We start from the raw sequence: 142,814 nt of genomic DNA, 5'->3' as shown, positions 1-142,814 counted from the left end.
CCTTGAATTCAACTTCATCATGTCAAAGTCCCAATTTTATGACGATTTTGGATAAGAAAGGAAAATGAGAATTTGATCATTATTATTCTAAAAAATAGTTAATAAAAAAAATTAATTATTATCTTATTTTTATAAATTATTTTTAGAAATAATAATAGTTAATTTTTTTTAATTTTTTTCTTGTGGTTCCGAGCAGACCCTTAAAAGTCAAGAAAAAAACGTGGCAGCCCCTCTCTCCATCCTCACTCTGTTTTTGCTTGTGCTTGCAGACAAGGGCCCCTACCCTCCCTGTCATTAGCTGAGGGTACGCTTCTCCCATTGCTGCCGAAAGAGAAAGAGAGAGTTGTCGTCTTGTTGCATGTGACCTAGCTGGTCTATTGGGTCACCTTTAACATTTAATTTGAAATTTTTCGGGGGCTCAACAATATAAAATTTAGACAAGAGCCTAAAGTTTTATTGAACCTAGTTCAGTTAACCAGTCTGGTCCAGGTTCTATACAATATCTTGGGTAAAAGAAAATTATTTTAACAAAAAAGAGAGACATTACATATTATGTCTCTTGAGAGTACTGCGACACTTCCAAAATCCAAATCCAAGACGTACAGAGATAGAGAGAGAAAAGAAAGGACCCACAATGTAGAAAACCGACGATAAATTTGTCCGAGAAATATAAATGCAGTGACAGGGAAGAAGGGATCTTTCCAACACTAAGATGGCCCAGGCCTAAAGTGATACTGCATCGTTATCTGGCTTGTCATGACTCTCAGAGCCTCAGAGCTGGGCCAGGTCTGCCTGAAATTGCTAAAAGTGTTTCGTTGCCATATACAGTTTCCTTTCTAGTCTTTTTCCCAGTCGAGCTTCATTGCTTCAAACTCTACCCAACTTTGAGTGGCCAGAGAGACAAATTCCAAAGATCTCTGTTAACTACACGAAACTGACAATTAGAGCTGACATGGTTAAGGTTTCAATGAGAAGTTTAAGGAGCAGTGGCTGTAGCCTATGAGGAGGGCAAAACGAAGACAATGTAAGAGCAAAAACGCCTCAACTCAACATCTGGGTTGGCACTCAGATTTTGAGGCAAAGAAAGAGAGGGAATGAAAATTTTAAGATTTTGAGCTAGCGACAAAGACTAATTTCTCTCCTCTAACAAGCATGAGATAGATCAAAGCAGAATCACCCAACTGAAAAAGGAAACCAACCTCTTTACTTCCTTTCAACTTTGTGCCTTTTGAACGAATGTCCTCCACCTTTACTTCCCCCTTTAAAAAAATAAAAGAATAAACAATCTGTTAATGGCGGCTTCTATGTCTTGCAGTGTACTTGAACAAAAAGCTCCATGAGAAACAAGCTTAAGCAGAGCTTTGGCTTGGTCAAAGAACATGAACAGATCCAAGAAAAAGGCCCCGAATCTTGAAAAGAATTCAAAAGGTGAAATGCCGGGAAGGATGGCTGAAATTAAAGCCCTGGATTTGGAACTAGTTTGCTTGAGTGAAGTAATAAAAGGGCAATGACTTCGGGTTTCTCGTCAATCAAAGCTAGCAGCGAATTCGCATCATAACCTTAATGATAATTGCTGTCTTTCAGGGCTTTCATCTCTTGCTATGAAAGTGCTTAATTGCTGTAGATGACCTGTTCGTCTGTTTCTTTCAAATCACGGTACACCGCACCAGTACAGATTGCTCCAGAACAAGCTTTTCAGTTGCCATAACCATTTTTAAAACCACAGATTACATGGGAAAGGAAGAGAAGGGGTGGAAAGAAAAAGTGAAAGTAGAGAAGATTAGCAATCTCAGTAGAGAAACTCACATTCCCTTCCAACTTTTCTTGTCCACCGACAGAGCCTTTGGTACAGTTTCAATCAACGAAAGACAAGTGAGATACTAAAATAAGAAGCAAAATAAGAAGAAACCCTGATGAACCTTAACATCTAATGAAGCTCAAATCCAGCCCAAAATCACACTGAAAAGCCAATTAAACACCCCAGAAGCAAAATTATAAAATTCCTCCAAAGAAGAAGCCACCCAAGGAGTCATCGACCCGAATCTTAACAGCCCAATAAACAATACGATCCTTTAATCCATTCAGCTCCACAGGCTTATTAAATCATCTCCTTTCTCGTGCTGTCTCCCTCCTCTCAAATTTAAAGAAAAGGGCAACTGGAAAATAATGGTTTTCTCTTGCTCGCTCTCCCCGTATACTGCCAAGATACCAGTCCATGCTGCACCCCCCCTGCGCGTGACTTCCCTAAATGACGGTCACGCATCCTATCCACCCATCATTGTGTCGAAAAGGACCAAAAAGTGGCACTCATTTGAGCACGTGTCAGCTGTGTCATAAACACGTTGCTTCGTATTTAAACGCTCTGCAATTTGTTCGAGCTCAAAGACAACTCCATTAATATTTTAAAGATCGAGAACTAAGAGATAGCACCGACTTGTCGGTCACCTCTTTTCCTATTCCAGTCAATCATCTCTAACCTTTTATTTTCAACCCAAAAGAGATTCAAAATTGCTTCGGCCAGAACTTTTCTTTTGATAAAGGGTGAACAGTGACTTGAATTGAGAGCAAATTCTAGTAGCAGCTGAGTTCTCTCCATTGTTTCATTCTTCATATTTTCTCACTATTACTGCACTTTTCGCTGGTTGAGAGACGTTTAATTCAAATGGATTCCTGAACTCCAACAAATAATGTGATGGATTCTCTGTCACTGGTCAAGAGTCTAGTCTCAGCGAATAACGCACTTGAGCTTTAAGGCGCCTCGAGCAGCGTTTACTGACTCTGACACCTTGTTTCAGTCATCACAGACTTCACTCAATTTTGGCAACTGGGGACCCCCACGCTCCACCAGCCAAGTCCTTCTCATAGAGACCAGTTTCAACTCCAATTTGCAGCTAAGTTTTCCTCCATTATTGAAGCTTCAAGCTTAAAAGCATCCGTTGAATCATCTTCAGTTCACTTCATTTTAGCTCCTGAGGGACCCTGGACACAGTCGAGTCCTTATAGAGACCCAAACTGTAAGATCAACTACAATTTGTGGATAACTTTTCCTCCATTATTGAAGCTTCAAAGCTTTAAACATGCCTATAGATTGTAGAACCTAGTTTTCTTTTTCAAAAAACAAAGATACAGAAAAGGTCTGGTTTCAGTCACTAGACCTTTTGTCACTTCATCATCAGCTGCAATGACTTGGGACCCACTCTAGGCCTTTTTTTCCTTCGTACAAGGTGACATTTGGATTTAGGGGTTTAGTTCCTCCATTCGGATTTGAGTAGTAGTACATACATAGAAGAAGAAAAAGGCCTTCGAACACTGTTTTGAGCAGTTTCTTTAAGAAGTTGAAATAGAGCTCAAGAACAAGTATAAAGAATCTCTCTCTTGAGGATGGATGGGCAGTCACTTCCCGGACATTTGACCTCAAAACCAGCTTTTGAGAGGATACTGAAGTGACCTTCTATGGATTTGTTCATGGATTTATGAGGAAATATGATTTGAAATGAAAATGACCACTTTTTTTTTTCTAATTCTTCCATTTGGCACTACCCTGAAAGGAATTAAGAAAATGTAATTGATGTGGTGTTTGAAGTTGAGATACATGTCATGTAGCTGTACTAAAATCCACTAACCACCAAGGGTTTTTCTATTCTATTGTTTTTGGGTAAAATAATGAACAGGACATGAAAATGGTCGAGTTGTTTGAAGTCTCTTCAGTCTTTATTACCCATTAATGAAAGTTCTCAAGATGTTTGGTCAACCATGGACAAAATCAAAGCAGCAGAAGAGATGTTTTAAAAAGAAAAGAAACCAATATGGTTAAAAAGAGATAACAACTCAAAAGAGGTAAGGTTGGACATACCTGCAGTGATCATGGCTCACACAGTGTGAGACACAGCACCAGCTCCGGATGATGCAGGACCCACTGCATCATCATCCCAAATAAATCTGCCTGCCTGCACAACTGCAGCCCGAAGCGTTTCCTGTGTAATGCATACGTGACAGTCCGAGAAATCGACCGTTAAAGCTTTAATCAATCTCTGTGACTAGGAAACGCCCACCTTCGCCTCTCACCTGCCTCCGCTCCGGCACTTACGTACGGCTTGGACTGAGGATCCCCGCCATTGATCCTTTCAATGTCTTTGACCTTCACTGACTACGGCCTTTGATGGATACAGTTTGAGGGCGTACCATCTTACCGGCCCATAAAGACTGGGGAATTGATCTATGGTTATGTGGACTGGGGGAGGCTTAAATTAAAAGCCATCGGTGGGTGTAACCGTTTCTGCTTGCCTGGTTGCGGGTAGAATCAAGATTAAAGAGAGAATCCGCTTGAATAGAGAGTAAAAAACACAAAAAACGTAGGCAATTTCCGTGCAAAGATGTTTCTTTGGCAGCACAGTAGTTATTTAAGAGTGTCGAAAGTGTGGCGACTCCATTACTGAACTAGTAAGAAATTGTAGGTACCGAGTACGAGATAACCGCACGAGTTCGAAATACAGCAACCGAGTCTGCGAAAGCGAGTAGAGGAGTTCAACTGCTGCGTCAAAATGTTATTAAATTTGCGCTGAAACGAGGAAAGCCACAGTGGGGAGGATGAAAAGTAAAAACGTAACATAGCCAGTTACTGGTTCTGCTGGGGGACTTTGGAGTCTCTGGGAAAGCGAGAAAGGAAAACTGACAAACTCAAATTCCAAAAGGGGGGTTTTCAAAGAGCTCTGTCAAAGAGGGAAAGAGAAAAAAGATTAAAAAGAAGGAGAGAGAGAGCGACAGAGAGACCGCAGAGGGAGACGAAACAAATGGCAGCTACTGCTCTGGCCTCCTCAGATGCTCTCTTCTTTCGCTCTCTAAACCCTAAAAGCAAAAGAACGGATGAGCTGATAAGAGAGTGAGGACTCAAAGGCAGATTGGTTTCAGTTTTCATTGCCATTCTTTGATGGCGACTCTTCTTCTTCCTTTTCTCTGTTTTCTCCTCTTTTCTTTCATATTTTCATCTTCAGCCCAGAAAGGAGCAGAGATCCAAGCGCTAACCTCCTTCAAGCTCGGTCTTGAAGACCCACTTGGTGCCTTGGCCGGTTGGAATCCCTCCACCCCGCTAGCCCCGTGCGATTGGCAAGGCATCCTCTGCTCCGGCAACGGCACCGTCCGTGAGCTCCGCCTGCCGCGTCTCCTTCTTGGTGGCCCTCTCAGTCCTCACCTTTCCAACCTTCCCGACCTCCGTAAGCTCAGCCTCCGCTCCAATCGTCTCAATGGCTCCATCCCTTCCTCCCTCTCCCAGCTCACCCGTCTCCGCGCGCTCTTCCTCCAGTCTAACTCCTTCTCTGGTCCTCTTCCTCCCAATATTTCGAATCTTGTTTCCCTTCAAATCCTCAACCTTGCCCAGAATCTCTTATCCGGTGCCATCTCCGACATTGTTTTCCCTCCCAGTATTCGTTACCTGGATCTCTCTTCTAATGCCTTTTCCGGAGAAATACCAAACAATCTCTCTTCCTCGCCGAGCATTCAACTCATTAACCTCTCATTCAACCGCTTACGTGGTGGGATCCCTGCAAGCTTCGGTGAGTTGCAGGCGATTCAGTATCTTTGGCTGGATTGGAATCTTCTCGACGGCACGCTTCCTTCAGCCATTGCTAACTGCTCCTCGCTCCTCCATTTGAGTCTGCAGGGTAACTCGCTCCGTGGGCGGGTGCCGGCAGCCATTGGAGCGCTGCCGTCACTTCAGGTTTTATCGCTCTCCCAGAATAACTTGTCTGGACCACTTCCGGCTTCTCTGTTCTATAGTACTTCAGAAAGTGCTCCGAACTCTCTCCAGATTGTTCAGCTTGGGTTTAATGCGTTCACGGAGTTGACCCCGCCAGACCAATCTTCATTCTCGAGTGTTTTGCAGGTTCTCGATCTGCAAGAGAATATGATCCATAGTGATTTACCGCAGTGGTTGTTCAATGAACCTACATTGAGAATCTTGGATCTATCAGGAAATTCGTTCACTGGAACACTGCCGAGCAAGTTCGGCAATCTCTTTGGCTTGCAACAACTGAAACTTGCAAGAAACTCGCTTCAAGGTCAAGTGCCGACCGAGATTCTGAAATGCAGATACTTGCAAGTGCTTGATCTTGAAGATAATCATTTCTCAGGGGAAATTCCGGAGTTCATCGGGCAACTGGCCGATTTGAAGAATTTGTCACTTGGAGGAAATCTTTTCACGGGCCAGATTCCGGAGAGTTACGGAAATCTTTCAAAGCTACAAACACTTTCCCTTCGGCAGAACAATCTCGCAGGAAATGTTTCTACAGGACTTACTCGGCTGAGTAATGCCTTGCTCCTGGATCTCAGTAGCAATAATTTGTCCGGTGAGATACCTGCGAGTATTGGAAACTGGCGACAGCTTCGCAGTTTGAATTTAAGCGGGAACAGTTTATCGGGTGGGATTCCAGCTAGCATCGGTAACTTATTGAATCTCAGGTCATTAGATTTGAGTCGTCAGCATCTCTCCGGCGAGCTGCCATTAGAGTTATCTGGCCTGCCAAATTTGGAAGTCCTTTCATTAGCAGAGAACTCGTTCACGGGCGAAGTTCCCGAAGGCTTCAGCAGCTTATTGAGTTTACAGTACATGAATCTGACATCCAATGAGTTTTCTGGCGATATTCCGACAACCTATGGTTTCTTGCGGTCTTTACTAGTTCTCTCCCTCTCCAGGAACAATATATCCGGCATGATTCCTGCAGATATTGGTAACTGCTCCGGTCTCACCGTCCTTGAGCTTCGATCAAATCACTTGACAGGTCAAATCCCTGCAACTTTCTCTCACCTTTCTCGTTTGCAGGAGCTTGACCTGGGCAACAATCTCCTTACCGGCAAAATTCCACCAGAAATCACCAACTATTCTTCTCTGACTGCTTTACGTTTAGACAAAAATCACCTCTCCGGTGTCATACCGGATTTCATTTCTAGCCTATCAAACCTGCAAACTTTGGATCTGTGTTCCAATAATTTAACGGGCACAATCCCTGCAAACCTGAGTCTCATCCCCCGTCTCACATACCTCAATGTATCAAACAACAATCTCGAAGGTGAGATCCCATGGATGCTAGGATCCCGCTTCAATAACCCCTCTCTGTTTTCCATGAATCAAAACCTATGCGGAAAGCCACTGGAGCAGAAATGCGACAATGAACCGAAGAAGAGCAAATCTAAGAAGCAGAAGCTGATAATTTTATTAAGCATTGCAGCAGGTGTCGCTGTTCTTTCAGCTTTATGCTGCTGCTGTTATATTATCAGCCTATTGAGGTGGAGGAAGAGACTCCGGGAAGGAGGTGAGAAAAAGAAGAGTCCTGCTCGTGGGAGCTCCGGGGCAAACAGTGGCGCTGGTGACAATGGCAACGGTGGACCCAAGCTTGTGATGTTCAATACCAAAATTACGTTTGCAGAAACATTAGAAGCAACCAGACAATTCGACGAAGAGAACGTGCTCAGCCGAGGCCGATACGGAGTGGTGTTCAAAGCTTGCTTTCAAGACGGAACAGTGCTCTCCATCCGTCGCCTTCCCGATTGTTCCGTTGAAGAAGGGGCGTTCAGGAAAGAAGCTGAACTGATTGGGAAAGTGAGGCACCGGAACCTCACCGTCCTCAGAGGTTACTACACAGGTCCCCCTGATATCCGTCTGTTGGTGTACGATTACATGCCGAACGGCAATCTTGCAACCCTGCTCCAAGAGGCATCTCATCAAGATGGCCATGTGCTGAACTGGCCCATGCGGCACCTCATTGCCTTCGGAGTTGCTCGCGGGCTTGCCTTTTTGCACACAGTTGCAATGGTTCATGGCGACATTAAACCACAAAACATTCTCTTTGATGCGGATTTTGAAGCACACCTCTCCGATTTCGGCCTGGATAAGCTCGCCATTGCTACTCCGGCCGAGGCCTCCACATCTAGTACGCCAGTAGGCACATTAGGGTACGTGTCCCCGGAGGCCGTCCTCACCGGACAGACGACCAAAGAGTCGGACGTGTACAGCTTCGGAATTGTATTACTTGAGCTGTTGACAGGGAAGAGGCCGGTGATGTTTTCAGGGGAGGATGAAGATATTGTCAAGTGGGTGAAGAAGCAGTTGCAGAGTGGCCAGATTTCCGAGTTGCTTGAGCCGGGGCTGCTCGAGTTGGATCCCGAGTCGAGCGAGTGGGAGGAGTTTTTACTCGGTGTGAAGGTGGGTTTGCTGTGTACCGCGCCGGACCCGCTCGACCGGCCATCAATGGCGGACATCGTCTTCATGCTTGAAGGCTGCCGAGTGGGTCCCGACATCCCCTCTTCCGCGGACCCCACTTCTCAGCCCTCTCCTGCGTAACTTACGCGTGAGCCGGGAAATCCAGCCACCTGCGCTACAGAAGGGTTCTTCCCGTCCTCCCTAGCAACTTTTCTCTGCTCACTTTGAGTTTTTCATCATCTCTTTTCCCTTTTCTTTCTCTTCGCCGGCAGCGGGCCGAGAACGGTTCCCGCCAAGACAAGGTACTCAAAAATTGCCGTTAATTCTATACATCTGTATAGTGACAGTGTCAGAGAGATGGCCTCCATAGGGGAGACCGGCTGCCGCTGTTTGCTAAGTAGGACAATGGATTAATCTGAGCAGCACCCTTCCGAGGAGCAGAGACCCAGGGAGAGGAGCATCAACTCTTCATTGTATTTCATTGTTTTTACCCGTAAGAAGGAAAAATGTATCTTGTAAACGACGACAGTCGCTCACCATTTATTTCAGAGTTGAATATTTTTTTTTATCAAAGCTCGTGCTTCGGCATCTTACTTTGCGCACCTTTCGGAGAATGTAATCAGAACAAGAAGAAACGACCGTTACTATTTCTTACCACGGAAAAATATACAGAAGAAGAGCAGAGAAGTCTGTTCACGCTCCTGACTCTCTTCCTTCTTGCTTCAGTTATTCTGCGTCTTGTTCATGCTCATCTATAAATGCTGCAAAAGCTGGTAACCTGCATCTACAAGGCCATGATTTGCAGTACTACAACACTTATAACAAAAGTTTCTCACCATTAATCCTTTTTTGATTTATATCCTTCTTTCTCCTTCCTCTTCCTGTTTTTAGGAGGAAACTAAGATTTAAAACATTACTAGTCAAACTCGATCAAACCTACCATCCAGGAGAACAGCATCGAGTTTCTTCTTAGATGACCTGGTCGACGATCTTACCAGCGGCCCAGCGTTGGGCCCTGGGGCCTCCTATTGCACGGACAAAATCACAAAGGGGGCAGCACAGTTCTGAGATCGGGTGCTCAAATGGTGCCAAGAGTGAAGGTGGAAGGAAGGTGCAAGAGGGATTGGAGGTGAACCATAAAAATTGCAGGGCACATTAATTTTTGTCTTTTACGCCTACGTATTGCCACAATGTGCGGCATAGCTACTTGTTGTAAGAGTATAATAATGGGAAGAACAAGATTTGTGCCAAATAAAGAAAACCGACTTACTATTGACTAGGGTATAGAATTAAAAGTAGTGATAATAATATACACTAGCATATTGTAAAAAATAGAATTACATGGTTGCCGGGAAAAAATGGAGAGACATACTGTCAAGCAGAAGTTAATGCCTCCGGAAGAGGGATGCTTTCGTGATCCTCAGGCGAGAGATATTGCCGGCACGCGTGGATAACTGCAGAGTGGAACCCTGATGGATTATCGATGAATACAAAGTGCCCGGCCTGTCAAAAACCAAGGTGTTAATAACTGCTCCATCAAGAGCAGAAGGCAAATAGAGTGGCGTTAATCAGTTTAAAACATTTATAGTGATCACTGTGGCGATGAAAGCACATCTGGAATTCACTTTGGCTATAAAGGATTCGCTGGAAACATTAAATGAAACTCCTGTTCCTCGCTTCAGGACACCACTCGACCATACGAAGGGGTTTCAACTCCACGGAGGTGGCCCCAGTATCAATGGAGAGGGTTTTTACAAGTCGTTCACCATATACTGGACAAGGTTTGGAGCTGATACGCATTAAGGAGATTCAAGAGAGAGAGAGAGAGAGAGAGACCTGAGGTACTCTTATGATTTCACAGGGAACCTTCATATTTAGTCGAGCTGCTTGGGCCCCTTGGTAATTCATCCAATCTTGATAACCATAGATAAATGTTGTTGGGACTTTCCATTCCGGCGCACTGCCACAAGAAAGCAAATGCAGGAATTCGAGATTGAGCCGTTGTCAGTCAAATAAAAAAACAAAGCTATGAGAGATGGTGGAAAACACAGATAGGAAACTCAGCTTCAAGTCCATTGACCTACGCTATGCTTCATGTAACATATGAAAACACTATACAAACATGAAGGTATATGCATTATGAATTCCTTTATAGGAAACAAAAGAAGATTTTTATAACCAGTGCAGAAGTGGCTGACGTGCAAAGGCTCCAAAGGAAAATATATACTTCAAGCACAACTCTCCGCTAGCTTTGGCAGCCAGAGTATGGTATGCATAATCTGTCAAAAAAAAAGAGCATTCTCAAAAAAAAAAAAAAAAAAAAAAAAAAAAAAAAAAAAAAAAAAAAAATATATATATATATATATATATATATATATATATATATATATATATATATATATATATATATATATATATATATATATATATATATTATAATAAAAAGGCATTGAAAAATATAATAGGTTCAGCCCATTCTCAACCAAATCAAACTAAGAGTGGATACAGTTGCTGAGCATAGAAAAGCCACAAAATTGTTCTAGTCATCCATAAATTTCATGACCTAAAGTACCTGTTAACAATTTGGATTCCTCCTCGGTCAATGTTGCACCTGTTGAATGTGAACCAAATCTTGCAGTAACATATCTATTAACCAAATCTGGGCCCCAGGGCCCTAATCCTCTGCAACATAGGAGATACACAGCTCATATGAGAAAATAACTTTCAGCCACTAATTTCCTTCACATTTTTGTATGAAAGCTCCTTAACAACTGGCCTGAGATGCTGATCACAGACAACTATTTACCGTAGGCTTTTTTCTCCACCAACAAACTAAAATGAAAAAAGTAAAATGCTATATAGGTAGGAAGGATAGGATGGCCATAATGCTATATAAGACAAATTTGAATGAGTCTACTGTAACACAAATATGTTTGTCATTCATTCCTATTTTTTAATTCCTCTGTTCTTCCTTGTAAAAATACAAAATTGTTCCTTGAACTAAACTGGATGCACCAGAATGCTACTCCAGCCAGGAGTCTAGCTTATGTATTTAATGAAATAATTGACCTTTGTAAGTTTTTAGGAATCTCCTAGAAGAAGATCCCAAGTATCAGATTCTCTAGCAAAAGATGGAGTCCCTAAGTCTTCACTTTCTATTGGTGACTCCTTCCCCCTTTTATAATGGGTCTTGCTTCCTTCCACCTCTAGTGTTTCTTTGAAACGATAAAGCTCACATTTTCAAAAAATAAATTGTTCCTTGAACAACATTCAGTTGAATAGTTAAAAAAACAATTACTATATTTGCTCAAAATTGCGGCCTTTGTTTTCTTTTTTTGTAATCCAGCACATAGCTTAGCCACCTCTCCTTTAAAACTGCAGGCAGGAACTTCAATTTAAGTAAAATGAACCTGATAACCAAAACATACAAAAACACTGTCTATTAGAAGGTTTTAAGTGATGTCATCACTGCTTGAACTATTGAGCTGATGAAACATCCTGGCATCATTGGTGGGTTTAAGAACTGCTCATCTTAATCACTTAACATGCTTTTTTATTCACAAAACCACCATAGCATTCAATTGTGAACATATTTTTGAACAACCTTGTTGGGTTTCATAACTGCCTACAGGTTTACATTCTTATCAATATCTTGACACTTACAACCTATGTTATAAAACCTGAACCAGACTGGCCAGTAGAACTGCGTTCAACTGGAACCGGTCCCTCGTCTGGGTTTTATGAGTCTACAAGACCAGATGAGAGGGGAAAACTCAGTTGGCCCGGCCAGGTTTACTGGTTTAAACTGGTGACCAGTGTGACTCGACTGGGCAGCCAGTTTGGAATCAGGGATTTCCCCCTAGGAGGGGAGGGGAGGGGAGGGGAAAGGGGAGTGGAAATCGAAGTTAAGGGGAAACTTTTTCCCCCAACAATATTCTTTTTTATGTTTCTAAAAAACCACTGCCATCATTATGACACCCACACTGATTCAACTGTCCGTCAAACCCAGTTGAACAGGGTTGGACCAGAGCTGGTCACCTCACAGCGAATTGGTTTTATAACACTACTTACGGCTAATGAAGATCAGAATACCAATTCATAGAAAAAGTACTTTAGATCTTCATGTAGGCGAGGGGTGAGGGGTTCTACATTTAACCACCACAGATTTACACACAGTTCTCTTGCACAAAAAATTCGTCTTTTCTCTTAATGGTACTTCATTAATATTTTGCAAAATATAACATTATATTCAAAGATCCAGACAGAAAGAGAACAGGACAGTACTTATTAGTATTTCTCCCTAAACTGAACAGAACTGTTTAAGTAAAAAAACTGGAAAGTATAAACACATTTTGGGAAGATTACCTAACAATCTTCTGTGGGGTGAAATTTGATTCCCAAAGATGGTTTACGATAGCACCTTTCCAAGTTGCTCTAAATTTTGTCAGCCACTCTGATCTGTGCTCTGTTTCAGATGTAAATCCCCCGGGACCCACCAAAATCAAGTGCTGAATGTGGTCTGGATGCTGTGCAAAGGTAACCATGTCAATAGCAAGATTATATGTAGAAAGATCATATTTGACTACAACAAAAGTACCTTGAGAGCATACTTTGCTGCAACATAACCCCCAAAAGAGTGTCCAAGTAAAATAAACTTATCAAGCTTCTTGGCTTTTCGCCATTCCTCCAGGGAATCAATGAACCATGCTTCCGTTTCTGCAGAGATTAAATTTTAAAAAAAAAAAACTGAAAGGTGAATAGATACACCCATAGAACCTGAAGTCATCAAATTATACTGCTACTGAAACTATGCATATAAATACTGAGAGTCATATCCAAATGTAAATGTTCTATTTGCTGAAAAAATGAATGGAAAGCAACTTATCAAGGAGGTATATAAACAAAATAAAAGGGCACCAACCTTCAGTGCTCTTACATGTGAAGTCAGGTCTGCTTGAGCCACCCCAACTGCAAATAAAAATAACTCTTAGGAGCATGTCTCATGATAATGGGAACACACAAATGCATACTTGCATCCTTTTAGATGATGAAAAGTGCAACATGTAACAACACGCATTTCTCTTTTTCAAGCACAATCACGAAAACAGGGTAAAGCACAAAAAATACAAAAGTGAGAAGCTGCAGGTAACTTATTCAACAAGGCAGGAAACTTGAACAACAAGAACTCGGCAACTCACCCCAGCTGGTCAATAGCTATAATTCGAAAATGACGGGCAAGAGCATCAAAATTCCGAAAGAAAAATCCTTGAGAAGCACCATAGCCATGAACCATCACAAGAGTAGGAGACTTCTCTGAACCATCAAAAGTGACTGTATTGATAAACCTGGGTTCATCACAGGAAGACCTAAACCATCTGACCTTTGACCCTGGTGGTCCTGATCCAATATTAACTTGTTCCTGAACATATCCTGTCCTGAAAGAAGATAATTCCACAGGTCAGCCAATAAATATGAAATAAAAAACTGACAAAAATTTCAAACTTTATGGCCAAGTGAAGCTCAAATTCCAAAGTCTATAATCAAACGTTGCTTCGATAGTGAAAACCAAGCACCTATAACAGAGCCCACCATTTTCTTTTCTCGAACGCTTACGTAGAAATAGAATGCGACACTGGCTACCACTGATAGTGAAATTCTTTCAGATTCAGTCTCAGAGATTAAAATTGGACGTATCTGATATCTAAAATTTCATGATTTACACAAACTGCTCGCAAAATGCTAGCCAAGATACCAGATATTAAATATTTCACCAGATAAACTTCTACTTGGACTCCAGATGCATTACATCAGGAAAAAAATCAAACATGCATCAGAATGAAAGTAAAATCTCTCGCTCAATTTCAATGAATTCAGATACAATAAAACCGACAAAGAACGCGCGATGAAGAGATCGCCACTCGGGCACGGCAAGAAAACAATCAAACAACACTCTCACCAATATCGTCGATGAAAAAATTAAAGAGAATTCAACAACTACCAGAACTTGACTATCAAAAACATTACAAGTGGATGAAGAGAGATAATTACTTGATTAACGAGAGGAGTCGCTTCTCGGCAGCGATGATGTGGCTGGTGGAGGTCGGAACCCACCGAAAAAAGCCAGGCCAGCGTGATCTAGAAGCTGGATCAGGGGCTTCAACGCTCGTCGCTCTGCTCATCTCCTCCGCCATTCTCACAACAGAGCTCGTTGATCTACGTAAGGTCATTCCATCCGCACTCGATTCGGCCAGTGTTCTTATCTTATTGCTCCTCAGCGCACCGCCGACGGCGGAAGATTTGCTTGTAGTCCAAGGAGGAGAAAATTATTTTACGCGGACGGTCCCTTCCGCCACCAAGAGAACGCAACACAGGAGAAGCGGCGATTTCCCAAGGAAACCAAATTTGACAGGAAAAAGTGTTCAATATCGAAATGAGATTTAAGTCCGTCACGAAAAGCCGAAAGAAAATTACGGTAATGACACGAATTACATGATCGCCAATAGTCCGCTGGGGGTATTGAAGTAATTTCAGTATGAATGTTACGCGTTTAGTAGTCACGCGGTCAATGATTTGACTGGAAGTTTAAAAATAAAAAAGAAAAACCAGAGTTGAAAGATTTCGGGGCCCACATTGAATACTGTTGAAGATCTACGATCGGATTAACTCCTGGTGTGGTAATGCATGACGTAGACTAAATGGAAGAGCAACTTCTCCGTTCGTGAGACTTGATGTGACAAAATTACGCTGAGACTCGGATCTAGGTGGGACCTCATTTCAGAATGGCTTATATGGATTTTCGCCATTTTGGAGCCTCGACCCGGACCGACTGGGTGGGAAAAGAGCCGAGACAAGAACGTGGGCTGGAGGCTGGAGGCTGGAGGCTGGAGCAAGGTGAACAGACGGGTTAGTTCAGCTGTTCAGAGGCAACTCGAGGGAAAGCGCCGTAGACGTGGCTGTCTCCGACCGTCGACGCACCACAGGAAAACGGCGAGCTCGGAAGGAGGTACGTGTTAGTTTTTTTTTTTTTTTTTGTATTTTTCTTATTTTTGTTTTACTTTATTCCAATATTATTTCTTCTTCTCTCCCTTTCTCATCACGTTTTATCTTCCCTCGCATTTTGATCAAATTTAACATTAAATGTGTTTTTTTAAGTTATTTTCCCCGAACAGAAAACATTGAAAACCCTTTATTAAAGCCGAGAACCTCTCTTATTAATTTTTTTGTCCATCATTGAGTATAACGTTCATAATGACAATATTGATGTTTTTATTTTATTTTAATTTTTTTAACAGGGTAGGGTCACAAGGGTAATGTTTTTATTCATTCCATGTTCTTGTTATTTAATTTTCTTATTAGTAATTTTTATTAATGTTTTTACTTGTTACTGATTTCCTTTTGATGTAATTTGATAGGTACAGACTGTTAAATGGTATTCAAAATTATTCTAGCTTCAATGTTTCAAAATCCGAAATTATTATTTTTATTTATATTCGTTTTTATTTCTTAAATGTTGAACCCATGACCTCATACCAGAAACAACCAGCCGTGGGCTACTCGGTTTTCTGAAACGTCTCGCCCAACGTACCCCCACCCCAAGCCTCAACCTACTTATTTTTTTGGGTATGGTTTTGTTCTAACTTTTGTAGCTGAGTTCACAGGAATGTTTATGGGTTTGAGCTTTGAGTTGAATGTGGCTTCTCGCCCATGTCAAATCTGATACGTTTTGGGTGCAGCATTGCGTAATTTTATTTTTATATAGGGGGATTACTAGAAACAACACCAGCCTAATTTTGGGTATGATTTTATTCTAACTTTTAACTCAGTTCACTCGATGTTTATGGGTTTAAGTTTTTAAGTTTAAAAAGTAGGTTTTAAAAAAAAATTGATTATCATATTATCAACGGTTCTTTCTGTATCCAATTTCTTCAAAATTTTATTATTTAAGCTTAACAGAATGAATTTTCTGTATTTTTTATGATATTTTAATTTATTTAATAACTCAACCTTAATTATGATGCATGATGGGTTCAAGGGAGGGCAGGATTGAGTTTTTCAAAACCTGCCCTGAACCCTCCTGCTCTCATCCCCGCACCCATCCACAAGAAGAAAGAGAACAAAAAATTAGAAAATTTGATGCGCCATGCAACATGGGCAGCCTTATGACAGGTTAAAATTTTTACTTAGTACAGGAACATACACGAAGCATTTTCCTTTTGTTCAAAGGATCTACAGGAATGCGCACTAAACATTTTCCTTTTGTTTAAGGTATCTCAACCAGAGTTTTATTTTTCAGTTTCTTCTGTAGAGGATTCTGCAGGGTTATTAGATTGCTAACACATCTGTGTGAGGAATCTGAGGGCCTTCTCCAGGAAATGACCATGACAGCTCCCAATTTTGCCTGCAAAAGCCCTGTCTGCAGCTCATCTCTTGTAGGCAGCTCTCGAAAATCTGGGATTTTTAATATAAGATGCTCTGTTTCAGTCTCTCCTGACAGTGCTACTAGTGGTAAGGATATTTGTGCAGCTTCTTTACATTTGTTCTGTTCAAAATTGTGTTTTGGTTGTTGCTTCCCATGCTCTCTAGAAGTTGCTAGGTGTTTGGCATATGAGTTAATGCAGAAGAACGGAAACGCTTTTAGAGAACAATTTATGTATGATATGTTTGAAAAGTTTGCCTTTGGATGTCCCTGTAGATGGTACTAGTTATTGAGTTTAGGGGGTCTTTAATCAAAGCTAAGACTGCAATTACGTGCTGTTGACTTGCCAGCAAGACCATGGAAGGTATCGGATGCAAGACTTGTCCTTGAAGATGGTTCTATATGGAGGGCTAAATCTTTTGGTGCTTCAGGAACACAAATTGGCGAGGTTGTGTTTAACACATCCATGACTGGGTGAGACAATGAATGTTTCTATTTTTGGCTTGTTTGAATTTGATATTGATGATTGTTGTTATTCTTCTGTGGCCTATATCTTGCTTAAGCTGGATGACATTTTGAATCTCTTCTCATTATGCCTGAGCATTGATCAACTGACGAGACTGTTTTCATTTCTAATTTTCTGCTTGTTCCAAATTTTAAAGACATCCTTTTTGGTAAAATATTAGTTCAGGGGTATTTTAATCATTTCATATATTATGTTGTTACCTTAGCTTTTGTTCGTTAGATGGAAAATGTTTTCATATGTCTATAGTTCAAGTTTCATTCAATTTAGAGATGTATTTTAGGAGATATGTAAGTTTAAGTATCAAGGGGCATTTTTTTCCTTTTTGTAAAGTTCACTTAAACCCTGAAATAAAAGCTGGAAGGACATGCTTTTCAGGCACTCACTTCAATGCAGCCAAGGCTGCTCTTCTCCAACTTCTTCTCCTCCCTTATTTCTCGCAATTTCTCCCCCAAATCTCATATTTTTCACTTATGGTTGTATCAAGTTACTTCTTCAAACACCATACAGTTTGAAGGTCAGGTGGCTTGAAAGATTCTCAAAGGATTAGGATTTTGTTCAACTAGGTTATATGTGATTTAGGAACTCATTGTGAGAGTAGATTGGCAAAAAAGGAACTCTTGCACAGAGCAATTGTATGCTTTCAAAACTTAGTGATACTATATAGGGTTATCAGCTACATTGCATCTTTGTTTCCCAAAATCTTAACCTATCAAGCATTTCCTTTGTTTATATATAAATTGTGAAATAAAAAAAAATACTTCCGACTCATAATTTTTCTAATAGTAAAATGTAGTTTTGAGAATGTATTGGGTTGAGTTTGGTACCATCCCAAAATGAAAAGCCACTTAAGAGGTCTATGGCTCAACTTTATAACCCAATCATTTTTCTTAACACTTCTCAATGTAAGAGTTTTTCCCACTCAACATTCTCCCTCACATCTAGGCTTACACATAACAGCTTGTAACGTGTCCACAACACACAAACAACCTGGTTCTCACCTCATGGAGCTCATAATACATAAATAACCTGGGGATCATATATGAACCTTGGTCCATACGTTCAACCTACTTTGACACTATTTGGTTGAGCTCGGTTCCATCCCAAAATGACTAACCATCTAGGAGGTCTATTGCTCAACCTTATAAACCAACCATTTTTTTAACGCTTCTCATTGTGGGACTTTTTCCCACTCAACATAATGTAATTTGGCTTATGTTGACATGACAAAGGAGATCGATAAAGAGTCTGTTGTTGGAATCAAGCATGAGATTATTTGGCTTATTGATGGTTGTTTGTAGTGTTCAATATGTTTGCTTTGCTTCTTCTCTAGTATCCACTTTGCATGGTTACGTAATGGGGTAGTAGTAGTTCTCCTTTATTCGTTGATTGGGTTGGTTGAAACTGATAAAAGGTAAATTGAAGAGTAGAGAGATAAGAATTGAGAGAGAGAAGAGGAGAAAAGAAATTGAGAAGAGAGAGTTCATAATAAACTCTTGTTGGGGGTCGTGCTCGACCTCCCATCTCTTTTATTAAGTGAAAATAAGACAATTTATAGAAATGCCTCTATACACTTAAAATCACTTAAAACCCTTATATATCTTCCAATATACATACTCAAATTACATGAAAATAAGGTTAGAGATATATCTAAACAAGCAGAACAAGATACTATAAACTCTAGAAACCACGTTTTTGTGAAAAGACAAAACTATCCGACGACAGATTTTCTAACATTCCTCCTCAAGCTGAAACATATTTGTCCATAAGGCCCAATTTGTTACAGAATATCTCAAACCCGTGTTTACCCAAAGCTTTGTTAAACACATCTCCAACTTGATCACCAAATCGCACATGAGGAGTGATGACTTCCCCATTACCCATCTTGAATAAAGTGGTAATCCACCTCAATATGTTTAGTTCTCTCATGGAGTATTGGATTCCTGCAATGAATATAGTTGCCTGATTGTCATAATACATAGTCATGGGTTCATCCCTTCGTAGATCCATTTCTCTTATTACAGATCTTACCCACATTAATTCACTGATAGTATGAGTCATGGTTTTATACCCAACCTCGACATTAGATCGAGCTACATCATTTTGTTTCTTGCTCTTCGAGCTTATCAAATTGCCTCCTAGAAACGCACAATAACCTATGGTAGATTTCCTATTTGGTTTTGAACCTGCATAGTTTGTATTTGAAAATGCTTCTATCTTCAGGTGATTATGGGGTTTATTGAAGAGCCCCTTTCTAGGTGACCCTTATAAATATCTCAAGATTTTTTGTGTAGTCTTCAGATGAATCTTGCTGGGCATTTCATAAATTGACTAACCACATTGACAACAAAGGATTTGTCAGGATGAGTAACAATAGCATATATGAGTTTGTTAGGTAGTCGACAATACATTATCTTATCATTGAGTTCAACACTCTATCCATCACGAAGATCATGCCGAACTTCCATGGGAGTTTCAACTGGCTTGGCACCTAATATCCCATACTTTTGCAACATATATGTGACATACTTCCTTTGTGTTAGCACAAGACCTACCTTGCTTCTAGCTACTTTCATCTCTAGAAAATACTTTAATGAACCAAGGTCTTTAGTCTGAAATTGTTTGGCCAGATGTGCTTTTACTTCTTCAATACTTATCACATCACTATCAAACAAGATGATGCCATCCACATATACTAACAACACCACAGTACTAGACGATCACTTCATGACAAAAAGTGAATGATCACGGTGACTTATGGAGAATCCAATAGACACGATGACCTAGCTAAATTTCTCAAGCAATGCATGCAGGCTTTGTTTGAGATTATATATCGCTTTCCTGAGCCCGTATACTTTGTCAATCCTCCCTTGAGCAACATACCCAAGACTTCCTCCTGTAAATCACCGTACAAGAAAGCATTTTTAATGTCAAGCTAATGTAGTGGTCATCCCTCGTTTATAGCTACAAATCTCAAAATGGTGAACTTAGAAATGGATAATATAGGATGAGGAGACATGAATGAGGTCGGGACTAATTTTTGAATCCATTGAACCGATGAAACAAAACCATCAGCTAAGGTAACATGCTTAATATCAAAAGACTCTTTTAAGACAGAGAATAAAGATGGCATACCTGACATACGGGTAGTAGCTTCTGAGTCAAGAACCCAGGTAGACAAGGGATGCATATGAATAGCAGACGTACCTGAACTAGCTAGAGTGGTTGTTGGAATGGAGGTTTGAGCCATAGATGTCGAGGAAGAAGCACTAGTCAATCGAACCATACATTGAACTAGCTGGTGCATCTCATCAAGTACCCTTGGTGTAATATTGATTACTGCACCAGTGGGAGGCTCAATGTGCTCATGAACACTAGAATTTGCCCATGTTGGCTTTTCAAATTTAGCCCAACACTTATCACAACAGTGGTTGGAGTGACTCCAAAACACTTCTTCTCTGATTTACCGTTACTCTTGCCTCGACCTCAACTAGAGTTATCTCTACCTCTGCTTCTAATGTTTCTACCACGACCTCGATAAAATTTTGACTTGCCAACAATATTAAGTGTGGAAGTATCAACAGTTTTAACTCCTTTATTACCCATGGCTATGACATCAGTCTTAGTACGCATAATTATGTTGAAGGCAGTAGAACAAGGAAGACATCTTCTGAGGCAAGCAATTGTGCCCTCACTGCATCAAACTTTGGACCCAAACTATCAAGGAACCTAGCAACCTGCAACTGGCTCTGTTGTTTTCTCAACTCCCGTCATAAGTGGTAAATGGGTGAAACATACTTATTTCTTGCCATACCTATAGGAATTCATTGTAATATTCTGTAACCGATCTACCACCTCTTGTAAGGTTGAACAACTTGGCATACAACTTATACACTCGAGACAAATTACTCTTTTGTGCATACAGAGACTCCAAAGACACCCACATTTCTTTTGCTGTCTAACAATTCATGACTTGATTCCTTAACTTGGAATAAATGTTATTCATTACCCAGGTCATAACCTGAAAATCTTTTGCCTCCTAGTCATCATTCATAGGCACTGGAGGATCATCTCTTATATACTTTGATTTCGTCTTGGCCTTTAAAAATATCCGAACTGATTTAGGCCAGTTAAGATTATTCTGCCCATTCAATTTCTCAGTAGTTATCAAAATGGAATCTTTTTCATTAGAATTCCTTACCTCTCTTGAGGAGGTGTATACCTCATGGAATCAGCAATAAGCATCACAAAACAGTCATAATTCAGCAATTAGAACTTCAGGCAACAAGATAGGTGTGCAAGAATAGGTGGGCTCCACTTCTCAGAAAATTAGGGTTTTAATGCAATCTGCACTTAAACCCTGATCTCATTCCACCAATAGAGAGTGATAGTACACTCAAAATTTACCAAATTACTAAGAAACAAGGCTGACATCACCTTTCCAAAGGTTGATGCAGTCAAAGAGCCTAGTAATGCGATATGGCCAGATGAAGAGACCACGAAGGTAGAGCCGGACATGGCTAAGGTCGTTGGTAATTAGTTAGTGGGTTAGTGGGTTAACAGTTATTTACTTTTAATGGGTTAATTAGTTCCTTGATCGTAGGAGGTTATTTCCGAAGAAAGGGAAGAATTTGATTTTCTGGGTAGAGAAGGGAAAATCGAAGAGCGTTGACAGAGAGAGATGTAGAGACAGAAGAAGGAAACTCGCGGAATGGAATCCCGGAGTCGTAACAGCTCTGATACCACTGATACAAGAATTTAAGACGAGGAAGAATAGATGCACAGAGAAGGAGAAGACAGAGTAAGGAAGATAGATTTCAAGATTAATCACGTATCCCTGTTACATTTCATCCCGGCTATATATAGCCATACAAGAAACTACCCATGACTATGAAAACGGAAATAACCTCCTACGATCAAGGAACTAATTAACCCATTAAAAGTAAATAACTGTTAACCCACTAACCGACTAACTAATTACCAACGACCTTAGCCATGTCCGGCTCTACCTTCATGGTCTCTTCATGTGGCCATATCATTGTCTATGGATACTCACGCCAAAACGAATGCAGAGTTCCGCAACGAGGTCAACGAAATTTTGGCACGACACGAGTCAAGTTTCGATCAGGTGAACGCAGCCTTACAAGCCGTGTTAACCGAGCTCCAGGCTCTTCGAGCCTTCCGTAGCCAAAACATTAGTCTTTCTGAAACCAACCCATTTGCACATGATGAATCCTCACACCCACATATTTCTCGCGCAAACACTATAAATGACCACTCTCATCACCACCTCAAGTTGTCCTTTCCAAAGTTTAACGGAGACGACCCAACTGGATGGATTTACAAGGCTGAGCAATACTTTGAATTCAAACACATTGCACCAGAACTACAAGTTCAGCTAGCCTCCTTTCATTTAGAGGGCATCGCCTTGCAATGGCACAGGTGGTTGACGAAATTTCACGGACCATTCGCATGGGATGAGTTTACCAAGGCTATACAACTTCGATTTGGTCCAACCGACTACGAGGACCCTTCAGAAGCTTTGAATCGCCTTAAACAAACCACAACCGTAGCAGCTTATCAAAATGATATGGCCACATGAAGAGACCACGAAGGTAGAGCCGGACATGGCTAAGGTCGTTGGTAATTAGTTAGTGGGTTAGTGGGTTAACAGTTATTTACTTTTAATGGGTTAATTAGTTCCTTGATCGTAGGAGGTTATTTCCGTTTTCATAGTCATGGGTAGTTTCTTGTATGGCTATATATAGCCGGGATGAAATGTAACAGATATGTGTGATTAATCTTGAAATCTATCTTCCTTACTTTGTCTTCTCCTTCTCCGTTCATATATTCTTCTTCATCTTAAATTCTTGTATCAGTGGTATCAGAGCTGTTACGACTCCGGGATTCCATTCCGCGAGTTTCCTTCTTCTGTCTCTACATCTCTCTCTGTCAACGCTCTTCGATTTTCCCTTCTCTACCTAGAAAATCAAATTCTTCCCTTTCTTCTTCCCGTGTCTCTTTGTCGCTGTCTTCTGCAAGAATCGTCTTCCTTCCTCTGTCGCCGGGAAGAAATTCCGAAAAACCGCATCGAAAATCTCTGTTCGGGAAGAAAACAGAGCCACCAACTTCCTCCACGCTGTCGTTGTCGGGACTCTATCTCTGCCACCGAAGCCGTCCTATGACTCTTCGTCTTTCTGCCGCCGGGAAGAAATTCTGAAAAAAACCGCATCCAAAATCTCTGTTCGGGAAGAAAACAGAGCCACCGACTTCCTCAACGTTGTCGTTGCCGCCGTCGGGACTCGAGCTCTGCGAATGAAAGAGACATCACCTCCTCGCCGCTGCCGTTGCCGCTGAGAACCAGACCCGCAGATCTTCCTCAACGTTGCCGGAGTCGACTTTCACCTCATCGCCGTTACATCCTTGCCGCTGCCGTTGCCGCTGAGACTCAGACCCGCAGATCTTCCTCGCTGCCGGAATCGACGAAATTTTTTGTTTCCAAAAACCTGAGCAGATATTTTTTTCTCTTCCTGTTTCCGTCCCGCACCCACACATTTTTCCATTTTTTCTCCCTCCTATCGTCAACTTCCCTTAAGCAATTCCATTTTTTTTCTCTGTCAGAAATTTTTTTCTCTTCCAGTTTCCGCCCCTGCGTCCCTCGCATTTTTTTTTTTTCATTTTTCTCCCTCCAGTCGTCAATGTCCCTTAATCCGTTCCATTTTTTTTCTCTAAAAAATAGCCCTTTGTCTTATTTTTTTCTCTTATTTACACTTCATTATCTTTCTGTCTCCTTCTCTCGTTCTAAAATGATCATCTTTTCTTCCTAACCAATTCTAAGTAGTTTTTATTTATTTATTTATTTATTTTTATTTTTATTTTTCGTCGTTCGAAAAAAATAAAAAATAAAAAATTGCAGTCTATGGATACTCGCGGCAAAACGAATGCAGAGTTCCGCAACGAGGTTAACGAAATTTTGGCACGACACGAGTCAAGTTTCGATCAGGTGAATGCAGCCTTACAAGCTGTGTTAACCGAGCTCCAGGCTTCGAGCCTTCCGTAGCCAAAACATTAGTCTTTCTGAAACCAACCCATTTGCACGTGATGAATCCTCACACCCACATATTTCTCGCGCAAACACCATAAATGACCACTCTCATCACCACCTCAAGTTGTCCTTTCCAAAGTTTAACAGAGACGACCCAACTAGATGGATTTACAAGGCTGAGCAATACTTTGAATTCAAACACATTGCACCAGAACTACAAGTTCAGCTAGCCTCCTTTCATTTAGAGAGCATCGCCTTGCAATGGCACAGGTGGTTGACGAAATTTTGCGGACCATTCGCATGGGATGAGTTTACCAAGGCTATACAACTTCGATTTGGTCCAACCGACTACGAGGACCCTTCAGAAGCTTTGAATCGCCTTACACAAACCACAACCGTAGCAGCTTATCAAGAAGCTTTTGAAATGCTTTCCCACCGAGTGGACGGCCTACCGGAAAAATTTCTAATTGGTTGTTTTATTGCAAGACTTCGAGACAACATTCGCATCGACGTTAAAATTAAACAACCTAGAACCTTGGCAGATACAATAGGAGTGGCTCGGCTCATCGAGGAACGCCAGCTGCAGAGGCAACCAAATCACCAACTACTTTCACAACCAACTTTTGCGACACCAAAGGTCTCAGACAAACCAATAGTTGGGGTGTTAGGACCTCCACCAACCCAACACATAAACCAAAGCTCTAATACTCAACCAACAACCTTCCGCCGAATAACCAACCAAGAGGCACGAGAACGTCGAGAGAAGGGGTTATGCTATTATTGTGATGAGAAGTTCGTTCCAGGCCATCGTTGCGAACGACCACAATTATTTATGATCAAGGATTTTTCCCCTACGGGCATCGGGGATATTGAGGGCGATCAACCAGAACCAGACCCTCCATGAAGTTTACAAAGTCATTACGAAAGTTGGTCTGGTGGTTTATATACTAGCTTAAGGACAAGGATCTTATCCTGATTTCATCCTTGAGGACAAGGATTCTTAAGGGGTAGGGAATGATATGGCCACATGAAGAGACCACGAAGGTAGAGCTGGACATGGCTAAGGTCGTTGGTAATTAGTTAGTGGGTTAGTGGGTTAACAGTTATTTACTTTTAATGGGTTAATTAGTTCCTTGATCGTAGGAGGTTATTTCCGTTTTCATAGTCATGGGTAGTTTCTTGTATGGCTATATATAGCCGGGATGAAATGTAACAGATATGTGTGATTAATCTTGAAATCTATCTTCCTTACTCTGTCTTCTCCTTCTCCGTTCATATATTCTTCTTCATTTTAAATTCTTGTATCTTAATGGCTGTGCACTAGGCAAGAGAGGAGTTTCCCCAATCAAGAAGTCCTTCTTGGACTCTTTATCTCATAAAAAAAACTGCACTAAATGCAGTAGTGGTCAATAACCCTAGGTTTATGTTAGAAAAAGAAAGGAATAGATGATTTTTTTGTCAATCAGTTGGTCAGAAACCTCAAGGAACCCTTTTCTGAGAAATCGCAGCCTTCAATGGAGTGAGAGATTGAAGAATGAAGACTCTGAAACCAGGATTTATTGCTCTGATACCATGACAAAAGGTCAATTGAAGAGTAGAGAGAGAGGGAAGAGGAGAGAAGAAATAGTGCAGAGATAGTTCAGAATAGACTCATGACCCCCCATCTCTTTTATAAAGTTAAAATAAGACAATTTATAGAAATGCTCCTATACACTTAAAATCACTTAAACCGTTATATATCTCCCCAATATACATACTCAAATTGCATGAAAATAAGGCTAAAGATATGTCTAAACCTTCAGAACAAGTTAATGTAAACTCCATAAACTACACCTGATGTAAAAAGACAAGACTACCCTTTAGCAGATTTTCTAATAGAAACATTTTGAAACTGATTCAAATTTTTGTACTTCAAAATTATCGAATCTTTTTTGTTCTATTGATTGTTTAGATTTTGCTGCAAGTTTGAATCTGTAATTTTTTATTGTGTTTTCTTCACTATTGGAACTTCATAAGAATCTGATGTCTGGTCATGATCACAGGTACCAGGAAATCCTCACAGACCCTAGCTATGCTGGACAATTTGTCCTGATGACAAATCCTCATATTGGCAACACTGGTGTTAATTTCGGTATGACATTTGTCACTTAAATCATCATAGAGATTTTTCAATTAATATAATTTCTACTTAGAGTTAATACCAGAAATGAAACAAAATCTCATTCTGAATGTTTCTTTCTTGTCAGATGACGAAGAATCAAGCCAGTGCTTCCTAGCTGGTTTGGTCATTAGAAGTTTGAGCATCTGGTAGTGGCACTTTTGCTAACTGCCTTCTTTTCCATTTGACTATAAAATGCTTTAGGATAGACTTAAAAACCGGCATGTTACTTTTTGGTTCTCTGTCAGCACTTCAAACTGGAGATGTACTGAACCACTTGGAGATTACTTGGGAAAGAGAAACATCATGGGTATATGTAAGTACTCTGAATCCTCAATCTTGTTACTCTTGGAAAATAGGATATGATAGAAGGTTAATATATGATGCAATTATTGAAGCTATTTCCTCTGTTATTTTATGAAACAGATGATGTGGATACTCGTGCTATCACACGCAGACTACGGCAAGATGGAAGCCTTATTGGTGTATTGAGTACTGAAGAAACAAAAACAGATGAAGAACTTCTGGAAATGTCACGTACATGGGACATTGTCGGTGAGGCTGTGTCTCAAGTTTCTGTAACCATAGTGAGCTGGTTTTCCAATTATCTGTGACCATGTGTAGAGAATCAGAATGGTTTTCTGTGATCTCTTCTGCCATGTGGATTCTACATTGAGTGGCTGGGAGCCCTCACACATTGGTTGAGACTCTTGTAGGTCCTCCAATCATCTCAGAGCTGTAGGCAACATTGTCGGCCGTCATTAGCTGGGTTTGATACACTCTTGAGCAGTGAGTGCTTTTTTATCTGGGTTGAGACTATCTTGTATAGGTCCTTGTATCTGATTGTGGAGGACGACTTTTTTGGTGGTCATTCGCTGAGTTTGAGACTCTTGCTCCCTCTGGTGGCTGCATCTTTAATTTGATCAAACTGAAGATTTATCTCCTCCACTCATCTTTTAAGGCCTATATTCAAGAAGGTCAACCAGATCGTGGGCTCTCTTGTGCCGGAGGGGGGTCACCAGCAACCCCATGTTGTGGGGGCCTCCCTTCTTATTGGACCTGGCTAATTTGCCCCTGTTTCTTTTCGTTTGATTTTGTACTTTTGGTTCTTTTTTGTTCTTTTCTCTTAGGTGCTTCTCCCCTTTGAGGCTCCTCTTGTAACTTATAATACGTAGTGGATTCTTTTTTCTGTTATTAGAACAGGGAACAGGTCTATTCTTTAGTATGATTTAAGAGTGAACTATAGGAGTTTGAACTTTTTGGGTGGTTTTTGGATATCAGATTTTTTTCGAAGTTTTTTAGACATCAGAAGTCAGGATAAAAATATAAATTTTGTTCTCGGCTTATTTTCTTAATTTGAAGTTTTTCTGCAGTAGGAAATGAATTATCTCATCCTTGCTTATCCTGCAGGTGTTGATTTGATAACCGGTGTCTCTTGCAAATCTCCATATGAATGGGAAGAGAAAACAGACTGTGATTGGGAATTTGCCGAGGACAGAACACATGCAAAAAATTATCATGTCAGTAGAATTTGTCTTCTTTTTGCAATTCCATTTGTTCCAATGCAGTTTCTGATAGCTTATTTATGACAATTTGTGGGTTTTCCCTTCCATAGGTTGTAGCATATGATTTTGGAATTAAACATAACATCCTTAGGCGTTTGGCATCTTATGGCTGTAAAATTACTGTGGTACCATCAACATGGCCATCTTTGGAGACACTAAAAGTGAATCCAGATGGAATTCTTTTCAGTAATGGCCCTGGGGATCCATCTGCAGTTCCTTACGCCGTTGAAACAGTGGAGGAGTTAATCGGTAAAGTACCCGTTTTTGGAATTTGTATGGGCCACCAACTGCTGGGCCAGGCATTGGGGGGTAAAACTTTTAAGATGAAGTTTGGTCATCATGGGGGAAACCACCCAGTTCGCACTCATAGAAATGGACAAGTTGAGATCAGTTCTCAGGTTACCATTTATTCTTATCATTAGTCTTTTCCATTATACGTGGAGCAGGGAATTCTTTCTTGTCCCTTAAAAGTAACTTCTTGTTTCTTTGTCTGGCAGAACCATAACTATGCAGTGGACCCAATGTCTCTTCCTGCTGGTGTGGAAGTAACACACACGAATCTGAATGATGGAAGCTGTGCAGGTCTTGCTTTCCCTGCTCGAAACTGTATGTCACTGCAGTACCACCCAGAGGCATCTCCGGGGCCCCACGATGCAGACTCTGGTAGTCTCTCTCTATCTCTCTCTTTAACAGAGACAAAATGTCAGTTTCATTGTAGTCATTTGTTTTTACAAATCATCCATATACGATGCAATAGGGAAGGAGAAAAAACTTTTGCTTTAGGATCCAAGTGTTTGTGCATGGCAAAGGCAGTGATGATTTAGTTAATATGCTGACTAATTGAGCTCTTTTGGTGCAGTTTTTGGTGAATTTATAGAGATGATGAAAAGAAACAGGAGAAACGTTTGATTCCTCTTGGTGTGTTCTTTGTGCAGCAGACAAGAGGGGATTGTATGTTCTTTGAAAAGGTTATCAGGAAGACTGTTTCTTGTAATCTCTGTCTCTCGCTCTAGTTTTTGGAGCTGATAGATTTTTCGTTTCTTTAAAGAGTATCAAAATCTTGAGGCATAATATCTGGTCTTTTTTTGTGTCATACTCCACCTGCTGTATTCTAGCCATGCATTGCAGGAAAATAATACTGAGCCTCGAGCAGGGGTGTTTTTGAATTGCTTATCGTATTGGGATATCCGTAAATCATATAAAATTGAACCCTGATGGCGTTTTAGACTTGCAAGCCTTGGCTATTGCTGTTCAGTGTGGGGTGGCTCCTATATCGGTTTGATATCAGTGATTCTTATCTCAATAGTACATTTTTGAGTTGGTGTAAGTGAAATAATCACCAGGTTTCCATGTTTGTTTCCATCATAAAAACGCCTAAACGGCGGGATGAATCAGCAATGCAGAGGAAGATTATAAATAGAAATTGTTGTTTTTTATCCGATGCATGCCCAGACAAACTTCATCTTCGTCTTCATCTTCTTTGTGTGTAAAAATGGATCTAGTAGGAGGGAGGGTCCAGTAATAGACAAGTAGTCTTGAATAAACGGAATCTAGATTCTATATAGACAAGTGTGCATAGGTCCAGAAAAGGAAACCCAAGAGGGGAATTAGATTCCGAATTTACACAAAACAGTTTTACAATTCAGTTTTTTCACCTCTTTCCTTGGTTTTTTTCTCTCTTTTCCTATCCCTTAAAACTAAAAGCTTAAAAAGAGTCGGTCGTCGTCCAGGACAGACTCTTTTTACATCGTCATCATCGTCTATTCTACCCCCCCCTGCATAGAAAATTACATTTCAGAAACTGAACAACCACTAAACCAACCAAAACAGAAGGTGATAGCGGTGGTGGCTTCATCAGGCGCAGCAGTACGTCCACTCCTCCTCGCCCACCGCGCCGTTTTCCCCTACGCCGCCGTAGAACGAAGTCGCACATGCGGCCGCCGCGCCACTCAGATACGGCATCGAGTGAAACGCCCGTGCTAGCGCGTTGGCCAACGCATGCTCCTCCTCTTCTTCTTCTTCTGCTTCTCGCCGCTCCCCCTCGCTTTCCTCGACCCGGCACTTGAGGGCCTCGAACATAAGCTCCGGTTCGTGCTGCATCGCCCGCAGGACGTCCGCGCACGAGAGACCCGGCACAGCGCGCGTTACCGCGAAACTGTGGGGCCCCTCGCTCTGCAAAACCCGCACAACGCTCGGCCCCCCGAACAGGTTGTGCATTCCTCCGAGCGCCTCCTGGTACGCCCCGCCCAGAAACATTCCCAGGTAATAACCACCACCGCTCCCCTCCATCTCGTGCAGAGGCAAGCTCCCCGCTCCGCCTATGAACTTATCCACCTTCCCGTCGCTGTCGCATGTCAAGTCCGACAGCACCCCCTTCACCGCCGGCGGCTGATCCAACCGATGGATCGGCATGATCGGAAACATCTGCCCTATCGCCCAGAAATCCGGTATCGATGTAAAGAGAGACAAATTCACGTGATAGGTTCTCACCGGATCATACGCCCCGATCGCCTTCGACACCAGCTGGCATACCACATCGACCGCCGCCAAGTTTTCCAGACCCAACGTGCCGTCCTTGAATTGCTCGACGCAGCGCCGCTTCAGCTGCTCCGCGTAGTGCAGGCAGGTATCGCATTCCCCCCGGACCGCCGAGGCCATCAGGTTCCGATAATCCGCACGGGCCTCGTCCGGAAGCCCGTCCATATAGTAACCGATGTTCACATCCAGCAGCGGAGACCTTTCGGGTGCGGAGGACGAAACTGCCTCGAAGACTAGCACCGACTGATGGGACACCAATGCTCGGCCGCTTTCGCTGCATAAGACAGGATGGCGGACAAACTTTCGGTCGCATGCGTTACGCACGGCTTGGACGACAGCAGAAGCGTATTCTTCTAATCCATAACCCACGGACATGTCGGAATCGGAGGAGCGAGTGCCGTCGTAGTCTATGCCGAGACCACCACCAATGTCTATCACCTTCATTCCGGCCCCAAGCCGGACCAGCTCGCAGTAGATCTGGGCGGCCTCACCAACACCGTCGGCTAGAAGGGACGTCGACGGGATCTGAGACCCGATATGGAAATGCAGGAGTTGGAGGCAATCCAGCATGCCTTCCCGTTGAAGCTTCCTGGCGACGGATAGGATCTGCATAGTAGTTAATCCGAACTTGCCTTTCTCGCCTGAAGTTGATCCAAAATGGCCCGAGTGCTTGGTCCTCAGCTTCGCCCTCATACCGATGATAGGTCGGACACCGACCTTGCGGCTGATCTCCATAACCAGATCGACCTCTTCTTCCTGTTCCAGAACGATCACAGTGTTCATATCCATTTTTCTAGCCATGAGCGCCAGGGAAATATATTCGGCATCTTTGTAACCGTTGCAGATCAGAAATGCTTCTGGACTTCCTTTCAAGAGGCAGCTCATTGCGAGAAGAAGCTCCGGCTTCGATCCGGCCTCGAGACCGAATCGAAACGGCCTCCCGAAATTGACTATATCTTCCACGATGAATCGGTCCTGGTTGCATTTGACGGGATAGACTCCCTGATAATGGGAATCGTACCCGTGAGATCGGATCGCGCAGTCGAAGGCGGATTGCAGGGAGTGGAGGCGGCTCCTCAAGACATCCGGGAGGCGGACGATGAGTGGGAGACGGAGGCCCAAGCCGTTCTCGGTTTTCGGATCAGAGGCCTTCTTGACGACTTTCATAAGGTCAATCTCCTGATGAGGGAGGGTGTCGGCTCCGTGAGGGCGGATAGAGATGTTGCCAGCGGCGTTGACGGAAAAGTACGGCGCGCCCCAGCCGTTGACCTTGTACAGGGAGGCCGAGAGGTTGGGAGACCAATGAGAGGGTAGGGGGGAGGCGGAGAGTTCCACAAGGGAAGGGTTTGTCGCCGGAGGAGCGCCGGAAAATATTTCCGGCGCGGGAAGAGAGCTATCCCCGGCTACAGCGGCGTAACCAGGAAGCACAGCAGCATCTACGCAGCATGCCAGGGCCGGCATCTCTTCCCGATCTGTTGTGAATAAAGAAAAGAAAAAATAGAAAACTAAGGTTTTAAATCCTGTTTGTGAAGAAGGGGGCTTTGAAACGCGCCGAGGCCGGAGCCCCGGCTACCCCCCCCAAAAGAAGCAGGAAAGAACTGAGAAGAAGGAGAGAAACCCTAACTCGCCCTTACAAAAGACAGAAATCCCCAGCCGGCCGCTCAGAAGACGGAAAATTAGCGGTACGGCACAACGAACGAGCGCAAAAAAGAGAAACAACAAACTCACGAACAAAACTTCGGCCTACAGAAACCAATAACCGATCAAAATCAAGAAAACCCAAAAAAAAAAAAAAAAAAAAGGGCAAGAGTCACCGAAACCCTAATCGAAACACAACAAAGAACCGATAACACCCCGACCGGAATCACAGCCAGAAACCGGAAAACTCGACGGAAAATGCCCCTCGGAGACCAATCAGCCGATCACCTTCAAGAAAACCCCGCGCAGAGCAAGCACGCCGCGAACCCTAACCCTAACCCAGACGACAAAGAGATCGAAAAACAATAAACAACAGGCGGAGAGGAGTTCTGTGGAGGTATTGGCTGGTAGAGAAAACAGGCTCAAAAGGAGGAGAAGTGTGCGAGACTTGCATGGGAAGCGAGGCAGCTTTATATAGCACTCGAGGGACCGCTTTTTTTCCCTGGTAACCAATTACGCTAATAAACAAATAAACCTGGAAATATCTTTCTCGGCCTTTTCGAAATTTATAATATTTTTCCTTGTAAGTGTCCAACAGGAATTCCACTTCAGCACGGCCGCGTCGAGTGGCCGCGTGGCCGTGGCCCACCTGAAAAGTAAAACCCGAACGATGGCACTAAAGAAGGAAATCCATGTCAAGGAAACTAGATCCGACGGCCTGGATATAGCCACGACGGACTAGCGATAAGAGATATCTAACACATCAGGATTAGGTGGCGAATGGCCGACGCACAAAGAACACGATAAAGCCGAATAGACAATCTCGACCGTCGGATGAAAATTGAAAAGAAAGCAATCACGCGCGTTCGATGATGCGTCGCGTCCTCTCTGACATAAAATGGTGGCAGAAGAAAAGCCGATTCGAACTTATCCATGCGGGCCCACAAGATTAACGGTAACGATCGGAGGTGGAAGTGGAAGTGGTCCAGGGAACTTAACGATTACCGGGAATCTCTCGACCCAGTCGCTGACGCGCTTTCTCGACGCGGAAACATGCCACGTAAGCCGAGTCAAACCTACCATCCGAATTAGATCAGCACTCGGGGGACTCACCCTCTCCTACAACGGAGTCAACCCGGACGAATGGTCAGACTCGTTGGATCGGAATCTGTCAAACCACGGCGCGCGGCTCGGGACAAATGATCCGTAAAATGTGCCTCAACCTTGGACCACATCCCACGTGGCACTCTTTAAAGCAACAAACGAACCGTTGGGCCTAATGAGGCCCAACAGGAGTGCTCGAGATTCCATCGTCCTAATCGGTGGGAATGAACCCATGAAAATCTTCCACGTGTCATCACCTTAGTCCATGAATTAGGGCCCGCACCTACAACCATTCACGCTCACGTTGCGCAACCAATAAAAACTCTCGCGACCTTTACGGGATTCTGCTTGGCACGTAGGACCGCCGGGATTCCGCTCGCTTTGGAAGATTCGCATCAGAAATACCAAAAAAGTCCCGAGCGGATACCGAAGTCCAAAATCCAAAATTTCCTAATTTCCGGAAAAAAAAATTCTAGAAAACACTATCACGAGTGGCCAGACCAAATCGTGACGTGGTTGTGTCTTTTCGGTCGTAGAGAAATGACGTTGATACCCCTCAAGGTCCCACCAGTCTTGAGTTTCGAGGAGCCGCGTTTCTGCCGTTTGATGATGTGGGCCTCTAGTTAGATGCGGTCAATACCAGATCTTTCCTGGGAAAGTACTTTCGACTTGACTCGCAAGTCCCGGAAAAGTCGAATATTCAGCAAGTAAGACCAGAGATCACTCACTAAACTACAAAGAATATACCCTTAAGTCAAAGTTCATGAGCCCTTTTTCCCCACCTAATTATGTTATGCCTCTATGAAATTAAATAATAATTTTAATGCAGAAAATATATAATAATGAAATAATTTATTTCCCTTACAAGAAAATAATAATTTTGGAGGTTTTTTATTTATTTTTTGCATTTTCTTTTCTTAAAAATTACAAACTTGTTCTTTTAAAGCAAACAAACAAAAACTTAAAATTATGTACCAATTTAAGCAAATAAGTATTGCAGCTAAATCCAAAAAACTATCTCTAGTAGTTACGACTCGGATAAAATAGAGACCGACATGTGATTAATCCACATCCTTTCTTGATATTGAAATTACGTGCACCATAGACACATATCGAATAGAGGTTAGATTCACATAGTTTTCATATATCTTTATCACTGCGTGTGATTTGTTCATTTTCTTGTTCAATTAACATCATTCGTTTATGAGAAACAACAATTTAGACTAAAAATGGTCTATATGAAAACAAAATTGCGTAATTTTTTTTCCTTATAATTTTAGTTATTTTAAATACTTATTTTCCCCATAAGTCTACTTGGACTTGTTAAAAATTAGTTTATTGAGAGAATTATGCCGCCATAGGAAATAAAATAATTAAAGACTATTTTTATTTGATTATTTTTCCTATTGGAAAAAAAAAATTCTATTGAAAAACTTTTCCTGAACCGGTTTTCTTGCAGTTTTATTCAATATGATATTTTCATCTACGCTAAAAATTAAAAAAAAGATTTATTAATAGCAAACATAGTGAAACTGAGGGATGAGTGGTGAAGAACTATTTTAGTGCTTCTTAATTTATTTTCTCATGATTTATTTTATCATATGAACAAGAAACTCAATCTCCTAGTTACTTTAACAATTTGAAGAATAAGAGAAATATACTGAAAATTTTCCTATACAAAAAATCGACCGAGTTTTAGACAAACAAAATATTTTTTGCTAGTAATTTTATTACGGTTTCCTATTAGCACCAACACATCGAAAAGAGGTCAGACAGAAAAAAAAAAAAAAAAAAAGAATTCAGATTTTTATATATTAATGGAGAAGAATATAATTACTTTCTCCACTATGTTTTATTTTTCCATTTTTTTTTGTTTTTTTCACAAAAAAAAACTTGTTCAAATTATAAGTTGGAATATGTGAGTTAAAATTCTACCATCACAAGCATATCCCCAGCCCAATTTGGCAGTTGACGACACATAAAAATGTGAAGTGGGTCTCACTTGACCCCAAAAAGTGTAGCATCAGGAACAAATATCAAGATCAGGACCACTAACTTCTAGATACATGCCACATGTCAGAATCTGAATGAGCATTTCATGGAATCTTCCTTGACATTTTCTGATCCTAACCAATGTGAGGAGAAGGAAGTGGCATGTGGCTGCAGCTTTGACCTTATCTCTCCCTCTCCACTCATTCTCTCTTTATTCGACCCTCTATTATTCCCACAAAAATATTCAAAAAAAAAAAAAAAAAAAAACCTCTATAAGGTATCCAATGCATCAATGCAAAGAGAATAATTTTCTGATTGGCTTAATGGGTATTTTATCCCATCAATAATTCACTTAGAGAACTTCTAAACTGGTTCCTTCTGATGTGCTGTGCCATGAAAGGGAGTTAACAAAGATGCCATTTTATCCATTGCAGCTTAACAATGGCCTTTTCTGTATTCTAATCCAAAAGGGTTCCTTGCTTTGGTTTGTAAGCTAGACATCTGTGTAAACTACATTAAAAATGTCTCTCTTTATGGGTGCAAGCAGGGAACGGAGGAGGGATGCAATGAACCCCTTCACAGATTTATTATCTGATGAGATGAGCTCTCATTTGATTAGAGACAGCAAAACAGATTTATTATCTGAGGAGATGAGCTCTCATTTGATTAGAGACAGCAAGTGCAGTTGGCTTGATGAGAAAGAACAATTCAAGAGCTTCATGCAGTTGGAGATCCAAAGAGAGAAAAAACCAAATTGCTTGTGCAGTTCTGGGTTCTGCTAGATTGGAGCTTGAACATGACTTCTTCTCTCCGAAAAGATCTTCCTGAATGTTCCTTCTGATAAACAAAGTTATCTTACTGTGTTAGCTTATTCTCTTGAGCTCTTTCTGAGCAAAGGTTTGTCATTTATGTATTTGCTGCCCAAACTCGTGATAATTTACCTCCCACAAATCTTCGTTTTAAAATGTTTAAACATGTTCCTTGGACACGATCTTGGTAAGGTAATTGCAGACAACTTGCAAGAATAGAAGATTATAGTCCTGTGTACAAATCGTGAAAAGTGACACAGATTTGTAGAGCAGTGTAGTTCTTATCCATTTTACTCGGTTTCAGTATGAGACAAAACCAGAACTGTCTTGAAAAGCTCAGAGGCATCTCTCTCTCTCTCTCTCTCTCTCTCTCTCTCTCTCTCTCTATCTCTCGTATGTGAAAAAAAGATCAAATCCTAACCATTACTTCGTTTCATACATGCTTAATGTTCTAGCTTAGTAAGTTTAAGTTTGGTATAATTGAGACTTGTGTAATTTAGTTTAAGTATGATTCTAAGTATAAGAGATGTTCATTTTCAATGTCAAGGTATTGAAGTTGTGATTTGCCAATGCTTTAAATATCATAGAGAAGTTTTGTGGATATCTGAAAATCAGTGGTTGAAGATCAAGACACAATGGAAAGTTGAAGATGACCCTTGAGTCCAATCTACCTTACACTAAGCTTGAATCCTCCCTAGTCACATATAGACATCCATTATCTTGATTAGCCTTGTTAGGCCTTGAGTCACCTCAAAACCATCTTGAGAGCAGTCACATTTCGTGCCCCCGGCTCAAGCCAACTTGACCCCAATGTGAATGTCTTCATATTGGTGGTTTGACCACCAATTAATTTATCTAGAAGAATGCAGTTGAAACTATAGTGCAAAGTTATGTTTGACCGGATATATTGTTGGCATCTTGCAAGTCCTAGCCAAGATTGCTAAACTAAACGAACTTGATGAGAACGGAAAAGTGATTGAAGCTATAGTTTCTAATCTCAAATTCATTGAATGGTTGCAAATTAGCATTGTGGATTCAAGCCACCATCTTTAAAGAATTTCTTTCTCAGCTAGTTACTATTAAGTTATAGAGCCTAATTAACGTCTGACGTTGAGTCGATACGTGGTCAACGATATATTGACTGTTGTTTCATTAAGGGTAGTGAGAGAATTTCACTTGTATTACTGTAGCCCAAGTTTTCTCTTTATATTTGAGGGCTCCGTTGTTAGGGTCATCATCGAGGAAGATCATCAATTGCGGCTGAGAGAGGAGAGGCTAGAGAAAAACACTTGATTGTGTGCAATTTCTCTTGTAAATTACTTCATCATTATAGTGAATTAATGCAACAGCGGAAGACATGACATAGTCTCACCTTGAGGCGAACCTGTATAAATCTTGTGTTTTTCATGCTTATTTTTTTCTTCTTCTACGATTATTATTTCTCTCATTAGTATTGAATTAGTAGGACGTCTAATTCCTAACAAGTGAGTATTATCGTTAGTATTGAATTAAAGTGTCTAATTCCTAATAGTTATCATTCAAAATGCACATGACTTGTGGGCCACTCCCAAAACCTCTTACTTTATGAAAAATTGATTCCAATTAAGCGTACTCTTTAAGTAATAAAATAAAGTTCAAGATCTATTCAAGAATTGTACAAATAATGTCAAATGTCTCTCTAATTAGCATTGGGAAAATCATTGACAGTGCTGGCAAAGTTTACCTAATAGAAGGTCTCAATTCTGACTATCTATTATATGCCTATAAAATTATAGTTTAGATTGTTCTTCCCAACTTTTATAGTATTTTGCCACAATTCCTACATGTGGAATAGATGACAGAGATAATGGGAATGAAAGAGGTGGTAGATGGATTAATGGTTGGAACTATGGTATTGGAAAATTAGAAATTTAAGATAAAATACCATGGAAAATATGGTATTGCTAAACATTTTGAGAGAACATGTATTATTGATTAGTGAAGCTACTAAACATGTCAACAATTATGTATGTAACTTCTTATAGCTCCATCCTTATTTTGGTGTCACCACATACCATTACACCTTCATAATGTCTTCTTTTAGTGCTAACTTTTATTCAAAACTTATTTGTCTTTTTCGACAAGGGTTGTTGTGCAATTATTGTTTTTTAACTAATCATATATTTTCTCAAGGGCCTTCTCTCCGAGGAGATCATTGTTGAAAGGCATAAAATGACCAACTTTATTTTGTTGAAAGAAGCAAGCAAAAGTTTCTCCCAATTTCTACTGTTTCTGAGCTTTAGCTACAATATTTCTTGTTATCTCACATTTTAAAATAAAGATGTACATCTAGAATAGGAGTACGTACCAATCAGGTTTTACAGGGAATTCAACTTGACCCAACTTGACTTGATTTGAAAATGTCTGCTATCATTCATATCCTTTGTCCTCATGCTATCATTCGTATCAAAGGCTAATGTCTGCTCCATCCACAACCTTGTCATTTTTAAGTCATTGTTATTATATGATTTTTTTGGCCGATTATTGTCATTAGACAAACTTATATTGTTAACTAAAAGTCTAGTGTTTTTATGTTTTTTAGCATTCCATAGTATTGTTGATAAACTCCTTCTACAACACAATTTCTATTCTTAGATCTTCCATAAAAATCCTAACATATGAAGTTGTTAGTGGAGCGCAAATGATATTTTATCTCGATGCAGGGGATGAAGTGGTCTTTCATCTCCACAGTTTAAAATCCTTCATCTCAAAGAAGGCCATATTTGATCTTATTTGAGATGAAGGATGCACGCGGGCTTCTGTTTTTCTTTTTTCCTCCCTCTCTCCCGCCCTCTGTCTCGGAAACTCTCCAAGCGACGAAGCCCCAACGGACTGCGATTCGCCACCGGAGAAGCAGGAGACTCCGTCGGCGAAATTTCTGCCAGGGTTCTCTATTCCGGGGGGTTGAGAAACAGAGCTTAACAAGTTTCCGAGAGCCTTCTGTCTCGGAAACTCTCCACATGGCGAAGCCCCCAACGGGCTGCGATTCGCCACCGGAGAAACAGGAGACTCCATCGGTGACATTTTCGCTCAACCTTCGTCTCGGTAGCACAGCAACAAGCGACCCGTCGGCGAAATTTTCGCAGAAGGAGGAAGAGGCTTCCGATTACAATTTTCCTAAGTTAGGAAAATTTAATCAATGCAGTACGCTGAGTCGAGGGCCGGACCGGGCTTACTAAACCGAGTCAACCCAGGCCAACTAAAAATAAAATAAAATAAAATAAACTCCAATTTTGGGAGTCCAGAGGGTGGACATAGCTATCGCGGATGCTACTTGGGCACAGGTGGAGACTTTGGCATACAAACCCTACTTTTGAGCTTGAGGACAAGCCGTATTGATCTGCTCCGTAAATTCGATTGGAGCTTGATTAGCTGCCTGGATTGATTTTCTTTGTTCGTCGTGATCTCTGGTTTTTCGACACCGTGGGAAGAAAACACTGTTGGAAATTTTGATTTTCCTAAGTTAGGAAAAAATTAATGTGGTACCGGTTCAACGCCTAACGCAACCCAGCACTATATCAATTTTATTACTATATTAAACTTCATATTTAAGTCTCTGGTAAAAAAAATATAATTAAAGTATACATTTGATTAATTAATTATTTTTAATTTTGTAAAAATATATTATAAATTAATACCATGTAAAAAATCTATCTTATGTTATTAATATAATATTTTTTTATTCATTAATCATATTTATTTTTATTTACTCTATTGTATTAGTGATTTAATAGTAGTAATTAAAATATTGTTAACTCAAACACTTGATTTAATTAACTTATTTTTATAATTAATAAAATTAATGATTTTAAATTTCGAAGATAAAGATGAAGATGAACTTATCCACACTAACACCCTATTTCGAAAATTTCGAACATGAACTTGTCTACACTAACACCCATTTCGAAGATGAAAATCATGTAGATGCATGAGATGAAGATCAAATTTCCAGTTTGTTGACTAACCCCCCATTGTCAATTTGCAAAACATTTCATCTTTTTTCTATTTATACCTCATTATTTGATGGTTCATACCTCATTTCATAGTGGGTGGTTTTGTCTGCTTATTTTGTGTTATGATGATCTATGATTCGGTTCCGTTGTAAAACAAACTTAGAGAAATAAGGAATCTAAAAAATCACCAATTTGAATTAATACAATATAAATATTTTGTACAACTAAGTACAAAACAAAACTTCTTGCTACAAACACAAACTTACTCATCTTGATTGTTCTCCTCAAGTTGCTAGTTTAGAGTCCAAGAAAGTTGTGCATGATTTGAAGTCTTACTTACAAAGCAACAACAATATAATAAACAATAATCTCTCCCTCTTTTTCATTATGAGTTTTTGTCTTCAAGAATCCAACCAAAGAACCTTCAAAAGACCTCTCATTCCCTAGTTGCAATCCCTTTTGTAGAGTTCTCCCAAGTGCATTACGATAGGAGTCATAAAATTCTTTTGGTTCAGACTGGGTTAATTTCAATTATTTGGAGTTAGGTCCTGTTCGTTTAGGCCAGGTTTGACTAAGATGAATTAGTGTTGAAACATATATATGCATCCATAAATTTTTATATCCAAGTAAGTTCGTTTTGTCCTACTTGCACTAGTTATTGTAAGGATTCATCGTGTCTTTTTGATCTTTTAAGAATTTGAAAGTCCATTTTCTTGTGAAACATATTTTGTTTCAAATAGTTCCTCCAGAGGTAATCTCAACATGGTTTTAAATGAACACCCACTATGTGTCACTCAATTTGCTGCAACTACTGCCCTATTCCAGATTATAGTAAAGCTGCAAACAGATTCCTAAATTGAGATATAGGATTGGGGGACTGTTCAGGTTCTTTTATTAATTGTCAAACACACATTCAAGCCGGCCAACAATAGTTATATTCCTGGAGCAGAAAATTATATAGGATGCAATATGTTCACACAACCACATTTTTACAATAAAGCAATACACATTGGCCAGAACTTTGGGACAAGTAACAATCGTAGTCCGATAGATCAGTCTTAAACTCACCAGCAAAACAATATTGGAAATTAGACAAGACTTAGCAGCTTAATAAGCTTTTATTTTTCGTACAACCCTTCTACTTCTACAAGCAGCTTAGCAAGACCGCTGAATAAAAATGGTGTGCATCCAGCTCATGGTCATAAATTTAACTAAAGAGTGTACAAACAAGTGCTATTGACTATTACTAACTTGGGAAGAAAGAAATAGGAGGTTGGAAGAGAACTGACAAACCACATGAAATTACCGATGGAACCTCCTTTCCTTCACTAATCTGCTCTTGATTGACCAGCTCGGGAAGACAAAATGATGCCAACAATGAGTCCATAGAGAGCAAGAGCTTCAGCAAAGATGAGGATAAGAATCATTCCAACAAAGAGCTTTGGCTGCTGAGCATTGGCTCTGTATGACGGTCATTAAACCATCAAATAGTAAGTTTTGGCAAAACAAAGGACCTACAAACTAAGCAAACTTGGCTCGCATACAACACAGGGCATATCACAGAGAAGATGAAAACACAAAATTATTTTTTTGGCATTTGTTGGAGCAACCAGATCAAGCACAAAGATAACACTGAACTCTAAACCATCTGATAAGAAGTCACCTGATTCAAATACAAAGACATTTCTGAAAACGTTTTGTACATTGATGTGGCGAAAGAACCTTAACCCCATCAAATAGTTAAGCAGGCAATTTTGTTGAGCAATATTAGAGAAAAAACTATTTCATGATTCCCACATACAAAAAATATACAAATCAGTTTCACAATTGTAATGGATAAAAAAAACACATCAGATGCAACAATAAGCCCTCAACTAACTCTTGTCTCCACTCCTACCAATCCCTCACATGAAAAAAAAATCACATATTTGAGATTAACTCGTACCTAAACCATGGAAATATTAACAGTACTTAAATTTGACATCAACACATCAAGGCAAACAGGCTTTGATACATGTAACTAAAACAATGTCAACTAATAATTCCTTCCAGGTGCTGTCAATCACATGACATGCTCTCACAACCTTCATTACTGGTATGTCCATGTGCCTCATCCTAAGCAAATAGTTGATATTATTGGGAAACATTCAAAGATTGCACTGAACATGTCTCACACCTAGTTAGAATGTAGCTCCATAAACTGAAAATTTAAAGAGAGAAAAAAATCAAACAATAAGCCCTCTGTCACTGACACAGTAGGAAGTGGTATGGAAAGACCAACTCTGAAGAAGGTCAACTCAACAACAGAACTTGCAGACGATAGAGCAGAATGAAGAACAAGAACTCATATAGCTGAAGCCAAAATAGCTTGGACAAGCATAGAAAGAGGATGTTTGTGAGGGAACAGTGACAGCTGATAAAGACATGTATAATTACCCAATACTTTCAACTAGATGCAACACAAGTATTTGGCTTAGCATTGCTTGTAGTCATATCCACAAGTTAATAAACAAGCTGACAAGCCAGAAGGACTCTCAACTTTTGAAGAAAGAAAAATCAATGGAGAATGCAATGCTCCTGTAACCAGAAAGGAAACATGGTTATGGATCTAATGAACATAAGTACACAAGACCTTGTGGAAAATTTACACTTATTTTGGTTAAAAAAAATTCAAAACATGGTAATTACATAATCCACTTTGATTTAGTTTGATTTGATGACTTTCAGGACTCCAGATAGAACTTGTGGTGATGTCTCAATTACCAGTGTTCATCAAATCCATGATAGCACAAAAGAATCCCATCACTGTGAATGACTACAGTATCAACATGACATCTTAAAGCTACATATGACATGAAGGTTTGTAACGGCTCAAGAATAGAACAAGCACTTCTGTAAGAAAGTATGGAACACAAATCAGAGAAATACAGGAAAGACATCAAAATAAAAAAGGCAAACCACAATGGAAGAATACCACCTTCAGAATCAAGGTTCATGGGCTATGGATGCAGGAGCAGGATATTAAAGCAAAAAACATGGTTTTAATACAAATTCCTGAAGTTGGGAGATGAACAATCTAACAAAAAATATTGGTATGAATATTTTGGAATAGAAGAAGCACTATTTAAGGGAAGCAAGGAACCAAAATCAGAGAAATGCAGGAAAGACATTAAAACAGAACAGGTAAACCTCAATGGAAAAATACCACCTTCACAATCAAGGTTCATGGATTATGGTTGCAGGAGTAGGCTACTAAGGCAAAAACCTGGTTTTGATCTAAATTACTGAAAGTGGGAGAGCATGGGCGCAATTGTCATCCCACATGACAGTTCCAAATCTCCATGGAATCACAAATTTGATTGTTAGGAGGATCAGCGAGCACACAAGAATCATAAACAACCATGACATTGCAAAAAATCCCAAACAAACTTCCTTGGATCCGTAACAGAAATAACTACTTCCTACAAGCAACTAAAAACTTCAAACACCTTAATCAACCAGGGCGCAAGCTGCAGAGCACAATACAATGATAATTTAATTCAACACTCCTAAAAAATAGAAACAAATATACTATATAACAATAACACATAACAAAAAGTTGGTAGGCCATTAATGGAGCACACGATTACAAAGAATAAGCTAGTAGCGCTCTCAGAAATAAAGGAATCACAAGAAGGCAGTACGCATAACACGGTAGGCAAAAACACTCAAAACCCAATGCTCAAAGTCTAATGGGGAAAAACTTTTGATAGCTGCCCGAGAAAGACAAAACAGATCATCGGCTCCAGGTTGTTAAGATCCCAAGGGATGACATTTTTACAAACGAACAACATCAAATAAGCTCATCAAAAGCAAAAACCGTCTGTTTCAAACTTGCAAAGTAACGATAATAATAATAAATAAAAAAGTAGTCATTACCTGACACCAGCATCTCCGACGATGCCAATAGCCATACCAGCCGCAAGCCCAGCGAGACCACAAGAAAGACCAGAGGAGAGGTGAGCATACCCATCGAAGAGATAGTACGGTTTAGCCTTAGGGTTTATTCCCGTACTAATAATGACCGCAATGATCAGACCGTAGATACCCAAAACTCCAGCCATAACAACAGGGACGATCGACTTCATCACGAGCTCCGGGCGCATAACACCCATTGACGCAACACCAACGCCACTCTTCGCCGTCCCATAAGCGGCTCCCATGCCTGAAAAAGTAAAACCCTCATAGCTTCAGATCTGAATTAATTAGCAAGTAGAGATATGGAATTATTAAAATAAAAAAAAACACTTACAGGAGAAAACGAGGGCAGCGGCCGCTCCGAGGAAGCCAAAGAAAGGTCCGACGACATCTCCGGCAAAAGGAGTAGACATCTTCTAGCCTGGAAAATTGGCGCAGAGATTGATCGGATCCGAAGATCTGAGGAAGAGGTTGGTAACGCAGGGAAAAGATGGGAAAAGGATCTCGCACTCTCTCTGCTCTACCGTGGTCGATGTGGTAGATGACGGAGGAACGACCGCAAGGGGGAACCCTTTGTTTTATAATTGTGCTCAGAAAAACGAGACAAAATGTAATTACTAAATTACCCTTTATGGACAGCACTGCAGATAGAAGAAAATTTGGACTCTGCTTGCTTTTTGTCTCATATATATAAAACAAAAAACAGGGGCAAGATGGTCAACTTTGGCAAGGTGAAACCATCTCCGCAGGACTCTCCATTCACCAAACTTAACCCCTCCGACCAGTTATTAGGTTCCGATCCTCGTGCGAGTTATGAGCCCAACTACATCACTTTTGATCAGTGAAATTAAGGCAAAGGCAACTTAAAAATCTTTTTGTAACTAATCTATTTGGGACTATTTCTGGGTCTTGCCGAAGAAAGCCATTAGACCGCTTCATATTCGGTGGTAGAGAAAGCTAAAACAATTTGTCAGGGATAGAATAACTGTACATTCTCCCAGTTTATAATCCTGAAAAGAAGAATCGTAACTCTCTCCTGTGTCTGTCTTTTGTCAAGAAAAGGAAAGCAAGATACAAATGTTGAATGCAACAAGAGGTTTTTGTTTTTTTTTTCCCACACTAATCTCAACAAGGCAAGATTAAAAAAAAAAGAAAGCTTAAGCTTTCCTCAATTGTGCTACATTACCTGACAAGTTCGCCAGATTGTAGGAGGAAAAGAAAGGGGACTTCATGAATATAATCGATGGAGCAAGAACACAAGGGTGATGTAGAGGTAAGTCAATCAGTCTATAATTGTACAGAGAAAACCCAGAAATCAGTAACTCCATATGACATGCTTGATCAGGTTGTTGTTGACTTCACATTCAAGGTCTGAGACACTTGCATGTTAGGTAGAAAAGGTTAAAAAGTACAGCAGTTTGCGTCAGAGATGGATAGCAGCACTCAACTGCTGCTGTTGCCCCATCGTAGTTCTAGCAAGGCAGGCTAAAATGACAAATAGCACCAAGGCCTGCAAAAACAGATTTGCATGAAAACCACAGCAACAGAAAATGGCAAGAACAGACCCAGGTATTCTGACCTCCAATTGGCTAAAAAACAATCACAGCTGATTTCATCACCTTGAGAGGGAATAATGCTTATCAGGAGAGTAACCAAATGCAGGACCATTGAAGAACTAAACCATGCAAAAGAAGGTCGGTAGGCAGTAAGTTACCTTCTGGAATCCATTTCAGAATATTAAACAGGAACTATGAAGACGAGTGGAAAACTATGCATTTGTCCCATATGCAGGATTTGGTGTCTCAACATATCTTCCCCACCTCATGCAGTCAAGTGCTCACTGCAGGAAACAAGGGTATTCGTCAAAAAAATATATTCCATTTGCAATCTCTTTGAAATGATGATCCAATAAACACCTCATTGTCTTCACCAAAATGTTGTCATCACAGAATACTGAGAAATGCCCAATTTCCTTTCATTCAATTCTGTTAGAACATTAGCTCCAAGGCTAGTAAATCTCAGATTTAGCAAGAAACAGAAAGCCCTACTTATGTGGAAACTTGATGCAACACCTTGCAGGTCACAATACTAAAAATAAAGACAAATAAATAGGAACAAGGTTGAACAATTTAAATAACCTGCCATTAATTATGTGAAAATAAGCAGAATTAAGTTATAAAAACTGCTCTACTAACTTCAACACTTGCAGGCCACCATATTTAATTAAGAAAAAAAAGAAACAAGGTTGAACAATTAAGTTGGTAAACCTGCCACTACTCATGTGAAAATAAGAAGAAATAAGTTACAAAAACTTCTGTACTATCCATATAAAAAATAAAAAATAAAACTTCTGTACTAACTTCATAGCAGTCACAGTATTCTTTGAGGAAGAAGAAATGTAAGTATGCTGTTGATGTCAAAACAATCTGGTGCTGTACAATAATCAGTATCTAGTAACTCAGGCCTTGGGGAGAGCCCACCACAAAGAATAGGGGTTAATGTGCGGCTCAGTAATACAAACTCTGTTTGACGAATAGGAACCTTTCGGAGATGCAATGTGATCTAGAAGAAAGAGCAAACTTGTAGCTGATCCGCAGTTGCTTTATATGGAAACACAATCAAAGGTGTTGCTGGCTATTCTGTTTCACCAATTTGTTTCCTCTTCACATCTTGAGTTTGGGTTCAAATGGAAAAAGAAAAGCTGATAATAATTTCAGTCTCAGAAAATCTTTTCCAGCTTTCAGCTTTAAATGCCAATTTGATTGGCATTCTAAAGAGTGTCCTGTAGATATTTGCAACCACGACTTTCCAAATCTCACCTCATCCAAAAAATGGATTGCAATTAAGTAGTATGAACACTCCAAGCAAATGATTTTCATCATTATGTGTCATCTGCACAAAGTGTAACCCTCATTTCATCCTTGGAAGTGTCATGATTTCACATTTGGGCTAATAGCCATATGCCTCTCTATCAACTTGTCCACAAATGCACGAATCTGCAGTTACAAGTCCAGCATTTGAATGTTAGCATGATAGCTGACTCCACGAAAAGAAAACATCGAGAAATTTAGGCAGCAAAACAATCATATATAAGTAAAAATCTCAAAGAAAGTATTCCACAAGAATAAAAAGTAGGAGTTCTTTATTTTCCAAACAGTCAATAGGATGAAATCCATTAGACAGGAAATTATCCATAAAGATCAGCATAGACCTTATTCTTCCTCTTGTAGTCAAGGAAGACAGAAACACTCATCATTTTTTCTGCATCAGTTGTATGCTCCATAACCTGACAACAGCAACCAAGGAGAAAAGAAAGATGTAAACAGACGCAGGGTATCCAGATAAGAAAAAAGCACAAACTTATTATTCACATCAGAAGAGAAATAAAATGTGATTGAAAAGATGAAAACATCAGGATCTGGCAAAGGGCCAGAGGCACTTTAAGCATTAAAAAAAGCTCACCTTAGCTGCACTCTTCTTAAGTATTGATTTATAACCTTCCTTATCAAATTTCCTCGCTTTATATAAAGGCATGAGCAATGAAGCCACATAATCCACAACCGCTTGCTTAATAACCTCCGCTCCTCTTGACCGAGTATCAATAGCCACTTTGTTTGCTTGAGAAGCACCAGTTGCTTCTACTCGTCTTTCATTGTCCTTGAATGGCAATTTTGACACCACAGTTGAATCTTCCTCATCCCTTACATCCATGGTCTCATGATAAAACTCTGCATCAGCATTAGCTGCCTGTGATCGCCACATCTCAATTGCATGGTAATCTTTCCCCTCTCCACTATTCGCACTATCAACCCAGGCCTTTGTTAATCTGCTACTGTCCACAGCTACACTTTCCCCAGAATGTTCTTTCAGGTGATAATTGCATGATGGGTCATTTGAAAAACTTGGATGTGTATGGTTATCACCTGACAATCTAGAACTCTCAAGATTTGCACAGGTGGTAGCAAAATCAACAGACCAATTCCTAACCCTGCAGTTTCTGGAGTCTATTTCAGATAAACAATATTGTGTTCCTAAAATGCCTCCAGACCATCTCCTCCTTCTGATGTCAGACTCATCCATCTGTGCATATTGCTCACGTCTAGCAAATTTGTGGAATGAAGGTATCTTTGGAAGCTCACTCAAGGCATTACACTTTGCTTCTGAAGATGCATATTCCTGTACAGGAAAAAAATGATAAGTTAATCGTTATACATGCAAAGCATTTATATGCCCATAAGATGCATAGTATCCTTACTACAAAAACAAACTCAACCCTATTAGAATAAAAAACTTAATCAGGTGAAACAGTTCCATTTTATATTCTCAAGTACACAAAACAAGTAACACTAATAGATTTATCTTCTGTAGTTCTCTAGAAGCAAAAACCACAAACTTACATCTGATACATGTTCAACTTAACATATTTCAATAGGTTTTAAACTGAAAATCGTTTGGAAAACTTGCACACCATAAAATACATTTTCTAGCACCAGTTTGACAATGATTTTCTAACACATCTTACAGAGTATGCAATCTAGACAAACCAAAGGACGGATCTCAAAAGAGATTTGAGCAATTTCAAACATCACACTAATAGCAAACAATTTAATATGCAAATTGAACCACCAAAATCTGATAGGTAGGGTAAAGTATTGAGGGGCGTTCAGAACTGCAATCCATCCAAAAGCGAGGAGCACCAAATTAGAAAACTCGTGCACATTCCTACAGCACTAAGATCATATAACCATAACATCTTACAGTTCCAGAAAAGGCAAACCTGTGCAGCGGCAATAGCAGCAGCTTGAGCTGCTTCAGCAGCAGCAATAGCAGCAGTTTCTTCCTCAGACATGACTACATTTTGTTCCACCTTGGAATCCCAGCTCTGTGGAGCACGGTCAGAACTTGAGGAGTTAACCTCAGATTTTGAGTCAGTCACAGTTCCCAACTTGACAGACTTGAGATCCACCTTCTTATTATTTGTGTTAGAAGGTGAATGACTTCCCGAGCTCAGATCCTTAGATTTAATCTTTGATGAATCTGAAAGTGTAGTTTGCCTTGGTAATTTTGACCATCCATTGGCAGCCTTATTCTTGCGAAAAACTTCAAACCAAACATTGACCAATTGGCTTGCTATAGCTCGAATATCACGACTAGTATGTACACAAACTTTCTCCTTCACAGTCCTTCCAATACCTACACATCAACAGGAATAGCATAAATGTTGCCATAGTAATAGTAGTAGTAAGAGTAGCATTACTATAGACAGTTCCCAGTGATTGCTTTAGCCACCACCAGTACACAAGTGCAAATAGTTGTGATTTCTGAACATCATGAAAGAAGGATTCTTTCAGATATCTAGATTAAAAATACAAGCAAAATGGAATTTTTAAAGAAAAAAAGCACAGTGAACAAAACAAAGAAGAGCAAATAAAAGAAGAATATAATTTTGCGTAGGATGTTTGCCAAATGCCATTATATATCTAGTGTGTAAACATAAAACATTTCTTTCATGTCAAAATCAACTTGATGCATGAGTTGCCAAATGTTGAGAATGCCAATGCCAACGGAGCCTTATCCTAAACTATGGTGGGTCCTGCTACATGAATCCTCCTCCATACTACCACTTCCATCAATATCTTTTTTGTCTTCCTTTATTTCCTTGGTCTGTCAACCAACTGCATGAACCACTATCATCAATGGTACACAATTGGACCTCTTTTGAACATTGTTTTACAGTCTTTTTTTTATTTTTTGAGAGCATAACTCTTTTATTTTCTCATCCATTAATGCTAGACCTAACAACCCATTAATGCATTCGTTTGCTAAATTTGCACACATTACGCTCAACATTCTCATCTCTGCCATTTCATCAGATGTTCTTTCTCCACTTAAGACCATTCACCACATAAAGCATCTCATTGCACTCCAAACACAATTTCCACTTCAAACAACACCGTAGTTGTTCTGTGATCAATCCTCCTCAGTTCCCCTTCTGTATGATTTGTCTTTTTCGTCCAAAGTTTTTTTTTTTTTTTTTGAAATTGCAAAAAAATCTAGTTTGAGAACATAAGTCAGAGAGAACAGTCAAAATGGAATACAAAGTAACAGTGGAACTGCCACACCACGATACAAGTGAAAGAGTTTTTTGGGTTATAATAATAATAGTAATAATGACAACAACACATACATTTCCAAAAAAATAAAAATAACAAACATTTTTGCAGATTATTTTTTTTTTTTTAAAAATATGCTGATTTTTATTAAGAGAAAGCTCAAACAACCAAATTACAAGGGGGGAATCTTTCCCAAACAATGAGAGATTGCTGAGAGGTTCCAAATTTTGCCAATTTATCAGCCAAAGAATTGGCTGATCGAGGAACGAGGTTCTAATTACAATGAATAGATGACACAATGTCAGCAATACAATCAGTCATAGGCCAGTGGCATTTTTGTAGATTATTAACACTCAAATAGACAACACTGAGACTTGTTCCACAAATTGACATTAAACCCCACCCACCTGAACCCATTCCACCCCAACATGAGTCAGCCAAAGGTACAACCGATATAATAATGATCATAACATTATTAATAATACAGCTGAAAACAGTAATTGTAAAGTAGGAAAAAAGTCCCACATTGAGAAATCTTAATAGTGAGTTATAAGGTTGATCAATATGCCTACTAAATGGTTAGCCATTTTGATTCAATAGTGGTATTAGAGCAGGCTATATGCATGGACCAAGGCCCAGTATAGGCTTCCAAGTTATTTGTCTTGAGTGGGCTCCATAAGGTGAGAGTTAGGTTGTTTGTGTGTTGTGGGCACGTCGGAGGCCAATTATGTGTAAGCCTGGACGTGAAGAGAGTGTGAAGTGGGAAAAAAGTCCCATGTTTAAGAATAGTAATTGGGTTTAAGGTCGATCAATAGGTCACCTAAATAGCTAGTCATTTTGGGATGTAACTGGGCCCAACCCAACAATAAGAATTGCAATAAATGTTCATTTTAGACCCCTTGTATCATTTCTTGCCAAATGATGTATCTTCTTTTCTCTTCTTTAATAGCATCCTTGCCATATTCAAAAACACTATAGCAATAACACAACACCAAGCACAAAAGCTATGCAGGATCAATACCCAACTAAAGTGGGATTTTTTTTTTTTTTGGCCCTATAGAACAAGGCAAGGTGGACACTGAAATGTAAATAGTATAAGAAGAAACAAACCAGTATACAAAATCATAAAAGAAATTAAATAAAATGAGAACTTATTTTGTTCATAGTAAAGACTTTACCAGATAAACGGATGGCCAATAAATCGGTTGACACAAGCACAAGTAGACGAACACAATGGCGCAAAAGCTGAGTGCCATCCTTCCCCATTGAATCCTGTGAATTGGGAAAGTATATAGCTTATTATCTTTGAAATTTGGAAAAAGAGTAAATAAAATAAGTGACTGATCCCTTTTATACCAGTATCCATGAATTGAGATTACTAAGTCCCTCTTTAGTTCCTGCAAATGATTTTAAAGAGTCAACAGGAAGACTCAACATCTCTTTAGCCAACAATAGCCTCCCAGCAGTGGTCCTGGCATTGAAGAACATCTCCTCCAAAAATGCTTCTTTAGTTAACAGCCTCTGGGTTCCATCCAAAGAGCTCTTGCACATGACATTAGAAAGTTCAATAGCCTCAAGCCTCTTTGCCATATCCCTCACCTCATTCCTTTCACTATCTGAGTGTTTTTTATTGGCCTCCATTGCTTCAGCCTCTGCAGTGTAATCCTTACCAGTACTTAAGATGTCAATTATTCGTACTGCCTCCCGAAGTCCACTCATCATGGCCCCACCAACTGTATCTGGATGCTCCTTGCATGTAGCTTCGCCTGCAAAAAACAAATAGTTCCCAACAGGTCTACCCAAGATATCATAGTCCTCACCAGAGGCCCCCACAGCAACATAGGAGTAGGCTCCCCGGCTGAAAGGATCTCTCCCCCAGTTTGTGACAACAGATGCGACTGGGTCAGGTACAGAATCTTCCCCGAACAGTTTACGAAGAACCACTAGAGCATGGCTCACATGATCAGATGAGCTCATGTCTTGACCATCAATAGCTGCCTTGCCAACCACCAGAGCTATAAGAACAGGAGCACCAACGGTTTTCTTAACATTCCAGAACATAAAGCACTGGCCCCGCCTTTCAGTTTCCCCTGTGGTTGCTCCAAAGTAATCCACAGTATCATCCCAAAAGACCGACGAAAATTCCAAAACTACTTTATTCAGTACACCATATCCCAGTCTTTGGATAGAAGACTGCTTCCATTCGGGTAGGACCGGAGAAAAGTTAATAGTGTTTGCCTTCAAGCAACCAAGAGGTACAGTAATCAGAACTGCATCTCCATCAAACACGCCACCATCTAAAGTGGAGACTCTGACTTTAGGGCTTCGCTCAACAGCCCCCTCACTGTCCACTGCACCATAGTTAACTTCGGCAACCACGTGGTTGAAATGAATATTGAGCCCTTTTCCTAAGGATTCCATTACTGCCCCATAACCCCCTTTAATCATACAATGGGCTCCACCAAATCCACCATAAACATCGTCCTGGTTCCAATAAGGAAGAGAAACTTCCTTGAGCAAAGCCGCACAACCATATTCCAAGTTTGCGAGATGCCAATCCATTACTCTCCTCTCGATAGGACTCAAAACATCCACTTTCGGGTTAGTTCTGGGCAGACTCCTCTCATGCATTAGATCAGCCACAAGAAAATCACCAGAAACCCTGCATGAACCTGCCTCTACTGCTACTTCCAATTGGGCGCTACGACGCCTCTTCAGGGCATACTCCAATCCTTCTTCCAGAGACATTCTCATAGCACCCTCACCATTTTCGGCAACAAGTACCACCATATCATCAAGGAGACTATTAAACTCAGCTTCTAAAGCTTTATCAAGATCAGGAAGGACTTTCTGCCCTGTCATAATATCGTAAAGAGGGCAATCACTATTCAATAAAGTCAACTCAAGGCCCAACTGAGCACAAATCAAAGAGGATGGGTCAGGCCGCCTTTCTGTTGCAATATCAGCCTCAACACCAGTTATAATGCTGGCACCAAGATCCACAGGAACTGAGAGTGAAGAGCGATCTGTATAAACACGACCACCTATTCTATCACGAGCTTCAAGAACACAGACAGAAAAACCTTGCCTTTGCAAGTGGCGTGCTGCTGTCAAGCCAGCAGGGCCTGCCCCCACAACAACTATCCTTCCACGAACATTAGAACCCAACTGCTCACTATGGCCCACCTCCAAAGGATCTTTTCCAGCGAAAGTGAACTTAGGGCTTTCACTCTTCGCAGCTTTAGCACTCAAGGCATCTATCTCAGAGACTCTGTCCAGTACTTGTTCATCCACAAAACTATTATCCTTTTCACTTTCCACAAGAGTGCCAGACCCAAACCCCACAAGCTTCCTCTGATCAGAGAATGCTTCAGCCACAAAATTTTCACAACCCATGTCCACATTACGAAGCTCATTTTCTGCAGATTTCGTGCTACAGATATGGACTTTGTTACTGATTGCAGCTTCAATGTCTTGGTTCATGTATTTCTGGGATCGAATACAATTGCTGACAGAAAGGTCATCAGAAGTCTTAACCTGATTAGTAAGAGCAACTTCCTCCAATGAATCAGCTACCTGACAACCAGTACATTCTTCTGGTTTGCCCTCATTTGAAAGCTTGGATTGAGACACTCCATTAGATTGTGTGCTGTCCTTTTCCAAAGCAATGCCTACATTTATATAACCCTGTAGACTGCTTGTCAGAAACTGGCATAGAAACTCTAAAAATAAAAATGAAGAAAGAAAAAAAAAATAGCTTCATTCTAAAGATGGTAACCAAGGACTCAAAAAGGATAAAAGAAGTACAAAAGATTCAAGGCCGCCCAGAAAGTTGTCTTGATAATAGTGAAGAAGAACAGTACACAGACAAAAATACACTATTTAAAGCTTTTGTATCACATTGGATTGGAACCTGAAACCTCTAGAATCAAAATAACGTCATCTGTTTTGAAGAACGTTGAAAATTTTATGAAGAGATGGAAGAAAGTACAACAGCCCTGGAAGCAGAAGCACAAAAAGAAAAAGATAAAATAAAGAAAAATACAAACCAAAGTAAGCTAGCCAGTAGCTAGAGGGATAAGGTTTCCCACAACAAGGTGTTGCAGGATGACTCTGTTTCTTGCAAGCTTTGGTTACATGATTTAATACATGAGGGATCTTCCCCAACTACCGTTGGGTGGTTTGAATAAACAAAAACTAGTAAAATTAAAAAGCCCAGCTTCTTTAAGGACAACATATGGATCAAGCAGGTACTTTCACTGTAAAAATTTGGTAGCTTCAGAGCTTGGCAGCTATAGTAGTTAGTAGAGCAACTTGAAAAGCAAATCCAAAAAAACTAGACTTTTATAAAGACCAGGGAAGACTTACACTTTGATCAAGAAATGCATAAATCTCGCGGATAAGGGATGCACGTTGAGGTTCATTTTCTGAGGGGCAGTCTGTTACTCCACAGTCCACAAGAGGCAAAATGCGACAAATATCTTTACTCCAAAGATCTAGGATCGTGTTCCTGCAATCCCGTACAAATAAATTCACATTGGATCCAGCTTAGGTAACCTCCTAACATTGGATCAGGTAGAAGGCTAAAAATTCTAGAAATGCAGATAGATAAGTTCACAAACAATAATTTATTTAGTGGAAACTTGAAGGTATCATATCTAAAGAATTGGTGAGATGTGAACTAGAAATGACAGTAGGAAATTTGCCTCAACATATGTTATCATGATGGCCCCAGAGCAAGTAGCAAGTTTTTTAAGAACAAACTAACCTGCATTCAAGGTATTCTTGAAGCCCACTTCTCCGTTTTAAAACCTCCCTGAATTTTATCTTTTCAACTGGACCCACTTTGTGAGCTTTCAGACCAGCTGCAACTGCTGCAGCACCTCCACTGTCAGCCTCTTCCGACTGGCTTGATGGAGACTCAGCTTTGTCCTTTGTTCTAACAGAGGAATCTCCATCAACATTAGTATTATTTCCAAAAGGTCCTCGTTCATGCAACAAAACCTCCCAATCACTGTCCCCTTCATAAGCCATGTCCCCATGCCTCCGCTTTTTGGCCTTCCGCAAATTGCGCTGTGATGCTGAGAGCTTCTTATATTTTCTCTCAGATTCAGATAAGCATCCAGGACCATCTGGACCTTCCAAGTCCCTGCTTTCTTTAACACATAAAGAATCATGTATGGGGTCATTTGATTGCACTTTCGAGGCCCCACACGTCACTGGAAGTTCTTCCTTTTTCACATAGGAAGAAAGACCAGAACTTTTAAGTGCATCAGATGATGAAACTGTTGCATCATTAATGGCCAATAACTGTCCTGTTTGCACAAAAACTGAGATAATGGATGACTTTTCCATCACAACAGGTTCACAATCCTCTGCAGCTACACCAGAAAGTTGAGTCAATCCACTCTCACAGATGAAAGCTCTTTCATTCTTAACTGTGTCTGTGAATGTAAATTGCTTTTTAGCTTGAGTGAATACAGAATATTTACTGAACTCATCAGCTGACATATTGGGCTCATCTTCAGGTGCAGGAATTTCCTGCATTGGCATCCGTACAAAACTTGATGGAGGCTTTGTGGGTTCAACAAATGCTGTTGTTTCTTCATTTTTAACAGTCACAGAAGTAGGAAGGGGATTCTCTAAATCAGTATGACATGGTTTTGTTGTTCTTTCACTAAATGTTTCCACATCCCCCTTGATGTCTGGAAGGTTCTTTCGTGGCATTTCTTCAATAGGTCCATTTAGCTCACTATCAAAGCATGACACTGTTGGAGTTGTCTTGTCAGTGGTATGCATACCTGGAATATTAATTGACAGATCTTGTAACATTTTCCTGCCAAGGGTTTTACTCATAGCATTATTAGATTCCAGGTTTTCATCAAGGTCTAGTGAATATCTTTCTGTACGTTTATTAGACGCCCCAATCAACCCATCATAACCAATCCTTTTCTTTGCTTGTGTCGCTTCTGATGCAGAAGAACAAGGGAATTTATTAACCAAGTCAGTGCATGCAGTATCAGATTTTCCACTAATACATGGCTTAAATCTTTCAGTTTCTTCTTCTATCCTATCCAAACTGCTACCACCATGCTCCACAGGCTTCTCTGTCGGGACTGAATGTGAACCATTAATAGTTTGTAGGGGGTCTCCTGACACCAGTACTTCAGCTTTAGATTTGCAAGACATTGTTGTGCACTGCTCTTCATCTGCAACTGATATTATTCCATTCTGTGTCAAATCTAAATTTCCTGCCAATCCATTATCAGATCTTCTGGCATCTTCTTCTTTTCCCTTCAGACCTAAACCTAAACTAATATTCCCAACAACCACAGGGAGCAAAGCCTCAGCACCATCTCCATGTGTATGATCCAAGTTTGCACCAGAACGACCACGTCTCTTTTTCTGTTGTGAAGGACCGAATTTCTTCGAAGAACCAGAATGTACCTTCTGGACAAATTCTGATAACGAATCTGCTGTATTATCATCCAAAGAATTGTCCAAACTTTTGCCAGACACTAAATTTTCCTCTTTCTGCTTTCTAGCAGAGTGTACCCGTGCTTGAACCCGATTTGAAGGGCCTGTCCCATTCAAAGGCTTTGGTGTGCCAGATCTGTCAGGCCAAGCTGTCTTTGGCGCCTTCAACTTCTTCCTAAAACTGGCCAAAGTATCACCCATCTCTCCAAAATCCGAATCTCCTAAGTTAGATTTCTCTTCCCTAACATCAGCAGAGCTTGACTTAATCCTCTTCTTCATGAACTTCAACATAGACCCAATCGGCTCATCATCATCTGACTCACCTTTCATCTCAGTCTGTTTCGATTTCCTCCTCAGAGAACCACTTTTTTTCTCTTCTTCGTCCATCTAGGTTAACCCCTTAAAAACCAGAACCTCAATCTGAAAACCCTACCTCTTGGCTGACATCCAAATAATCATGTCATTGGCCCTTGAACAGAGACCTCTCATTATTGCTCGATGGTTTCAAATCACAAAAACCAACTTCAAACATCGTGATAGAGGATAAAAACTTGTAGAAATAGAATCTCAGAACAAGTTTTCCTATCAACATATATATGCCAGAATTCTGTAAGAATTTCCTAGAAAACCAATAAATGTAGGAAAAAGAGACGATTCGGGAGAGAGAAGACCTTGAAATGGATGGAAACGATGACTTAACGTCTCCCTTTTCTCTCAGGCAACGAGTGTCGCTGCTCGGAGTCAGTGTGGTCTTATTCGCGACACTCGTACACGAAGAGAGAATGAAGAAGAATAAAGTAAAAAAAATGTATTGCTTCCTTTGATTTGCAAATTTGGTGTCTTATATTTGAGCTTCGGGAGCCGTGTTCGTGCGAATGGGAGAGAAGATGGTAACTTGCTAAGTTGCAAGTGATTCGATGTGAAATTGGTTTTCTCCGGGAAAGTTTTGGGCTGATCAACAGGAACTCATCTGTCTTCGCCTCAATCTACGCTCTAGTCCTGACTCGCTCTACTTTTGAGTAAAGAACTCCAGTCTGAGGTTGAAGAATGACTCAGAGCGAGTTGAATCATCTTCTTCCAAAACAAAGTTCCTGATTGGGTACAAACAGGTCGAGTTAAACGGTGAACCTGCTCGGAATGAGCTAAGGAAAAAAACTCTGCATGGGTTTAAGGTAGGTAATGGTTTTCCACCCTTAACTATCCCAAAACAAAGTTCCTGATTGGGTACACATAGGTCGGGTTAAATGGGGAACCTTACGTGGCTCGGAATGAACCGAGGAAAAATACTCTGCATGGGTTTAAGGTAGGTAACGGTTTTCCGCCCCTAACGAACTCCCACAATGTTGCTCTTTATAGTAAGGGATTCTTATGACTGTTGTTCTTTATGTTTTTGAAAAAGATATTGTTGAAAAAAAAAATCTTTATTATTATGAAGATATTTAGGAAAACAAATTTTGGTCGGACACTTTGCATAGTACTTAAGTCTTCTTCTTATACTTGTAATATTTTTTTTATAAATTTATGTTTAATATGTAATAAGTGATAGACTGATAAAGGATGGATGACAGACATGGATCAAGATTAGAAGTAGTTTAACAAGGCAAATGGGTAGAGGAAGAAAACTCTGCATGGGTTTAAGGTAGGTAACGGTTTTCCGCCATAACGAACTCCCACAATGCTGCTCTTTATGGTAAGGGATTCTTACACATGTTGTTCTTTATGTTTTTGAAAAAATATTCTTTATTATTATAAAGACATTTAGGAAAAGAAAATTTGATCAGACACTTTACATGTACTTAAGTCTTCTCATAATTATAATATTTCAATTTATTTATATAATTTTTTTATAAATTTGTGTTAAATATGTATTAGGTTATAGTCTGTTAAAGGATTAGGTGTAGTTTAATAAGGCAAGGAATGGGTTGGATCACCAACCTTGAAGTGAGCATTCATTGCATGGATTTCAAAGTGATGAGTTTTTCAAGTAACATTAATGACTTACTTGTTGGGTGTATTGGGTATAAAAAATGTCAATTGATGTAGATAAAATATAGGTTAAATACATAAAGTTAGAACAAAGAAATAATATTATAGTTCAAATTACATAGTTTAATTCTTATCCTCAAGTGAGCCCAATAAAAATTTACATGAATTTAACAATAGAATTATCTTGGGTGAAATTCTTAAGAATTATAAAAATAAAGTATTAATAATTCTAGTCAGTTCAAAACTTAAGGTTTTAACCCAATCAAGTTATCAATCCAATGAGGTGATTGAATCCATTTGAACTTAGGCAAACCGAGTTTGACAGCCATTTGAGACATCATATGCCATTGGACTTTTTAAATAAGGAGAGAACCACCACCCTCCATCTACCTTGCACATGCAAAAGGGAGGGAAATGTGCGGCCCTATCGCCCCTTCCCTGCTAACTGTATATAGTGGTCATGGGGAGAGTAAGGGATCCCTCCCTTGTTGTGGCAAGTAAAAGTGGAGGACTTTCGACTCCCCCTCTTCCTAAGAGAGAGAGAGAGAGAGAGAGATCACGAATTTGACAGAGAAGAAGGAAGACTTAATGATCTACCCCTTGCCTTGAATCTCTATTTATAATTGATGAAATAAGTTTACAATGACTACATTGCCCTTAGGGGTATAAGTTCTCAAAAGAAAAGGACATAAGTAGACATACATCATTTTCTTTAATTACAACCTTGTGTCATCCTTTTGAGAAAAACTTTAACTTATAACCTTTGCCATCTCTTTGACATGAGGAAGGTATTTACCTTAGTGCTCCTTAGAGATGTCTTCTGAAACTCCCCCTCAAGCTAGGGGAGAGAAAAAGTCGTATATACCCAACTTGTTGCATATAGTGGTTAGTATCTTGGATGTGATATGCTTTGTGAGTATATTTGTTGCTTGTCCTTGAGATGAAACTTGTTTAAGAGGTATAATGTCAGTTTAAAAATTTTCTCGTATGAAATGGCAATCTACCACAATGTGTTTGTTATCTCATAGAAAACTGGATTTGAATTAATGTGGATGACTGTCTGGTTGTTACAATAGAGTTCCATATGAGTCTTTTTGTGGAACCCTAATTCAGTGAGGAAAGATTTGATCCATAGAAGCTCATTGCATGCATGGGTTATAGCCTTGTATTATGTTGCAATATTGGATCTAGTAACTACAATTTGCTTTTTACTCCTCCATGTAACCAATTTCCCTCCAACTAAGGTGCAATACCAAAAGTGAACTCTTGTCATCAGGTGAACCAGCTTAATCTGCATCCACAAATCCTTCAATGTTGAGGTGACCGTGATATTTATAGAGAAGTCCCTTGTCAGGAGCTCCTTTTAAATATCGGAGGATTCTTTCCAGAGCTTGTCGGTAAATAACTTGTGGTTTATGCATGTATTGACTAACCACACTTACGACATATGTTAAATATGGTTTGGTTATTGTAAGATAAATAAGTTTCCCGACAAACCTCTGATATTGTCCTACATTCACATCTTCGTTGGAGCTTGCACACAACTTGGTGTTAGCATCCATACGAGTATATACCGATTGATATCCCATCATCCATGTAGCAAATCAAGAACATACATCCTCTGAGATAAGATAATCCCATGTTTTGACTGGAAGACCTCAATACCCAAAAATTATTTTAAAAGTCCAAGGTCTTTTGTTTTGAATTACTTGCATATATTCACTTTGACTTCTCGTATTCCTTCGACGTCACTACTAGTTACGACAATATCATCTATATAAACAGCCAATAACACACTTTCCTTCAAGGTGTTCTTGACAAATACAAAATGATCAATAGAGCATCTATGGAACCCAAACTGCAACATTGTTTGGCTAAATTTGTCGAACCAAGCCGAGGAGACTGTTTTAATCCATATAATGATTTCTTCAATCTACGTACCAACTCCCCTTCAATCACAAAACCAGGTGGTTGATGCAAGTAGATCTCCTCCTTAATATCACCATTTAAAAAGGCATTTTTCAACATCCAGTTGATATATCGGCCAAGAAGAATGTGCAACAAGTGATAATAGGATTCATACCGTATTTAACTTGGCCGTCGGGAAGAATGTTTCCTCGTAATCAACTCCATAATACTGAGTGTAACCTTTGGCAATGAGACGAGATTTAAGACGAGCCACATAACCATTGAGATTGTGCTTGATGGTAAAAACCCATTTATACCATACGAGTTTCTTCTCGAAAGGAGGCGGAACCAAAGTTCATGTTTGATTCTCATATAAAGCATTCATTTCCTCTTCCATTATTGTCTTCCATCCTGTATGTCTTAGAGTATCCTGATATGATTGTGGGACAGATAAAGAGGAGATGGATGCAAGAAATTGACAACAAGAAGAAGACAACTGATGGTGAGAAACAAAATTTGATATAGGATGAGAAGTAGAAGGCCTAGTGCAAGTTCTAGGCTAGAGCTATGGGCCTAGTATCAAATTGTGGACAAAATATGATAGGTAAAAATGGGTTTACCTCGGAGGGATCCGTAAACTCCAAAAGTGTGGTGTCGATCATTGCTTTAGGGGGTTGAAGGAGATCCACGTCAAGTGGCACAACATGTCTCAGAGTTGTTTGAACTGATGAAAGACCCAAAAGAGCATCTTTGGAAGAATAAAAAGATGTGTCCTAAAAAAAGTAGCATCCCTAGAAATAAGTACCTTCCAAAGAAAAGGATTATAGCAAACATAATTGTTTTAGGTACGAGAGTAACCTAAGAAGATACACTTAAGAGACTTAGGCTCGAACTTACTCTTCTGGGGGGATGTGATATGAACAAAACATGTGCATCAAGGGAAGGGAAACAAGGTCTTCATCAGGAAATAACAACGAATAGGGGAATTTATGTTTAAGCATAGAGGAAAGCAACTGATTAATAAGGAAGAAGGTAGTAAGAATTGCGTGAAACCAACAAAAATAAGATACATTCGTAGAATAGAGCAGGCCGCGGGCCACCTTTAGAAGATGTTTATTTTTCCTTTCGGCTAGACCGTTTTGTTGAGGGGTACAGGCACATGATGTCTGATGGATAATGCTCATCCTGAAAAAAAGGATTGAAATTCACCGGAGATGTACTCATTGGCATTATCAAAATGATTGTATGTTTTTACCAAACTGAGTTTTTACCATGGCATGAAAGGACTTAAAGATGAAAAAAATCTCAAACCTTTCTTTAAAAAGAAACATATGTGACTCAAGTAAAATCATCCACAAATGTGACAAAAATATTTAACTTGTAAAATATTTGAGGCACTCAGAGTGAATTAAGGAAAAAGGAGCAACACCTTTAATTTCAACTCAAGGAGAATATGTTGCCCTCTAGTGTTTGCTCAACTGACATACTTCACAGTATAAACCAAACAATGTTTTAAAACAAGGAAATAATTGTTGATGGTGGATGTCTGAACCAGTTGTGCCATAATCTTGCTTTTTTGGAGAAGCAGAAACTACAGTCACCAGAGACAAGACTAAGTAATAAAGGCCCCCCTGTTCATGATCTCCACCAATCACCTGCTTCGTTGTTAGATCCTGAAAAACACAAAAAGAAGGTTTGAAGGTGATGAAGCAATTGAAAAGTTTGCTAGCTAACAAACAATAAGTTTAAGGGAAACTGGGGAATAAATAAGACACCAATAAGTGGAAACAAAGGTGTAGCAGAGGAGGATTCCTTCCCAAGAACTTTCGTTTGGGATTCGTCGTCTATGAGAACAAACTTTTCTGATAAACATACAAACATGGAATGTAATAGACTTTTATTACGTGGCAGATGCTCGGAGTCTCCTGAGTCAATAATCCAAGATGAAAAAGAGGAACTGGCAGAGATCATACATGAAACAGTAGTGGCAGTAGTAGTGGAAGAAGATGCAGGAGAAGATACCATCATAGTCTTCAATCTTTGCAAGAATTCATAATCTTTATCGATTATAGTCATCTTGCCTTCGTGTGACTCAAGTTTGTCTTCATTTTATCATTATGTATCGAGGCCTCGTTAGTAGTGGCCCAGTCTGGTTTGCCATGAAGCTTCGAACAGGCTTCCACTAAATGATTTAGTCCTCCACACTGAGAGCAAACTAGGTTATCAGACCTCAAAGGACTAGAGCCAGTCTTACCACCTCTTGCTCTGCCTCCTCTATAATTTCTACAACGATTTCTGGTGGTAGAAGGTGTACCCCCTGTTAAATGAGTACATAACAGATGATACCCTAGTGTGAGAGGTGGAAGAACGGTTTGGTATCCGAAGTAAGGTGGCACTTATGTCATCAAATGATGGAGGTGAAGAGGAGCTGAGAAGTTGAGTCTTGGCCACCTCTAGGTAGGGTTTGATAAAAACTGTTAAGGTTTCCTGCTGCTTTTCTTGAACAGATATATTAGTAGAGTAGGGCTAAACAATTTTTCATTCCTGAATTAGTCCCTGAAACCGTGTTAAGAATTCATGTAGATTGTCCCCTTGTTTGGTATTGAACAAGTTCTGAATAACATCATACAATTTATGGAGGTTCTCTGTGCTTGAGTATAACTTTACACAAGTGTCCCATATTTGTTTGGTTGTTTCAAGGTGGACCACATTATTAGCCACATGCTCCTTCGTGCTATTTGCTAACCAACTTATTACCAATGTATCATTCTTCAACCACTTAATAGAGGAGTTGTCATTCTCATCAATAGGTGGAGTTGGTTTGGTAAGATATCCTAAGAGGTCCCTTGTAATGAGAAAGCTTTTAACCGACTGTGACCAGCTCAAGTAATTAGATAACCCTTTCAGGGGTATAGTGGTAAGGTCACTCTTACTCCCCATGTGATATTTAATCATTAGGAATGAACCAACTCAAGAGGAGGGAAACCGAGGTCAACTCAGGTTGGAACCAACTTGAAAAATGAGCTAACTAGCTCGGGTAGGAACTAATTTGGGAAATGAAGAAGATCTAACCCAAAAACCAAAGATGAAATCTATACAACAACTAATCTTGCACTAAATAAGTAGAGTGCATGTTGGCCGAGATAAAAAAAATAGGTAGGGCATGGAAGACTTTCTCACTCAGGAAAGAATATTTACCAAGAAATCAAATTAAAGAAGATCTTCCTTCAATCAACTAATTTACAAAAATAAGATAAAAATCCTTCCTTTAGTGTTTTATATGCCACTTCAGTAAATCAATTTCAATCCTTGACTTGCCTTAAATATTTTAGGCAAGGGGATAATTAAGGATGGTAATTAGTAATCATACCAAGAGGGAGATCTCAGATACCTTGGAGATCCTTTAAAGAATGAACATTTCCTTCTAGTGTTTGGCACCAACAAATTACCCAAAGAACCAACCTTTGCTGCCTTTTTTTTTTATTTTTTTTTATGTCTTTCTAATCTTGTCTTTTGGTGGGATACACCCCAATGATACGATCAAGGTATGTGAGATTATACCAAAAACTCAAGATATCTCAATCAATTTAGTGAATCTTCTAAAGAAGGAACTTTGCTTCTATGAGTCATGTGCTAACTAATCATGCACCTCTAGTTTTTTTTCCCTTTTTTTTCCTTTTAAACTTTTAAGAAACAAGATCAAGAGCCAATATTTATGATAGAATACCTTCCAAAGTGAAAAAAATAAAAATTTGAACAATGACATCAATCTTCAACCTTCAAAATATGTAAATATAGCCTTTCAATCCTAAGTCAATAGAATAGCAAGACTTCATTTAACAAATAAAGAATCAGAAATCCACATATTGTATCAGTCTAAAAACTGGTATCTTTTACCAAAGATAGCATGGAATAAACACATTAATATTAACCAAACTGAAGCTAATATAAAAGATGCAATAACTCTATCTTTTCTTATCAAAGCATGCTTAATAAACCTTCAAATTTTTGAGATATATAACAACATTCATCTCAAGGAAAATAAGAGAAAAGAAAACTTATCTTTGTGAGCTAAAAGAGGTTCAAAATCGGAGCTTGTTTAATACCTCAACTTCCATCGAAAGAGTTGATAAAACCTTGATTAACCAGCAAATAATTTCAGGATCCCAAACCTAATGCTCTGATACCATGTTAGATTTAGGATGAGAAAGGGGAGAAAGAAGAAAATAAGAAGAAAATGAGAGGAAGAAGGAAGAGAGGAGAAAGGTGGGAGAGGGACGACTATGGAGATGGAGAGAGAGAGTGTGAGAGAAAAGGGTAAGGAAGAATTTGAGAGAGAAGAGAGGAGACTTAATGATCTACTCCGTGCCTTGAGCCTCTATTTATAGTTGATGAAAGAAGTTTACAATGACAACATTGCCCTTAGGGCTACAAACTCTTGAAAGGAAAATACATAAGTAGACATACATCATCTTTTCTAATTACACCCTTGTGTCATCCTTATGAGAAGAACACTAATTTACACCCTTTGTCGTCTCTATGATGTGGGGAAGGTATTTAGTTAATGTCTTTTTGAGATGTCTTACAACATGTAAAAACTGAAGATTTTGAATTAGATCAAGTAGCTTGAAACACAAATTAGGGTTACTCATATCCAAAAAATTTCACAAGTTTTATAAAACTAACATAGGCCCTTTTCATTAGAGAGGTATGAAATTCATATTTGAGAGAAACATGAAATTTTTTGTATCATTTAGGAGTTTTACATGAATATAAGCACCATAAATAAAGAACATATGGAACATTTTTCATTATTTCATCAAATAGTTCTTTATTTTATCTGTTTATAATACTACTTATGTGTAAACATCGAATTGTATGTTTCACCATAGAATAGTTTTGCTCTCGGTGGAGGCTCTCCATGAAAGCTCTCTACAAGAAAATGATCATGCATTTGCCTTTTTTTGTGGTAACTAATAAATGCTACCGATATATTTCATCCATCAATAGCCCTCTCGACAATTCTGAACCTAAACAATAGGTTCATATATGAGATTAAATTATTGGATGGATTTGAAATTATCCTTTAGATCTAATAAAATAATTAAAAATGGTATACCAACTATATCATTATTTGCTAGGTACTTTATCGTTCAATTTCTTTCTAAAAGTGAGGTATACTTGGTTTTGGTCCCTTGAACTAACTCAACGTATGCATCTAATCATTTTGATAAACATCATTTACGATCCTGTCTTAGCTAGGCTAATTTTGAGGTGATTTCCCTAGTTTTCTATCTCTGTCTTCCAAATTGAAAGAGGTTAATGACTTACTCTAATTGGAAAATTAAATTTGAATCATGAGTCAATTTATATAGTAACTACAATTCAATTTCTAAACGTAGATGATTCCTCTTCGCTTCCATGAAGGACAAACCAAAATTCGTCTTTAGTTATAAGGAACATCATCTTCAATTCTATTAGAGAAAAGTCTAATAACATCAACATATTCAAATTAATTTTAATTAAATAATTGAATAAAAGATAACTACAACATCCCATTTATTGTAAATACAATATCTAAGTGGTTATGTTGGAAAATATGGCAACTAAGATGTGATACTTAAAAAATACTCCCAAAAACAAAAAGTTGGTGAGTTTGAACTTGTCTCAAAAGGATATCTCTTCATTCTTCTTATACTAAATATAAATTTTTTATTCAAGAATACATTGAAGCCAAGATGTATTAAAAAATAATGTAAGTTTAGTTATCTATACACCCTTATAATATGATATACATATCTATATCTAGTGATAACATTTGAAAACATGACCTCCTTGTCAATGTAAAACAAGGGTTATTATTTTTTGCTTCCATGAAGAACAATGTGAGCCTCTTCATTTAAAGAGAAACCCCATCTTCATTTCCATGTGAAATAGAGAGGTGTGGCACAATTTTACCACTCTTAAATTCTATTAGTTAAATATTTTAAATGTGATCATAAAGATAATATTTAAATAGTTTTATTAAAAATATGGCGTCTAAGACGTTATATTCCAAAAATACTCTAAAAGAAAAGTTGGAATTTTAGGAGAAGAAAATAATTAATTGATAGTGTGTAAATTTGAGTATATTAGGTTTCTACTTATAGAGAGTACATAGAATTAGAGTTAAATTAAACTCTCCATGTCCTAGTTATACCTATTATAAAACCCATAATTAGAATTAAAGTGAACAACCAATACATAAAATAAATAAAACTAAAAGATCTCTAAACTAAAGTAATGCTTATGTGAGACTTCCACCCATGAGATTCATGATAGATTCCACCATATATGCTCTTCAACACTCATCGGTATGGAGTCACTAACTTTAGCTAATAAAAAAATCTTAGTCTTCAATCTTAGTATTCAATGTTCTTTGGTTGAAAAATCTTCATCTTCTATTGTCTCCTTTACTTGGATAGTTTAGTCACATAAAAAAAAATAGAAGAAAAGAAGAAGAAAGAAGAAGAGGAACAAGAGAGGGACAACTAGTTGAGAAAGAGACAAAGAACTCTTGGGAAAGGAGAGAATGGGTTAGGGATGTGAGTAAGAAGAGGAGAGGTTTGATGCTTTACCCCATGCCTTGAGGCTCTTATTTATAGTTGTGAGAGGATGTTTACAATGACTACAATGTCATTAGGGTTACATGCTTAAAGAAAGAAAAGACATAAGTGGACATACCACATCTTACATAATTATAGCCTTATGCTATCATTATGGAAGTCATCCTTATTTACTTCTTTTCCACCCTACACGTGGGTGAGATCATCCTCTATTTACCAGCCATGCCACCCCTTCACGTAGGTGTCTTCACTTGGCTTTCCACCCCTAACATAAGTTCTCCTTATTTATCTGGATGCTGATAAAAAATTTTCAGAGTTGACGATGCAAAAGATACACAACCAATACAAACAAGAAAGCCAACACTAGAGAAGAGAAGCCAAGCCAAATCATCTCGTGCAATCTCCTCTCAAAACCAAAAATAAAATAAAATATTGAGAATAACTTTGCAAAGATAAGACAAATAAAATAAAATAAATAAATACAAGACCATATAGTATAATAAGACCCTAAGAGTGATAATGACAAGTTGTTTGAAATAATAAGAGCAAGTAGAACCATACATTCACATCATTAACTATAGTAGCTGACATTGCAATGAGGCCACATCTACTATTAGTAGCTTGAGTTCAACAAGGATACATGGCTATAATGTACCTTTGCACTGATAAGGATTCTGGTGAGGTCTTGCGTGCAAATCTATATCAAAGGAGAAACTAAGGACTACTGTGGATATCAGTGGACTCCGTGTGTTACTCACTAGTGTTGGGAATATTAGGGATAGGATGATTTGTCAATTTAGTGCTATTAGGCTTACTATGTGATCATTGTTCCACAAGAAGAGATCTTGTTCAACCACCTAGAAGTGGGAATTGTTAAGGCAACTACTTATTCGGCCCTAAAGAGTGGAGCTCTAAATTTTGAGGAAATTTTTTTTCAAAAATTTGATTGAAAATCAAGATATAGGCAAATTCAAATAGCTGAAGAAGATAGCCATTAAACTGCATTTGTTGTTCCCATTGGACATTATGAATGGAATGTTGCCATATGATATGCAAATTGTACCTTTTTAAGTTTCAAAACATCATGAATACTATTTTTATTCCTTACTCAAATTACATTGATGTCTATATTGATAACCTTGTAGTGTTCTATAAAAATTTGGAACAACATTATACACATTTGGAAACATTCAAACATGTTACTAGAAAAATGGTTTGGTAATTATTCTTTTCAAAGATGAAATTATGTCAAATAGAAATAGGATTTCTTGGACAGAACATTACTCAAGGACGAGTTGTTCCTATTGAAAGAAGTATCGAATTTTCTCCTAATTTCCTTGATCAAATATTTGATAAGAGTCGGTTATAAAGATTTTTGGGTTCCTGATAGATGCCATATTCTAACATGAGAACTAGGTTAATTATAATAGAATAACCTTTATAATTGTGTTATAGGTGGTTACTTATCGGTTTTCAAATGAAATGAGCATTTATTGAATTTGGCATTAATCACTGTCGATATTGCATATTTCTCCCTCCTGAATTATATTTCATTATTTTTTTAGTCTTATTTCTTCCTGAAATGCTTTTTATAGATTCAATTATGGAATTTCAGGAGAATTTGGGTGGAGAAGAAGATATTTACCAAAATGCCCTTAGTGAAATGGAGGTAATTTCTAGGGCAAATCGTTTTAAAAGAAGAAAAATCATATTTAAAGGGAGAGGCGTCGAACGAGAGGGGGCAGGAGCGTGAAAGTAAAAGAGAGAGTATTGAAAAACAGAGGAGCACAGTCGACCGAAACAGGGGAGGATCCGAGAGGAGTTCCCCTCCGCCGTTCGCCGGGCCACCGTCGTCCACCACCATCCGGCAACCGAGAACAGACCCGAGGAGAGCTCGAGAGAGTCTCCGTCGCGGCGAGTTCGACGCTGCCATTCTTTGCTCGCCAGGCCGGGAGGGGATCCGAGAGGGCTTCTCCGGTGCCACTTCTTCTTTCTGACCATCCTCCGGCGTCGTTTACATATTCCGACCAGTCCCGGAGCCATTCCGACTCCAACCGAGACTCGAGAGAGCCGGTTAGAGAACGTCAGCTCTGTTTCGCTCTTCGCCGGATGTTACCTCCGTCCGTCGGCTTCTAACCGTCGTCGCCGGCGTCGTCTCTACCTCCGGCCACTCACTATTGCTACCCGATGCCACCAATTTCCGAAAATCGCAGCACCTGTGAGAACGAGTTGCTGCCCGAGCGAGAGGAGGAAGAAGGGGAGTAATTCATCATTATTGAATTTAATTTTTCATATGGTTTGAACTTAGGTTTTGAATGTTAATTGAATCTGATTTGATAATTAAGGTTTATTTAAGATTTGTTTTCTTGATATTTGATTAAATTAGTTAATTAGGGTAAGATTATAATTGAGGTTAGATTTTGGTATTTTAATCCGATTTCTGTCTTTAACTCTAGGCGCCCGAGAGGGGCTAGACGCAAGGATTGAGAATTCGGATTCGTGGTTACGTGGCGCTCGAGAGAGGCACGAATTACGGTAAAATCCAGAGTTGACGTTTCCTGTTGTGCAAGTAGTTAATTAAATTATTGCTTGATAATTTAGGATATAATTAGTGTTTAGTTCATGTTAATTCATCATATTTGGTTAGGCCAGTTGACTGAAGAATACACGAAATTCAATCCTCCCTGTGGATATGACCCTCGCTTACTGCTAGATTACATGAACGATTCGTACGCTTGCGAGGTATAAAAGTCGATGTAACTAAAATTCTACATCAGTTCCCTCAACTAATGTGTTAGACAATTATAAGGATCTGACCAAAGCCACAACATGTCTGTATCAATAACATCAAAAGATAGCCCTCCTTGGGATGATAAATGCACCCAGACTATTCAAATGATCAAACAAATGGTAAAAAAAATTACCTTGCTTATATCTAACCAATCCGCTATATTTGAAAATTGTTAAAACTAATGCTTATGATATATAATTTGGAGGAATCCTCAAACAAAAACATTCTGAAAACAATAAAGAAATGTTAGTTAGATTTTATTTTGTGAAATGGAATCTAGCTCAAACAAACTATTCAACAATTTAAAAAAATTGTTGTCTCTAGTAAAGTGTACTACAATATTCCAAGATGACCATCATTATAATTGGGGAATGAACTCATTTTGTCTTTACCATGTCAAAGGTAGATGACAAAGAATACTCTTCCAACTATTGGGACTATATTCATGTTTTTACATTGCAGTTTTATTATGAAAATGTAAAAGAGAAAACACTTTTGGTATGAGACTGTAAAGCACAATTATCGAAAGAGAAGTTCCAATATATGGTTCTATCAATGGTGGACAATGCTTGGCATAGAATTGGACATTCTTCAATAAGAGATCAAAGAGCTCAATGAGCCTTGGGTAGAGTATTACATTGGTCTCAACTAGAAAGATCCAAATGATATTATTGAAGGAGAATATACTCTCCCATTTGTTTTTTTTTCTTTAGACTTTGAACTCCCATGGTTATGGAAATGGGAATGATATAGGTTTTAATGAACTCAACATATTTTAGTTAAAAAGAAGATTTAAGGTGATATTGCGAAAAAAAATTCGACACAATACCTAAAGCTGAAGAAATAAAATCCAAAATTGAGCATTGCACTAATATACGTGTTAGAACAACTCAATCCACCTCCTCGGAACACAAATAGTTCGACCTGGAGTAAATGAAGAAATCTCTTCAAAGAAAATTTCCACAAGCATCTGAATTACAAATTATGATTAGGTGCTTAGATTATTTGAAAAGCTCAAACTTGTGAAGCTTTTAAAGTCTTTCCCAAAGCATCAACATATAACACTGAAGTAGATGATGATGAAGACAGAGAAATAGATGATGCTAGTCAATTCAATCAGCTTGAAGACATTGACTCAGTTTTTTTATATCTGGGATTCATAGAGGCCTGATTCAATACAAAAAACTCTTTGGTGTGAAACATGCGAAATAGCTATCTTAGTTGTCTAATCATGATCAACGATTATCTCAATTGTCTAATCAACAACTATCTCAGCCATTCAATCAATGACTATCTCAGTCGTTCGATCATGATCGGATGGATGAAATAGCCGTTTCATTTGTTTCTCACCAAATAACTTTTTATATTGGATCAGCCATGATAGTTCGCATGCCAGCTAGCAGAATTGCACGATGTATCTTCTTCTACAAAGGATGGGGATTATGGGCCTTTTAGTCCATGGTTGGTACCGTGAATCCGTGATTACTCATTTCAATTGCCAACAATGGGATTACTTATCGTTCAGATTTTTTAATTTCTAGATATAGTTTTTTCTTTTAACATTATTTGATTCATTGGATCATCTAGAGCGGTTTCCTCTATAGAACGCGCATCCTAGAAAGGGAGAAAATAGCGGAGCCACGGAGAGGAAGAGTATGGAAGAAAACGGAGCTCGAGAAAGCTTCTTCACCGGAAAGGGAAGATGAGAGAAAAAACCTCCTTTGGAGGTCTCCTCGCCATCTCAGACACTCTCTGCCCGATCCTTGTGTCTCCCCCCTTTCCGTTCCTTCTGCTTGCAGAACTTGATGAGGTTTAGGTGTGCGACTCTGTGCATTTTGAAGTTTTTTTCCCCCTTTTTTGTTGCCCTTTCTGTTTTTGAGTTTTCAATATTGTGATAAGATGGCCAACTGCGGTCTCCTTTTAGCATCTGGAAAATCTGGTGTCTTGCTAATGTTCTATCGGACTAGTTTATCTGCTTCTACTCACGAATACCCTTCTTTCTTACAGAAGAGTTCTTTTTGATTGCTGCTTATGCTCAAAAGAATGTTGTCCTTGAGATAATGTCTATTGGAACCTGTTAGAATTGTAATAACTTACTTATCATGGCTGGGTTACTTTTGGTACGAAGAAGTCCCTGCCAGCTTGTTGCAAGTAGTCTGTGCATTTGGAATACCCGTAGTTTGCACTCGACATCTTTCAAGGAGACCAATGACGAGGATAAAATGAAGTCTTTACCAACATCTAGGCATCATGCAATTGGAACACATTTGTCTTCATTACTTCCTTTTAGTAGAGACTATCTCCATGATTTGAAAATTGATCTCGTGGACCCTGATCTTTGGCGGGTCTCATCAGTCTTATCCGAAGTGTGGAAAGAGAAAGAAAAACCATTAGAAGCATCGGTAACAAGAGCTGGTGAATTGGATAACTATGACCATATATTAGAGGAAGACCCCAACATTGATGACATTGAGGATATGAGGCTTAATGGAAATCTCTTCTACAAACTAGAGAAAAATTCTATAGAATTTGAGGAGTTCAACTTCAGCTTCCGAAGAAAAACCTCTTCGAGAAATAAAGAGAAAACATCACAGATAAAAGCAAATAAAGACGACCCCAAAACAGGAAAACCTCAGATGAACAAGGAAAAGAATAAAAGTTGTCCAGCTCCAACTCATATTAATGGTAATGTTCTGGCTGAGACTAAGAAAAGGTTGAGGGTTTTAACTTATAACCAACTTACTGGTCCTTACCATGAACCTTTTTGTTTGGACATTTACATATCAAAAAGCTCTGTTCGTGCTTGCATAGTGCATAGAGTTACCAGCAAGGTTGTCGCTGTGGCTCATTCAATTTCTAAGGACATGAAGTTTGATTTGGGTTCAAAAAAAGATTCTTCGGCTTGTGTTGCGGTGGGTGGAATTCTAGCCCAGCGGGCTATCGCAGATGACATTTATAATGTGGTGTACACGCCAAGAAAAGGAGAAAAAATTGAAGGTAAACTGAAAATTGTGCTTCAGTCCATTGTTGATGGTGGAATTGATGTTAAGTTGAAGATCAAGCAAAGGAGACCTATCAAGGTATTACTTTCATGTATTTATTCTTTTGTGCTATATCATTGAAGGGCCTACTCAGTGAAAAAACTGCAAATGATGATAAACCAGAATGGAGGATTCATTTAGCTGAACATAGTATGGTTGGAAAAGATTCTTTAGTTGATGTCATGTTATGTCTGTAAAAGTGAAGATAAGAGTAGAGATTGAGTCAAACAGAGGCAAGATAGGCACCAGGTCTGTTGTCTCAAAAGAGAAAAGAGAGAGTATCAGGTCCCGTCTCTCTCTGATATACATTCACTTAATAAAATGTTACATTAAAGAATAAAATTGCACCTAATTTTAGACTGACTTTGAGAACCCTCTATTATAATAAGTTATATGGCTTTTCAAATCGCAACTATGATCCAATGCTACACTGTACCTGGCTTGGTGACAACAACAGTAATGATCAGTTTTGAGATATATTATCTGTGATGTAAGGACATTTCTTTCATTATGCAGTCTAGGGTAATTTGGACATTGTGCTAGACACAAACCTTTTGTAAGAGTCCGATGGATGTGTCTATGCTTCAAAAAATTCAAAAAAAAAAAAAAAAGTACAGAAAGAGCTTTTTGAACAAGCTACTGGTTAGCAGAATGACCAAATTACTCCAGGACTGCATATGGCTTACTACATTAGGAGGTTTCTTAATGTAATGGATTGGGTTAAAAGCTTGCAGGTGTCTTGGGGGTCTCCAGGGCCTCTGCGTTTAACCAATCTCCATAAAAACGTTTGTAGTAGGAGTGAAACTCTAGTCAATCTTTACAACAGGAATCCTAGTTTTCCAATACAGCGATGATTATGATTGTTAAAAGATGAAAATGTTAGCCATATTTTCTTGTTATTAGTCCTACAAGTACCATATTTTCTTGTTACTAGTCCTTACTTTATCCATCTTATGCTGGCATCCTCTAATTTTTTCTGGCGCTGGATTTTCTGTTACGGATTTATCCTTGTGAGTGAATTACTCTTTTATAAACTATAGCTGTTCAAAAGGGATTATGTCTGCATGCTTTACATTTAATATCTTACATGTCAATAACACATAGAAACATTTAATCTCATACTTATACAGGGATGCTGGGTTTGGTCTTTGCATGTCAATAGCACAAAGAAATGTTCTTTATTATATAATCTTTATTTTTATTTTTTATTTTATCTAGCCTCACCTGACTCTTACTCTTTGTGGGAGCATGCCATACATTACTTATTCTGCTTTTGCTTTTCTCCTGCTTCATCTAATCATTATTTGCCTTATCAGGTGAGGGAGACCCAAGCTAGTGGAATTTTGTGCCATATGCGATGACTCAGTTGCCAGATAGAAAATCAACAAGTTGCTATCATTGCCATGGTGTGAGGAAGGGACTTTGTTCTTACACTGTATGAACTTCAAAGTACTTTGGGAAAAAGTTAAGTGTTTCTAGTATAAGAACTCATTTGAGCTTATGGAGGCAATGCTTATGTAGACTTGAAATGGAGTCCTCGATGAACTTTTATTTCACTTTTGATTTCTTGCATTTTGACATGTCTCATTCTTGAAACTTCTCTTGATGTTGCAGATCTGACAACTAAAGCAGAGACTATCTTTTGTTATTTAGCCTTTGAATAGAGAAACTGAGTATTACCTTGGTTTCATGGTTTGCTCGTGTGGACCCAATGGTAAACTATGCACTCTGGATTCTCAATGTATAAAAAGGTACTCCAAAGAGTGTCACTTACTGTTCTTAAAAGAACAGGCCTGATTTTTATTGGCCAGTGTTTCCTCATTCTTGCAGGCACAGGATGCACTAGAAGTTTTGGTTGTATATGTATGTATACAAGGTTTAGATCAAACATATGTCTCTTTTAAATTGTGTTCAATTTATACAAGAAACATCAAGTGTTCCAATTGCCTCTGGATTCATGATGCTTGTTGCAAATTTTATTCAGGATGTTGACACTTTGAATGCAATTCAGAATATTTTAGCTCGCTTTGTTTCTGCTGTGCATTCATGTATTGCTTATTGTTCACATGTGCAATGTCCCAACTACCAGATGTCCACTTTCATCTTCCTCGTGAGCTGGTTATAATGTAGTTGGATATTATAAAATTGCAAATCTTTAGTGTTCTATGCAGATGCTGTTAGTGAGGAAAAAACCCTGATCTGGCAACTTGTTTCTTAGAGGCTGGGATCTCATGTCAACTGATGTAGGTATATTTGGTAATATAACTGCAACATTATCCAGTGCTGAAAGTCATTAAGCAGTACGGTAATTACATGGAAGAGCTCAGGTGGGGTAGTTTTCCCTCATAACTTATCAGTCCTAGATTAAGAGGTATTACTGTCATATCACCTAAACTTAGAAAGATAAATGACAAGGGAAGGGGGAAAGTCATTAAGCAGTACGGTAATTACATAGAAGAGCTCTACCTGTGTTAAATACTTCTCTTTCACTTATTGTCGTGTGCCTTAGTTGATGATGTTAGTGGGCAATAAACTCACCATGGTGTGTTAGTGTCTGACCCCTAATTGGGTGTGATTAGGGGTGGTATCGAGTTGAGCCGAGTCCGAACCTGCCTATATTCGAGCCGATTTTGATTTAAATATTTCGAACTCAAGCTTGAACCGAACCCAGCCTCGAGCCTAAAATTGTTATCGAGTTCGAGTTTAATAATTTTATCCGAGTTCGAGCTAAGCTCGAGATTCAACATTCATTTATAACTTTTCAAAAAATACGTGTCTCGAGTTCGAGCTCTAATATACATTTAAAACTTTTCAAAAAATACATGTCAAATAAATTGTATATAAAATTATGTATACATTTTACATAAAATTGGGTATGATCTATACTTAAAATTGGGTATAAGGGTGGCATCGAATCTAGTTGAGTCTGAACCTTCCTATATTCGAGTTGAGTTTGATTTAAATATTTCGAACTTGAGCTCGAGCCGACCCTAGCCTTGAGCCTAAAATTGTAATCGAGCTCGAGTCTAATAATTTTAATTGAGTTTGAGCTTAACATATATTTAATACTCTACATAAAATATATGTCAAATAAATTATATATAAAATTATGCCTACATTTAAAAAAAAAATGATAGGGGAGGTTCGAGATTGAATATCAATAATGGATTAGAATACACCAATATTAATCTTTTTTACCCCAAATATTGTTTGGCTTATTTTGTAATTTTTTAATCTGGCCATAAATTTACTATGACCTCCTTAGTGCCCCTGGTTGAAAATTTATATTCTAGGAAAAACTAGAAATGTTTTTCCTTGGATACATATTTCCAAAAAAACCTTTAAATAAAATTCTATTACTATTAGTGACTTACTAGAAAATCACAATAAATATTTTAAAATTTTCTTAGGAAAGTTAAATGGACTTCTTATTGCCTCTTCTAGGGAAATAAATTAAAATTAATAATCAATCTAATATATTACTATACTTTTTGATAAAATTTTAATCAAATAAAATATCAAATACAAAATTGCTATGAAAATTGCCTCATGCTAAAATTATTATAGCATCAACTGTCAAATACTTATTCAAAAATTTTCTAAACGTTTTTCTAGCCCGTTTTTGGCAAGAAAATCTTATTTAGAAAATTATATGATTTTTTTAATAAGAATTTTCAATTAGAATTTTTTTTTTCAAAAAACATAAGACAGTAATAGTCCCTAGAAACGTATTTCTACTAAGGAGGGGTTAGTGTACATTGTAAGTGGGGAGGGAAAGTGAAGTACTTTCCCTAGGGAAAGTGAGAGGGAATGTAAAGTACTTGTTTGTGTTAGTGTGCACAATGGAAAGTGCAGTGTAAAGTATTTGTTTGTGTTAGTGTGCACAATGTAAAGTACAGTGTAAAGTACTTGTTTGTGTTAATTTGCACAATGAAAAGTGTGGTGTAAAGTGCATATAGATTATTTATTAAATAAAATATTTTGATATATCTGACTTTCAGAAAATTAATTTAATATTAGTTAATAAATAAAATATATTAAATATAATAATAAAACAAGTGCTTACTTTTATATTATTAAAATTGTAATCAAATTTTAATTTTGTAATATCTAAATATGAAATAATTGTACAAATATCATACTACATAGCGTACTACACAAATATCATAATAATAAAAATAAAAATAATATAAATATAATTCAGTCACCTTTTTAATATAAAAAATATATATCTGTTCATACAAAAGTACAAAAAAAAAAAAAATATTTAGTAGCATTAAAACATAATAGTCAATAATTTTGCCATATCTGAATTACCAAAACATCTCGATAATATGATGCTCTTGCAGATTGTACTGCGGACTCCCTCTGAGTACTTCTTTGAGGGTCCACATCATCCTCAACATCATCACTACTATCACTGTCTTCATTTTCACTTTCATTGTTATCTTCACATTGTTCTCCACCATAATCATCACTTGAATCATCTTCTTCATCTTCAAATAAATCCATGTAATCATACATGCGTATATAATTATGCAATACACAACAAGCAATCACAATTTTTACCTGGACATCAAAATCAAAAGGAAGAGCATATTTTAATATCTTGAAACGAGCTTTTAAAGCCCCAAATGTACGCTCGATAGTGTTCCATAAAGACGAGTGTCTTCGGTTAAATAATTCTCTTTCATCCGTGGGAGTATTATTTCCAAATTTTTGCAAGTGATAACGAGTACCTCGATAGGGAGACAAGAACCCTAGAAGATTTGCATATCCGGCATCTACCAAATAATATTTGCCTACAATAAAATATATATCTATTATAATATAATAAAAAAATTATAAATTTAAATAAACTATATAGAGAGAAGTGATATTTACCTTTAGGAACATAAAATTTATCTTGTCTGGTTAATGCTGACTTCAATACACGTGAATCGGCTGCTGATCCCTACCATCCAACAAGTATATATGTGAATTGCATGTCAAATGTACATGTTGCCATTACGTTTTGTGAGAGGAAACACTTCCTGTTCCAGAATCTTGCTTGTTGATCAAATGAGATATGTGCTTTAATATGAGTACTATCGATGACACCAATACAATCCTAATAAAAAAATCATTAATACAAATATATATTTTTATAGTAACTGAAAATTATTCATCAAATGACTTTATATTTACCTTAAAATATGGATAATAGATATCACTGTTGAAGATCTTTGAATGAGTACGTCTTGAAGGTCGCTTGATGTAATCAGATTGTAGTTTGATAATAACATTTAACACCTTGTTAAAATACTTACTAATTGTCCAATTTGATATTTCAAACATCTCTGAGTCACATTGTAAGAATATTGTTGACCAACAATGATACAAAAATATGCAAGTTGTTCTTCCACAGATATTGTCCTTGTATCAAATAAAAGTCCTCTACTTTTCAAGATTTCAGTCAACTTGAGAAAAATAGTTTGATTCATCCTATACACTTTTCAAAATTTAATAGGCGATCTTTTTAATGCTTTCTTTAAATATCGTGAACCACCCATATGATAAAAATGTTGTACTTGCTTATTACAATCATTGAAGTATGAATTGACAAGGACAAGTACAACAATGTAAACTGTAATACAAATACATATTTTCTCCCTATCTAGTAGATTATTTGTGGGTACCTGCAATACTAGACATTCAATAATGAAAACATGGTTCAAACACATTCAATAATATACATTCACTATTTATCATAAATACGCAATAATCAACGTCATTCATACAAAATCAAATATGTCTCGTAAATATAGGTTAAAACTGTCAACATTTGTATAAGTCTATTACATTGCATTAAATTTAGCCATCAACCAGTCATACTAATCTTCCTGTTTCATCTTGATAAACATATCCTTTTTAGCTTTGGTGCCGAGCAACTCTGTGGCAGCAAAATTGACTTCTCTGGGCAAGTTAGGTAATGCCTCCATAGCTTCGAACCATGGAGGTTCTTCAGGACTAAAGATTTGCAAAAGGGTTGATGACATATTGTTAATAGCCTCAACGATCTTATTAGTATTTTCAACTAATGGTTCGAATCTCTTCCTCTGCTGAGTAGAAGAAGTGCCTATCCCCATCGTTTCTTGGTGCTTTGCTTTTCAGAAGAGCATCACTTGGAGACTCTATATTGTTGGGTGTTGGGATCTGCCTAATTGCATCATCCTCATCAATGTCCTCAATCATTGTCCCTTCTACAATATTCGAAAGGTTATCATATGACTCAATGTTTGTGTGACTCGCTTTCCCCGCGGCAATAGTGTTTCCAACCACTATAGCCAATTTTTCATAGAGCGGACAACCTTCCCGCTTATACTTATCAGCTTCTCTATGCGCCTACATGAAAATTTATCGTTTAAAATATTAAAAAACATGATTAATAAAGCAAGAAACATAACATTTTATGTTATGTTTACAAACCTTTATGTAGTCTTGCCACACTGTCTTACTAGCAGTTGACTTTCTGGGTTGTTGGATCCCACCCAAACCAAAGCCGCTAGTGTTGAGGCATGTACTCAAAACCATATACATTTTTTTCCAAGTCCTCATGCAGTTTTTCAACTGTTCTACTGTCTTTTGGTTCGCTGTATCCAAATTGAACATACAAACACAATCGTTGAAAACTTTGTGTTTCCAAACTCCATTGGGTAATTTGTTACCCAAATTCACTTGTTCTATGAGCAAATCAAGCATTTTACTATCTTCGTCGGGCGTCCATGTGTCGTATGACCTATTTGTAGTGTTATCCATATTGTCTTTACATTTCTTCTTTCCAGCCATCTAAAACTCATAACAAGTAGACAATGAATCAAAAATAAGTTGTTCTTAAAAAAAAATTGAGAGGGGGAGAAGAAAAAAAGGAAGGGGGAATCCCCCCTCCTTACCTTACTTTTTGAAGTCTTGTGAGATAGACATCGGTATATCTCTAAAGATCTGTCATGTTTCTTAAAGAGAAAATGAAGGAGAAGATACAAAAAAAAAAAAAAAAAAAAAATAACAGGTCAATGTTAAAACCCTAAAAACAAACCCCTACTTCAGTAGCCACAAAAAACACACTCATTCCCATTTCGTGGCTAAAATGATAGTTAGGTCCTTTTCAATGATTTTTTTAATAGCATCAGTAGCAACATGATGGATGCTTCCTTCATAGTACTAATTCCAAAAAAGGAAGGCCAGAAAATCATTTGGAATTTTGGACCTATTTTGGACCCATGGATTCCTGTTATTCAAAGACTGCAAAAGAGGTTAGCTATTTGGAAGGTTAGGCTATTAAATCTTACAGGCAAATCAACTTTAATGACAACAACCTTAGTAGAAATTCCAAACAATTATTTGTCTCTCCTCTCTTGTCTTGCAAGTGTGTGTACGACAATAGAGAAGTAAGGTGTAGAACTCGAAGAAGTAAATAGATTTGTATGAGAAGATAAGTCAGATTGATAAACCACACGGTACAACATAAGGAATTATCGTCATAAAAAAATTCTATTGACACCATGATAGAAAAGAAACACCTCGCAATAGTACAAAAGATACAAACAACAAAGAAGTTACATAATTGAGAAGTAACAACAGATACTAAAAAGCAATAGGAAAGGTGGTTAAAAACAACATAAATAAGATATGATATGGTACTAGAATCAAATCCCAAAATTAAGGGAAGAACAGGAAGAAGTAGAAACTACTTCACACTTCCTGGAACCGATAACTTCCAATTGTACTCGAGAATAGATGCAATTAAGAAATATATGCAATTGAGAATCATATTCCACATGGAATTAATAATGATCATATTTTACATTCTCATGCGACATATACAAAGCTGAAAATCAAACAGAAAATACATTATGATAATGGAGGAAAACAGAAAAAACAATAATTTACCTCAATGGAACTCCCATATGAGGGTTGGTTGGAATAATATGTTGATGGTAACTCAACAGGAAACCCAATCCCAACGAGGAAAACATTTCATAGATCATTTGGGTAATGTTATAAAAATTCTCACTGTTTCAAAAAGTTAAATAAAAAAGGCACTTTAATTCATAAATACATCGAATCGAGCCAGAGAGGTTGCAGAGAGGGGAGAGAAGTCGGCGATGGTCGTCAGTGCTGGGGACGGTGAGAGGAAGAGAATCAAGCGCCGGGGAGAGGTCGTACAGGGGGCGATTGAAATCGCCAACGGTCGCGAGTGAGGGAGGAGTTGGAGAGGTTGCAGAGAGGGGAGAGATGTCGCCGAAGGTCGTCGATGTTGGGGAAGACGAGAGGAAGGGAATCGAGCGCCGGAGACAAGGTCACACAACAGAGGGCAATTGAAATTGCCGAAGGTCGCGAGCGAGCAAGAGAGAAATTTTTTTTCTTTGAAATCCTCGTTCGACAGAGCTTCCTTCCCGACAACCCGAGCCCGATATGTAATTGAGGGAGGGAAAGTGAATTCAGAGCTCGACCCCTCTGAATTCACTTACCATCGCTTTATGCCTAAAACGGGGGGAAGCAAAATACATCTGTATTTCACTTTCCCCCTGCACTTACGCTGGGCACTAACGGGTTTTGCCTCCATTTACCCATCATAAGTGAAATACATTTCACGTACACTGCGCACTAACAAGGCCTAAAATGTCTTTTCAATTTATTCAACAACCATGAGGAAGGGACAACCGGAGTTTAAGAAAGTATTTTATTTTTTATTTTACTTGCTTATGATCTCGCAACGGATGGGAGGGGCTCGACGGTGACGAGGAGGGGAAGAATTTTTCCCTCCCTCGCTCTATCTCCCGCTCCCGCTCCCGCTCCCGATCCCACCTCTTGAGCCCGTTAACGAGCAGACTCGCGAGCTTTTAAACCGAACCATGGTTTGGTCGAGCTCGGCTTGTTAACTCAAATGAGTCTTAGTTCGAGATCTAGATAAATTGAATCGAACTGAGCTGATCTTGAGCCACTCGCGAACCGGCTCGATTCGATGCCACCCCTAGGTATGAGGGGTATGATCTGCTCTGTTGTACAAATCTTGCCCCTTATATTGAATTCTGCATGGATTTATATGCTACTTTTTCTCTATGTTTGGCTTGTTTGAAGTGGTTCTGAGGCTGTTTTTGGTGTTGTCCTGTTGGTATTTGCAGCTTGATGATCTCCACAATCTGTGTAAATGCTTTGTGTCTGGTTTGTTGGCTTGTTGTGTAGTGTGCTGATTTTGGGGCGTAGACAATTGGTGGTTAGTGAATTGCTCGTGTTGCCTGCGATGGTTGAATTTGGGGAAATTATCACCCCTACAGTGAAGTTGTCCAAGTCCAATGAAAAGGATAGTAGTATCTCAGGGATTACTGCTGTGAAGTTGAGTGACAAAAAAATAGCTAATGTTGAATAGGTCTATTTGAGTTTTCTTGCTAGGAAGAAGCTTTGCTATATAAGTGAGGCTTCACTATGTCTTATGATTTAGGAATGAGAATTTGAAAATGTCCTTTTGATGTTTTGGATGCTTATTAAGATGGATCCATAAGTTAGTGTTTGGGTAATGTTTTGTGACACTGCTCATGATGTTTGAAACGCTCTTAGCAAATGTCTTTTCCAAGATCGGAGCTTGTCTAGGATAGCATGGTTTGGATGACAAGTTCTTCACTTTGCAAAGAGGGGACAAGAGTATCGCAAAGTTATTTATTTATTTATGTATTTATTATTCTTATATTATTTTTCGGAAAAGATGAAGAGTACACAGGTTTTTGGTGAGATGAGGAGTATCTTCAAAGTGGGATTGATATCATCATTTTCTTGCTAATGAGTGGGATTTGAGAAGATGGAGAAGAATTGAAATGTTGTAAGATTTTTGCATTTAAATATAAGGCAGATTGAACTCAATAAAACCTTTTTGTAGAGGATGTTTTAGTTGTGCATTGTAAAAGTTTGGATTTAGATCTATGTCTAAATGACTAGTTGAAGTTATGATATATTTTTTATTGATAGCCATGTGATTGTTATTGAATTTTGTTGAAATACATGTGTGAGGGGATTTTTGTCATTTCTTATTTATATGTGTGTATTGCAGTAAGTTAGTCAACATGATGATATGAATCTATATTTCAAGTTTCAAGTTATTTTGATGAGTATTTAGAGAGTTATGGAAGTTTATGTAAAGAGGGGCATTATTGTAATTCATTTTGACTTTCACTTAAGTGAGTTAATTAAATAGAGAGGGCTTGAATTCGAGCCCTAACGAGTATTTTTTTTTTCATGCACTCTTCTCATCTCTCTTGTCCGTTATGCTTCTTTCTTTCCTCCTATCTCTCATTTTTATTTTTATCATGGTATCAAAGCAGGTTATGACTTGGGCTTTTTAATAGTGTAGAGCCTAGATTCAATGATTAAGTGATAAGTTATGATACCTCTTAAGGAGAATCGGGTGACCTTGAAGTCTATTTTGTCTTAGGAGAGTAATCTTTCCAAGCTATATGATTTATATATGTTAGATATTTCAGCATGCTACGGGGTGGCTGGTCAGTCACTGATTACTTCACTGAGATGAGAGGTATCTTATAGGAAATTAGTACTTTTAATCATTCGTAAAGAGAAAATCACATTCAAGTAGCATGCTTCTTAGAGGGACACAAACCAAAGCATGATGCAATTCAAGCATAAATGATAGTTAATGATGAAGTAATTATCCTTGAGAAAGCCTTCACACATGTGATTTGGGCATAAAGTGTAATGGTAAATGAAGGTGAGAAGGAAACTAGAACAAATGAAGCATTAAAATTTAATCTAAATTGTATTCTTACCCAATCTAACAACCCCAAAGGTTGTGGAAGGAGTGGAGGAGGTGGTCAAGATAGTTCAGGTAGTGATCGTGATCGTGGTTGTAGTGCTAGAGGTGGTAGAAAGGTGTGTTCATTGTGAGATAAGTAATAATTTTCAAAACAATACTGGGATAAATTTGAAAAACTAGCATGAGGTAAATATATATGAGAAAATATGAAGCAATGAAATATCAAGGGACATTCAGCGTCTATTTTTAAAGATCATGTCAATTGATATCCATGTTATCATCCTCTATGAACCAGGACATGCAAGCAATGACAAATTTAGGTATTATTGCATTACATGCATCATCTAATCCATCATCAATCATTGATTTTAGAGCGTCCACAAATATGTCAAGTATGCCAACCTTATTCTTATTTGTTCATCACAAAGGACAAACATATCACATTGTCATCTTAGTTTTTGTGTCACTTTGGTCATTTCCTATTTGTGTGTCCCTCTAAACCCTGATTTAGTCAACATGATAGGAATCTATGTTTCATGACGTATATTCCAATAGTGGCATTATATATTCCAAAACTAAAACATCCTCTACCCTTTTTTTCTGACTTCTCCTTCCGTGTTCTCTCCTTTGGCTTTGCTTCTTTGGCTTCCATTCCATGTCTCTTTCACCCTCAATCTCTGCAACGGATCTTCCATTTGCTTAACATCTTTGTCTTTCTTTCTCTTCTCTTCATTTTCTTTTTTCTCCACTTTCTGTGTTTCGAACATAGCCGAAATTCACAAAAATCGCCGAAAGGGAACAAAACAGTTGTTTTCGATATTGTCTTCAGCATTATTTAGAGAAAATCAGAAAAAAGAGAGATGGGTCACTTGCATTTGGCTCTATCAAGTAGTTAAATTGGCAGAAACTGTAGCTATTATTGCTCAAGGGACCACTTAGCTTCCCTTTTCCACATTGATGCCAACATGGATTATGCCCTCTAACTAAACTAACTTTGTCCTTTTAACTAAAAAAATTAAACTCCACTTTCATTATTAGATGGATATCATTGATCCTTAATGACAGCAATTGTCCAAGTGACAGCTTCAAATCTGGTTTTGATTGTTTAGATTCCGATCATATAGATAGGTGCTTCCCTGGGTGAGGCACAAATAGAAGTTTGGGAATTTTTATATTTTTTTAGTTTTGTGGTAGCAAAAATTTGAAATTATATTTAATATTTTCTTGAATCCTCAATCAGTGAACTGGGAAAACAGCGATGGAAGCCACGAACGGATTACGTGAAATCCGTGCATTTTGTATCGTCTTCCTCGATTAAGACCCATGCGTTTGAATGCAAATTACAGTCGAACGATTCAAGAATTACCATTGAAGTTCCACTGGTGCATGTTTCTGAGGATTTAAACGTGGCCTGAAGAAGCAGATGACGAAAAGGACGGAGAGGTGGACAAGAAAAATTGAGACGACAGACGACGGAGAGAAGAACAAGTAGATTGCAGTTTGGCTCAAAAAGACACTTAATCATTCTTTGCAAGATTCAGAAACTGCCCAGATAATTCATACCAGGAATCTGATCCTCTCGACCAGGCCAGGACCAAAGCAAGATTGTGGTGAAGAAGAGGGACCCAAGATGAATCAAAGATGGTGAGAGATCAGCAGAAAATAAAGAAGAATGATCATTATCATGGTTAGGTAGCATTTATTCCCACACTTTGCTAATTCATTATAGATTACTATCATCGTTCATACAGGTCTTCCGGCTTGTCTCAGGCTTTCTCATTAAAGGAGTGTATCGGTATGAGCCAGAACTAGAGTTGTTCATTCACGAGAGAACTGTATAAACTAATAACCCTAATCCCCTTTCTCAGGAACTCGGGGTGTCATCGAGCACATATGTTCGAGCTTGGCTTAGTCTGAATACTTTGAACTCAAGCTCCAGCCAAAAATTTGAATTGAGCTCGAGCTCTAACCTACATTTAAAACTATAAAAAAAATAAAAAAATATTGTAATGAACTTAGTACCATTGAACTGCAAGCTATCATAGAGGAGTCCAAGACTTTAATAGACCTAAAAGAAATAGCAAATGCCTCCATTAATAGTGTTTATTTTATTGTCAAACAATAACAGGGTTGAACTATCGATCGTCTTTGAGATTTTACGTAAATAAAAGTAACTATAACCCAGAGAACAATTAGAGTTAAAGGGTATTTTTTGTAAAAAAATCGATGTTAACGAATCAGCTCACGAACTAACAAGTCGAATTTGAAAAATCACTAGTTATACTTAATGAACCTTATTTCAACTTTGAACTCGAGCGAGTTCAAGTAAAAACTGAACTGAGCCGAGTTTTGTTCAAGCCGAACGTTTAGCTAGGTGCCACCTAGGATAAGATAGAACCAGGGTCATTCCTTCGTGTGGGGCAAGCTACGTGGATGAATGGCCCTAGGTAGCTATCTTTGGGTCTCCATGTTATTTATGTATTTATTTATTTATTTTTAAAAGGGTCTCCTTCTGTTTTGAAGTTTCCTTAACCACGTCTTAGCATGAGAAGGACAGAAGATCCCAGATTCCGTCTCATATGCCTCCCTCTTCACATTTTTACTCTCTTCAATTAAACAATCAAACAAGATTTTTGAAGGCATTTGTTCTCGATATCGTCTGCTGCAATGCACAGCCTCAACAGTGCCTCTTTCCAGCACATCCTTGAGCTAGCCCAGAAAGCTCAAAAATCTGTTCTGTACATCGCTAAACTTCACTTGCAAAAGGAGAATAAAGGAGAATTCTCTTCTGGGTTTTCCTTTTTTCGGTGTAAATTTTCTCTGTTCAAATCACAATTTTAACCAAAGGAATGAAGCAGCAAGGATAGTCTAATACGCAATCAGGAGAAAATGTTTAGGGATTGAGACATCCCAGCAGAAAAGACCCTTCATAGGATTGAAGTTCATGCTGCAAAGGATGAAATTCTCTCTTCTGGGAAAGCAAATCCTTTGGCGAATCGGACAAGGAACTCAATTTAGTTTTTCTAAGTTTCCAATTACTTAGTCTTAGTAATTACCGAGAAGAAGACAAGCACAATCAGCAGACGCGAAGTTGACAGCCGCCATTGCCATCTTTAAATAGAGCTCTTCATTCTTCTTCCTCTCACGGTACAAGTCAAGTAAAAGCTCATAACAGTGCTCACCGAGAGAGAGGAAAATTATTGCAGAGGGTCGCGGGGACGATGAATCAACAGGAGGCCACATCCCACCTGCTTTTCTTCGTTTTTGTGCTCGCCATGCTGTCGGCTCATCAGGCCAGCGCTGGCGGAGGACGGTGGGAGCTGCTTCAACGGAGCATTGGCATCTCGGCTATGCACATGCAGCTTCTCTACAACGACCGCGTCGTCATCTTCGACCGCACTGACTTCGGCCGCTCTAACATCTCCCTTCCGGATGGGAAATGCCGCCGGGACCCGTATGAGAGCGCCGTGAAGATGGACTGTTCGGCTCATTCCGTCGAGTATGACGTACCTTCTAACACCTTCCGTCCCCTCATGATCTTGACCGACACGTGGTGCTCTTCAGGCACGGTGGCGACTGATGGCCGGTTAATACAGACTGGTGGCTTCAATGACGGCGACCGGACTGCTAGGAGATTCAACCCCTGTGTAGGCTGCGACTGGGAGGAGATTCCCGAAGCTCTGGCGGTGAGGAGATGGTACGCTACGAACCAGATACTGCCCGACGGACGGGCTATTGTCGTCGGCGGCCGCCGGCAGTTCAACTACGAATTTTACCCGAAAACGGGAAGCAATGGGGTGTTTTTGTTGCCGTTCTTGCAGCAGACAAACGAAAAGAGCGAGAACAATCTCTACCCGTTTCTCCACCTCAACGTGGATGGAAACCTCTTCATTTTCGCCAACAACCGCGCCATCTTGCTAGATTACGGCAGGAATGCCGTCGTGAAAACGTTCCCAGCCATGCCGGGAGGTCCGAGGAATTACCCCAGCACTGGCTCCTCCGTGCTGCTGCCTCTGGTGCATGATTATGAAGCGGAAGTCCTGGTCTGCGGCGGGGCGCCCCCAGGGTCTTTCGAGAAGGCCGCCAGTGGACAATTCGTGGAAGCTCTGTCAACATGCGGGAGGATCAAAATCACAGAACCATCGCCGAAGTGGTTCGTGGAGACGATGCCGGTAGCTCGGGCGATGGGAGACATGGTACTGCTCCCCGACGGGAGCGTGCTGATTATAAACGGTGCGACGCAAGGGGCTGCCGGGTGGGAAAACGGGAGAGCTCCGGCCACTAATCCGGTCGTTTACTGGCCGGGAAAAGCAGTTAATTCCCGTTTCGAACTTCAAAACCCATCAACAATTCCACGTCTCTACCATTCCTCAGCAGTTCTTCTCCGCGACGGGAGAGTCCTAGTCGGCGGAAGCAATCCTCATAGCGGTTACGAATTCTACGGAAAAGAGTTCCCAACCGAACTGAGCTTAGAGGCCTTCTCCCCGACTTACCTCAGTTCCCCCAGAAGGAACTTCCGGCCGGCGATCACCTTTCCGCCTTCCAGGACAAAGTTGGGTTACGGTCACAGTTTATCACTGCGGTTTCGTATTCCAGGCGGCCAAGGCACAAATGGGGTGATTGTCACCTTGGTAGCGCCGTCTTTCGCCACTCACTCGTTCTCCATGAATCAGAGAATGCTCGTCCTGGGTAGAGGGATGGCACTTCCAGTGTCGCCATTGACGTACCAAATCGTGGTTTCCGCGCCAAAATCCTCCACTCTAGCACCTCCAGGCTATTACCTTCTGTTCATCGTTCATGGCGGAGTCCCCAGCGAGGGAATCTGGATTCAAATTCAGTGATTCTATTAATTAATTATCAAATAATAACGTCCATTCTTAATTATTTTGTATATGTTAGATTATAATAAAATCTCGTATAGATTTATGCTTTCCTTACCGAAGAAGGTTTCGTAAGGAGAATTCAAAGAAGAGGATGGCAGAGCAGCTTTTGCTTTCGGTGGGCAGACCTGCGGGATCGACAGGAAGAAATGTTCTGCCTACTCGCAGATTTGAGTTCGATTATTCGTTCCTGATTATGCAAGCATATAAATGAAATTCTAAACAGAAACGTGAACAGTAGCTTACTTCCCCAAGACGATCAAATTTCAGAATTTAAATCGTCGCCATTCAGAAGCTCGTACATGGAATGTCAGAGACTGTTTCTGCTAATGTAACATTCTTAAAACCTCACTATTTTCAAAGGAGGAAGTAGTTACAAGTGCCGTCGAGGAAGAAAAAAACACCTGGGGAGGTTTGATTGAACTCGATCACCTAACTGGTTCGTTTCATGCTCGCTATGGATGAAGATGAATAGAATGACAGAGGACAAAAAGCTACGTTCGTAACACCGGTCAGAAAGTTAAATTTGAACGTAGACGCGGTTCCCCGTCCTTCGTCGGAGGGTCTGCGGCGTTGAGGTGTTGCTACCCTCCTTAAGGATAGATGACACCTTGATGGCTACGGTGGGGAAACAAAAAACACATAGCGGCACATGTAGAATGCTGACATTTGAGCCAAGAATGGTCACACCTGTCTACATACGTGCAATGGACATAGGATCAGGTCCACAAACATTTATGATATGGAACATTTGTTTGTGAGGTTGCAAAATGATGTGAGGAAGATTGGAGAAGGGTCAAGTTCAGGGACCAAAGGTTTTCTAGATGGTGACTCATCGATTTTTCCTTCTTTCTGCCAACTATTGAATGTCGGAGCAAAGTAAAATACAATGAATCTGAAAATGAAGTTGATATTGGCAAATTTCATTTGGTAAGCTGATTTATTTGACCGTTAATAGACCAGATACTTTTTTTTATGTAAGTGCTATCAGTCAATCTATGCATAAACCTCAATTTCTCATTGACAAACACTCGAAAAGATATTGAGGCATTTGAAGATGCAGACTGGGCATATTCTCCTGATGATAGAAAATTTACATCTGGTTTAAATACAGCGGTTGGTGACAATCTAGTGATCCAGCATAGTAAGAAACAAATTAAGTGTTATAGCTCGGTCTAGTGTGGAGGCCGAATTTGGACCATGGCACAAGCAATTAGAAAGATATCATGACTTCAATCCTTACTTTTAGAACTTGGCTTTCAAGTAGAGACCCTCATGCAACTTCATTATGACAATTAAACATTTATTGACATTGGTAAAATCAAGTGTTTCATGAAAGGACAAAATACATTGAGATTGACTATCATTTCATTCAAAAGAAATTCAAGACTAGAGCTATTAGTGTGCACCAAATTCATTCCAAAAATCAGCTTGCAAATATTTCCAACAAAGCGATTGCAACAAGTATACTTCAACATTCAGGTTTCAAACTTGAGGTGTTTGATGTCTTTGCACAACCAGTTTGAGGGAGAGTGTTAAAAGAATATCATGTAAAAATGCCACTGGTCGACTCTCTTTATCTTCCGCTTCTTCTTTCTTCTTCTTTTCTCCTTCTCTCTTCTCTCTTCTCCTCTTACCACTAGCCTCTACAATGGATTAAACCCTAGAATCTAACCAGGCCAAAATGCCAGTAGCAATAAAGGAGGATGTTAACTATAGCTAAGGCTTCTAGAGGATGAAGATAATTTGGTACAGATTGACTAAAAATTTTAGTTATGTTATTTAAATAAGATAACCAATAATAGAAAAGGTAAATGCAATGAAATTTCTGTAAGGAATACAAAGAATGGATGTGAAACTTCAAAGAAATAAATATTAAAAATTTAGAAACTTGTAATAAAAACAAAGGAACATAACAAGAAAATTTTCTATGACTTTGAGCTAGTTCCTATTTATAGTAATATATACTTAGGTAAAATTATTTATTTAATTAGTTGTAACATATTTAACTTAATTAAATTACTTATTAAAATTAAATACTTTAATTTTTTTTTCATTTTTAATCTCTTATTTGAGGAAACTTCATTGAGCTGATAGTTTTGCCCAACTTCTCAAGCTAGACTTTACCATAATAATTATAATTTAAGTGGCTGAAATTCTTAACCGACATAGCTGCTTAGGTAAAATGTAGCTTTACTCGAGCACCTTCGATTTAAGTTTTGAAGCCATTTACCATTCTCATTTGCTATGCTATAATTTTGAAAAAACCTTATAAATAATTCTTATAAATTAGCTTTGTAGTGATATTTTTTTCAAGAGTAATTTTTAATTAGAAATCTTAATTTGAATCTAAATTTTAATATGAAGAGAGAGGAGGGGCAACTTTTGTTCTAGAAAAAAAAGTAATTTTCAAATACTACATCCTTAGATATGGTATTTCCAAATATGAGCAATATCAAGTATAGGATAATCATTAAATTTATCGACAAATAATGCTATTAAAAATTTAAATAGGTCCCACAGGTGACCCCATCTTTTAATTTATGCTGAGAAGGGGGATTTGTGGGCCCTTCCTCTTCTTTTCTGCATCTAAGGAAGGAGAGGAGGATGGTGCAATCCTCTCCCTTCTATCTTAGCATCTAGAGAGGGTTTTTCCATTTCAACATTGGGAGGGGGACAAAAGTTTTTAACAAACATGCACACACCACATATATGCATACACTCTCTCTCAACAAATTTCTGTAAAAAGTTGATATTTTTTTGGAAATATTTTTAAATATTTTTCAAAAACATTAAAATTTTCGGCTGATAATTCGCCTAGTAAATATTTTAAAAAATATAATTGCTTCTTGGTGATAGAAATGTGGAGGGGGGAGTGCACCTTTTTTTTTTTTCCATGGGATGAAGAATGCCAACCCTTCCTAGTGATTAAAAAAAAAAGAAAAAAAGAAAAAAGGAAGCCCCCTACCCTAGAGAGAGAGAGAGAGAGAGAGAGAGAGAGAGAGGAGGAGGAGGAGGAGGAAGTGCACCTTTTTTTCGTCCTTGGGATGAAGAATGCTAACCCTCCCTAGGGGTAAAAAGAAAAGAAAAGAAGAAGAAGCCCCCTACCCTAGAGAGAGAGAGGGAGAGAGGAGGAAGTGCACCTTCTGTTTTTTTTGTCCATGGGATGAAGAATGCCAACCCTCCCTAGTGATAAAAAAAAAAAGAAAGGAAAAAAAGAAGCCCCTACCCTAGAGAGAGAGAGAGAGAGAGAGGAAGTGCACCTTTTTTTTTTTCGTCCATGGGATGAAGAATTCCAACCCTCCCTAGTAGTTAAAAAAGAAAAGGAAAAAAGAAGCCCCCTAGACTACCTTCCTTATAAGCCAACCTAATTGAACTGGATCAACTAAAACCAACAATCTTTCCCATTCAAATGGCAGTGAACGTTGATCTATACGTAAACAAAACGGGAACAATAACGAAGGTCACACAATCTAAGAACAGAAAATTGATACTAGTAAGCATTCTTTTTTCTGTTCCTCTGTAAACGCCCTAAGCAACCATGCCCAAGGAGCTTCCTACTTAACCTCTTCTACTTCTTTTCACTCCATCGCAGACAAAATTATATAAAAATGTCACGTTCAGAGTGACGACGACATGGCCTTTCGATGAACTTTAAAATCGAAGACGTGCCACACCTTCCCCATATTAAAAAAAAGATCGCCGGATGTCTTTTCAGTTCATTTTTGGCTCGAATGCTGGCTTACTCCATTGACGAACGAAGAGAAAAACAGCGATAGATCGATATAGACTCTGAAACAGGAGACTCAGCTTAGTTTGCAAATGGCTTCCACGTACCAGATCAACTCTCTTTCAGATTTATTGGATTTGAAACAGTACAGTGGATGCGATTCCATCGACAAACCAAGCAAGCGTTTGGGACGACGAACTTGCTGCTACATACTGTGTATTTGGAAGAATGTACCCATTAGAGTATTTGTTTGGAAGATGACAAGCAAATCAAATTCATACACAATTAATACACTAATCCATTCCTTTTTTTAAAAAAATTCTTAAAAGAACTTGGAATTGCTATACGTATAGTATAGAATCGTAGTAGATTAATCGATAATCACTTTTTTTGTTTATTTAATATATATTAAATCTTTTCTCGGGTGTTCGCGTTCTTGTAACATCCGTAAAAAAAATAAAAAAAATTTGTATAACATGTGACATTCAAAGTATATCTAATTACTGAAAACCGAATAGTTTCAAGGTTGTATAACATCGACCCCCTTAAACCACTGGCCCGACGGATACCATCGAAACTCGTTCTTTCGCTTAGGGCTTACGAGTATACGATAATAGCGTATACAAATGTTTATGTGTTGATGGTACCATAGTAAACCTTATGTGTAGCCTTATACGTATTGTAGTATTAGGGTGTTACCCCTTGTAACATGACCTAGGGTATTTATGTCATTTCACTACTTTTAAGTTTATTACGTAAAAGACTAGAAAACAAGACAGCGACGGCATGGCAAGAGAGCTGAGACGCGTGAACACGGAATCGAACTCATCGGGCTATAAAATCACGTAGCTTCCCTCAACCCGAGGGCCACCATCCACACACAGAATGGAGAGGCTGGGAGGAGCAGCTTGGATTTTCATCCTTCTCATCATAGCCGTCGGTTCTGGTGGGGCCAACGGTAGTGGGGGTCAGTGGGCCCTTCTGCAAAAGAGCATCGGCGTCTCCGCGATGCACATGCAGCTCCTCCGCAACGACCGTGTCGTCGTCTTCGACCGGACCGACTTCGGCCTGTCCAACCTCTCCCTCCCTGCCGGCAAATGCCGCAACGACCCCAATGACACTGCTGTCAAGCACGACTGCTCCGCCCACTCCGTCGAGTACGACGTTCTCTCCAACGCCTTCCGCCCCCTCATGGTCCTCACCGACACCTGGTGCTCATCCGGCGCGGTTGCGCCCGACGGCCGTCTTGTGCAGACCGGTGGATTCAACGACGGTGATAAGGCCGCCAGGGTGTTCCAACCCTGTGACGGCTGCGATTGGGAGGAGACTCAGTTTGCGTTGACGGAGAGAAGGTGGTACGCCAGCAATCAGATATTGCCGGACGGAAGGGCCATTGTCGTTGGCGGCCGTCGGCAGTTTAACTATGAGTTCTACCCCAAGACGGGAGGCTCCGGCTCCTCCGATGGAGTATTCTCGCTGCCGTTTCTCCGGCTTACCAGAGACGTCAGCGAGAATAATCTCTACCCGTTTCTTCATCTTAACGTGGATGGGAATTTGTTCATTTTCGCGAATACTCGAAGCATCTTGTTGGATTACCGCAAGAACGCCGTGGTGAAAACCTTTCCCGCCATCCCGGGCGGTGACCCACGAAATTATCCGAGCTCGGGTTCGTCGGTGCTTCTGCCATTGCTGAATTCTCAAGAAGCTGAGGTGTTAATCTGCGGCGGAGCGCCTGTGGGTTCCTACGAGAAGGCTATGACTGGGAACTTCGTGGGCGCTTTAGCTACATGCGGGCGGATCAAAATCACCGATGCCTCGCCGAAATGGTCGATGGAGACGATGCCGATAGGGCGGGTGATGGGCGACATGGTTTTGTTGCCGGACGGAGGCGTGCTGATCATCAACGGTGTAAGGCAGGGAACCGCCGGGTGGGAACTGGGGAAGACTCCGGCGACTAGTCCGGTTATCTACCGACCGGAGAAACCAACCGGGTCCCGCTTCGAAGTACAAAACCCGTCTCAGATCCCGCGGGTCTACCACTCCACCGCAGCACTGCTTCGAGACGGTAGAGTCCTCATCGGCGGAAGCAATCCTCACAGGCTTTACGAGTTCTACGGCAAAGAGTACCCGACGGAGCTAAGCTTGGAGGCCTTCTCACCCTCGTACCTCGATTCATCTTCTTCCAAGCTTCGACCCACCATTACAACTCCAGCTTCCGGAGAAAAACTAGGTTACGGCCAGAACTTCACGATAGGGTTCAAAATTCCAGGAGGATTAACCTCAAGTGAACCGTCCGTGACAATGGTGGCTCCTCCTTTTATCACCCATTCCTTCTCCATGAACCAGAGATTGCTGGTTCTGGGTGTTAGCAAGGCAAGAACAGTATCAGAGTCTGCGTATACGATTGATTCATCGTCCCCAACTTCCTCCTTCTTGGCTCCCTCCGGTTATTATCTTCTCTTTCTGGTCCATGCAGGGATTCCCAGCGAGGGAATTTGGGTTCAAATTCAGTAATTTTAATCGTCAATTAGCAATTCTTTTGTCGTTGTAATCTACATTTTGATTTAAACTACAGAAAGTCTCAAATCTACATACTCTCTCCTCCATATTACCCACAATCTTTATCTTTACATCTTTACATTAATATATTGTAAATCCAGTTCCAATAAATTCTTTCACTATCTTTATATGATTCCCGTCGTTCTTCTTTTCTTTGCTGTCATTCAATGTCATTTCATGGCTTCTTTATAGTGTAAGACCAAAATAAGTTCGAAATATAGCTGGAAGTTCTTGTCTTCTCTCTATTAAGACTCTTTTCATTCAGAGTTCTCTTTTGAGAGAACTGAACAAACGAGAGCTTTCTTCAATGGAGGTTGCAGCTCCGTAATGTATCCGCCATTAAAGGTGATACTGCAAATCCCAACTTCTTTTGGCTTCAAGGCATGGAAACAAAAGGGGGGGGCCCTGGATCACATGAAAGGGAATTGCTGCGATTTTCCCATTGCAATTAGCTGGAGGAATGTCTTTGATTCCTCATATATTATATTCTAAGGCATCGTTGAATAGCCAGGTTATAAAATAATTGTTATATGTATAGGTCAATGGTATTTATCACTTAATATGTCTTTATCCAAAGTTCTATATGGATCATTTTTAATTAAACTTTCATTAAACTATACCAGTTAGCATATAAGGAAGGATTTTTTCTTGTATGGGTAAAGATTGTTGTTAGACAAACCATCAAAATGGTTTAAAAAATGGCGTATGAGACATCCTTTCTGTGTTCCAAACACTGCCTTAGCCCTGCACCAGCAGCCAAAATGATCGATTAGGGGAGTTCAGAGGTTTTCTGAACCAAATGATCAAATATCATGGACAAATGCGCCATTCTTTGGTGGAAAAAAAATTTACAGGGACTTGAGAAAGTAAATTAACGCACGATCTCATGCACCAGTGTGAAGGAAAAACGACAGCTGGGAATGAATTAAGTCACTTTGGCTTTTCCCCTTCTACCTGTAGTTCCTGCTTGTCACGGGCATGGCTCCAGCACTCACGGGTGTGGCATCTTCTGGCTGTGGCTGTGGCTGTGGCTGTGAATCCCATGATCGTCTTCGAAACGAAAGCAGACAAAGATTTAAAGTTATAGTTTATAGTTTCTGCGTCAAAAGTAACATGGCTGGGCGGTGGGATAAGATGACATTCGGGTGATTCTGATGCTGGGCAGTTTATCGCCACCTCTGGTCTCAAAGGGAACGGTGGAGATTTAGAGGTGAAGGAGTGTACTAAATTCTGAAGAAGTTGATGGGGAATGTCAGAGTTGAAATACTCATACGAGTAACTGCTCAGATACCATATAAAATCGGATCTGCCCATCCCAAAATGTTTAGTTAATTTAAGAAATATCTTTCTCAACTAATAAACTAAAGATCTTTATATTTATTAATCCAATATTTTACCACACGAAAAATGTAATCATCGGATATAATAAATATCTGATCAAAATCTTTGGTCATTAGACTTTCCATATTACTATGGTCTAAAGTAATGCTTCTCCGTATATAATCATCTCTACTGTTTTCAGGAGCAAGAATGTCCAGGTAATGAGGGTTGGATCATAGGTGATCAAAAGACCAATACATGTTCAAAAAACACAAAAAAATCTATAATGATTAACAAGTAACAAAGAACCCATTTATAAAAAGATATTAAATACACAATCTATAATTTTATAAAGTTCTTATACCACCAACATATGCTTCTAATACATAAACAAAGGAAAAAGGATGAATTCCAATTTGGAAAAAGGTGGGTACTATGGGCACGGGTCCGGTTTTTTAAAACTCGAACCCAAACCCAAAAAAAAAAAACCAAAACCAAAACGCCTAACCTGCCCCAACCGGAATGCGGTCCCTGCAACCCCATCTCTAGGTGTGGCATCGAATCGAGCGGTTCGCGAGCAGCTCAAGCTTGGCTCGGTTCGATTTGATTTATCTGGATCTCAAACCGAGTTCGAGATCCAGATAAGGCTAGTTTGAGTTAACGAGCCAAGCTCAACTGAAGCGTGGTTCGGTTCGAAAGCTCTCGAGCCGGCTCGTTAACGGGCTTGAGAGTTAGGACGAGGAGCGAGGGAGTGGGAGCGAGAGCGAGTGTGTGTGTGTGTGTGTGTGTGTGTGTGTGCGAGGCGGGCTGGAATTCTTCCTCCCCTCATCACCTCCCGTCTGCTACTATGGCCGCCTCCTTCGCCGTCAACAACTACTCGTCGGGTGCCTTCGCTGTTGCTCGGTTCGATTTCTTCCTTCAATTTCTTCCTCCCCTCGTCTACCTTCACCTCTGCTTTCGTCGTCGCCGCCTCCATCACAGCCGTCAACCCTGATGACAGGTCCTCGCGGGTGTCGCTAGACCCCCTTCCCTCCGCGTTGTCTCGGTGAAAAACCAGAGACCTAAGTTAAGGGAGAAATAATTTTTCTCCCCTGCACGTGAAGATATCATGTGCGATTTCACATGTGCAAGATCGTAAGCAAGTGAAAAAAAAACACTCATTTGTGAACTCCGACCGTCCCTTCCTCATGGCTTTTGAAGAAATTGAAAAGACATTTTAGTAAAACTACGTTTCTGGGGACTATTAGTGCCTCATATTTTTTTGACACATTTTTCTAATAGGAAATTCTTATTAAAAAAAATTATATAATTTAATTTTTTTAGTAAGATTTTCATGCCAAGATGGGCTAAAAAACCGTATAATTTTTTTTTGAATAAGTATTTGACAGTTGATACTGTAATACTTTTAGCACGAGGCAATTTTCATAGCAATTTTATGTTTGACATTTTCTTTGATTAAAAATTTATCGATAAGTATAGTAATATATTAGATTGATTATTAGTTTTTATTTATTTCCCTAAAAGAGGCAATAAGAGGTCCATTTAATTTTCCTAAGAAAATTTTAAAATAGTTCTTGTAATTTTCTAGTAAGTCACTAATATTAATAGGATTTAATTTAAATAATTTTTTGGAAATATGTTTCCTAGGAAAAATATTTCTAGTTTTTCATAGAATATAAATTTTCAACCAGGGACACTAAGGAGGCCATAGTAAATTTATGGCCATATTCAAAAATTACAAAATAAGTTAAGACAACATTTAGGGTAAAAAAGATTAATATTAGTGCGTTCTAATCCATTATCGAGATTCAATCCCGAACTTCCCCTATCATTTTTTTAAATGTATGCATAATTTTATATATAATTTATTTGAGAAATATTTTATGCAGAGTATTAAATGTAGGTTGAAGCTCAAACTCGATTACAATTTTAGGCTCGAGGCTAGGGTCGGCTCGAGCTCGTGTTCGAAATATTTAAATCTCAGCTCAAACATAGGAAAGTTTGGGCTCAGCTTGACTCAATGCCACCCTTATGCCCAATTTTATGTAAAATGTATACATAATTTTATATACAATTTATTTGACATGTATTTTTTGAAAAGTTTTAAATGTATGTTTGAGCTCGAACTCGAGACATGTGTTTTTTGAAAAGTTTTAATTGAATGTTGAAGTTTGAGCTCGGCTCGAACTTGGTTAAAATTATTGGGCTTGAGCTCGAGTTCGAAATATTTAAATCAAACTCGACTCGAACATAGGCAAGTCTGAGTTCGGCTTGGCTCGATACCACCCCTACCCACCTCCACCCCATCTCCATAACCCGACTTAAACCCAACCCATCCCTATCCCGTCCCCATAAACCTGACTCATCCCTATAAACCCGACCCGTCCTTGATTGTTCCTACCCCATTTTATATCCTTGTCTCATCCCCATAGGTTGAGTTTAGCGAAACCCATACTTAATTTCCACCCTATCCTCAATCCATGGGTAAAACCCGAAACTTGAACCCAAGGTTTTCAGGTCAAGTCAGATTGAATTCCCCTTAAAACCCGACCGATGCACCCATGCCCACCCCTAGTAGATAGGCTCACTTTCTAGAAAGATAACACCTTTCGAGTCATCAACACATTTTCTCAACCCTAACAAAAAGCTTCTATCAGTAGCTCATCTCACCATTTTGACAAATTGATAATATCTCATCCTTTGAAAATTAATAATCCAAACTGATGTGCAGGTATACATTAAAGAATAAAGAGATACTGCATTCCAGGGAAAAAGATAATGGTTTTGTTTTGGTCAAGGATAAAAAAGAGTATGGTTAGCCTAAGATTGTAGGACAACATCTTTGCATTCATAAGTAAGAACTCATGGATTGGAAGGCAAGAAAAAACCATGACCACCTCAAGACAAGCTCCGCACCATGCCTTTAGGGAGCTTCTTGCTTGATTGTAAGGAGCTTCGTAGGAAAATCAGTCTTCAGGTCCATGAGGAAAGAATGAGCACTGCAGAATAAGTCATCAATCTCCTCCTCCCTCTTTTCATATATGTAGAAAGCTATATAAGAGAAAGGGATTCCTATAAAGAAAGTAAAATGTGAAGATCAATAGATGTGAGATTTCCAGATCAAAGGGTTTCTCTACTCAAAAGGAGCAACTCAAATGATGGTTTTGGGGGTTGTTGGTGTGTTTGTGAGAGAGATGGAGGGAGAGAGGGGAGCCAAACCTATCACGAATGCAGTATGTAAAGCCACATTTCCAAGAAAGCTAAGAATCAACAAGGGAATGACAACCTGTTAAACTCAAAAAACAAAAAGACACAATTAGAGACGCCGCTTAAAACTGCATAGTACCTGTCCTAGAATATTGAGTAAACTAGGAAATAACCAGATTATGACATTATTCTTTTAAATGAAGAACTTACACAGATAAAAATGATGAGGGATCACAAAGCAAATGCAAAGCATATTGTTACCTTAGAAAACAGTGCCCAGTCCTTTCCCCTGCATAAAGAGTTCAGAACATTGACTCCAGAGTTCCATACTGATCCAGCTGACAAAGCTACCTGCCGTGCTTTCTCTTCTGAAAACTGAAAATTCGATGCAGGAATTTTCTCAATTTTATATCCTAATCTGCACAGACATTTCTTTCCTCAGCAATCAAAAGTTTACAGGAAATGGATAAAAAAAGGATTGATCAATGAAGGTACAGGGCAAATGAATAGCAAGGACAGACCAAGTGACAATGAGTAGGCAAACCTAAATCTGATCAGGATCTAAACCTGAACAGTACTAGGTCCGACATAGTCTAAGCATGTATATCAGACCCATTATGTGGATTCTTATCCCTTTGAAGTTAACTTATTTTGGTACAAAAAATGTAAGCCGAATCCTGTAATTAATCAGGCTCATATCCTCTATAAGACCTTATTAACATGCTTCCAACTAGTCATTGTCAGAACTTTCATTGAATTTGCAATGTGTGACCAACTTGACATAGGCTACTCCCCAATTTGCGTAACCTGGCAATTGCCTACACATTGCTAATTTGGCACAGGGCCCACAAATTATTTTTCACTAAATGGCCCCTGCCAAAAAGCATCACCTTCTGATACCTATTCTGACAAGGTAATCTGTTTTTTATCTGTGCTCTATATAGTCATTTGACCTAATCCATAACCAAATCTCTCATAAAATAGTTGAGTAGCCAATTCCACAAATAACAAGATTCTCATACGCTTACTTTTCTAACTCACATCCACTCATAGAGCAAACCCATTTCCCTCGTGATGAATCAGTCAGGTAATCAAGGTCCATCGATAACCAAGGGCATTTGGAAAGGTTAGCACAAATCAATTGCAAGGTATTTCAAGCTTCCATTATATTGCCTTTCTGGCAATAGAAACTGGTCTTGAGAAGGCCCATAAAACCATTATATGTTGGACTCTCGGATATCAATTATCAATATGGCACACCATAATTACTTGATAACTTAAAAAATTAGGAGCACTACATGGTAAGTGCATTTCAAATATATACCTATTTCTGCTTGGACATTCCAAATCCCCACTCAAATCCATTCAAAGATTAACATTAATACAGCTTGTTCTACTGTTTCAAAAGTCCCAAGTAAACATTTATAGACACTTTCATTTTCCTCCCCTATTATACCAAACAAATAGGTACAAAAACAGGGAAAGATTTGGCATTGTATTCTATTGGCCTTAGGCATGTCCTGAAGATAGGAAGAGCCCATCAAAACATAAGGAGAAAAGTGGCATCCATTATCAAATATTTCCATTTTCTGAAGGGCAATTAAAAACTGTCCTGTCAAATTCAAGTCACAAGAATAGATGCAAACTCTCTCAAGCACCACAGAAGCATAATATGGATAATAATAATAATAACAATAAAGAGCGGATCGTACATTTTTTCAGGTAGAATGCTGTGGATGAACAAGAACAGAGTAGCCACCAGGAGTAATCTGGAGATGGCAGTTACTATAGTATAGCCAGATGCAAAAAAGAAGTAATAGAAAGCAACCAACACTAAGATTGTATTAAAGGTCTGTTTCTTGTCTCTCCAAAGAAGTGTATCTGCCACTGCAAAACAGCAACACATGCTCCAATGATGATGATGTGAATATTGACCAAGCAAAGACTGTAAATGACGGTTGGAGTTGAAGAGATTTGCTGAGCATGAGATAGACAATCGAATCTTACCTTTCCCACCACCAAGATATACTGAGGCTTTAGACGGCCCAATACTTCTTGTTTTCTTTTCCACCCTTAAATGGGAATAGAATTCAACTGTCTTCTTCAAACCCTCCTACAACAGTCAAAACTAAATGAGTAAACATAAGCTAAGGACCCTAAGCTTTAAACAATTACTTAAAAAATTCAGAAAAAAAGATTAAGGAATAGTCCTCCATGGACGGGCCATCATAGAGATTTTTTTTTTCAATCAAGAGTCGACAAATGGAATCCAAAACCTTTTTCAGTTGTTCACCCATATATTTGTGGTCCAACAAGTATTAAGAGTCTGTTTGGTGAGCAATATTATGGGGGTGACCATATACGGGTTACGTGGTTATTTTTTTTCAAGAAACAGTATGAAGTATCTGATATATTCCGACATTTTTATCCTGAAATAAAAAATGCAATTTTCTTTCTCTATTTGTGCTTTTCATTCTGCCAATGCAAAAGAATTGGCGAGGTTCTTCTATTCTGACACTGAAAAAGAATAGGTGAGGTTCTTCGCACCCTTCTATTGTAATCTGCAGTTCATTCCCTATTGATGAGGGGAGGCTCCCACTACTGTATTATTTTAATGTTTAAATAAAACTCCACCCACCGACACCTCAATTACATACCCCTCATCTCCCACGTTGTTGGCCATCTTTAGATCCTCACCTTGCAATCCCTGGCAGATAGATTTTTTGCCAAAGAAATCATCTCTTATTCAACATGACTTGTGAGCGGTGTTGATTTCTAGGGCCAACACAAAAACCCCAGAGATTTCAAGTGAAGGAGAGAAGAAAAGAACTCTAGCTCTTGGGAGAAAGGAGAGAAGAAACCAAGGGAGAGAAAGAAGAGGAAAAGAAAGAGGTGTATGGACGAATTTAAGCCAAAAGGACGAGGCCTGAATGCTCTACCTTATGCCTTGAGCCTGTATTTATAGTTGTGTGAAGGTATTTATAATGACTACAATGCCCTTAGGGCAACATGCTTTAAAACAAAAAAGACGTAAGAGGACATACACCAGCTTGCATAATTACAAGTCTATGTCATCTCTATGAAAATTCTCCTTATTTACTAGCCATGCAACTCCTACACACGTAGGTGTCTCTTAACACTCCTCCTCAAGCTGGTGTTTGTAACTTCACTTGCAAATAATCTTGGTCAAGCAACTTGGGTGCTTGAAAAAGAAATTTTGATTGCCTTGATTTGACTCATCTAGTCACATAAAACTTGATTACCATAACACGTGAAATTCTTCATTGTTGGTTACCTCTTTCTTGTACTTCTTCTTCTACTTCTCCCCTCAAGTTGGGGATCTCTTTGTTATTTACCAAGAGGCCCAACTTGCACAACATAATCGTGAGAGAAGAAAAATCACTCCTAGCCGTACTACAAAGCTCCAAACACCAGTTAAAACGGTCATAGTTTGAAACATACTCTGCTCAATTTCAAAGACGGAAAAATAGCCAACTTTAGGGCAAAATTAAGAGACTAACCACTTTCTAAAGATAGCTCAAACAAAAAAAAAAACCTCTTGGGTGAAAAATAAAAAAACTTGACTTAAGCTTGATGTTGGGCACACTCTTATACTTTTTAGGTAGTGGGCTCTAAAGTGATTTTAACAAAAATAAATTGGAGAAAGTACTTTGAAGAATTAAGGGTCTGAAAAAAATGATAACAGCTCTCATACTTCAAAAGGAAGGAAGCGCACAATGCAACTCTTCATACTTCCAAGTAAGAATAAGGCACTTTTAGACCAATAGATAGATAAAAAGTGACAAGGTTTTACTCCAGAGGGAGGTAAAAAAATAACTCCTCCATGAACATGATGATTAAGGAAACTTTAAAAAAAACAATAAGAAAGTTTTGAGATGAAACACAATAACGGAAACTTTTTAAAAGATTTCTCATATAAGGCAATTATTTTTTAACACAACTTAACCAATTTACAAAGAAAATATTCAAGAGATAATTCTGGAATAAGGGAGATTTAAGACACTTATTTGGAATCTAGAATTAAGAAACAAAACTTTCTAAATAAAAAATTTCAGTTATTGTCAAAAAGGAAACTAAACTCGTAATGGGAAATACTTCTCGTAAGGAAACTAATGTAATGTGAATCAAACAAAAGAAACTTTTAAGGAAGGAAAGATACTAAAGTTGGTAAAATCTTGACTAGATTTTGAAAACAAATAGAAAAATCAACCAACATTAGCAACTCAAAAGGTGAAGCAAAAAAATCGGCTTAAATTAGAATCTTCGCATGCAATAGGATACCTACATGACCTTTGATTCTTCAAATGTGGATATCTCTCTCTGGAAACATCAGATTGAGAAACAGTTTATTGGAATAGAAAGTAGAATTACATAGGTTTCTTTTGAGATACAATTCTCAATGTAAATCCTTAGTAATGTTGGTACAAACCGTTCAGGAAGTTGAGGCTTTTCAAAATTCGAATCCCCATTCCCACCGACCCTCTCTACACCTCAGACAGGCCAAAAAACACCTTTTCAAAGATTTCCCCCACCTATATCTCGCCCAGATCTACACTTCATCTGCCCCACGCCTCTCACAGTCATGAACCCACAACACTCCACCCCCCTGCACACCGGCATATCACTCAAACATGGACTCCTCCCCCTCTGTTAACATTGCCCCCTGCCCGGCCTCTCCCATCCCCTAAAGCCAACCAACTACCGCCTCCCCCCCTCTAGCCACCTACAGCAAACGGGAGAAAAACCGCCTACGCCACCCTTCCTTTGGAGAACCAAGTACCCCCCTATCTCTACCAGTTGATCCAATCTCTGGCAGACTTTTACTTCCCACCCCCTGGGGATAGATCCCGACAATTCGTGGCTACCCTCCAATCGGAGAGACACAAATATAGTGAAGACACCAGAAACCAAATGATGGAGCTCGCTGAGAAATTCGGTGCAATCTACTTTGGCCAGTTACGAGGGACTGAGGAGGTCACAGAACTCCACAAAACACCCCCACAATGATCATTCTCTCCTGGAACATCAGGGAAATCAGCTCAAAATGAGCAATTATCAAGAAGATCTTAACGGACTGTAAGCCTTCCATCGTCGTCCTCCAAGAGACAAGCTTAATCCCTAGACAGCAACAATGTCCATGATCTTTGGTTCTCCCCTGATTTCGACTAGACAGCCATCAGCGCAATTGGCCATGTTGGGGCCTTCTTGTCATATGGAATCCAAATGACGTCGAAGTTCTTCACTCTATCCCAGTTGCCCACTCAATCGGTCTTCAACTTTGTGACAGCCACTCTGGGCTCACCTGGGCCATTTTGGGGTCTATGGCCCCACCAAATACCATGACCAAACTGACTTCTGAGAAGAATTGCTCGTCCAACTCCAATGCTGGGACCTACCTTGGATCCTGGCTGACAACTTCAATGCCATCCGCCTTTTCAATGAAAAGTCCCCCCTTGCCAACAAAATTACACTGTCCAAGGGAATTCACCTGGTCCAATGGGCAGCAACGGCCAATCCTCTCCAAACTTGACCGCTTCCTTGCCAAGCCCAAATGGCTTCAACTCCATGGTAACACTTCCGGACATGTTCTCAACCATGCCTGCTCGGACTGCTGGCCTATCCTCGTGGATACAATGTTCCGGCGCTGGGGTCACAAGCCCTACCGGTTCGAGAACTGCAGGATTTGGGACCCCGACTTTGTCTCCAACTTTACGGTCTGGTGGCAGAGCCTGCTGCCCAACTCCAACCTTGGCTGGACCTAAATATGCTAAAGGCCAAACTCCGATCTTGGTCCTCTTGTCGCCGTTCTGCTGCTGCTGCCAAGAAGAACTCTCTCCTCAACCAAATCTTCAAGCTCGACCCCGTTGAGAAACAAAGGCCCCTTTCCCCCCTTTACCTCTCTCTCCGAAATAATCTCACTCATGAATTTCAATCCTTCTCTTATAATGAAGCCATCCTCTGGAAACAAAGGGCTAGGTTTTGCTGGCTGACCGATGGAGACGGGAATACTAAATTCTTTCACTCGATTGCCTCAGCTAGATGGAGAGCTAACCGAATCACCTCTTTCAACATTGCGGGTCAGGTGAGCTTGGATAGAGTCTCAATCACTAATGCAATTGTGAGGTTCTTTACAGATCTGTACACTGAAGAGGAATTCAATCAGCCCTTCTTCTAGCACCTCAGATACCGTCAAATCAGCAGCCAATCCGCCCTAAAGCTGGAACTTCCTTTCTCCACATCTGAAATCGACCTTGCTGCTCTCAGTTTGCCCCTGGGACTGATGGGTTCAATGGGGAGTTTTACCGCCATTGCTGGACCATCATCCGAGATGACATCGATGCTCTGGTCAAGAACCCATCAATGCAGCATTACTTACTGTGCTATGGGAGCCTTTTTATTGCCTTGGTGCCCAAGAAAATTAATGGCACGACCTATCCCCTGAAAGAGGGAAGATGAGCCCACTGGTGTCCGGATTGGGGGAATAGCAATTCTGGCTGCTAGATTCGCCTTGCAGGAGCTGCCTTGGCAGTGTCTTTCTTCATCTCTAATAGGTGGCCAAGAGAGGTGGGGAGTGGCTTGGATGGTTTGATGGAGGCTGTTCGGTTGCTTCAGTTGTGGACTCAGAGACAGAATGGTAATGCAGGTTGCATAGGAGACCGGGGGGCAAGGGAGGTGAGATGTCCACATAGTCTGCCCTTCTGTATTGGTCATTGGGTCCCAAAGCCTTGAACCAACTAGTCTAGTTCTGAGTCCACATTTTGTAGTGTTGGGATACGTTGGTGTGAAGTTGTAACAGTACAACCCATTGCAAGTGTTGATCATTGGAACAGGAGCATCTGATTGCTGGCACATAATCCATGGGATGCCAATGTCAAGTGATTCAGTCATAATTGCATAGCACTGAAGATACTTCTTCCCATGCTCCACAGTAGCTCTAAACATTTCTATATTCATTCTCAATCTGAGGGACAATGATGGGTCCCCCTTGCGATACTGAGAGCTATCTCCCTTCATCATATCCACTACCAAAATGGTGAAGTATTGGATGTCATTCTTGAAAATCTTATTTAGTCTAGTCTAGCTACCATACCAGGCAATTGACGCAACCAAAACACTGCCCAGTCCAGATTCTTGCATGGCCTTTCTCAATCAAACAAGATCCAGAGGACCATAAAGATATACTCTCAAAGATGGGGGGCATGGACATTCCAGAAAATGTATGTCTCAATTGCATCAAGTTCATCATCCTAGTCTTTTTTAATAAGATTAGGCAGCATCTGAAGAGTACTTCATGGTAGTGAATGGAAACTGAGAACTCCATATAAGTTGGAACAGGGAAAAGCATAAATTAGTATTTAGCCCAGATATCTCTTTCTCTCACTTATTTTCATTATAGCAGGTACAAAATAGGATACAGAAGCAATTGTCAGGAAGAATTACAAGAAAAAACTAATTTATGGTTTATTTCAGAGAAAAGGATTATGTTAAGATTGAACATCTTCCATCTCAAAATTACGAACCACTTAGGAGGCTTATTACTCAACCTTATAAACCAACTATTTTTCTTAGCATTTATCTATGTGGGACTATTCCCACTAACAGGTTCAAATAATTCTATTGATTGGATCAGATGTACCTCCTTGATCTAGTTGTTTAAGAATGGTAATAGTACAATATGCTTTTAGAATTTAGTAGAAACGTACCTCGAGAGATACATTAGGCGAATAACCAAGCTTCTTTTTGGCCTTTGAACAGCTAAAAGTTCTATTGCAAGAAAGAAGTCTAATCCTTGAAGGTGTCAACTGTGGAACCTTCATCCCGAAGGGTGCGAGCAGTTTGTAAGTCCACTCCACTAGATGTGCAATTGGCATCATAACAGATGCAGGGATTTTTATTCTTGGCCTGTAAATTACATAACAAAAAGGCGGAAACAAAGCCCCATATAACACACATATTATGCTAAGACGACTTTATACTCTATATGCAACTTTGCACCACCAAAAAACAAAATAGATTTTTTGCAGGGATATAGATATCAAATAATGTTTAGAATTTACACAAGACTTAATTTTATCAAGCATGAAAACAACCAAGAAAATCATATAGAACATTACTTATTTGTATGCACATAATTTGTGAAGACAAAGAAGAAGATGATCAATAGCAAATAGAAGCTGAGAAACAATATGACGCTCATATTTTCAGTAAGTGTCTTCTTTATCCTTACCTATATCAGTTGGCACTTTAAGAAATGAAAGAGATCTTGGTTCCAGTAACATAAAAAAACAAAATCATGTAGCAAGACTAAAGTTCACAAATATCAGCAGCATAGTTAGCTTGCTCAGTGCAATGTCTGTTGATAATGCTAGAAGTAGTTATGAGTTCAACATATTAGTATTTGTCATTATCAATCTAAGGGATGTTAAATTAGTAATTTGGGTTGTAAATGGACAAAGGGAGTCTATAACATAGTCCTAAGAGGTATTTGTCATTAGAAAAAGGGAAGTGGATGATTGGGAAGGAGTGGAACATTGACATCTTTACTCAATGAGGAAGTTTCCTCTTTTGAGCAGGATACTCTCCTCCCATGTGCTGGAATTCCACTTTTCAGCAATTGCATTATTAGAGAAGTTTTAGTTTCCTTATTTTCTAAGAGCTTATTTAAAGGGAAGGAAAGAACAAGATTGGACACGTTGAAACCCAAATCTTATTTTGCTCTTGCCTTTGCAAGAGTTGTGCATGGTAATGTGTCCCCTTCTTCTCTCATTAACGCTAAACCTCTCAAACCTTTGTTAATTTCCTAGAGACCAAAACTGACAATCACTAGTTAAATAGTACGAATAACAAATAGATTGAAGATTGCATTAAGCTCAATTACCATGCAAAAGATTCAAACGAAATTCGCCATCAAATGTGAACAATTTTTTTCCACTACCAAACAAATAAATAAAATAGAATCTAAAAAATCTGTTAGTACCTCGCATAGCCTAAACCTTCAAGAATGAGTGACATGAACTCCCAAAATTTTATCGGTTCCATGTTGGTTATTAGATATGCCTGCACAACAATCACATTATCACACTTACTAAGAGAACATAAAACTCCAACAAAATTTCGAAATCAGTACGGTAGCATATCAAGGTAAGGTACAAAGTGCAGTATGCATTATCTGTTCTAATACTGGTTCCCACTCACTTTCAATTCGGAAATAAAAAACACTAAGACATTTCTGATGAAAATAAAGAAAATGACAAATTCGTAAGAGTGACTGACTCGCACCTAATCCTACCAGGAGTACATACAGCCTACCCCACAACCCAACCCATCCACGACAAGCATTCTATATCCTGCCCATCTGACCAACCTTCTCATGTTCCTCGTTCAGTCACTTAAAGCTACATCATTTCTGCTATATTTGTGAGGGGCACCTAAGAAGACAAGAAAGAGATTGCTTCATTTATAGTTAAGATGAACCGTACCAAGTAAAATAATACAGAAGAAAACACAGGAATCTGTGATGTAATGTCATGGATCTAATATAGGAACGATAGCTGAAGAATCTGAGAAAAGTCAAGAGCTATAAAAAAGAAATTTGATGGTACCAATTGGGAAAGTCTTACAAGAAAGAAGTACTAAAAAGAAGAAGAAACAAAAGTCTCTACGGGAAAAGGGATTTTTGCTTTGGGAAAGTCTTCAATAGGAAGTCCTATGTCTTTTCTTAAAAATAGTAGCAGTTTCTCTTGTCAAAGTCTCTAGTTACAAAGTTTTCTTGTTTCTCTTTAAATAGTCTCTGATAGTTTAAATAAAGTCTAAAAGCTAGTAAATCTCTAGTGGATGTCTTTCTCAACCAGTCGAGCATTCTTGACATGGCTAGCTATTTTAGTTTAGAAAGTCGAAACTCAATACTGTAATTAAACAGTCCAGTTTAAGTAAGTCCAAACAGTACTTAGTTTATCAGTTTTAGGGGCTTATATATTAAGGAATTTGCTTTAACTGTAAAGTTGGGTCCAAGGCCTATCCCAAAATGACTAGCCAACTTAGGAAACTTTTTTTCCCAACTAATAAACTCAAGATCTTTGTACTCACTAATCCATGTGGGACTATTCCTTTTTTTTTTATGAAATGACTATTCCTTAACACTCCCCCTCACATGAAAGCCATCTTTTGTGGCTCTAGAAGTGGATAATTTAGGTGTAGGCCCTCTTTTGTGGCTCTACAAGTAGATAATTTAGGTGTAGGACCTCTTTTGTGGCTCTACAAGTAGATAGTTTAGGTGTAGGCCCTCTTTTGTGGTTTTACGAGTGGATAGTTTAGGTGTAGGCCCACATATGAGTACCCACTCTGATACCATGTAAAGTTGGGTCCAAGACCTACCCCAAAATGACTAGCCAACTTAGAAAATTTTTTTCCCAACTAATAAACTCAAGATTTTTGTACTCACTAATCCATGTGGGATTATTCCTTAACAAACTTCAATTTTTCTTTTTTAATCAATACTCTAACTTCTATCAGTTTTAAGAGTTAATATTGTTAAAGTCGGGCCAATTCTTCATAAATTAGCCCAGAGTAGGATATCATTTCCCAACTAATAAGCTTAAGACGTTTCAAATCCAAAACAGTATGGAATGATTCCCTCACAACAACACCTTCGACTCCCAAACAACCAGACTGAGACATGGACTATATATATGGATCACAGAAACAGTGGGACTACCACAGATGAACAAATACAATTGGATTTTAATTGTCGAGTGACACAACACTGTGGTTGAAACAATAAAGTTGAAAGCTTCCTTAGAGTGTGGTTAACCTAGATTCCAGTAACAACTTAGAAAACTACTACCTAAACTCAAGTTTGAGGAGAAGAAATTGAAGGACAGAATATAGTGTTTCTGCAGTTATTAAGAAAAATATGAAACTAAGAAAAAAACAAAAGATAAGTTTATCCGACATAGAACAAATCAAAACATTGTTCAATAGGCAAAAGATAACTTCATGTTATATAGAAAGCGCTACATAGGCATAGAGATTCAACAAAACAGGAAACTTCTTTGCTGTTCCTAGATTCCATTCTATGAAATAGACTCCAATTAGAACTTACTAAACCTGGTTCTACTTGCTAGACTAGAAATTTAAAAACAGAAACAATTTCTAACTTGTAAAATTGCTAACTTTAGGCTTTAATAGTTTAGAAACAAAGACTCTAAACTTAAAACAAGAAACTACCAATTGAATAGGCTATCTAATTAAAGCTTTTAACCAAAACTAGTTTCTATTTAAGTGTATTACTTCAGAAGTGGAGGTGTCTCCATTTTCAGCAATTCAATCAAGATCTCGTTGAAATGTCCTAGTCGGTCCCTACAATCCAACTGGAAGTTTCATAACATTGCAAATGAAAATACTTTCTTATTGAAGATGAGGTGATGGGATCGTTGGTGAAACTTGGGTTTTCCGAGGTTTGGGAGTATTTGAGTTGTCCCTTCTACCATTTCCCACTCCATCTCAAACTGTAAAATGGACCCTCACTTATCTGGTGAAATCAATTCCTTATGTTTTCTTTTGGAACTCTTTGATTTTGTTTGGACTTTTAAGTACTTTGTAAGGCTCAAACTGTCTCAAGAATTCAATGTGTCAATCCCTTAGTTTGAGTTCCTTGGATTAGTCTTTTATTGTGGGGTATATGAAGTGATTTCATCCTTGGTAAGAAATTGCTACCCTTAAGCAGTTTCTTTCTGCTACTCTTAAACGTTGGTGATTTCCTACTACTACATTAAAAGTAGAAGCTTTTCTACTACTACCCATAAATGTGGGTGGTTTGCTACTACTTCCCTTAACGGTGGATGATTTTCTACTGCTACCCTTAAAAATGGATGTTGTTTTTTTCCATTACTGTGTCACCCAAATATTTCCACTTTTTCCCTTATTTTCTACCATCACGTCGGGGTTGTGAGAGTCCTTGTTTTCACAAGTATTTGTTCTGTCTATTTTGTCTAATTGGACATCTCGAGGTGGTTTGTTATTCAAGGCCAAAGGAAGAAGATGAGTAAACAATACGAAATAAAAAATAAAACCATAGATAGATTATCATAGAGAAAACACAAAATGATGTGCATTTTTGGCAAAGGCTACTCTATCATTCAAGAGAGGTCTTTCCAGCCTAAATTGGATAGGGACATTTCTCATTATATTCAAAGTGTGACACAATCAAACAGTCAAAATGGGTTCCTCTAATGCTGGACTTGATACTACTTTATCCATATCTTCTGTCTTTAGACCTTGATCAGCAAGAGGGTGAAATGGTATGTATGTTGTCATTGACGGATTTTCTGAGATGGCTCACTTCATCCCTTATAAGTGCAAATGCAATGCAAGCAACATAGAAAATCTATTCTTCAGATAACTGGTTCATTACCATAGTCTGCTAATTACTATATTCTCTTACAGTGATTCCAATTTATATCGGAAATTTAGAAGTTTGGCACTACAACCAAATCAATCAGTTATTCTCACTCACAAACAGATGGAAAAATAGATGTGGTAAATCAAAGTTGGGTAAGATGCAGTCAGTCATTACGAGTTAATATGTCAGGAAAGTGGTATCTTGAACTTCCACAGCAGGAATTTGAGTTCAATAGTTCAAAGAATTAGACATGTGGGTTCCCACCTTTTTGTGAAGGTTCAGTCACAACCAATGGAAAACGAATCTTCAACCTAACCAAAACTTCTATCATACATGCAGGTGTTGGGATGTGTTTGTGTGTATATGCTTTCTGTAAACACATGCCTTCCATCTTAATAAATAGTAAATGATGAAAGCCAATGCATTATTTTACTTGGTGATATTTCTTCTTCAGAAATTAGTCTATTTTGCTGCAATTAGAACACTGCCGTTTCCACAAAAGCTACATCATTCCATAGCAGAAGAAAAATAAAAATTGCAAGAATTTAACATAAGCAGGGAATAGACACGCAGCTAATGGTGCCTCATATAACTGACAATTAAGATGCACTAATTAACCTCTACCTTTGAATTTTTTATTTTATTTTATTTTTTATATTTGAAATGATGCTGATTTTTATTAAAACAAAAGCTCAAAAGAGCAATATACAAAGGAGGGAAACCTTCCCAAACAATAAGAGATTGCTGGAAAGTTCCGAATTTTCTACCTTTGAATTATAAATAAAGAACAATTACCTGTCCTGCTGCTTCCTCTGCACCTTCGGAGGCAAGGGCTCGCTCAGCGCATATATGGCCATATGCCACATTTTCAACATAAGTGAAGTCATACATGTTCTTACCATCTCCAATAATGAACTGGTAAAAGAAAAAAAAAGATACAGTAAAAGAAGTTATAATTAGATCAAAGATCAAAACTTGGAGCAAGACAATTGATTTTCCTTCACAGATTAGTCATTATAGAAACATTTTGGTGATTTATACATGACAAACAATGAACAGTAAGAGGTAAATAAAAAGAAAAAATGAGGTGAAAATATTTTTTTTATGTTGACAAGTAAAGTGATCTATGCTACTCCAAAGATTAGCATTTTTGTGGGGCGCTTCAAAAGGAGAAAGTTTGACTGTTGATCACTCAGGTAGTAGAAAATGTCCATTGTAAATTCTGTAATAAGATTTCTAAGTCTAAGGACCAACTTTTTCTTCATTGCCCCTTGGCTTTTGCTATATCAAATGTTCTGGAAAGTTGGCTATAAGTGCTGTGTCCCCATGGCCTTTTCAGACTTTCTTTTTAATTTTCTTAAAAAAGGCCATGTAGATAATTGAAGTAGCAGCAACTGTTTGGGCCCATGAGAAAGGAAAACTCAGAACCTTTGAGAATAGATCCCACTCAAATGACAGGGTTATAGAGTGTATCATCCAATATATGCCATCATTAGTGGGCAAACCCTTTTTTTCAGTACTTGAAAGCACAGTTTTCAAAGGCCAATGGAGGGACATGACTTATTTGACTTCCCCCAAGTATGTTCCTATGACCTAGCAGCTCCCTCCTCCAGAGAGTAAGATTAAATTAAAATCTTGATGGTAAATCGAGGTAACACGAGCTCCTTAGGAGGTGGATGGGTTTTCAAAGACCCCAGTGGTATAGTTATCCATTGTGTACTCTAATACTACAGGCAATACAACTACATTGAAGCTATGCTCCATGCTCATCTTTAAGGGATGAGGAGTTGTATTAGTTTTGCATCTCCTTTGGTTGTAGAGGGAGAGTCTACTAAATTGAATAACTGACACCCTCACCTCACCCTTTTTGTCACTAAGATGAGATTCAAGACTTCATCTACGATTGTTTAGATTAGATGGATTCATTCTTTGCATACTGCGAATTATATTGCGGATCAGTTGGCTCATTTAGGTGTCGCTTTGCAGCACACTATTGAAAGGGATCACTTTTCATATAGATATTTAATCTTTTAGGTATTGTGTGTATTGTTATTATCTTCTGTTTGCTTTTATTTTGGGTGCTAGCTCCTTTGTTGGGCAATGATATATAATATGTATTGTTAAAATGCAAAACAGAGAGGAAATAGAGGAGAAAGAAGAGAGAAAGGATGCTTGATTTATCATCTGTTTGATCCCTACATTATTTATAATGCTTGGGATGTTTTCTTTGACATATGTGCCATTACCTCCTCCCTTAATTGTACTAGGGCGCATGTGCCCAGATCAACCAATCTCCTTGTGGATTATCAAGTTAAATGGGGCTCATCCCTTCAAACTATTGGGAGAGAAGACTTCGAAAAAAAAGAAAGGAATAAGATTTCTTTTTTGAGAAAGACGAGAAGAGAATTTCATTCTAAGGAGAAAGGACAAAGATATATGAAAAGACAACCGGCCTGACAAAAGATCAGTCGAACAACCAAAATGAATCAAAGGTCAAACAGGAACCAGAGTTCAACCCTTGGGAAGATTAACTGAAATTTCAATCCAATAGAGAACCCTGTTCTTTCTTTGAGAAGGACCTTTAGAGATTGAAAACAAGTCAGCAGTAATATTTTTGAGAGAGAGGAAAAAGAAAATTGACTTTTAACAATATAAAAGGGTTGCAATCCCTGTACATGGAAACAGAGCTACTTATTAAGAAGAAAACTTGTTGGACCTGACAGAGAGTTTACAAGGCAAACCAGGCCTGATGCAAAGCTGAGAAGAAGAACAGGAAACGCAAGACCAAGAGCAAGAGTAAAGATGACAAATGGGTTCCAATGCAGGGATGTATATGGAAGAGAAAACCAGAGACCTTCTTCTTCCCTTACTTCCTCTTCTTTGTCTTCTTCTCTTTCTACTCCTCCATCCCAGGATTGATGCTCTGATACCATGTTAAGACGCAAACAACAGAATGGAAATAAGAGAGAAAGAGAAGAGAAAGGTTGGTCAATTTATCATCTGTTCAACCCCTCTTACTTTATCTATAATGGTATATTACAAGGTCTCCTAGCTTAAGTAGAACACTGATATAAGAATCTAACCAAAACAGAAATTACATGAAGTTTATAAATAATAGGACTCTTATTTCATTTAGTATACTCTCCAACATGTATATTCCTCCATTAATGAAACTCTTACCATTTTCAATAACAACAAAACAATAAAGAAATTTAAACTTCCAGTTATTATTGTCCGGTCACTCAGGTGTAACTAAAAGGGCTTTTAAGTCAGGGGAGAGTCTGGTCCCTCCTGCTCCACTGGATTGGCCTGCAATCATGCACTACACGTGACATCCCATCAATGCTCCAAGCTCTATTGGGTGTTGGGTGCCTGGCTGCCAAAAATGGGCAAGATCCTCCTGTCATGCTACCTTGGATTCATTCCCTGGTCTATTTGGAAGGAAAGAAACAGGCGGTGTTTCCATTGTAGGTTCAGAAACGTTGAGGAAGTCTCTAAATCAATTGTTGGCCAGGTCTCTTCTTGGCTTCTCAGAATGAAGGATTTCCAGCACCTCCAATGCCTCTGAAATATTTGATGCCAGGTGGCTCAGATGTCCAGACCATCCAAAGCGCCAAACATGGTTAAATGGGAGCCTCCCCCTACTGGCTTCCTCAAACTCAACATCGATAGCAGTGCCCTTGGATGTCTGGGACCTGTTGGCTTTGGGCGGGGGGGGGTGGACTGTTGAGCTCATTGGTCTGCTCCATTGCCTCACTATTTATCGTGACAGATTCTCCAAACCATTGAGTGTTGAAAGGGACTATAAAGTTGTGATGGACTAGTGCACAAAGCTAAAGAGCCACCTTGGCGGCATTGCGCTACCTAAGTAGAAGAAGAAGTACGAGAGCTTTCCTAAGTTGGCTAGTCATTTGGGGATGGGCCTTGGACCCAACTCAACATTGTATCAGAGCAAGTTCTATGAGTTGATCGAGAGTCAACTCACAAAACCTGCTCTAATACCATGTTAAGTTGGGTCTAAGAATTGAGCGGAGTGTGTTTCAAACTATGACCATTTTAACTAGTGTATGGAGCTTTGCACGGCTAGGAGTGATTTTCTTCTCCCATATTGTGTTTTGTCCAAGTTGGGTCACTATGTCTTTTTCATCCCTAGCTTGAGGGGGAGAAGTAGAAGAAGAAGTACAAGAAAGAGGTATTTTGTTCCACATGTTGTGGTAATTTTTATGTGACCAAAATATTCAAGAAAGTTAAAGTTTTTTGCTGTTGCTCGAACCTCTCTTGTAGTCTGACCTTTGCTGCTTCAAATATCAATTTCTCTTTGTAGAAAACTTTGATTGCCAAAATTCGTTTTGTGTTAGAAAGTAGACTCGAATATCTTTCCGTAAATATATAAATTGTAATATTAAAATCTCAGTATGGAGGTGTGAACGCCATGAAAACAACGGGTATTAGAACTTAAAAGAGAAAAAAAATATAGAATACTAACCTAAACTACTTGATATGATAGATTAGAAAAGGATCACATTATCTCTGTGGGTTGATCGACTCAACTCACAGAACCTACTCTAATACCATGTAAAGTTGGGTCCAAGGTCCATCCTAAAATGACTAGCCAACTTAGGAAGCCTCCTTTCCAACTAATAAACTCAAGATCTTTGTACTCACTAGTCCATGTGAAACTATTCCTTAATAGTACCATTTCCTCCAGCCTATGTTGTAGTTGGAATCACATTCCCCGTTCAGAAAATTCCCTTGCTGATGGCCAAGCCAAAACGGAAATCTCCCTTTAATCCCGTCTTGTAACAGGAGAGTTTCCTTAACTTGTATTCCTCCTTTTTAATAATATTCACACCTTTTTTTTTAAAGTTGAGGGTATTCCTATCTAATAATTGTAATTCAACTAATTAATGCAATAAAATAAGGGGTCAAACTTTGACCCCTAATCCAGTTTAAGTAAATATTCTCTCTTGTTCCCCTTCAATAAGATAAATCAATGATCGAATTTTGACCCTGAATCCAATTCACGAAAGGTCTCTCCTGTTCTCTTATTGTTTCCGATATTCTTCATTGCTTTTTGTTAAGAATGGTCCCATATAGATCCAGAACAAAAAAAAAAAAAAAAGTTGTGCTTGTTACATGGAAAGTTACCTCCTAACTTGGGCAAGTTATTTAGGGATGGACTTGGGTCCAACATTAACATGGTATCAAAGTGGATGCTTGAACATGGGCTTCCATCCAAAACTATCCATGTATAGGAGTCATAAAAAGTGCCCACACATGAGAGTAAGTGTTAAAATAGTCCTATACGAATCCAGGATTAAAAAATCTTGTGTTTATTACTAAGGAAGAGGACTCCTAACTATTATTAGTCATTTTGGGATGGGCCTAGACTCAACTTTAACACTTTCATCTTTTACAAACTATTCCCCAAAGGATTTTCTTTCGTATTTTTGAAGGTATTCTAGAACTATATAGACAACCTTGCAATTTTTTTTTCTCCCCTGAAGCATCATTAGAATAGTGGTGATCTTGGTTTTTTCTATCAATATTAGTGTTGCATTCAGTACCAGAAAATGTGTCAAGCTTTACATGATAAATATTAGATATACAAAACAAATAGTGGTCGATACAATTGGCAATCAGCTCTAGAGCTACATCAATTAATAGAAAGTAGAAACTTTAAAAAATATTAAAATTTAAAAAAAATCATACAACTGTAGAACTTGCAAAAGACGCTATGATTGGAGGAGAAAAAACTTCAAAGTCGAAATTAGCTACTAAAAGAACTGTACAAATGAAAAGTGGATGAAGTAATTTAAAAAATGTACTCACCTTAGACTTCCCAGCCCTAGCAGCAGCTACTAAAGATGGCACCATCAACCTATCTCCAGGACCAAAGATGCTACTAGGACGTATACTACACGTTAAAAGCCCATTTCTACCATTAGCCTTGATGACCAGTGCCTCTGCTTCAGCTTTAGTTTCTGAGTAGGAATCATTATGCTATCATCCAAAAAGAAGAAAAAGGTGTCAAGAAAGTGCCAAATTCAAAGCACAAAATGATATTTTTCTTTTTTCTTCAATGCTCACAACAATGTTAACTTGACAGCATAAGCAATCAATTACCTTCTTTGGGTATGGCATGGACTCATCTCCATTATATATTCCATGAACCCCATCAAACACCACACTAGGAGAACTGGTGTAGATAAGTCTCTTCACTTTGCACTCAATGCATGCATCAATAACATTTTTTGTCCCTGCAAAATGAAGTATTGAAACACATGAAAATGAGAGACAGCAACTCATCCTAAATATGTCACCATTTGCCATCTTCTACAATGATATGGGAATTGAAATGGGACTAGTTTCTTTACGAGCCCTGATGCTTTTACCTTCAACATTTACTGAATAATGCAGATGGTAATTGTTGATAGAAGAATCAGGAGCTGCCATGTGGAAGACCACCTCTGCTCCTTGAAATGCTGCAGAAAAAAGGATATAAAAACATACATAAACCATGAAAACAATATACATAAGGAGCATATAATTCAGTGATTGGCTCAATCAAGCTGACTTTAGCTTTTGAAAGTTCAGTTGAAACCATCCAACTTCACACAATAAACTTACCCAAGTCCCCTCTCAGTAGCTCTGTTACATGAGCTAACTTCATTGAACTAACTTCATTGAGCTAACTCCAGTGGCTAGAATAAGGGCAAATTTTGTCAAAGTCTTGGAGTACAAAACAACTTGGTTCAATAAGAAATATAGTCTACTATAATATTATGAAGAGTGTGTGTCATGTTGAAGTATCTGACTAACTGCAACGAAAACTGGAATCATTCATGGCCAGATTCTCACATCCACCACCTTTTAAATGATCTTTCAAAAGTAACTGGGACATGTCAAGTACAAAAAGAGCTTGAATATATTTTAGAAGATTTTCACAACTGATAAGGTACCTACTTTTCTCTTTTTACTTTTCAGAAGCTACCAAAAGCACATCAGAAATGGACAAAGAGAAGTGCCATATCAGCAGAAATATCAACTATATTTTATGTTGGACATGACCAACCTAGAAATTAAATTTCATCATTAAACAACAGATACACATCAATCATCTCCAATTACCCTTTAAAAACTTAATATTCCTCTGAATATGGAGAAAAGCAAGTAAAAATCTCTATCCCAAGATTTTTAAGAGAGGAAAAAAAGAAAATGGAAGACAGAGCACTTGATCTTGCTACCTTTTACCACTTGAATCTTATTTCGAAGATCTGTAGACACATATTGAGCTTGGCCAGATTTAAGAGCATCACCAAGGATGGCATCCTCCTCGTGAGGATCAAGTTTGATTGTGGAGCCCAAGTCAGCTATTCTAACAAACCATTTCTGTGACCTGATAAGCATTTCAACCAAGTGACGTGCAGCAAAACCCCTTCCTCCTGTCACAACACACCATTTCTCTTCTTCCATCTGTGTTTTGTCAAAACCTTGCTATTCCCCTGCTATCAAAACTGGTAACAGAAAGTCAGAATGTTTCCCAAATGCCTACTAATTAAAATTGAGTTCACATCTTCTATTCAAGTTGTCTATGCTACATCCCCAAAGTGATGACAAGTATAAAAAATAACTAAGAGAAATTATTCAAAACTGAGTCCACAACCTCAATTCAAATTGTCAACGGTACATTCCCAAAGTGATATAAAAAAACAAAGAATAACTCTCAAACTTTATACCCCCAGAGAAGAGGAGTTCACATATCACCAAAAAAATTGCAAGTAACCAGTGAAACAAATTAATTTGATACTCGTCTTTGTTAAAGTTATGCTTCTTCCTCTCAAAATGACTAGCTAAAGTTATGAGGCCTCTTCGTAACTAATAAGCCTAAAGATCTTTTCAAACCCAAACCAAAGCTGGACTATTCTCCCCCACAAAACAACTCTGACTCTTTGACAACTAGTATTGAGACGTCAAGCACAAGTACTACTGTAGACAAGTGGACTATCCTTCATATCCAGCCTAAATAGACAGGCGGTTCAAGATTTTTTTATTTTATTTTTTTGCGAATAGCCAGTTCAAGATATTGAAAACATACATATACTATTTTTTTTCAAATAAAAAACAAATATGGAAACCACACAAAACAACAAAACATAGATTTGAGTTGACTCTGACAACATGTTAGAGTTAGGCCATGCCAAATCCAGAAACCCTATGGACGCCAAGAATCCAGCAGCAGCAACCCCCCCACAAAAAAAAAATCCCCTCAACACCAAACAGCCTACAACTCTAATTCAGAATCATTCACACCAAACACCAGAGAAACCTGGCTAAAAGAAGCTCCTAACCAAAATCCCAATAAAAGCCAACCTCCTACCAACCCATTCCCCCCACGTATCAGCAAATTACAACCTATAAGCAAAAAGGTAGAGAAAAACCACGGAAATTCCAATAGGGTGAATCCAGCCATCAAACGATATATCCTGTGGATGTTGAAACTGGGAGAATTCATTCCCCCCTCAAGGAGAGTGATCCAAACAACTTGTGGCTGAGCTCCAATAAAAAAAAAACACAAATATGACACGGAGACCCGGACCCAGATGATGGAGCTAGCAAAAATTGTGGGAGTTGTCTATAAAGGCAAATTGCCTTGTGACAAAGAGGATGAAGGAGGAAAATAAAAAAAAGGAGGAAGAAATGATCATTACATCTTGGAATGTAAGAGGAGGATCCTGCCAAAAAAAACACCATCCGAACCATTCTAGCTTCCAACAAATCTTCCATAATCATTCTCTAGGAAACAAAAGCCCAAAACATGCAAGACTCAATTGCACGGGACCTCTAGAACTGCAAAAGCCTGGAGTGGACAGCTATCAATTTTGTAGGCCATTCTAGAGGCATCCTCATCCTATGGGATTCCAATTCAATTGAAGTGTTGGATGCTGAATTCGAGACATTCACAACTGGGCTGAAGCTCCTTGAACATGATTCTAGCAACAATTGGTGCTTGGTTGGAGTATATGGGCCAATTAAATATAGAGAAAATGTCAGGTTATGGGACAAGTTGTTGAGCATCACTGAACAGTGACCATTACCCTCTAGGTATATCTGACTCTACGACTGCAGAGTTACATGGCCTCCTCTTCGATCTCCGCGTCTTCAGAGATAAATGCAGTGGACCTTTTCATATCGAAGGTGACTCAAAAGTGGTGGTTATAAGATGGTGTGAGAGTGCATCCTCTCCCCCGTGGAGGCATTGGGATACCTTTAGGGAAATTTTAGAAATTACCTCAATTGTTTCTTGTATTTGGATTCACATTTCAAGATCCGCTAATTCGGTAGCAGATGCGCTTGCCAGGCAGGGAGCTACCCTAAAATCGCTGGTTGTAAGGGACATGCTCCTCCAAATTTTGTAATTTCTCTCGTTTTATTAATACATCTTTTTCATAAAAAAAAAAAAAAAAAAAGTGACCATTACCCTTGCTGATAACTAGGGACTTGAATGCCATTAGGTACTATAACAGAGATCCCCCTGCCACTAGAAACACGTCATCCATTCGAGGCTTCATGGGATTTCATTGGCAATTGTGAACTTGAAGAAAATAAACCTTTTGGAAAAGCCTTTACAAGGTCAGATGGACAACTAACCAACACTACCAAGGATTGGATGCCTCTCTATGAAGAGACCACTGGGAGAGTACTAAACAAGGCAGGATCAGATCTCTAACCTATTCAATTGGACACTGAGTTCAGGAAATAAGGAGCCAAACCATTTTGCTTCAAAGATATATGGTCAATGGAGAAGAATTTTGACCAACAGATTGACACTTGGTCGAAGGAGATGCAAGTAGAAGGGGTGTCGGGAAGGAAACTCTCGGTAAAACTCAAACAATTGAAGTTCAAGCTGAAAATCTGGTCAAAGGATCGCCATGCTACAACCTCCGCCCAAAAGGAGGCCCCCCTATCCCAAATTGCAATCCTTGCGAAGTTGCGAAACACAGGTCACTCTCAACCTATAAATTCTTCACTCGTATCTTTCTCACATCAAGTTCAATCAATATCTCAAAGCGAACGAGTACAGTGGAAGCAAAGAGCATGGTTGAAATAGTTGGCTTAAGGAGATGGTAACACAAAAAATTTCCACACTATAGCCTCAACCAAGAGGAAGGCCAACCAAGTTACCTTGTTGTGCATTAGCAACGTGATAACCTTGGATAAAGCCTCCATAACTAATGTCATCTTAAGTTTTGCATCTCTTTACAAAGAGGAATGTGAAGAGAGACCTACAATGTGAAACCTACGGCAGAAAAACATTCCCCTAGTGTCCCCCCCCCCCCAACTCTTCTTGAGATACCTCTCTAAGAAATAACTCAAAAATTGAAAGAAATATCAAACAACTGAGCTCCTAGCCCAGATGGATTCAACGGAAAATTCTACAAAAATTGATGGCCTACATTGAAATCAGACATCATATGAATGGTGAAAAGTTTCTACCACAAGGGGATTAAATGTAAAGCTATGGGAGCCTCATTCATTGCCTCATCCCTAAGATTATATGTGTTAACTTTCAGCATCCCAACCATCATTGAAGCAGACTCGATAAATGTAATTTTTTTTCTTTAAATGATGCTGATCGACAAATGTAATTAGTCGGCCATAAAAAAGCAGCCCCCCTTGGAGATTTGCAGCATTTGAGATTCAAGACTTATCAACAAACAGGTATCTTCAATGGGCACATATACAGTGTGACGCTAGTTCAAACTCAGATCTCTAGCAAAAAAGAAGGGGTCTTCTGGGGTCATCTTGTCAATGGGAATACCCTCCCTTTGTATCTTTTATGTTGTATCTTTAGCTCACCTATAAAAGAGATTGCAATTCTTAAAAAACAAAACTGAAATATTTATTTCTCATCAATTTTTCTGATTCTTATGGTTCACTTTAATATAGATTCTAGAAAAAAAATTAACAGTGTTCATGTAACTTATGGGGTCTATTAAAGGTAAACTTTTTTGTGATTCAATTTTTGTGCAACAAATTTATAGAAAAGATTTAGGAAAGAAAGAAGGCAAATTTAATTTGAATGATTAGTTGTTACAACTAATGTTAAAAAACCTAACGCAGTCACCAATCCAGTGAGATCTGGTCCAATCAAACCAATCTAATCCCACCCCACCCCAAACCAGTCTCTCTATCGAACAAAGAGATTGGGGAGGAGGGGGGCTCTGTCCCCCACACTCCTCATTCCTTTCTTCAGAAAGGGGGAGGGCTACCACCTTCCCACCACATGCCATTAGGGAGGGCGCGAGTCCCTCCTCCGCTTCCTCCCCCTCAACTGCATGCAAGTGGAAGCCCCATCTGCAAGTCGAAGGGGGGAGGGACAAACTAGTCTTTTTCAGTTTGCTATTTGAATCAAAAAAACCAATCAGGTTAGCCAACTTCCACTCTCCCCCAGTATTTCTCTCCTACAGCCCAAACAAGAGGTTGGGTCCAGTTCAACCCAACTCAATTCACCAATCCAGTCCAAGTTCGATGACAGTGGTTACAAGTAAAGTTTTTGCAACAAATACTATATTGACTCTACTGAATCTGATTAGATGACCTTAACTCTTCCTGCTATGTTTGTTGATTTTGAGTTCAAGAATAGTTGCAGGACTTCAAGTCTTGGTTCTCCATTGCCTTTAATATTACCTCATGATTTCTCCTCGTCCTCTTTTGTAGAGTTTTCAAATAGCCATTGTGAAGGGAGAACATGGGCGATCAGTTACAAATTCAAAGGTCATGAAGATATGAAAATTATCTTGTCCCTTGGTTGTCTCTTGAGTGGGTAGGTCGAGCCAGGTTAGGTCAAGCGAGTAGGAGGCTTCTTGCATCAGCTCAATGGCAGGCTTTTATTGTATACTTGGGCAATGCTTAGGCCACCTGTCCATTGGACTTTTCAAAGCCTATTGTTGGGGGTAGCACTGAGTGGAGCCAAGCTCAAGCTCGGCTCAACTTCTAGGACAAGGCTCAGCTTGGGTTGAGCATTTTTCAGCAACCTCAAGCTCAAGACTTTGCTCAAACTCACACAACACAAGCAGAGTTAATACTGACAGATTAATTTGTCCTTTTATTATGCTGCTGATCACATAGTATAATGGACATTATTACGAATTCTTAAGAAAACACTCAAAAAGGCCTTAACAAGATCCTGAAACTCATAAAAACTACAAGCAATAAATTGCTGACAGCAAGATGACATGTGACCAACTATACGCAACCCTCAATAAAACCAACTCCTGGAACTATCAATTTTGAGAAAATCCCATTACATCTAAAGACTTAAACCGAGGCGGATAATATAAGGATACAAATAATTCATGAGAAATGCAATAAAAGCAGAAATGGAACCATTTATAATCTGCCCAAACTTCTATATTTGCAGATAAGTCGAGAAAAGTAACTAAACTTTTTAATAGGAGCCTCTTGCCTGATCTGTTTGCTCAAATGAAACAACAATGGTATGCAGTTTTCACGACAATGGACCAGACGACCTTACTTAAGAACAAGAGAGCATTTTTTTTCTGAATATGACATAAATTTGATTACTCAAAAAACAAGGTCAGCTGCAGACAATTAAAGTAAAAAAGTAACGATCTCGCAAAGTACTAAATAAACACACTTATAATAGCTCAACTAATGCACAGAAAACTGATTCTTCTACAAACGATTAAAGTGAACAAAGAAAGTACCATTTCACAAGAACTGAACGAACCCACTGATAATGGCTATATGAAGGCACACAATTGTGTCTTTTACGAAACAATTAAATTAAAAAAACAATAACTTTGCAAAAAACTTTATGAACCCACCGATAAATTCGATGAATGCATGGGACCTAAGTCTTTTGCAGACGATTAAAGTGAAAAACAATGGCTTCGCCCAGAATTGAAAGCTGATATCTTTAACAGGCCCAAAAGAATGAGGAGAAAGGTAGAATGAAGTCGGGAATAACCTGAAAGTGTTTGTTTGCGTTGCCATTTCGATCACAATAAAAGTATAAAAGAAACTGTTTCACAGAGAACTGGGTGCTGATTCCTTAAAAATGCTCAAACCAATGAGGAGAAACAGAATTAAAAATGGGGAATGTAAAAGAATAATAAAGATGGATAGATATGTTTTCCTCACTTGATTCTGGAGGATTACATGCAGTTGTATTTATAGATGTTTTGTAGATAAAATAAATCTGTTACATGTATTTGAAAGAATTGAAATTTGAATAGATTTGTTATATCCTGGATTGGCTTTCGTGATCTTCATCTTCATCTGTTGATTTTGCTTTATCTGGTTGTTAAGATTCAGTTGTGTCATTACGCCCCCTCAATCGCAATGGGAGCTCGTGTACATTGAGATTGTCTCGAAGTTGAAAAAAACGTGCAGTTGGAAGCGCTTTGGTGAATGAGTCAGCTATTTGATCTATGCTGGATATGAACCGAACCTGTAGTTGACATTGTACAACCTGATCGCGCACAAAGTGAATGTCCAGTTCGATGTGCTTGGTGCGGGAGTGATAGAGAGGGTTGGTTGTGAGATATATGGCCCCTATATTATCGCACCAGAGTGTAGATGTACTTTGACTTGAGATGCCGAGTTCAGTGAGAAGAGAGCGGAGCCACATAATTTCTGCAGTGGTATTAGCAATGGCACGATATTCTGCTTCAGTACTTGATCATGATACCGTTGGTTGTTTGCGGGAGCTCCAAGAAATTAAATTAGAACCAAGATATACACAATAACCACTTACAGACCGTCTGTCATTGGGACAACCAGCCCAGTCGGCATCAGAGAAAGCATGTATTGCGGTGGATGAGTTGCGGCGGATGAGAATGCCGTGGTGAATAGTTTGCTAAATGTATCAAAGAATTCTTTTAACAAAGGTCCAATGGTCTGTCGTGGGACACTGCATGAACTAGCATACTTGGCTGACTGCAAATGTGAGGTCGGATCTTGTAAAAGAGAGATACTGGAGGGAGCCAATGGTGTTGCGATAAAGAATTGGATCATTGAAAGGATCACCTTTGAAGATTGATAAGTTGGCTGTTGTGGACATGGGGGAGTTCACCGGCTTAGCTTGTAGCATATTGGTTTTCTTGAGCAGGTCAAAAATATATTTTTGTTGTGAGAGGAAAAGTCCTCGATCATCCTATAGGGCCTCAATACCCAAAAAATAGTGAAGCGGTCCAAGATCTTTTAGGGCAAAATCTTTCTGAAGATTGAGGATGATTGAGTGTAAAAAAGAATGGTGAGGTCCAGTTATGATGATGTCATCAACGTATATGAGTAAGAAGAGGACATAAGTTTTGACCTGAAAATGAATAAAGAGGTATCGGCCTTGGAGGCAGTAAAACCCATTTCTACTAGTGTATCGCTGAGTCATGAGAACCAGGCGTGGGGTGCTTGTTTGAGTCCATAAAGAGATTTTTGGAGATGACACACAAACTCAAGACTTGATGGATCGGTGAATCTGGGAAGTTGGGACATGTAAATGGTTTCTTGAAGGTTTCCATGTAAAAAGGCATTTTTGACATCTAGTTGTCGAATGGACCAACTGTGTGATATTGCAAAAGAGAGAACAGTGTGAATGGTCGTGGCCTTGACCACTCGACTGAAGGTAGCATCATAGTCAATACCTGGTAATTGATGAAAGCCTTTTGTAACGAGATGGGCTTTGTAGCGGTCGATGGACCCATTGGCCCGTTTCTTGATTCGGTAAACCCACTTACAGCCCATGAGGTTTATGTTGGGCTTTAGAGGAACTAGAACCCATGTGCCATTATCGATGAGGGCCTAAAATTCCTCAATCATGGCCTGTCTCCAATGTGGGCTTTTTGAGGCAGTAGACAATGAAGTAGGCTCAATTTCCTGGGTTTCAGTGATTAAGGCCCGTGGAGGGGGAGTCATATCTGGTGGGAGACTTTTGGGCTTGTGTATATTATTTTTGGATCTTGTGATCATGGGATGTGAGTTCTGATTTTGAAAATGGGGTTCGGGTTGGAAGTTTGGGCGGGTCAGTAGGTCGGGTTGCGACGGGGGGTTATGTTGCGACGGCGACGAGGGGTGGGTTTGTAACGGGAGGGCAGTTTCCGACGGGGGTTTATGAGGCGATGGAGGGTGATTTTGTGACGGGTTAGATTCCGAAATACAGAGGGACAAGGGCAGTGGTGTGAGAGGGTTCAGGGACGCGGGAGAGGGAGAAGTTGTTTGCTGAAAGGGGAAATGAGTTTCATCGAAGATTACATGCTTGGAGATAAAGATGCGGCCTGTTGAATGTTGCAGGCACCGATATCCTCGATGATTGGGGTTGTAGCCAAGGAAGACATAGAGATCGGAGCGGTAATCCATTTTGTGAGAGTTATATGGACGAAGATAGGGCCAACTGGCACATCCGAAGGTACGGTGGAAGGTATGGTCAGGAGGTTGTTTGAAGAGGAGTTCAAGTGGAGTTTTGTGTTGAATGACGGGAGAGGGGAGGCGATTTATGACGTAGGTGGCAATGGTGAAAGCATCATCCCAATATCGATGGGGAACAGACGCAGAGGCCATGAGGGTGAGACCCGTTTCGACGACGTGGCGATGACGATGCTCGACAGTACCATTCTGTTGGTGAGTGTGTGGACAGGATAGACGATGGATGATGCCAGAGGTGGGGAAATGTGATTTTAAAGCCTAAAATTCACCTCCAAAATCAGTTTGCACGCTTTTGATTTTACAGTCAAAGTAGCGTACGATTTGATGTTGGAAATTGACAAAGGTATGTGCAACTTTTAATTTTGCAGTGATAGCAAAAAGCCAAATGAATTTAGAGAAATCATCAATGATGCTTAAGTAATAGAAATTTCCATGAAAAGACTCGGTGGATGAGGGCCTCATACATCCATAAATAACAACTCAAAAGGAGTAGAGGACCTAGATGTGGTAAATGAAAAGGTAATTTATGAATTTTCCCTAATTGACAAGCATGACAAACTAAAAAACTTTTATCACTGGTGACTGCTAGATGATGCTTTGAGAGGATTTCTTTCACTGTGAGTAAAGCAGGGTGGGCGAAGCGTGCATGCCATTGTGAAACCGAGACTCTTTCGCCAATGTAAGAAGTTGGACTGATGGAGGGAGATGGGAGAGTATGCAGTGGATAAAGACCATTTTTACTCGGTCCGTGGAAGAGGATAGCTCCCGAGGATGGATCCTTAACACAAAAAAAGGATGGGTGAAATTCAAAATAAACATTATTATCGTTTGTGAATTGAGAAACTGACAATAAGTTCTTTTTCATTTTAGAAGCATGCAAGATTTTGTTTAGAACGAAAGATTTTGAAGCTGAATGAAGAAGAGAAGAGCCAATGTGAAGGATTTTCAAACCTTAACCATTGCCCACTTGAATTTGATCTAATCCAGAGTAGGGGTCTGCATTGAGGGAAAGGTTGTGGAGATTGGAGGTAATGTGATTTGTGGCACCAGTGTCAGGGTACCAGTTTTGATCATATTTGAGTGCAGGAGAGAGTAGGAGGTGTGTGTAATTGAGCTATGTTTGCTTGAGTATTGGGTGTGGAGGGAGGTTGGAATTGTTGGTCGAACCTATACCAACAAGTAGTAGCTGTATAGCCAACTTTGGAGCAGATTTGGCATTGAGGTCTGGTGGAATGGGACACTTGGTGAGGTGAGGTATTTTGGAAACCATGCCCCCTGCCTCTGAACCGATTTCCAGAGTGAGAAGCACCTCTATTTGAAGGGGAACCATGATGACCTCGACCATGGTAGGAGGTGGCAATCTTGGCTGAGGGTAAGGGGAATTCATTGAAAGTATGTTGTTGTTCAAGGCGATTTTCATAAGTGAACAGGTAACCATATAGGTCATCAAGAGAGATGGGATCTAATCTGGTGGTGATAGAGGTAACAAGGGAGTCATATAAGGAAGGAAGACCAGCAAGAAGATATGAGGTGATTTCTGAGGGGCTTAGGGGATGACTAATGGCAGAGAGTGTATCTGAAAGTTGTTTTACTTTGGTGAAGTAAGCAATGATTGTGAGGGAGACCTTTTTAAGAGTAGATAGTTGGAAACGAATGTTGAGGATTCTGGCAGATGAAGTGGAAGAGAATGATTTTTCTAATGCAAGTCAGACTTCTCTAGAAGTAGTAAGATCAATAACTTGGGTGAGAAGAGATTCGGTGAGGAAAGAGAGGAGAGCACTTAGAATGGTTTGATCTTGTTGTGACCAGTGAATATATGTAGGATTAGGGACATGTATGGAGCTATTGGAAGAGGAAGGAATTGTGAGAGGTGGGCAAGGATTGGAGCCATCGAGGTAACCAAATAGATTTTGACCACGGAGGTATGGAATGAATTGGGCTCGCCAAAGAAGATAGTTGTCTTTGGTGAGTTTGATTGTGATGATATGATGGAGTTGGGTGGGGAGAATGGAACTTGCTGCAGAGGAAGGACTGTTCGAAGAAGAATTGCTGGTAGAGGACACTTTGGAGGCCATGGATGAGAGACGTATGTCTTTGGAAGCTCTGATACCATGTAAAAGAATAATAAAGATGGATAGAAATGTTTTCTTCACTTGATTCTGGAGGATTACATGCAGTTGTATTTATAGATGTTTTGTAGATAAAATAAATCTGTTACATGTATTTGAAAGAATTGAAATTTGAATAGATTTGTTATATCCTGGATTGGCTTCCGTGATCTTCATCTTCATCTGTTGATTTTGCTTTATCTGGTTGTTGAGATTCAGTTCTGCCATTAGGGAAGATCCTGGGGGTGTTCGTTTAACGGCTTACCAAAGCTCACAAAAGTGGAACTACATTAAACAAACGAACCAGCGGATAGCACGGGACTACTTGGATCGGACCCCAACTCGCCCATCAAGCACAAGAGGCATTCAAAGCAAATGCCGCAGAGCTGCTCGCTGGATCTGTGGTGGACTGCTCAGGTTGAAGAGAAGAAAGACCGAAGCACCAGATTATGACGATTTTCCAAAAATAGGGAAGAAGAGAGGGACTGAAGGGGGGAATTTCCCCCCTTCCTCTCCACGCCCGCAAGACTCGTGAAATCGAGTGTCACCGGCGTCGGGGAAGATCAGATGCAGGAAAAAAACAGAGAAAAGTGAAAGAATAGAAATGGCAGAAAGATGATTGGCATTTTTAGATCAACTTACCTGCAATCAGCTGTTACGTCGGCGGCGTCTAACGTCGGGAGGGTGGAGGAAATTAAGGCTGAACGCACTGAAGAGTGAAGACGGAGTCGGGAAGAACGGAGAGTCGATGTGAAAATTTTAACGGCATTTTAGTTTTAAAAAAATTAAGAAATCGAACCAGCTCGCGAGCCGCTTAGGCTCGGGTAGCCTCGGCTTGGCTGATTGCAATTTGCAACCTAGTTAAAATTCTGGGCCTCGAATGCTCTTATCGTTGATTTTACAAGCCAAATTTACCCAAGTCGGCTTTGGGGGCTCAAACTTCCCCTTCCATCCAAGGCGAGTCTTCCCCCCCTCCTAATTTTGAGCTACACACCTTGATATATATATATAGGTCAAATTATAATATTTTTTATATTTGTCAAAATTATCAAAATACTTTTATATAATTGAATTACCAAAATACCCTATAAACCATGTTCTATAAAGCAATAGGATCCCCTTAGCATAAACATTTGAATTACATAATTTTTTTATTATTTTTCCAACTTTAGTTACATGTATTTGAGTGTATTTATTCACATCAGATAGTTTTATATACGAATCAAAGTTATTTCTATAAATTTTATAGTTATTTAACTAAAAAAGATTTCTTATGTGACATTGTATTGCATCTATCAAACTTGTTTAGATGGTATTTTTATTTATAATATGAATCAATTTTACCTTACATTGCATAGGTTTTAATATATAATTTCAAGGTAAAAAAATTAAAATTTCATGTAGAGAAACTTTACGGACCATTTGTGCCACCATAAATAAACAAAAACTAAAAAAAAAAAAAAAAAGAACCCTTCAACTAATTTTCTCATTGAAAATATTTTCTATTGGAAATTATTATTCCATTTGAACGATTTTCTTGTATTTAAGTCGCCATAGGAAACAACATGAAATTATTTATAGTGTTTATATTTACACTATAAATAAATATTTTTTTATTCATAATAAAAAATAAGGTTAAAAGTAAGAGGTAAGTGATCAAGAACCACTTGAGTGGTTCTTTGTCTATTTTTCCTATATTTTTTTAATGTAACAACATTTTTCCAATTTTTTAATATTTCTTAAAATTAAGAAAAATCAATAGGAAATTGTTTTTGTCCCACACTACAAAAACTAACTTTTCGCTAACAAAAACTTCCGAGCGAAAAATTTGTTAACAACTTTCCTTGGCTAGTTTCTATTGGTAGAGGGTTCTACTAGTGAACTTTCAATTTCCTCTTTCAGTGAAGTTCAAAATCCCCTGGGAGAGATCTTTGTCAGCAAATTTGAAATTTCGTTGGCAAAGACATATTGCATCAAATTTTGAATTTCATTGGCAATTTTGTAAATTAAAGTATAGCTTTTTTAAAATTATAATTTCATCGTGTGCCAACGAACTTTATGAAATAAATCCTTTGGCAGAGTATTATCATGTTGCCAACAAAATTTAGAATTTTTTCCAGCAAATTTTATTTTGCAAGAAAAAAAATTGGCAGAAATTCTCTTGGTCAGTGACTTTAAATTTCATTGCCATAAATTATTTGTTTTTTTTAAATATGTTTTTTTTATTTTTTCCTTGTTCAATGATTCATAAAAATAAAAATAAAATGTATAACCAATAAATTATATAATTAAATATAAAAAACATAAAACGTACAAAATAGTTTACAAAATTAGAGAAAATTAAAAAATTAAAAAATATATAAAAATATAGTCCATCTACGGGAGGATTTGGTGGTTGTTGGCTCTGAGTCTGCATCTGCTAAAAGAACCACTACATTTGCATCTCTATGTTCTTCATGATGCTTTACATTTCTCAACTCTTCCAATGTTTCGAGTAGTTGTTCTTTAGTTATCGCAACCCCTCTTTAGTTACTTGTAACTCATCTTCTCTATGTCCTAGTAGCTTGGACAAAGGTGGTTGGGTCATCTTGGATAGAGCTTGTTGAGAAAAATCCAACACCTTAATGTAGCCAGATTGAGATCCACAAACCCGACGCACAATGACACTCTCATCAACTAACTCACCAGCTACTGGATCTTATCCTATGAAAAATAACAAGAGGTAATTTATAATTATTCAAGCTTAAAATAAAATATAATATTTATAAAAGTTATTCTTACATATTGTTCTTCATATCTGTCAATCCATCATATTGGACCGATGAATAAGTAGAAAATGCTCAATATTAGAGCAATTTGTACTCCAGGCATTTATAAGGACATATGCATGTAAATATGTTTGAATAGTAGTACATTTGAAAGAAAATACACCCCAAATAAAAAATACATAACACCCCTTGTCTGGTACGTGTAAAAGATTGACCCTGGGGTATGTGGAACATTTTTTTTTCTAACATTTTTTACTTCTACTCGGGAATGTTTCTATAAATGAAAATTAGACATGAGTATAATAAAATAAATAATAATTTTAAAGCAAAATTCATATAAATATAATTACGTTGAACCTCTCTTGCTCAAACACATTCATGCACACCCACTACCAGTCTTCAAGGGAAAACCCTCTATAAGGAGTAGATAGTGTCGTGGGGTGGCCTCCACCCTCTTTATACTAGCCATGAATAGTGGTTTGGTGCTGTCGAAATGCAACACCCAATATAGCATGCACGACAGTTTGTGTTGCCACATTACTACTTGAAATCAATATATAATGTTTCCTATAACACAAAATATTACCAACCTTAACATTGTAAACTAGAAAAATTAAAATTAAAATTTAATTGAATAATTTATAATATTTACCTGAATATAAGGATAAACACAAACTATGTGATCTTCCATGTAGGTTTTGAACTTTTCCACCTTCACATCCATAAAAGTCTTCAGTGTATGGCCCACCTACTAAGTAAAAATAGCACTATGGAATCCCAATGCCCTCCTATTCCCATCTTAGAACTCCACCGGGATCCTCCTTCCATCGAGGTCACACACCAGCTCATCAACTTTGGAGAAAATAAAAAGAGAAAAATAAAAAGGGTAAACAAAAAAGGTAAAACAAGAAAAAAAAATTAAAAAAGAAAAAGAAAAGTAAAAAATGAAAAATAAAAAAGGGAAGGAAAAAAAATGAAAAGGAAATAGAAAAATGAAAATTTGTAAAATAAAAAGGAAAAATGAAAAATAATAATTATCAGTTTATTCAAAATTTTATTATATACTTAACTAGTCTACATTAATCACTTAATTTATTTGTGACATAGTTAATCTAATAAAAATTTATTGAAATAGTTTATCTTAATTTACTACTTCATTTAATATATTTTAATTTTATATTAAATAATCATTGCAAATTTAATTTCAAATAAATACATTTGAATTTTATTTTAAATTATGTATCTAATTAAGTAATTAACTGATTGATTGTGTAACTAAGTCAAATAAGTAATTCAATGACTAAGGTATAGTGGTGTTAATTAGTTTAACATTTGGGAATGATATACTAACATAATGGGAGTAAAAGTCTTAGACATTTTGAAGATCTTGGACATAAGAATGATAAAGTAACACTTGAGAGTAAAAACTGAACCCATTAACTCAAATATTTCAAACTAAAAAACTACTTAATTACTTACATAATTAAGTACTTAATTATGGTTAATTAGTTACTTAATATTTCAATTACTTACACTAATGTTTCAATTAATTAATAATATTTTTATGGTTATGTCAGCTACGATAAGTGGATTTAGTAATTGTTTTTTTTCAATTCTGACTAGTTTTTATTAGTTAATAAGTTAATTGATAAATTACTTATTAATTAACTATGATTTATTACATTAAATGGGTTAATTTAGTTGATTAATCCAAAAATTAGTTAGCTAAATATTTAATTACCTAATTATACTTCTTTCAGTTAATTGATGAATTAATTACTAATTAATAGATATTATTAAATTAAACAATTATTAACTATATTAAATTAAAAAGTTGGTTATTAATCCAAAAATTAATTTGTTGAATTTATGGAAAAGAGAAATATTTTATTAACTTCATTAACTTCATTAACTTATTATAAATAGAGTACATGAACCTCTATTTATAATAGAGGAAGGTAGTAGAGTCTAATTACAATAAAACTACCACTGTCCTAATTACACCCTCCTAACATAATTAAATAACTCAATATAGATAAAAGACAAACATAACTCAAACTAGAACTCTTCTAGGACGTAACCATAAGATAAAGATGTCTTTGTGTCCTTCTTGATCTTCCAACTTATGTGATAAGGATGATAACTCATGGTAATCATGGTGAATCCTACTTCTTATGGGCTTGGGCCCATCTTGTGGGTCTTTATTGGTCGTGTGACCTATCTTATAATACTCTTAAATATGTGAGTCTTCCTTGGTCGTGTGGGATGGAGCCCATCTTCCAACATAGTTAATTAACTATTTAATTTCGTAAGGTTAATGCACATTACATGTGAATAAATATGTAAGTATTTATTTAATTTAATAAGTATGTTAAATTTTAAAAATTATGTAACAAGTCTATTTAATTAAATTTTAAATGCCTCAATTAGATTTTTGTTTGTTCAAGTTTCATCATAATGAGATTATAATTTTTTCATAATATAGTGGCAATTATGATAAAACTTTATTTTTGGTCTATTTGTGTTGGAAATAAATTAATTTAATAAATAACAAAAATTAAAATTAAAATAAGAGGTAACTTATTAACCATTTAGTGATTCACCATATCCTTTTTACCGTTTCTTAACCATTTCTTAAAGTCAAGAAGAACCAAAAAAAAAATTAAAAGAAAGTTTTTTCTTTTGCATAGCTTTTTATTAATTATTTTATAGCATTTTGTTCATAGGGTTGAGACACTTATGATTACACTTAGAAAATTTTACTTAAATGAAATATTATTTAATAAATGAGTGCATTTTTAAATATTATTTGAAAGAATCAAATAAATATATGACAATTAATTAATGCACATGATATGTGAATAAATATGCAAATATGGAAAGGAAGAAGATTGGGAAGAAGGAAGAAAATGAATAAAGCAAAGGGAAGATTTAAAAAAAAAAACAGCAAAATTAAGAAATTTGTTGGGAGAAGGTACCATCGACCAACAAATTTCATGGGAAGCTCTCTCCCAGTGAACATTTAGAATTCGCTAGCAGAAGGTGAACTCTGCTTGTGCAAATAATATTCGCTAGGGGGAAGTTGCCTTCTCCCAACGAATTTTAATTTTCACTAGCAGAGGTGTTTCTACCTGCGAAATTAAATTCTCTATTGTTTTTTGTTGGCATAACCCTTTTCTTTCGTAGTGTAAAAAATGACAGACATGTTGATAAATTTTAGTTGACAATATTTTTTTATGATATTGTTCTCAACTTTAGACCTATTAAAAATATTACTTTAACTGTTCTTTATAAACAAATTATTATTTTAAGCTTCATTTGGATTTTGTGCTTGCAGAAACTTCTGCTTCATGCAATCTGTATACGTACATAGTGATCCAATTATACTGAAGGGCGTAGATCAGGCAATTCTACATCTAACATTTGCTGATAACACTAATTTTTAGCGCATGCTCAATTAATTCAATTTAAGTAGTACTTAATCAATTTTAATAGGGGAGGGTGGCAATAGAATCAAATTCATTACCTAGAGCTCTGATACCATTACCAATCAACTTTTCTATTGGCACAAATACACCCTTAAGTGAACAAGAACAAAATTACTATGTAATTTTCAGCCATAAGGAACCATGAAGACTTGTCTCACTAGCTTACAAAAAACCTTAGACAAATAAGTTCAAGATCGATATCTAACACAATGCAAATAAGCAACACACCTTCCTTGGAATTGAAATTACAAAGACACCACCTACAACATCTCCTTCAAGGACCTATACTAAACAATTTACAAGTTGTGCCACCTACAAAGACTCATGCAAAGGACCCAAGTCCAGCTAATCCTAATGCAAATATGTTTCAAAATATTTTCCGCATTCATCATCCTTGTATCGAGGAGAAGAGATCTCCTAAAACCTAGAAATTTGCCTAAAAACAATCCTAACTCAACCTTAGGTCTGATCAAAGATTACAAAACTTTTGAATACTTTCCTTACTCATGTAAACTTATCAAAACACTTTGAAATTTTTTCCATGTTTTGCCTAGAGAACGTTGGAAACTCTCCTCTATATATTGCTATATTCTTTATCTTCTCAATCAATTCAATTACATTTTTCATCCTGATCAGGACTCTTGATTTTTGAAGTTTCAGGAAACAACAAATCCTCCTCAGCTTCGTTGTTCTACCAAAGTTGGTTTATTATATACAAGAGAGTAGTAGAGATAACTCTTTGCCGGCCATGTCAGTCTAGGAAGAAAGTCTGCAAACAAGAGCAAGAATGAAGATTCAGGAAACAACAAATCCTCCTCAACTTCATTGTTTCACCAAAGTTGGCATATTATATACAATAGACTAGTAGAGATGACCCTTTGCCAACCATGTCAATTCAGGAAGAAAGTCTACAAACAAGAGCAGGAATGAAGATTCAGGAAACAACAAATCCTCCTCAACTTTATTGTTCCACCAAGGTGGGTTTATTATATACGAGAGAGTAGTAGAGATGACTCTTTGCCGGCCATGTCAGTTCAGGAAGAACGTCTGCAAACAAGAGCAGGAATGAAGATTCAGGAAACAACAAATCCTCCTCAACTTCGTTGTTCTGCCAAGGTTGGCTTATTATATACAAGAGATTAGTAGAGATGACTCTTTGTCGGCCAAGTTAGTTCAGGAAGAAAGTCTGCAAACAAGAGCAAGAACAAAGATTCAAGAAACAACAAATCCTTCTTAGCTTCGTTATTCCACCAAGGTTGGCTTATTATGTATGAGAGAGTAGTGGAGATGATTCATTGTCAGCCATGTCAGTTCAGGAAGAACGTCTGCAAACAAGAGCAAGAACGAAGATTCAGGAAACAGTAAATCCTCCTCAGCTTCGTTGTTCCACCAAGGTTGGCTTATTGTATACGAGAGAGTAGTGGAGTTGACTCTTTGTCGGCCATGTCAGTTCAGGAAGAATGTTTGCAAACAAGAGCAGGAAAGAAGATTCAGGAAACAACAAATCCTCTTCAGCTTCGTTGTTCCACTAAGGTTGGATTATTATATACAAGAGAGTAGTACAGATGGCTCTTTGTCAGCCATGTCAGTTCAGGAAAAAAGTATGCAAACAAGAGCAGGAACGAAGATTAAGGAAACAACAGATCTTCCTTAGCTTCGTTGCTCCACCAAGGTTGACTTATTATATACAAGACAGTAGTAGAGATGACTGTTTGTCGATCATATCAGTTCAGGAAGAACGTATGCAAACAAGAGCAGGAACGAAGATTCAAGAAACAACAAATCTTCCTCAGCTTCGTTGCTCCATCAAGGTTGACTTATTATATACAAGATAGTAGTAGAGATGACTCTTTGTCGGCCATGACAGTTCAGGAATAACGTCTGCAAACAAGAGCAGAGAAACAAAGATTCAGAAAACACCAAATCTTCCTCAGCTTCGTTGTTCCACCAAGGTTGGCTTATTATATACAAGAGACTAGTAGAGATGACTCTTTGTCGACCATGTCAGTTCAAGAAGAACGTTTGCAAACAAGAGAAGGAATGGAGATTCAAAAAATAGAAAAGTGCTTTTGAAAGCCGATCACCGTTTGACTAAGATCCTTGATGACAAATGAAGAACGAGTGAATAAGACAGAAGGAAGAAGGCAAGAGGACACAACTTGCACTCTAGGCATTCAATCCGTAGCTAGCTAGGAGTTGAACCACTAGTTTGTTCATGATAGAAAGGATTTGAATACTCGTTTACTCCATTGGATCACTTACTTGATCATTTAAGCTAGGTGCTTTGAGAGTTGTGGCTTCCTTGATGTGATCGGAGAATGAGATGAAAGCAGAGGAATCATGAACAAAAGCTCAAGACCAGCTAGTTACTCGTGGCAATCTCGCTCTATCCCAAAAACCATCTCTCTTCCTGTCAACCAACCAACCAAAAGCTACGAACCCTACTTGTATATCTATCTGTAAGGATCTCGAGTCTGTCAGAGCTAGGTGGTTCCATCCACCATTGATGGGTTAGGTACTTGGCTTTCCGTACTTAACAGATTGGTGTTTTGGGTAGTATTGGTTAGGCGTTTGACATAGTATCAGAGCTGGGCACCATGTTCCGCGTTCGAATCCTGGCGGAAGCGGTAGGGAACAGGAACTGTGGGTGTCAGAGCTTGGTGGTTCCAGTCCACTTGGGTTAGGTTCCGTCCACTCCTGGTCCACCTGGGTTAGGTACTTGGCATTCTGCACTTAACAAACCGATCTTTTGGGTTGTATTGGCTAGGCGTTTGACACCGATCCCGTTCCCTACCACTTCTACCGGGATTCAAACACGGAACGTGGTGCCCAACTCTGATACCATGTCAAACGCCTAACCAATACTACGTAAAAGACCGGTCTGTTAAGTGCGGAAAGCCAAGTACCTAATCCATTAGTGGTGGACGGAACCACCCAGCTCTGACACCCACCGTTCCCGTTCCCTACCGCTTCAATCGGGATTTGAACGTGGAATGTGGTGCCCAACTCTGATACCATGTCAAATGCCTAGCCAATACAACCCAAAAGATCGGTCTGTTAAGTGCGAAAAGTCAAGTATCTTACCTAAGTGGACCAGGGGTGGACCGGAACCACCTAGCTCTGACAAAGTCACTCACATTCAATCCCTCATTTTTTTCCAATGCTTCCAACATTCCTATAGGCAGCATAAATGCCACTCCAATAGTCCTTGCCTGTTAGGGAAACAATTCTCGTTGAAAAGGTCTAGTTGATAGCTAACAAGGGTAGCTAATGAGATAAGGATTGTAGTAATAGATCTCAACTACGATTAATAAAGAGAGAAACAAAGTGAATTAAGAGGTAACGAGGCACTTCAACATTTGATGAGAGACAATCAGCGAAAGCTACTTGACTTACCTATTAGATTCTAGGGCTTACTCCATTGATTAGTGGTAAGAAGATTAGAAAGAAGAGAAGAAAAATAAGATAGAAGAAGAGAAAAATGGAAGGCTAGTCGACGAGTAGAGAGGGAAGGAGAGAGTGACCACAAATTTTAGTGAAAGAGAGTTTTCATCCTTTGGTCTCTCCTTAATTTATATTGACAAGTCTTGGTAAAATTACAAAAGTGTCACCAACCATTGTACAAAACCATACGTAGATTTCCTATCATCATGAGAACCTGCCCAATATGCATATGCAAATCCTTCGACTCTAAGATTCCCATGGTTTTTATATACAAATCCTTACCCTGGGCTCTATTTCAAATACTTCAATATCCTTTCAAGAGCTTCCCAACGAAAAAGTCGAGGGGACCAGTCTTTGCAACTTGCCTAGATCTTCTTCATTTTCTTGCACAATTTGACATTAGGGTCCATAGGAGCGTAAGGGGCCTACAACCAAGTATTCATGTTTCTTGTCCAACATATACTTTCTTTGAGGTAATGCAATTCCATGCTGAGATTGTAACACTTTAATTCCAAGAAAATATTTTAAGTGTCCAGTATCTTTAATTTGAAAAACCTTAGACAAGTTTCCCTTTACCTGGTGGATGCCCCTTTGAGCATTACTCCCGGTGAGAGTAATAACATCTACATCCACATAAATAGCCAAAAGAATAACACTATTTTTAGTAAATTTTATAAACACATGATCCATTTCATGCCGCTTAAAACCAAATCCACAACCACTTTAGTATATTTGTCAAACTATGCTCGAGGAAATTGCTTGAGGCCATAGAGTGCTTTGATAAGTCTACACACCTTCCCCCTCCAACCCCCCACCCCCCTCCACCATAAAACCAAATGGTTGAAGCACGTATACTTCTTCAAAGATATTACTTATTAAGGAAGGTATTTTTTTTTATATCTATTTGATGAAGAGACCAATTAGAATTAACAACAAGAGAAAATAGAAATCTTGTAGAATTAAGTTTGGCAAACGAATAAAATATCCTAATCATTGTCATATGTCTAAATCAATCCTTTAGCAATAGCCTTGTTTCAATTGAGCAACAGACCCATTCAGATTATGTTTAACAATAAACACTCATCGACAACCTACAACCTTTTTTTTCTCCAAGTGGCAATGAAATCAAATCCCATGTATGATTACTATATAAAACAATCATTTTCTCCTCCATGGAAGTTCTCCATCTTCTGTCTTTGGACCCTCAATATGATAAGGAAAATTCATGTCAACCTATCCAAGTTGTGGGTCAATACAAATGGGTCTAAAAAAATTCAAATTACTAGATATTCCGCTATCTGGACAAGTTTTAAAATTAACCTTCTCCTTCTCCCAATGTCTCTAGAATGGAAATCGGTGGTATTGCATGTGATTAAATTCTTTGAATTTGTATGAAAATTAATTAATTTTTTTAAGAGGAAAAACATCTCTTTGATCGGATGGGCATCGATTCATCTGCAGTTCAATCTAAATGTTAATTTATCAAGATAGGTTTCATCGAATGGTCCAACCTAAGGCAGGTGGCTACTAGCCCAAGCTTATCCCATTGTTGGCATTTGCTCTATTCACTTAGCTTACTGACTAAGTGTTCATAATGTCACAATAATCTTTTTAATTTTTAACCTTCTTTAGCATCTCAAAGGGCTTCATGACCCATGCTCTGGTCTGCCCTAAACACTTTTCCTCTATAAATAACTCAAGCGTGTATTTGGAACCAACGAAAAAGAAAGAAAAGAAAAAGGGAGAGAAAATTATTTTTTGTTGTTTGATAGCAGAGAGTTATTGAGAGAAAGGAAAATAAATAGAAACTTGAAAGAAAATTTTAATCATCAAAATTTAAAATATTCATATTTTATTATTTTCCATGTATATCCAAATAAGAGAAACAAAACTTATTTTCTTTTCTTTTCTGTCCTCTCCACTTTCTGTGTTCCAAACACAGCCTAAATGTTATCAGGATTCATATTTCATATTGAGTAAAATTATATAGGAAGAGTTTTTTATTTTTTTTATATTATTGATTATACGGGCTTGTAGAAATGATTCAACATCTTATGTCGTGTAGCATTTACTTATCGATTTATCGAATGATGAAACGGGAATTTTCGATAAATAAATGGAAAAATAATAAAGGTTATCTCAAATAATTGAAATTCGTCAACATTAAAAAAATAACTATGTTGCCTATCAATATCAAAACGGTCCTAACTCGAATCTTCCCAAACATAATGTGTGAAAAGGAAGAAACACGTCTGAAGATGAGAAGCAAAGCATGGAATTGTCTTAATCCAAATAACATCGACATCAAATGTGGACTGGACCCCCCACTGGGGCACAAATGAGGAGATGGCAAAGAGAAGGAGCAAAGGTCACTCCCCTTTCTCACCCTCCCTCCATTATTTTATGATATGTTGGAATTCTTTCTCAATCAAGGTAGGGGTCCCCCTCCCCTCCCCTCCCCTCAAATTGATGCAAGACTGAAGAACACTTCATTGTTCTCTCTCTAGTGGATGATATATTCCCATCAACATCATCCCACTCTACACTCCTCTCTTGCTTTTTTTTCTTTAACCTTTTTCACTCATTCTCCTTCATGCACACACTATCAAAATCATCCTTCTCTTTCCTCATTATTGTCTTTTCTACTCGTGACTGCTCATTAATTTACTTCCACTTGGCATGGCTTTATTTTGGAAAAAAATGTTTCTTGTTAATATGCACCTATCACCTCAATAAGGACAGGGGCACCCAACAAAACAAAAAACTATAACCTACTATTGATTCCCTTTCTTTTTGTTCTTGGTATGTTAGTAATGGACCATTTCTTTTACATCCTAATTTCCAAATAACATTCAAAATTTCTCGAAAGTGACTTTTTTTGGATTATCAAATATCGGGTATCTAAATATCCGATAAATTTAAGAAAAAAATATGTGTCGGTGGTGGATGAGACAATACGTAACATATATCTATTGGTCGATAAATCGTGCTTTGAACCAATTGACAACTAGTGTAACAGATGGCACCACTACTTGGGAACTCTTTGGCTTTTTAGCCAAGATTTGTTCATCAATGTGCCACTTAAGAGTAATTCCATTGAAGAACATCCCAAAGGGTTTTCCACCAATCATTCCCAATGATGAAGAATGATATTCCACATAAGCTACATCCTCAATTATTTCCCTAACACGTCACTGAATTCTAGAAATAAACTAATCATTAGTGAATACCCTAATTTTCACTTAATTTCTCTTAACCCCAATTTTCCCCCATCGACCCTGACTTACCACCTACTTCAGGTAATCATAACTGACCCAGGAAGCTTCTATTCCCAATTTGACTCTTGGACCGGGGTTAATCGGATCTTCTTTTCTTTTCTTTTTCGTTTTTCTTTGCTTAGAACCGACTCATGTTTCTTTAAAACCCCAACCCACCCCCTGTTTCCCGTATGACCCGGGTTTAATCGGACGGGTCACTTGTTGGAACCCGAGTCGGGTTGATAACCGGATCACATTCACACGGGAAGAGCGGTTTTCACTTTTGAAAAGTAACAACAGGAACCCACGTTGGTCCCGTTTGTCTTTTCTTAATTAAGGCCGCATTTTACACGTGGTTAAGTACCAGCTTACCGTCGGGCCCCACTAGCCGAGTCCATCATCTCATCCGTCTAATCGGATAACGACCCAACAGGTCCCACTTAGTTTCAAAATAAAGGGTTTTGAGTGGGGTTGCAGATTGGTTAGGGAGGAAGGCGGTAGACGTCAAACCCGGGTTTCAAAGAATCCCAGTGTG

At 38.6% G+C, this 142,814-nt stretch overlaps 11 protein-coding genes across 20 annotated transcripts; 5 read left to right on the top strand and 6 right to left on the bottom strand.

The window, feature by feature from the left end:
* Nucleotides 1-4,714: 4,714 nt before the first annotated feature.
* On the top strand, nt 4,715-8,887 carry LOC137944848 (probable LRR receptor-like serine/threonine-protein kinase At4g36180). The gene has a single exon (XM_068790618.1). It carries the CDS (start codon nt 4,928-4,930, stop codon nt 8,330-8,332), a length of 3,405 nt encoding a protein of 1,134 aa, XP_068646719.1. The 5' UTR covers nt 4,715-4,927; the 3' UTR covers nt 8,333-8,887.
* A 538-nt stretch (nt 8,888-9,425) lies between these two features.
* LOC137944849 (probable 1-acylglycerol-3-phosphate O-acyltransferase) lies at nt 9,426-14,586 on the bottom strand. Its single transcript, XM_068790619.1, has 9 exons — nt 14,240-14,586; nt 13,390-13,626; nt 13,113-13,159; nt 12,789-12,907; nt 12,557-12,717; nt 10,764-10,873; nt 10,371-10,470; nt 10,028-10,151; nt 9,426-9,694 (listed from the first exon to the last, which is right to left on the bottom strand). The coding sequence occupies exons 1-9, from the start codon at nt 14,416-14,418 to the stop codon at nt 9,566-9,568; spliced, it is 1,206 nt and encodes a 401-aa protein (XP_068646720.1). The 5' UTR covers nt 14,419-14,586; the 3' UTR covers nt 9,426-9,565.
* Nucleotides 14,587-15,028: 442 nt separating this feature from the next.
* LOC137943988 (carbamoyl phosphate synthase small chain, chloroplastic-like) lies at nt 15,029-29,209 on the top strand. 7 transcript variants are annotated; one of them, XM_068789470.1, is made up of 12 exons: nt 15,029-15,194; nt 16,381-16,456; nt 16,561-16,696; nt 16,958-17,081; nt 26,218-26,306; nt 26,422-26,482; nt 26,582-26,649; nt 26,760-26,888; nt 27,744-27,853; nt 27,949-28,296; nt 28,396-28,561; nt 28,758-29,209. In XM_068789470.1, exons 3-12 carry the CDS (start codon nt 16,564-16,566, stop codon nt 28,805-28,807), a joined length of 1,278 nt encoding a protein of 425 aa, XP_068645571.1. In that variant the 5' UTR covers nt 15,029-15,194; nt 16,381-16,456; nt 16,561-16,563; the 3' UTR covers nt 28,808-29,209. The 7 variants fall into 7 exon arrangements, with proteins under 7 accessions (XP_068645571.1, XP_068645573.1, XP_068645568.1 ...); XM_068789468.1 differs by lacking the exons at nt 15,029-15,194; nt 16,381-16,456 and adding exons at nt 15,726-15,811; nt 15,925-15,985 and having other exon boundaries at nt 16,485-16,696; XM_068789472.1 differs by lacking the exon at nt 16,381-16,456.
* Nucleotides 29,210-29,476: 267 nt separating this feature from the next.
* LOC137944847 (arginine decarboxylase-like) lies at nt 29,477-32,506 on the bottom strand. The gene has a single exon (XM_068790617.1). It carries the CDS (start codon nt 31,895-31,897, stop codon nt 29,753-29,755), a length of 2,145 nt encoding a protein of 714 aa, XP_068646718.1. The 5' UTR covers nt 31,898-32,506; the 3' UTR covers nt 29,477-29,752.
* Nucleotides 32,507-40,887: 8,381 nt separating this feature from the next.
* Nucleotides 40,888-44,499, bottom strand: LOC137944846 (V-type proton ATPase 16 kDa proteolipid subunit). The gene is made up of 3 exons (XM_068790615.1): nt 44,263-44,499; nt 43,890-44,175; nt 40,888-41,432 (listed from the first exon to the last, which is right to left on the bottom strand). The coding sequence occupies exons 1-3, from the start codon at nt 44,339-44,341 to the stop codon at nt 41,300-41,302; spliced, it is 498 nt and encodes a 165-aa protein (XP_068646716.1). The 5' UTR covers nt 44,342-44,499; the 3' UTR covers nt 40,888-41,299.
* Nucleotides 44,500-44,905: 406 nt separating this feature from the next.
* Nucleotides 44,906-57,381, bottom strand: LOC137944845 (lysine-specific histone demethylase 1 homolog 3-like). Of its 2 annotated transcripts, none has more exons than XM_068790613.1 (10): nt 54,810-57,381; nt 54,410-54,551; nt 51,398-53,728; nt 51,220-51,313; nt 48,706-49,121; nt 47,391-48,104; nt 47,140-47,214; nt 46,289-46,924; nt 45,643-45,768; nt 44,906-45,438 (listed from the first exon to the last, which is right to left on the bottom strand). In XM_068790613.1, the coding sequence occupies exons 1-8, from the start codon at nt 56,903-56,905 to the stop codon at nt 46,859-46,861; spliced, it is 5,934 nt and encodes a 1,977-aa protein (XP_068646714.1). In that variant the 5' UTR covers nt 56,906-57,381; the 3' UTR covers nt 44,906-45,438; nt 45,643-45,768; nt 46,289-46,858. The 2 variants fall into 2 exon arrangements, with proteins under 2 accessions (XP_068646714.1, XP_068646715.1); XM_068790614.1 differs by having other exon boundaries at nt 46,748-46,924.
* Nucleotides 57,382-71,412: 14,031 nt separating this feature from the next.
* Nucleotides 71,413-74,855, top strand: LOC137944521 (uncharacterized). 2 transcript variants are annotated; one of them, XR_011110829.1, is made up of 3 exons: nt 71,413-72,888; nt 74,166-74,313; nt 74,464-74,855. XR_011110829.1 is itself a non-coding variant. In XM_068790207.1 (3 exons), exons 2-3 carry the CDS (start codon nt 71,911-71,913, stop codon nt 74,208-74,210), a joined length of 1,023 nt encoding a protein of 340 aa, XP_068646308.1. In that variant the 5' UTR covers nt 71,413-71,624; nt 71,816-71,910; the 3' UTR covers nt 74,211-74,855. The 2 variants fall into 2 exon arrangements, 1 of the variants encoding a protein (XP_068646308.1); XM_068790207.1 differs by having other exon boundaries at nt 71,413-71,624; nt 71,816-72,888; nt 74,166-74,855.
* A 4,066-nt stretch (nt 74,856-78,921) lies between these two features.
* LOC137943797 (uncharacterized) lies at nt 78,922-79,677 on the bottom strand. Its single transcript, XM_068789230.1, has 2 exons — nt 79,318-79,677; nt 78,922-79,233 (listed from the first exon to the last, which is right to left on the bottom strand). Exons 1-2 carry the CDS (start codon nt 79,675-79,677, stop codon nt 78,922-78,924), a joined length of 672 nt encoding a protein of 223 aa, XP_068645331.1.
* Nucleotides 79,678-86,913: 7,236 nt separating this feature from the next.
* Nucleotides 86,914-88,491, top strand: LOC137944733 (aldehyde oxidase GLOX-like). Its single transcript, XM_068790459.1, has one exon. It carries the CDS (start codon nt 86,926-86,928, stop codon nt 88,489-88,491), a length of 1,566 nt encoding a protein of 521 aa, XP_068646560.1. The 5' UTR covers nt 86,914-86,925.
* A 4,654-nt stretch (nt 88,492-93,145) lies between these two features.
* LOC137944223 (aldehyde oxidase GLOX-like) lies at nt 93,146-94,774 on the top strand. Its single transcript, XM_068789824.1, has one exon. It carries the CDS (start codon nt 93,146-93,148, stop codon nt 94,772-94,774), a length of 1,629 nt encoding a protein of 542 aa, XP_068645925.1.
* A 4,051-nt stretch (nt 94,775-98,825) lies between these two features.
* On the bottom strand, nt 98,826-130,072 carry LOC137943985 (3beta-hydroxysteroid-dehydrogenase/decarboxylase). Of its 2 annotated transcripts, none has more exons than XM_068789461.1 (13): nt 129,965-130,072; nt 119,015-119,284; nt 118,163-118,252; nt 117,894-118,027; nt 117,600-117,770; nt 112,563-112,682; nt 108,345-108,424; nt 107,071-107,269; nt 101,354-101,459; nt 101,059-101,233; nt 99,608-99,764; nt 99,359-99,425; nt 98,826-99,211 (listed from the first exon to the last, which is right to left on the bottom strand). In XM_068789461.1, the coding sequence occupies exons 2-13, from the start codon at nt 119,241-119,243 to the stop codon at nt 99,063-99,065; spliced, it is 1,677 nt and encodes a 558-aa protein (XP_068645562.1). In that variant the 5' UTR covers nt 119,244-119,284; nt 129,965-130,072; the 3' UTR covers nt 98,826-99,062. The 2 variants fall into 2 exon arrangements, with proteins under 2 accessions (XP_068645562.1, XP_068645563.1); XM_068789462.1 differs by having other exon boundaries at nt 119,015-119,272; nt 129,965-130,064.
* Nucleotides 130,073-142,814: the final 12,742 nt, after the last annotated feature.

This window comes from Aristolochia californica, unplaced genomic scaffold (assembly GCF_029961685.1).
Source record: "Aristolochia californica isolate CCGP_79_NKW_82.1479 unplaced genomic scaffold, dmAriCali1.0.hap1 SCAF_11, whole genome shotgun sequence".
Taxonomy (NCBI): domain Eukaryota; kingdom Viridiplantae; phylum Streptophyta; class Magnoliopsida; order Piperales; family Aristolochiaceae; genus Aristolochia; species Aristolochia californica.
This window is presented reverse-complemented; position numbering and strand designations above follow the sequence as displayed.

Excerpts from the sequence above, each read along its gene's own strand:
- LOC137944845 (XM_068790613.1), bottom strand. The coding sequence starts at position 56,905 with ATGGACGAAGAAGAGAAAAAAAGTGGTTCTCTGAGGAGGAAATCGAAA. Across the intron at positions 53,729-54,409 it reads ATGCATTTCTTGATCAAAGT|GGTTATATAAATGTAGGCAT; the intron begins GTAAGTCTTCCC and ends AGCAGTCTACAG. Across the intron at positions 46,925-47,139 it reads ACTACAAGAGGAAGAATAAG|ATTCGTGCATTTGTGGACAA; the intron begins GTCTATGCTGAT and ends TTGTAACTGCAG.
- LOC137943988 (XM_068789472.1), top strand. The coding sequence starts at position 16,564 with ATGACCATGACAGCTCCCAATTTTGCCTGCAAAAGCCCTGTCTGCAGC. Across the intron at positions 26,307-26,421 it reads CAACACTGGTGTTAATTTCG|ATGACGAAGAATCAAGCCAG; the intron begins GTATGACATTTG and ends CTTTCTTGTCAG. Across the intron at positions 28,297-28,395 it reads AAGTTGAGATCAGTTCTCAG|AACCATAACTATGCAGTGGA; the intron begins GTTACCATTTAT and ends TTTGTCTGGCAG.
- LOC137944521 (XM_068790207.1), top strand. The coding sequence starts at position 71,911 with ATGGCTGGGTTACTTTTGGTACGAAGAAGTCCCTGCCAGCTTGTTGCA. Across the intron at positions 72,889-74,165 it reads AGCAAAGGAGACCTATCAAG|GTGAGGGAGACCCAAGCTAG; the intron begins GTATTACTTTCA and ends TTGCCTTATCAG.
- LOC137944847 (XM_068790617.1), bottom strand. The coding sequence starts at position 31,897 with ATGCCGGCCCTGGCATGCTGCGTAGATGCTGCTGTGCTTCCTGGTTAC.
- LOC137944223 (XM_068789824.1), top strand. The coding sequence starts at position 93,146 with ATGGAGAGGCTGGGAGGAGCAGCTTGGATTTTCATCCTTCTCATCATA.
- LOC137944846 (XM_068790615.1), bottom strand. The coding sequence starts at position 44,341 with ATGTCTACTCCTTTTGCCGGAGATGTCGTCGGACCTTTCTTTGGCTTC. Across the intron at positions 44,176-44,262 it reads CGCTGCCCTCGTTTTCTCCT|GCATGGGAGCCGCTTATGGG; the intron begins GTAAGTGTTTTT and ends TTACTTTTTCAG. Across the intron at positions 41,433-43,889 it reads GTCGGAGATGCTGGTGTCAG|AGCCAATGCTCAGCAGCCAA; the intron begins GTAATGACTACT and ends ACCGTCATACAG.
- LOC137944733 (XM_068790459.1), top strand. The coding sequence starts at position 86,926 with ATGCTGTCGGCTCATCAGGCCAGCGCTGGCGGAGGACGGTGGGAGCTG.
- LOC137944848 (XM_068790618.1), top strand. The coding sequence starts at position 4,928 with ATGGCGACTCTTCTTCTTCCTTTTCTCTGTTTTCTCCTCTTTTCTTTC.
- LOC137944849 (XM_068790619.1), bottom strand. The coding sequence starts at position 14,418 with ATGACCTTACGTAGATCAACGAGCTCTGTTGTGAGAATGGCGGAGGAG. Across the intron at positions 13,160-13,389 it reads ATAGCTATTGACCAGCTGGG|TTGGGGTGGCTCAAGCAGAC; the intron begins GTGAGTTGCCGA and ends TTTTATTTGCAG. Across the intron at positions 9,695-10,027 it reads AAATCATAAGAGTACCTCAG|GCCGGGCACTTTGTATTCAT; the intron begins GTCTCTCTCTCT and ends GGTTTTTGACAG.
- LOC137943985 (XM_068789461.1), bottom strand. The coding sequence starts at position 119,243 with ATGGAAGAAGAGAAATGGTGTGTTGTGACAGGAGGAAGGGGTTTTGCT. Across the intron at positions 117,771-117,893 it reads CCATGCCATACCCAAAGAAG|CATAATGATTCCTACTCAGA; the intron begins GTAATTGATTGC and ends TTTGGATGATAG. Across the intron at positions 99,212-99,358 it reads ACATACTGCATTCGTGATAG|GAATCCCTTTCTCTTATATA; the intron begins GTTTGGCTCCCC and ends CTTTCTTTATAG.
- LOC137943797 (XM_068789230.1), bottom strand. The coding sequence starts at position 79,677 with ATGGCTGGAAAGAAGAAATGTAAAGACAATATGGATAACACTACAAAT. Across the intron at positions 79,234-79,317 it reads TGTGGCAAGACTACATAAAG|GCGCATAGAGAAGCTGATAA; the intron begins GTTTGTAAACAT and ends ATTTTCATGTAG.